The sequence below is a fragment of the Musca domestica genome, unplaced genomic scaffold (genome assembly GCF_030504385.1).
Source record: "Musca domestica strain aabys unplaced genomic scaffold, Musca_domestica.polishedcontigs.V.1.1 8, whole genome shotgun sequence".
Taxonomy (NCBI): Eukaryota; Metazoa; Arthropoda; class Insecta; order Diptera; family Muscidae; genus Musca; species Musca domestica.
The window spans coordinates 13,787,311-13,931,489 of NW_026712409.1; the positions used below are offsets into that span (position 1 = coordinate 13,787,311).

Consider the following 144,179-nt stretch of genomic DNA (forward strand, 5'->3'; position numbering starts at 1 on the left):
ATATACCAAAAAAGGCCTACTTTTGTGCATACAACAGAAAATGAATTAACATTTTTAAGTGTGTTAAGTGTTCCAAGGATGATATTAGTAAAACCTTGGCACAATGGACCTACATCCAAATTTAGTACTGTTTAGTACTTTTCGTACATATATCTAAACATTTCCAAAATTACCTACATATCTCAATTCCAGATGCCAACAGAGAGCTCAATATCAAATTTAGGAATTCCAAACCTATCTCTTCACCCCATGCCTAATTTAGTACCATTTAGTACTTTTCGTACAATTATAATACGCATGTCGGAAACCACCTCCATATGTCCAAGCTACACATGAACAAGTCACTTATACCAAATTTCAAACTGCAAGCTCTATCTGTTCACCCAATACCAATTTGTACCAAATTTAGTACCATTTAGAACTTTAAGAACAACTATGATACACATTATATAAACCAGCGCCTTCTCCCAATCAAGACACTAACAGTGACATCTATATTAAATTTCAAGTTTTTAGCTCTACTTTAGTACTTTTCGTACAAAAATAGTACACATTTCCAAAACCATCTCCATATCTAAATTCCAGTTGCCAACAGAGACCTCAACGTCAAATTTAGGGATTCCAGACCTATCTCTTCACCAATACCAAATTGGTACCACATAGTACATTTCGTACAATTATAGTACTAATTTCGGAAACCACTTCTACATGTCCAGGCTACACATAAACAAGACCGTAATATCAAATTTCAGGCACTATCTGTTCACCCAATACCAAATTGTACCAAAAATAGTACGATTTAGTACGTTTTGTGCACTTGTTGCACACATTTCCAATACCACCTGTTTATCACAAGCCAACTACCAACAGGGACCCTATTACAAAATTTTAAAGTTACAGCTTCATCTGTTCACTGTAAACTAAACTGTTCCGAATTTAGTACCACTTGGTACCGTTCGCACACTTAGTACACATTTTCAAACTTATTTTCCAACCTTGATTCTCAAAAAAAATCAGATTTTTGCTTTATGTATTCACATAATACCAAATGTTACCATTTTAGAAGTTTAGAATAGATTTAGAACTTTTCGTAACATTTAAGTTCGATTTTCACAGACTCTTTGGCTCAGCAATCGTGTACTCCATCAGTAACTCTCATTGCAAATATCAGAATTCTAACTTGTTTCCATGGTAGAACTAAAAGGTATAGTCACATGTTTAAAATTGTTATTTACAAATCCATTGTATATAGCCAAATCAGCGATGGGAACTTGATTTAAGCAGTTAAATTTGACAATTAAATTACAGGAAATGCAGAGCTGGGAGTAATTATATGAAATGAATTTACCTTCTTGTCCAATACATAGTTTTCCATTTTTAGTAATTTTCGTACCATTTTAGTAAAATTTCCAAAAATCCAGCCTTATCAAACGCCTACGCTAAAAGGTTGACCTTCGTGCAAAATTTCAAGATTCTAGATCCGTCAGTCAGTTGTTTCACTATAAAATTATGAATCGTACTATTATAATTATTATTATTATTTTTTAATACTTTCCTATAGCTCTTAATAAATCAGCCTTTACTACTATTCACGTGGTACAATCCCGCCAACACACGTTCCAACATATGTTAAATTAGTACGAAACTCACCATATAAATATTGCTTCTTTTTGAATATTTCATAAGCAATTTTACAGTTCCCAGCCCTGGTAAACACTTTAGAGAGTCTAAAAGAGAACCATCTCCTTATTACAAAATTAAAAGAGAGCGGGAGAGAGAGAGACCGAAATTAGCCGGCAGGAAAATAAAAATAAACAAAAATTGAACTACGGATGGCGATTTGTTGGCTCTGTTGTTGATGGCGGATGACGACATAGGCCGGCCACATTGTGCGGAAGACATTTCATTTTCTCGAATCATGCCTGGGAAATACGTACGTTGTTTGTGTAAAATTACTGCTGTCGGTGTGTGTTTTCCTCACCCATCATTTTCCTCTGGGCCATAGCACCGCACAAGTTTGCCTGTGGCATACATAGCAGCTAATAGACAGACCGAGCGACTCTCTGGGAAAAACAAAAATTCGCATTTTTTGAACGCAGCCAGTCCAACGGGCAGTCTAACTAGTCAGTCACATTCTGTAACTCAACACAACAGCAGCAGCAGCAGTAGTATTTTTCCTCCCGAACCAAAAACAAAACGAAGCATCTATTTTAAGTCCAAGACAACAATGTTCGAGAAAATTATTTTCGATTAATTTCACAATATTTTTAATAGAACGCATGTTTTACACGATTTGCAAGGATTTGGTAATTTTTTTAAAAAATTGAATTACCTGTGGACCTGGCCATGGATGTTCCCGAATTACCAAAGGAATCCATTGAGAGATTGAGAAAACTATTGAAATCATGGCGTTTGGAGTTTCTTTTGGAACAATTTATTGGTAAGTAGCTGTGTGTTGTGTGTATTTTGTTTTCATTTTCTTGAGGGGGAGGGGGGATAATTGTGTGAGGTCACGGTTTTGAGTTTGTGTTCTTGTCGTTGTTGGCTAGAGGGATTCTGTGCAGGGGGATGATATTCTGTTGATATCAGGAATGTATCCAAAACAATTGAGAAATGGAAAATTGTTTAGCACAAAACAAGTGTCCTCGATAATGTAATTAACATATGTAATGTGTAAAGTTAACAGTAATGTTATAAGGTAACGGTTACTTGCTAACATTTTTATGATGGTTAACAGAACCACAATTAAATGGAGGGGGATTTAGACTAAGCAATTACTGGGTGAGATAAAAAACAGTAAAGAAAGTTTTTAAGTCGGGCGGGGCCGAGAATTCAACCATACAATTAAATTATGGGAGAATTCAATCATACACGCCATGATTATGATTATAATTTAAAGTTCAAAGGACTAAATATGCCGAAGCATTTGTATATTTTAAATTCGGACTTGTAGTGCCCATTTAGTGCACAATTAATTTGAAATCGGATAAAGATATATATGGCAGATATATCCAAATCGGAACCGATTTCGATAAAATTTGGCAAAGATATTTCTAAGCTGTATTTGATATATTTCCCTGAATATCGTTGTTACGGAGTGCATATTACGGTTGTGGGTAACAAATATAACAAATCGGATGCACATTATATATGGGAGCTATAGCTATATCTGAACCGATCTTCACCAAATTTGACATACTAGCTTCTAGACTCAATTCGGTCGCATGTGCCAAATTCCATCCCATTTGGTCAAATATTAGACGTTTGGTGCACAATAAAAGGTAAATCGGACGAAGTATGTATGGGAGCTATATCCAAATCTGAACCGATCTCGATAAAATTTAGCAAAGATATTTCTGAGCTGCATTTGATATATTTCCCCAAATATTATTGTTACAGAGTACATATTACGGCTGCGGAGGACTAAAATAACAAATCGGATAAACAATATATATAGGAGCTATAGCTATATCTGAACCGATTTCGATAAAATTTGGCATACTTATTTTCAGGCCTAATCTGATCGTACGTGCAAAATTCCATACTATTCGGGCTATTATTGCACGTTTGGTGCACAATAAAAGGCAAATCGGACGAAGATATATATGGGAGCTATATCTAAATTTTTACCCATAATCTCCAATTTCAATAGGGTTCGTCCTTGGGCCAAACCAATGATTTGTGCAAAATTTCATCTTAATCGGATAATAAATGCGACCTGCATTTTGTTCACAAGAATACATAGACAGACGGACGGATAGACTGACATGCATAAATCAACTCAGAAAGTGATTCTATGGAGATCCTCAAAAGTAACTATGGGTCTATCTCGCTTCCTTCTCCTTGTTACAAACAAATGCACAAAGACATAATACCCTTACCACTATGTGGTGTAGGGTATAAAAACTGCAACAAAGTCAAACGCCATAATTTTTGGGTGGCGCCTGCTGAGTGCAATGGTGCTGAGTCCTGTTGAAATGTCCGAGGTCTGCGGCCAAAACGTTTGCGTGCCCAAGGCTTTAATACACCCTCCAGAATATTTTCGCAATAATATTCGGCATTTATTCTGATGCCACGGTCCGCTCGATTAATGCGAGCTGAGAGCGACCATCGGCTGTTATGGCGGCCCACACCATCATCATGGCCGGCGCTTGAGTTTGGTGGCTAACCGAAGGTGCACATTTTCAGCTGACCTCTTTGGCAAGTAAACACGATCATGTTTACAAACGGTTGGACAACGAATGTTTTCTCATCGGAAAAAACCAAATTCGGCAGTTCCGCTGCCACTTTCGGCCAAGCGAAGAAACTCTTTAGCTCTTTTGAGTGTATTTTCTTTCAGTTGCGGTGTAAGTTCTTGTATTTTTTGGAATTTCAATGGCTTTACCCCGAGCTCATTTTTTAATATTTGCCGAATGGAATATTGCGATATATTCAGCTCACGAGCTGGGTTTCGGCCACTGCGACGCGGGTTTCGATCGCTTCTTTACTTTTTGAACCATTTCTGCTGATTTTGCTGTTTTCTTCCGTCCACTTCCTAGACTTCGGGCTACGCTATCAGTACTGGACACAAAAGATTTATTCACATTTAAATGCTGGAGTGCTCTAACGAAAGCAACTTGTGGTTTTCCAGGCAAATCACGATTCAATTTCATCACGCATAACTTTTGTTCTGAAAAATGCTCACGAAAATGCTTTTGTACGCTTGTAAACAATATAATGATCTGTCACTGAAATAATTTTAACAGCTGTCGGACGAGTGGCTTAGAAATGACAGCCGTTTGAAATGGGTTGCAGTTTTTTAATCTCACCCTATACTGTAACCGAATATTAAACCATTTTTCTCCCCTCCTTTACAGATGAAAAAATCGATGAAGAAGTCTTGCAAATGATCGATGCCACCCACATAGACCTGCTGCTACACAAATATCCAATGGGAGTGCAAATACGTTTCTCACACAATTTGGAAAAATGGCGCCGAAATATTGGCAAACCTTTGAGGGCAACCTATTTCAGGGAGTTCTCCACAACCCATTTGAATACCAAAGAAATCTATGGCGAATCTACGTGTCCACAAACCACCACATTGCCCATGGAAGATAAAGGCTATCAGTCGTCTGAAATTGCCGCCAGCCCAGAGGATAATATTAGTATAATATCCAATGAAATGTCTTCGTGGAAAACGAGCAGTGAAGATCTTTCAATTATTACTGGAAAATCCAAAGACATCCAAGGAAAAACAAAAAAATCCAGCAAAATTGATTTGGAGGAAATCCTAACCAACTCCCCACCAAATGGCCCGGATCTGATTGAACTCTATCGCAAGCAAAAACATTTCAATCATCTTGATCGCAAACGTTTAATAAGCACCATTGTCAATTATTATTTGGAATGTAAGCTACCCATGGATCTGGCCACCAGTTATGATTTGGAAAATGCCATCCTTAAAATGTTTCCAAATGAAAATTTACGATTATATCGTTCAACGAAATATGGGAAAATTATTTGCCGCTACAATCGGGAAATGAAAAAGGAAAGGGAATGCGAAGAGATGCGTGAGAGGGGTGTAAAAGACAATAATGCTTTGGATATGTCCCAGTATTTGCCAAATGAATCATTTCTAATGGATGAAAATGATTCGGAAGATCCTGAAGCGAATGTCTTGATTAATCATGAGTGAGTGGAAATTTTAAAAAGAAATTGAAAAATTAATAAAATTAATATTATTCTTTACAGTATTCTAATACAAACCGTCCACCAAGGCCAAAAGAAGTTCACCAAAATTCGTACACCGTTCTTCTACAATAGCTTTCTCACAACTGGTAAGTAGGGAGTTTTATTAGGATTAAAGCAAGCCTGACAAAAAAATATTTCAAAGGCTTTTGTGGATAGAAGAGCTTTCGCATAAGTCCAGTTCTACCAGAGGTCTTCCATAGGTAGCCATTAGACGAACTGCAATAGATCTCCCACTCATTGCAAAACTTCAAAAAGTCTCTCATAGATCCAAGACCTTAATGAGGGTCTTCTATAGATATTAGATTTTTATGGAGTCATATGTTGATAACATATCCTCTACAGATAAAGGACCCCAACAAATCTTTCGTAGATAGACTGCCCCTGACGTGCCTTCAATAACTTGAGGAGTTTTTACAGAACTTTTATGGAAAACAGAGCTTTACTAGGATATCGGAGTTTTAGAAAGTTCCTTTTTGAGCGGAAGACCCCTTGAAAACTTCCTTGAAGACGGAAAATCTCGTATAAAAATAACATATTTTTTAAGCTCTCCTATGGATGGAAGTTATTTTCCATTGTAGAAGAACCTTCGAAGCTCCTCTATAGATAGGATTCCTTTTAAAGCTCTTCCATACATAGAACACCTTTTAAAGCTCTTCTATACATCGATGACCTCTTAGAGCTCATCTATAGATAGGCTCTATAAAGCTCTTCTATAGATAGAAGACCTTTTAAAGCTCTTGTATAGATAAAGGACCTTTTTAAGCTCTTCTATAGATAGAAGACCTTTTAAAGCTCTTCTATAGATATAAAACCTTTTAAAGCTCTTCTATAGATAGAAGACCTTTTTAAGCTCTTCTATAGATAGAATACCTTCGAAGCTCTCCTATTGATAGAAGACATTCAAAGCTCTCCTATAAATAGAAGATCTTTTAAAGCTCTTCTATAGATAGAAGACCTTTTAAAGTTCTTCAATAGAAAGAAGACCTTTTAAAGCTCTTCTATAGATAGAAGACCTTTTAAAGCTCTTCTATAGATAGAAGACCTTTTAAAGCTCTTCTATAGATAGAAGATCTTTTAAAGCTCTTCTATAGATAGAAGACCTTTTAAAGCTCTTCTATAGATAGAAGACCTCTGAAAGCTCTTCTATAGACAGAAGACCTTTGAAAGCTCTTCTATAGACAGAAGACCTTTTAAAGCTCTTCTATAGATAGAAGACCTTTTAAAGCTCTTCTATAGATAGAATACCTATTAAAGCTCTTCTATAGATAGAAAACCTTTTAAAGCTCTCCTATAGATAGAAGACCTTTTACATCTCTTCTATAGATAGAAGACCTTTAAAAGCTCTTCTGTAGATAGAAGACTTTATAAGATGTTCTATACATAGAAGACCTTTTTAAGCTCTTCTATAGATAGAAGACCTTTTAAAGCTCTTTTCTAGATAGAAGACCTTTCAAAGCTCTTCTATAGATAGAAGACCTTTCAAAGCTCTTCTATAGATAGAAGACGTTTTAAAGCTGTTCTATAGATAGAGGAGCTTTAAAAGCTCTTCTATGGATAGCAGATATTTTAAAGCTCTTCTATAGATAGGGACCTTTTAAAGCTCTTCTAAAGATAGGAGGCCTTTTAAAGCTCTTCTATAGATAGAAGGCCTTTTACAGCTCTTCTATTGATAGAAGACCTTTAAAATCTCTTCTATAGATAGAAGACCTTTTAGAGCTCTTCCATACATAGAAGACCTTTTAAAGTTCTTATATACATAGAAGACTTTTGAAAGCTCTCTTATACGTCTTCTATGTACACTATTCTGTACATTACAGCTATTCTGTACATAGAGGATCTTTTAAGCTATTCTATAAATGGAAGACCAATTTTAGGTCTTCTCCAAATAAAAGACGTTTTAAAGCTCATTTGTAGATCAAAGATTTTTAAAAGCTTTTCTATAGATCAAATCCGTTCAAAGCTTTTCTATGGATTGAAGATAATTCGAAGCTCTTCTGTGGATACAAGCTCTTCCGTAGACCTTTCATTGACACATAAAGTCCCATGTACCCAAAACCTTTTAATTCTCTTCTCGGAATAGAGGACTTGGGAAAGCTCTTCTAAGTATACCCTTAAAAGACAATAGACATCTCAATTAAATGTAGGCCTTTAGAAAAGCTTTACAGCTTCCCCTCATAAAGAGTTTTTGAGTTTGGGAATTTGGGTAAAAGAGCTTTTATATCTTTCAAATATTAGAAGAGCTTTTCCAGCCTTTATCGGTATAGAAGAGCTTTTAAGATAAATAAGGTTTTCTATTGATAGCAGAGCTTTTACGTTATTTCTGAGGATGGAAGAGCATTTACATGTATTTTATGAGTAGAAGAGCTTTTAAGGGAATTTTATGAATTCTGTGGATAGAAGCCCTTCTAATGGTTTCCCCAGAAAACTTTTACATCTCCTCGAGAGATATAACTTTTTCCCCTATATTTTTAATTGTCTATATTTTTTGTCTTCTTCCAGCCTGTGAAAATTTCAACATTACCAATGTTAACGATTATTGCCTGCATATAAATGGCTGCGAGATTGAAGAAGATCGTTTTAAAAATTTCATTTTAAAATTTTACAAATCTCCAACATTTAGCATAGAATTGAAATCAAAATTGAATGCTGAAGATAAACTAGATTTATCGCAACATTTGCCGGATGTGGAATATATAAAAAATATACCAGCCCTTGTGCCATTGGTGAAAATGTATAAGGCCGGCAAAAGATTGGAAAATGCCGATCGTACCACCATAGCCAAGAGTGTGATCGATGAGTGTTTGAAAATTAATCCAGGGCGAGTGTAAGTGGAGATTTGAAAAATCAAAAAAATATTTTTTAATCAATACATAATTTTTATTTTTTAGGTTAAAGAAGTCAGATTTTTTGATTTTGACAAAAGCCATATGCGAGCTATTTCCCACTGAAGTTCCGTCCACCTATTATATACCCTGTCAGAATTCCAATCCAGCTAGAGGCAAACTATTCTATACCTATGCCAATAAACGTTCTCTTTTGTACTCCACGGGACTCTTGGCACCAAAACCTCGGGAGAAACGTAAAATATCGTCGCTCTCCGATTTGGAGGATAGTGACAAATCTCATGACGACGATGATGCCAGGGAACGCCCATCCAGACGCAAACGTTTGAAGGAATCTAAAGAATTTTCCATTCACACTCCACTCGACATGGAAACACTAATGGATAAATGGCAAGAGTGCCATGAAAGGAGGCGTGAAGAACTTATGAACGGCATCCTGACACCCAAGAAATATATGAAAAAATATACCATACTGCAGGGGGAACGAGGATTGCGCCTCATCGAATTGGATGTTCGTGAGCTGTATCCCAATATGGAGAGTATTGAGACATGGTTGATTTTGTACGAAAAAGTCGTGGCCAAAGTAAGGTCTGTGAAGAAGATAGAACATGTGCAGAAAATTCTGTGGGATATTGATGCTTCAGAGGATATAAGTAAGTGGAGGGTGGATATTTGGAGGATTTAAAATATATGTATTTTTTCTTCCTTTATTTTCCAGGATATCGGGCAAGTTTGGCTTTAGACCTTCTAGTCTACATATTTCCCAGCTGTGGTCGTGTCTCAAAACCGGAAGTGCAGAATCGCTTTCTTAAACAATATCAGGTACGTATGGGGTTACAACGAGACTATCTAGGTAAGGTCTAGGGAAGTTTCTCTTTAAATTGAATGCCTAGGAAGGAGTTTTAATCCATATAAATCCTGTGCAATTTTCCCTATACTCCGACCCGAAGAAATATCTCGCATAGAAGACTTGGAGATACCATATATATAGGACCTAAATATTCAATGTTCTGCCGCCGGAGCTAGGACCCCTTATGACCTACAAATACCAATTTTTAGACAAATCCGTGAAAGAATAATCAAAATACCGAATATCGGGAGGTACCGTTTTATGGCGGCTATACCAGAACGTGGCCCGATACATACAATATTTCGCCACCAGGGTTCATACCCATTGTGACCTACAAATACCAATTATTAGACAAATCCGTTGAAAAATGTGGCAAAAATCAACAAAATACCGAATATCGGTAGGTACCGTTATATGGCGGCTATACCAAAACTTTGCCCGATACTTACAATGTTTCGCCACCGGGGCTAGAACCCATCATGGTCAACAAATTCTAATTTTTAGACAAATCCGTGAAAAAATGTGGCGAAAATCATCAAAATTCCGAATATCGGGAGATACCGTTATATGGGGCCTATACCAAAACGTGGCCTGATACATACAATATTTCGCCACCAGAGTTAGTACCCATTGTGACCTACAAATACCAATTTTTAGACAAATCCGCGAAATAATGTGGTGAACATCATCAAAATACCGAATATGGGGAGGTACCGTTATATGGCGGCTATACCAAAACGTTGCCCGATACATACAATGTTCCGTCACCGGAGCTAGAACCCATTACGAACTACAAATACCAATTTTTAAACAAATCCGCGAAATAATGTGGTGAACATCATCAAAATACCGAATATCGGGAGGTACTGTTATATGGCAGCTATACGTGGCCCGATATATCTCATTTTCAATACCAAACATCCTGACACAATACAAATTGTTCTGCGAAATTTTGAAGCTCTACATGGCTTTTGGCGAAAACATTATAGAGGACGCCAAATTAAAGATTTTTTGGATAGGAATTGCAGAAGAAACCATTAAAATACCTAAATTCAGAAGGGAATTATATCCTAGGTAAAAAATCAATGCTAGTGCGAAATTTCACTGATATCGCGATTTTAAGGAGGGTATAAAAAATCTATGTCCAGAAGACCTTGAAAAATTCTCTATCTCTAAAAAAACCCCGTAAAGGTCTGTTTTCCCTAGAAGACCTGAGCAATCTATCCTAACTCTATAAAACAAATATAAAGTCTATATATTTTTTTCTCCCAACTTAGAAAAATTCTTGTTTATCTGTTCGCCTAATTAATCGCAAATGTATACCCCTCTCTCTCTCTCTCTCTCTTACAGAGCATGGAATCGCTGCTAAGTGACGGCTGCCCCCAGGAGCTGCAACTACGTTACGTCCATCAAAATCACAAAATTGTCTATGCCGATTTCATGGCCTGTGGTGGTTACATTTTCAAATTTCATGACCTGCTCGATGCCTTGACCCATTGTTTCCACTACATTAAGGCCCTGAATTTGGAATATCCGAAAATCTCACTGTATCTTTGGCAATTTGTACAACTGGCCATATTTCAAATCGACATTGAATCAGGTCAATTAACACAAATCGAAAGTACTCTGAACGATTTGCTACAAGTGCCAACAACTATGGAAATCTAGACCCTGAATAGATAAATAGGAAAATATAGTTTTAGACTAAAATGTTATATAGAATTGTATTTTTATATATGTTGATGTTTTCATGTATTTATATACCTATTCCAATGTGTGTTTTTATAGACTGAATGTTATTTTGTGAAATAGCAAAAAACAACAAATAGACACAAAATCCTCCAATTTATAAAACAAGTGCCGATAAATGTTAAACGTATGGAACACAATTATTTATAGAGTAAATATATATTTAAATGTATACTGTTATAAGAATATATAGAAATGTTATTGAAAACCAAATCGTCTTTTAATTTCGATTTTTTTTTTGCTCGGGAATTTGAATCTCTGAAAATCTCGTAGAAGATCTGCTTTTCATAGAATGCCTGAGATAGTTCATCGATCATAATCAGACCTCCAAAATATTCGATCGGATTTTTACAAAGAGTGAAACTTACTCGAATTCGAGATGGAAGGAGCAAACTTATCTTTTCAATGTCACTCGAATAGGAGAGAGCATATTTTTCTCTTTATTGAGTCAAAGTAAAATTCGTTCAAAATCGAGCAGATTTTACTTTGGCCGACTTTTCTTGTAGATTTTGTCTTCCCCCTCTTCTACACACACATGTCAGAAAACAAAATATTTTTTCCCAATCACTTACCCTGTTAGAGAAAACTCCTGTTTTATTTTGAGAGATTCTGCTTCCACTCTATTTTCCCAAATATGAGTGACTCGGTAGTACTGCCACACAAAACAAAAGAGCAAAAACACCCACTCTCCGAGCAAACCTGCTCGCGAGCAAGTTTCGCTCTCAAGTGAGAATGAGCAGATCTTTGATGAGATCATAATATTGTGATCTCACGAAATACCTTATTAATCTGTTTGGGAATATGCTGGCCTGGAAGCTCCATTTCAAATATATTCGAGCGGTATTCTCCTCGCTTATGCTAGAAATGTGTCAACCGAATTCAGTTTCAAATTGGCGGGCCATAGACTTCTTCTTTGTTTTTAAACCCTCCACCAGCGGGCCATAGACTTCTTCTTTGTTTTTAAACCCTCCACCATAGTATGGAGGGTATATAAAGTTTGTCATGCCGTTTGTAACACATCGAAATATAATGTATATTAATTATACATTAAAGCCCACAAAGTATATATATTCTTGATCAGCATAAAATTCTATGCTGGAAATCACTCTAGCTTCCGAACGAAATCATACAATTTTACTCAAAGGTATGTTATGTCTGCAGGACTTTTGGTATTAAAAATGGGTAGGGTATAGCCCCCATATTATGGTACCTCTCGATATTCGGTACTTTGATGATTTTAGCGACAATATTCACCGGAATTGTTTCAAATTTCGTTATGTTATTTCGTAATGGGTACTACAGCCTGTGACAGAAAATTGTCTGTGCATGTCCACGTTTTCGTGTAGCCCCCATATAACGGCACTTCCCTATATTCGGTATTTTAATAATTTTAGCGACATTATTCACCGGAATTGGTTCATATTTCGCGTTTGATTTTCTAATAGGTACTACAGTGTATGATAGAAAATTGTCTATACAGATCCAGGTCCTCGTATAGCCCCTAAATATCGGTACCTCCCTATATTCGGTATTTTGATGATTTAAGCGACCTTATTCACGGGTATTGATTCAAATTTTGTATTTGAAGTTCCTAATGATAACTACAGTCTGTGACAGAAAATTGTGTAAGCAGGTCTTCGTATAGTACCTAAATATCGGTACCTCCCTATATTTGGTATTTTTATGATTTTAACTACATTATTCACCGGAATTGTTAAAATTTCGTATTTGCACTTCGTAATGGGTAATGTGTACATCCTGTGACAGAAAATTGCAGGTTCACGTCGTATAGACCCCAAAAAACGATAACTCTCTATATACCGTATTTTTAAGGTTTTAACAGAATTTATAACGCATTCAATTTTTTATTTATTTATTTATTTATTATAATTTTTTTTTTTTTGAAAATTTCCAAATCCTTTCCAAATGGTGGAGGGCATTCAAAGCTCGGCCCGTCCGAATTTACTGCCTTTTTACTTGTGTTTTTTTTTTCAACAATTTTCCCGTTGAAATATTCTGCACATTATCCACAAGTAAATTGCATATTATCCGCTGTTTCGTTTTTACAGCTTGAGACATTTATGTTGGGCGCCATGTTTTATTTATCTATTTTTAGCGAGGTCTTCTACACAATTTCTCTACTAACTATATGCATTCAAGATCGGTAAAAAGGCACGTTACCAGGGGAAAAGTCTGGGGGAACTCCTCTACCCATAGAAAAACAAAAAAAAAGAATTTTTATCCAATGAAGGTCTCCGAAAAATCGTTTACAGAAAAGCTGGAAAACTAGGTTCATCTTAACATTTGTACCAATCTTAGATCGATTTTTTAAATCGGAAATATCGGTTAGCCCATTCAAGTATATTCCCTGCACTGCCTGCAAAATTCTCGTATAAAGCGAGGAGATTGTATAATTAATAGATATAAAACTTATATCAGATTCCAAAATGTACACCCAAAAGAGAGTCGAATTTCTGAATAACAAAAGTCTCTCCGCAATTTAAATATTTTTGATCATTATTAAAATGTCTCTCTCTATCTCTTAACTAGTGAAAAGGGCATTGGGTTCGCTCGGGCCGAACATTTTTATGTCCTCAGCCTTGTGAAAATCTGACTTAAAGGAAATTTCGTAGAATTTTGAAAAATATTGCATATATCTTGAGAAGAGTAAATTTGCTAACGAAGATCCCGAAATGACAATTTACAGCTGATTTAATTGGGAATCGGAGCCATCACCATCAATATGTGCGGCTGTGCCAAAAAGTAGACCAACATTAACTATATTTGCGAAGAGTTAAATGGAGAAACCCCTAATGCCAAAATATGGGCCGACTATTTGGTGTACCTGCTCCAATTACGTAAAATCATATATATCCACATTTGGGCACAGACTAGCTATGTCGTGTCTATGGTAGTGGTCCCAACCCATCACCCCTACTCCAGACATGGGCGCCATACTGTTTCATGTCTGGAGAAGGGGTGTTGGGTTGGGACCACTTCCAAGAAGGCGACATAACTAGTCGGTGCCCATGTGAAAATTGCCTCCTATAACATGACATGTAACAATATAGCCGAAATCAGTGTCATATTTTCTCCAAACCTCGCACATTCCTATAACTAAGGGCCTAATGCCTGTTTAAAGGACTTTTACAAGTATTCTGGCCTTTACAAATATTCGATAGCCTTTACAGATCTTCTAAAGACAGAGGAGCCCTTATGGACCTTTTGATAAAGTGGACCTTAAATAGTTCATTTTTAGACAGTAGTCCCTTTGCAAGCCACTTTAAACAAAATAGGGTCATTAACAAATATTTTATACTCAGAATACTTCTGTCTCTTTTTTTATAAACGGAAGACCATTTGCTGAACATCTGTAGCCAGAACAATCTTTAAAGGTCTTCTCTAGGCAAAAGGTCTATTTGTAACTTTCTATGGCAGAAGACTCTTTACAGGACCCTTGTAAGCAGATGATCATTTGCAAGGCCTCTATAGACAGCAGACGAATCACAAGTCTTTTATACACAGAATATTCTTTATTGGTATTCTATGGATTGGAAAACCATTTTAAGGCCCCCACAGGTCTTCTATTTAGATAGGGCTTTTAAACCAATTTCATATCGAGATAGGCCACACACACATCTTCCATACGGAGACCACTCTTTTACTGATATTTTATTATCAAAGGCATAGAAGAACTTTCCTAGGTCTTAAATGGGGAAAATTTTAATTGGAAAATTCCAAAATAAAAATTCAATGTTTTTTTACCTATGACGACACTTACATATTTTCCATTTAGAAAATCCATGCCTTCCATTGGAAAATCCACTTGTTTGCATCAGCTGTAAACATATGGAAGCGCCCATACATGCAATGTTTGGACAGGTAAAAAGAGAGTTCACTGCATCTCTCAACATGTGCTGCACACATTGCTAAGAGAAACAAACAAAATAATGACTCTCTTTACAAAAGTGAGTAGCAAAACAAAACCAACAATTCCGCGCCAATTCTTCTTTGGCAAAATGTTTTTGTTTTTAATGTCGTTCTCTTTGTGGAAACATTCGTGTGTCCAGCTGTTTTTTGTGAGGAAGCGTCGATTGACTGGCTGGTGGTGGTGTTTTCTTATTCTCTTGGAAGCTATTCGAGAAGGCTGACGACGCTCGGTGACGGTCTAACATTTTCCAAATAATTTTTGGCATAAAAATAGATTTGTGTTTTGTTTTATTGATTTATTTAATTTACTTGTGTTGTTTTGCAAGCGGCTGAAAGGTATGCATTTATTTTATGAATATTCTAGGAAAATTGTTCATAATTTTGAAATTTGATAGGTAAAGTGTTTTGCAGTATTGATGTGTTAATATTTCTCAAACAAATAATGGATAATAACGCCAATCGTCGAATGCCTCCGGGAGAAGATATCAACAAGCTATTGAAAGAATGGAAACTCGAGTGTATTTCATCACATTTACAAGGTAAGTGAAATATTTTTTGAATATTAGAATCATAGGCATTAAGACTAAATTCATAAACATTAGGTATTCATTTCCTTATTTACGTTGTAAGGGTTGTCATATTGCTAAAGTTTTCATGGGGAAATTAGATTTTGAAATGGAAGAAATTATAGGAGATTATCAACATATTTAATAAAACGAAGACAAAATAATGTGGAAAAGAGAGGAGGAAGAAGTAGGAAATAAGGATTTGCCTACTAGTTAAACTTCAAATCCGTCTGGGAAAATTAAATTTAAATATTCCTATACCCTCAGCCATATGGCTACAGATGGTATATATCGTGTAATAGGCTTGTCATCGAAATAATGGTCTAAGACCCTAGGTCTATTTGGACAAAATCCGTTTCACGACATTTGGAGTCGATCTAGGTGTTTCCCTATGTCCGTCTGTCTGGCTGGCTGTTGTATACGATAACTCTCGAAGGGAGTATCCGATTTGGTTCAAACTTGGTACATCGTAATATGATTACCAAACTTAAATCGAGTTCGAAGGTGGGCAATATCGGTCCACTCCTTATAACTCTTTTAAAATGTGATGTAAGAGTCCGATTGGCTTCAAATTATAACATCGCAGTATTTTTATTAACTCAAGGTCTGGTTAGAAGATGGAATATATTGGTCCACCCCTTCTTGTACCTCCCAAACAAAATGTCAACATTTTCAAAGAAAATAATTTACTGCACAGAAAGTGAAAGGATAATCCGATTTTGCCTCAACTTTGCAAAACCTAATATTTTCATCAGTGCTAGGTCAGGTGCAAAAAACGGACAATACCGGTCCACTCCATTAAGTAAGTGTGATGTAAGTGTCCAATTTTCTTCAAATGACACACATCACAATATCGTTATTAACCCAAGATCTGGTGTGAAAATGGAGTATGTTGGTCCACTTCTTCTGGTACCTCCACCTCAAAGGATTAACAATTTGAATATATATTAAGCTCATAAAACACGATATCAACATCCAATTCCATTTAGGCTTGGCACATGCCAATATTTCCATAAACACAAGTTTTGTGATAATGATAGTAGAGATCTGGTACCTCCCCCACAGAGGGTCAAAGTTTTGAATAACCAAAACGATCCTAAAATTCGAAATAAGCATTCAGTTCTCTTCAAATTACACACATCACAATATATTTATTAACCCAAGGTTTGCTCTGAAAATGGGAAATATCGGTCAACTGGTTTAGTACCTCCCCCAACAAAAGGGTCGAAATTTTAAATATCCATGAAGCTCATAAGCTCGCTAAATTAATATCCGACTCCATTCAGACTTGGTACATCTCAATATTTCCATAAACACAAGATGTGTTATAAAGATGGTACAGATCGGACTATTTCTTCTGGTACCTCCCCCAGATAGGTTTCCAAATTTTTGAATAAGAAAGAAAGAAAGCGAAAATGAAATGCAAACATTTTTGCTAAAACACGATCTGATGTGAAGAGGATATAGATCTGCGAGCCCCTTCTGGTAACTCACCCACAAAGGATCACAATTTCCAATACTTTTATTTGTCATAACTTGCGAAACAAGTCAGCGATTCTTTACAAGTTGCTACATCTATTTATTTCTCTCAACTAGAAACCTGAGATGAATATGGAATTTAAAATTGGATATAAATGTTCGAATTTCTTGTAATTTTGCCCATACCAATATTTGTATCTGTATTAGATGAAATATGAAAATTGAATAATTCGGCTCGCTATACCACACGCATATTTCCACATTTTCCAAAAATTTGCAAATATCTCATGTAAAGTATAGGAAGTAGTCGATATAGTCCAAATCTGGAACGTTGTAATATTTATATTAGTCTTAGATCACAAACGAATTGGTCAATATAGGCCTACTGCTTCGGAACCTCCCTCATAAAGGGTCAACAGTTTAAATAGTCATAAGTCAAGGCTATACATCTGTCGACAAAACCGACTGATACTCTTTTACTTGTTTTATTTTGGAGTTATTCTTTCCAATTTCTACCCAAATCCGCAATTTGACATTTCGTGTTTTCGGTGGATAGTTTAACTCCTCGAAAATAATGTTATTCCTCTTTTTGTTAAGTGGCCCCAAATTTTCGGTATTTTAAAGATTTCTGTGCCAATTTCAAACAAATTAACTGCACTTTGACATTACGCGTTAACCGTGATTAATTTAACACCTCTCAGTCAAATTGTCAGTCCATGTTTTGATTTAGCCCCATATAACGATTTCATTCGATTTTTGTAATATTGAATATACTGTCTCAAATTTCCAAATTTCGGATTCGGAATACCAATCTAAATCCTCTAAAAAACATGCAAAATAGGTGAATTTTTTGGGTTAACACCCATATTAATTTAATTTTCGATTTTTCAAAGGGTTTGGTCCCGATTTCCAACTTACGTTACGATTTTACGTTTTGTTTTCTTTGGGGGTAGATTAGTTTCTCTCAAAGAATAATCAATGTAGGTCCACTTTTTTACATAGCTCCCTAACAGTACCATCCAAACAACCATATTTATTTGATTTTCGATTTTTCAAAGGGTTTGGACCCGATTTCCAATGCTGCTGTTTTAGATTTTGTTTTCTTTGGGTTAAATTAGCTTCTCTCAAAGAATAATCAATGTAGGCCCACTTTTTGATATAGCCCCCTAACAGTATCATCCAATTGTTGGATTTTTTTTTTTTGGTTTCGTTCCAATTTTCAACCAAATCAAATGTATTTTTTTCGTAGTTTTTAGACCAGGCCTCAAGATGACTTTTTAAAAATTTCCAATCCCCAGAAGAAGTTTCCTCTCCTTAAAAGTCAGATTTTCCATAAAATACCCATTTTTTGTCCCTAACATATTTCTCTCTATAAAATACTTCTTTTTACGCATCTGTCTGAAAAAATGTCATTATTTCTAAAAGTCTCTCTCATGTCCATGTCCTTATATATTTTTAGCATATTTTATTTATAGAAGACCTTTTTCTATCAATAAAAGGACTCTGAAATATGTATGCCTATATTGACAACCATTTTTATCGAAAATTTTTTCTATTTATCAAAAGTCCTCTTCTTGTGATAGAAAACCATTTTATACTCAGGATAATTACATCCTTGAAAAAGTCCCTTGTCTCAAATGATTCTTCAATCGAACCTCTTCCATTTATTGAGCCCACATTCTACTTAAATACTATTTCCAAAATTTTCTATAAATCTTAATTTTAATTCTATAGAAGCGCTTATTTTTACTCCAAAGAATTCCCTCCTCTCAAAACATGTACTTTTTGTACATATTCTATGTTACCTCCTTATATCTACTTTTGAATATTTAATTTTTTATTAACATAATATTTTTTTCTTTCTTTTTTAGCCGAGAAAATCGATTTGGAAATTCTGGAAATGATAAAACTACATCACATACGCCCGCTACTCAGCAACTTCCCACTGGGCATACAAATTCGTTTTGAATATAATTTGGAACAGTGGCGTACAAAAATTGGCAAACCGCTGTATGGAACACATCGATGCTGCTGTCAAGGCAACGAGTTTGGTTGTCAAAAATCCTATGGCCATAATTATTTCAAGGCCCATAATGAATGTTCCATTGGCATTTCGAACGAATATCAAAATCAACAGCAGCAACATCCACGTAAAGTCATTATTGTACGACAAGATCTAGGAATGCCCCATGCAGTGGGTAATGAAGTGATGGTAACGCCGCCCGAAACACCAATGACCCATCGATCATTGGCCTCTACACACGGATCTTCGGGACAAAGTACATTTTCACACACCTCTAGCAGTGGTGGTGGTGATGGTGGCGATGATATCGCTAATAATTCTCCAGAGCACATACCATTTACCCTCAAACCTCTGTATCACATATCTGAGACGAACCTGCGAGATATCATATTAGATTGTAGACCCGAGGGTCCCATGCTAATGAAGAGTTATGCCGCAAAGAATGGTTTCAATCCACGCGAACGACGAAGTCTAATGAATATTATTGTCAACTACTTCATGCGTAATAATCAAAAATTCGATCTGCAAATTAGCTATCTTCTGGAGAATGCAATTTTGAAATTGTTTCCCAACGAAAACTTGGAAATGTATCGCAAAGGGAAACGGGGTAGTTTGTATTGCAAATATATGAACTACAAACATTCCCTGTTGTCGACCAGGAAACGAAAAAAACCCACGGATGATGGAACTGAGACGGGAAGTGATTTGGATTCTGTTTCACAACACGATCATAGCATGACAGATTGTGATATAGAAGAGAATGAAAGTGTGAATGTTATCAATGAGGCCATGGACGATTTGATTACCAATGGATCGGATGCGGGGAACCATGGTGTGGAACATGATGCCAGCGCTAAAGATAATTTCACTCTCGTTGAGCCAAAACTTGAAGTTGACACTGAGTATGTATAGAATGAAACGTTTCGTAGAGAAATAAGTAAAAGACTAATATCGTAAGACCCATCTGACAATGTCATAGAATTCACATAACATTCAACATGTCTGTACATAAATATTATTAAGTTAATAAACCTGGCTGCTCTTTTGACGATCGCTCATATTGTGTAGTTAAATAAAATAATTTACTTTTTGTAATTAATTTCCAAGACATTGGGGTTTGTAATGCGAAGTAATGTTCAATGACTAGATTAATACCAGAGACGAATAGAATTTTAGATATGCATGTCCTGAGCTCATATATTAACCAACTTTTTTAAGATTTTTCTAACCTAATCTAATTGATTAAATATTTTTTTATATTTTATACCCTACACCACATAGTGGTAAGGGTATTAGGTCTTTGTGCATTTGTTTGTAACATGGAGAAGGAAGCAATAGACCCATAGTTACTTTTGAGGATCTCCATAGAATCACATTCTGAGTTGATTTATGCATGTCAGTCCGTCCGTCTGTCCATGTATTCTTGTGAACAAAATGCAGGTCGCATTTATTATCCGATTGAGATGAAATTTTGCACAAATCATTTGTTTGGCCCAAGGACGAACCATATTGAAATTGGAGATAGATATAGCTCCCATATATATCTTCGTCCGATTTGCCTTTTTTGTGCACCAAACGTGTAATATCAGCCCGAATAGTATGGAATTTTGCACATACAACCAAATTGGGCCTGAAAATAAGTATGACAAAATTGATCGAAATCGGTTCAGATATAGCTATATATTGTTCATCCGATTTGTTATTTTTATCCTCCGCAGCCGTAATATGCACTCTGTAACAACAATATTTGGGGAAATTAACTTTGCACCAAATGGACAATACAAAATGATCCCTACCACATTTCTATTTACAAAAGTTCTATAAATGGTCTTCGATCTGAAATGCCTTCTTTCCTCAGGAGCATTTTGAATTTTCTTTTTCAGGAATTCGAAGTTTTTTAAACTTATTTTTCTTAAAAGATCTCCGAAGCGTTTTCTCCGTCCCCCTTTAGAGAAAATTTGTTGAACTTTTTGTTTCCAAAAAAAACTATGAAATTCCTTATCCTAAAATATCTTCCAGACATGACTTCTGAAAGTATTCTAGTGGCCATTCTATATACCGAAAATTGTCAAAAGTCTTCAAGACTCATGTGCCTTCAAGTGACCTTCCCATTACAGATGACATCTAAAGTGGCTTGTATGGCTATCTTTTTTTTAGTAAATGTCTCATAAGGAGTCCTCAAATTAATAAAGATACTCCTGGGGCTTTTTACCCCACAAAAAGACTTTCTAAAAAATCTTCTATTCATAGAAGGCCTTCCAAAGATACTCTGTCAACAACAGTACCCTACCGAAGAATCTTCCATCCCTTGAAAGCTTTTGAAGCATATTTTGATTTTCTATCTTTTCTATGTCCTATCCAAAAGACTTTCCACCCAGAATTGATTTCTTGGGTTCTATTTAAGACCAATGACGATTTTTTTATATCCTTCGCAAAAAAATTGTCCCTTTGTTCAATTCACGACAGATTTTTCCACGGACATTGATATTATTTGTAGGTTGTTTGGTATTTAAAATAAAGTATATCGGTCCTTATGACGGGACCTTCTGATTTTCGATATTTTTGAATTTTTTTTCCCAATTTTTATCCGAATATATAATTCGGTTAGTATTTATTCGTTTCAAAACAAATATTCAATGCAAATCCACTTTTGGTATGGGCCCAATGTGACGGTACCACCAGATTTTCCACATTTTGAAGGCTTCGTTACTAATTTCCAATCAAATCTGTTGTAATTTTACATGTCGGGTTCGCTGGGGTAAGATTTAATCCATTTTAAGTCCACTTTTTGGTATAGCTCCCGTACAATGTTACCTTCTGAATCGCAGTATTTTTGGAATATTTCTTTCTTTTCAATTTCCGACTAAATCAGCGGAGATTTTATTTTTTGCGTTCCTTCCAGAAAATTTATCTTCTCTCAAAAAATATTCAATGTAGGTTCACTTTTCGGCTTAGGCCGTCATACAACGGTACTCCTGATTTACGACACTTTAAAGGCTTCGACACCAATTTCCGACCAGATCTCCTGTAAATTAACATGTAGGACTCTCTGTGGTTAGATTTAATCCCTGCAAAAAAAAAAACATTCAATGTAGGCCCACTAACGGTACCTTGTGATTTTCGATAGCTTAAACATTTCGGTCTCAATTTCCAACCACATCCGCTGTAATCTTGTATTTCGGTTTCTTTATGGGTAAATTAACTACTCTCCAAAATATGCCTTACAGGTATAGCCCCCATATAATGGGAGTTCGAAATGTTAGGAATCTGTAAAAGATTTGGGTATAAGTCAAGTTTTAACATGGTGTAGGGAGGATACACAATTTTCGGCCTACCCAAATTTGTTGTGGTTTTTACATATCCTGTACTCTGAATGACTTTTACTTTATATATATATATATATATATATATATATATATATTCGACCTTTTGGGGGTCTTCAATTTCTAACATTCATCTGAAATATTTTCTATTCACAAAAGAACCGGAAAGGTTCTTGCCCCATAGATGAACTCTGAATGACCAAAAGAGGTAAAACGGCCTAGTTTTCCATTGAAGTTAAGAGATTTTCTTTTGACAATCCTTTTGGACATATGAGACCTCTTCTGTACTCAGAAACATTCTAAGGCGCTTTCCCTTCATACCGGACTTGTAAAAGTATTTTATACCAACAGAAAATTTTGTAGAAGTCTTTAAGAGGGTCTTTTTTCGCTTAATACCTCTGAAAGGCATACAATTCACCGAAGTGATTTTTCTACTAAGAAAACGAATTTAAGGGAGCCTTAACTCCTAGAGGAGATTTTTATCTAAAGTTGACTTGGAAAATTTTTTCTAAAAAAACATCCTTGGGCGAACTTTCGCCAAGTTTTGCTCTGTATTTTCTCCTCAAAGATCTACGGAGGGAATTCTATCAACAAAAGACCTCTTCTATTGTACTCAGGGAACTCTTTCAGTTCTTTTTATTTAAGTTATTTTTATCTTTTAGAAAGTCTCTGAAGATATTTTATTTATGAAAGGTTTTTGAGGAATCTTTTATCTATCTAAGTCCTCTTTCACAAGTCCTCTCTTAGAGCTAATAATTTACATAATTAGTTTCAGGTTTTAAATGGGTTTCATGTTATGATCCATTCTCATTCGTTTCATCAAATCTCTTTTTTTTCAATTTTATTAATTTTTTAAATAATTTTTTTTTTAGAATTCCAATCCGAACGGCCTATAGACTGCACAGAGAGGTTATTATCCTCAAGACTCCCTTTTCGTATAAGGATTTCTTGGAAAAAGGTAAATATATAAATCTATTCATGTATATATATATACATATATTTCAACTATCTAATGAGAATATTCTCTTCCAGCTTGTAATGCCTACAATATTCCCAATGTGGAGGAACACTATCTGGTGGTTAACGATTGTGAAATCAGTGAACATGAATTCAAAAATGTCATAATGCAATATTATAAGCTGGCAACATTTGTGGTGGAAATAAAACAGAGATGTAAGTAGAAGCAGAAAGAAAAGCACGAATCTTGGGTGAAGCCGACCACCTAATACCCTTTACATGCATATTAAGCAGACTAAACTTGACGGAGGTATTTTTATCGTACCAAATGCCATTGCTATAGAATGTATGTTATTCTAATCGGAACTTGATCGTACGATCCAAACTTATTTGAACAAACATAGCATAGTTGGTATATTGTTCCTCTACAAAGAAGCCAATCGATGACTTAAGCTCTTTATGTACCTACACTATTGGGTCCTTTTGATCGACAATCAGTAATCATCACAAAATTTTTGTTTTTGAGCTTAAATATACCCCTCAAAGGCTTATCCCCAAATGATTTTGCAAGCTTAATTTGAATTTTTCAAGCTTATCAATTTTTTGGAACACCAGACCGAGAACATTAAACTGCAAAGAAGACATTTAAAATTTTCTTTTTTCCAAAATACCTTCCATTTTCGAATATTTTCCTTGTAATAATTTCTTTTATAGGGCAAGGATAGGCGAAGATATTATGAATAATATATTCCTTCTAAACACTTCACTTACTCCTTTAATGTATCCCTCAAGGATACACATTTATATCCGTCTTTTCGCTTAGAACAATGTTCTTTTCAATATCTTTGAAGTTTCTAAAACTGACTAACCAACTAAATTTTTTTGAAAATTTCAATTTAGTTTTCAAATATTTTTTTCTTTCAGCTAACTTTCTCAGACGCTCCGATTCCAATAGTGGCGATAGTGTAAGTATGACTGAACTGAGGGAACACACCACAATTAGACAGGATCCAAATCATTTGCCCAGTGCTGAAGAAATACGTAACCTAACATCACTTCTACCCATAATTGCCCATGTAGATCTGGGTAAACCATTGGAAAATAAACATCGCAATGCAATAGCCAAGGCTGTGGTAGAGGAAACCTTAAGAGTACAACCGGATCGATGGTAAGTTTTTACAAAATGCAAACCCTTCCTCCACTCATGTGAATTCTGATTTCCTACCTCTACAGCATTAAACGCCAGGAGTTCATGATATTGGCCCACACTGTGTGCCAGGCGTTTCCCACGGAAGAGGAAACCACATATTTCATACCGGCCAAACCAAAGGCCCATCCAAAGGGTAAACTTTGGAGTGCATTTGTTAGTAAACGTACATTCCTCGTACAAAGTGGTGTGGCCAAAAAACGTTATAAAAGACGTAAAAACAATACGGAGGAGGATAATGAGGAGACCCAATCCACACACAGTCAACAGACTGAGGCAGAAGAACCCAGACATGTTGACTTTTCCGAAAATACCTCAATGGATTGGGATTATCTAATGGTAAAATGGATGGAAAGTCATGATAAACGTTGGCAGGAACTTGTTAAGGAAAAGCTAACACCGTCCGAGTATATGGAACGTTATTCAATATTGCGAAATGAAAGAGGCATAACGCTAATTGAAATTGATGTTAAAAATCGTTATCCCCAGGCCTTGACCATTGAAAATTGGTTAAATATTTATGCTAAAGTTTTTGAAAAAGCCAAAGGTATACGCCGAAAATTGGGTAATTCCAATAGTATTATAAGGGCCATAGAAGAGGCCCAGGATGAGAGTAAGTATTGGTTTGTAAAATTTAATGTTAATTGTGGTAACATTCATGCTTGTACTTTTTTCTGAGTGTACCCAACTTCCGCCAATGTTTTGTTCGATGAAGTATGAAAATGGAATACTTCTGTCCACTATATCTGTGACCTCACGCATATTTCCATATTTTCCAACAAATTGCACATATCTCATATAAAGTATAGCAAGTAGTCAATATAGTCCAAATTTATGTCAGTCTTAGGTCAGATACGAATTGGTCAACTTGGACCAACTGTTTCGGAACCTCCCCCATAAAGAGTCAACAGTTTGAATAATCATAACTCAAGGCTGGGGGTATACATCTGTCGTCAAAACCGACTGATACTATTTTAGTTGTTTTTATATCCTACATCACAAGGTGGTCAGGGTATTATGTCTTTGTGCATTTGTTTGTAACAGGCAAAAGGAAACGAGATAGACCCATAGTTTCTTTTGATGATCTGCAGAGAATCACATTCTGAGTCGATTTATGCATGTCCGTCCGTCCGGCCGTCTGTCCATGTATTTTTGTAAACAAAGTACAGTTCGCATTTATTGCCCTATCCATATGAAATTTTGCACAAATCATTTGTTTCGCCCAGGGACGAACCCTATTGAAATTGGAGATAATCGGCAAAATTTAGGTATAGCTCCCATATATATCTTCGTCCGATTTGCTTTTTATTGTGCACCAGACGTGTAATATCAGTCCGAATAGTATGGAATTTTGCACGTACGATCAGATTGGACCTGAAGTATGCCAAATTTGATCGAAATCGGTTCAGATATAGCTATAGCTCCCATATATATTGTTCATCCGATTTGTTATTTTTGTCCTCCGCAGCCGTAATAGAGTGCAGAGTGCACTCTGTAACAACAATATTTGGGGAAATATATCAAATACAGCTCAGAAATACATTTGCTAAATTTTATCGAGATGGGTTCAGATTTGGAAATATCTCCCATATATAACTTCGTCCGATTTATATTTTATTGTGCACCAAACGTCTAATATTTGCCCTAATGGGATGAAATTTGGCACTTACGACCGAATTGAGTCTAGAAGCTAGTATGTCAAATTTGGTGAAGATCGGTTCAGATATAGCTATAACTCCCATATATACTGTTCGTCCGATTTGTTATATTTGTTACCCACAGCCGTAATATGCACTCCGTAACAACGATATTCAGGGAAATATATCAAATACAGCTCAGAAATATCTTTGCCAAATTTTATCAAGATCGGTTCAGATTTGGATAAAGCTTCCATATATATTTTTATCCGATTTCAAATTAATTGTGCACCAAATGGGCAATATAAGTCCGAATTTAAAAGACACAAATGCTTCGGCATATTTAGTCCTTTGAACTTTAAATTATAATTATAATCATAGCGTGTATGATGGAATTCTCCCATAACAACTTTTAATTGTTATGTGGAGCTCTACTAAATTAGCAAAGTGGTGTAGGGTATCATAAAGTCGGCCCCGCCCGACTTTAAGACTTTCTTTACTGTTTTTTTTTTTTTTTAATTCTGACGGGAAATGGACATAACCTCAGGCCTACAATTCACTCAGTTTACGAACCAGCTTTACCTCGCTATTATATCATAATTTCAATAATTTTTAATTATAATTTTCTGAACTCTATCTTATTTTCAGAACATAAAGCTGGCCTATCGTTACTTCTTATACCCTACATAATACCCAGCAGTGGACGTAAAAGTGAACTTATTACTTCCAAAGCCACCAAAACTGAGTGCCAAGAACGATTTATGAAAGGTTATGGGGTAAGCTACAAAAAAAAAAAACTATAATTTAAAGTATTTCCTAAGTCTCCTTTCTTCACAGAGCCTGGATGAACTGCGTTCAGATCCCAAACCTGCCGATTTACAAATACGCTTTGTCCACAGTCATCACAGTGTGGTGTATGCTGAATTTAGTATAAGTGGTTTTTTATTCCAGTGTTCCGACCTAATGGAAGCCCTGAGTTTCCTCTTCCACTATATGTTGGCGATGAATATACGTTATCCCCAGACTTGTCTGCAGGTATGGCAATTCATACAATTGGCCATATTTCACATTGAAGTGGAAAAGGATAAAATGCCATATGTTGAGAGTACCATTGTTGATTTACATTTAAACTAGAGACTGTTAAGAGAAAGAGAGAGGGAGCCAAAGCCAAAAGAGTTCAAAAATAAGATAATGTACAGTTGAGACTTGATGAGATAATACAGGGTGAGATAAAAAAACTGCAAAAAAGTCAAGCGCCATAATTTTTACATTTTTTTTAAATTTTTTAGAATGAAAGCAAAATTTCGGAAATAGCATCAAATTTTAGAATAACTTTAGATTTGTTCGAATTGGTCACCTTTGGTACGAATTATGGCTTTCAAACGGCCAATGAAACCGTCACACGCTGTCCGAATGTTGCTCTGCGGTATTTTGGCCCATTCCCGGCGAAGCCCTTGCTTGAGGTGATCGACATTTTGGAATTTTTGTAGTGCCAACCTTGCTTTCCAAAATACTCCAGACACAATAGTCCAACGGATTAGTATCCGGAGATTTTGGTGGCCATTGTGCGATGGAAATGAAGCCAGGAACCTTATTTTGTAACCATTCTTGGGTGGCACCTGCTGAGTGCGATGGTGCTGAGTCCAAGTCTTTAATACACCCTCCAGAATATTTTCGCGATAATATTCAGCATTTTTTTTTTGAATCGATCGTGGCGATGAGCGACCATCGGCAGTTATGGCGGCCCACACCACACACCATTACCATGGCCGGATTGAGGCTTGAGTTCTGGTGGCCAACCGAAGGTGCACATTTTCAGCTGACCTCTTTGGCAAGTAAACACGATTGTTTACAAACTGCTGGACAACGAATATTTTCTCATCGGAGAAAGCCAAATTCGGCAGTTCACCACTTTCGGCCAAGCGAAGCAACTCTTTAGCTCTTTTGAGTCTATTTTCTTTCTGTTGCGGTGCAAGTTCTTGTACTTTTTGGAATTTCAATGGCTTTACCCCAAACTCATTTTTCAATATTGCGATATTTTCAGCTCACGAGCCATCTTTCGGCCACAGCGACGCGGGTTTCCATCAAGTCGCTTTTTTTACTTATCGAACCATTTCCAATTCCTTGACGTCGGGCTACTGTAACGAGCGATGATGGTACGAGACACAAAAAATTTATTCACATTTAAATGCTGGAGTGCTCTAGCGATAGTCACTTGTCGCTTTCCAGCCAAATATAAAGAAATCACACTATCACACTTGAATTCCATCATGAATAATTTTTTTTTTCTGGAGAATTCTCATCAAAATAGTTTTGAACGCTTGTAAACAATATAATGAGCTGTCATTGGTATAATTTTTACTGCTGTCGGACGAGTGGCTTAAAAGTGACAGCAGTCTGAAGTTGGTTGCAGTTTTTTCATCTCAGCCTGTATATGCAAATTTATTGTGGCTTTATTCTTTGAAGATATCACTGCGAGTTTTAACATGGTGGAGGGTATACAAATATCGCTTTGACCAATTTTACTGTCGTTTTTACTTGCCCTGTACTCAGAAGACCTTTAAGGTCCGCTGAATCACCTTAACTTCAAACATGACTATAAAAAGATATTATATCCATAGGTAAAGGATTTCTGTTTTTAACATGGTGGAGGGTATACAAATGTCGCCCTGACAAATTTTATTGTCGTTTTCACTTACCCAGTACTCAGAAGACCTTCAAAGTCCACTGAATCACCTTAACTTCAAACATGACTTTAAAAGGATATTATATTCATAGGAGACTATTAAAGGATTTCTGTTAATTGAATGACCTGTAGAGGTATAACGACCTTATTTTATATTGAAGTCCTATTAAGCGGTTTGTTGTTCATTAATAGGTAGTTAATTGATCATTGGGATAAAAGTGAAATCAAAAAAATCAAAAAAGTCTTTTTATAAAAATAAAATTGATCCCTAACCAAGTTTCAGTTAATGCAATCAAAGTTTTTGTATTATATTTAATTATTTCAAAAAACATTAATCGTGTTTTAACCAGTTGAGTCCAAAGATTACTGTTGTTAAAATTATCAACCCCCAAGACACAGATCTTTTTTTCATAATCTTTAAATTTGTCTTATGCTATCAAGTAGCAGATCAATTCGTTTAAATATTTCCATCAATGATTCTTTCTAACTTATACCACTACATGCGAAAAATATGCTCGCTCAGAAACTAGTCAGACATACTTAAGTATACTAATCTCTTTATTCACCGGTATTGATCGAATTAAAAACCCCATATAAAATAAAAATAAAAAATGAATTAGAGTAGTATTTTGGAAAGCCGAAACTCTTTGCTTACACTAGCTTTCCTTTATTTTTTATCTATAATTGAAGAAGAGAAAAATATATACCAAATATTTACAAATATTTTTAAACTCCCGTAAATGTGCCTATATTATTATACCAAGAATTATGTTTAGAATCTAATTATGTTTACGATTGGTCTGTTCCAGAAACTGCAAGAATCTACAAGTTTCGAAATTTGTTCGATATCATAAAGGAAAAAAATCTGTTTTTGTCTTGCAAATTCTGAAATAGAAGATACATATAAATTTTGATTATAGTAATTATTTGTAAAGCCTCAGATGAATCCCTTAATGACCTAAATCCAAACAATCTAAAACATAAGAAAGAATTAAAAAAAATATTTTTTGAAATTTGAAAATATTTAAGAATGTTATATTTATGTAGTGTTGTAGAATGTTGAAACTCTCTAATTATAAACTTTTTCCCTTACATCTTAAATTATAACTTTATAAGAAATACTCAAAGAAATGCCAAATATTTACAAATGTTAATAAACTCCCATGAATGTGCCCTTATTACTGTACCAAATATTTTGTTTAGAAGCTAATTATTATTACGATTGCCTTATAAACTATGTTTATAAATATGTTTTTTTCATATACATATATGTATGTACCCTTGAGATATAAGTTTTTTTATAAATTAAATATGTTTGCCTTAAGAAGCTCTTTGATGCTCGAAAATCAATTGGACCCAAAGTGGAATTGATTATTTAATAGATAAAAAGATTGTAAACAAATAAAATGTAATATAAAATGTAACATTTTTTTCTTTGACCATTCGCATGGATGGAGACACACCATAACATGAACAAAAATATTGATATTCCGTTTGTAATGTCAATGAATACTCTTATTGGATCCGTTATGTGCCCATCTAGAAACCATTGCAAAGTTGGAAGTGTAGAAGTTAAACCTCTGAAATTTGATGCAGATAATCATGCAACACTTCTAAATAAATATTTTATTTTTCATAAACGATTATAGTTGATAGCTATTGTCTACAAGATCAAACATTGTAAGTCATGAAAAGTTTCAAAAATTATAGGTGTCACGATCCCGGGAAAAAGAAATATTCTCTTAAATGCTAAATTCTCTTAAAAAATACCAAAATTTCAGGAGAGGTGAAATCTTGGGAAAACTATTATTCGAAAAATTCAAAATTTTAACTACGCAATTCCTGAAAAACTAAAAAAAAAACGGTGTCGTCTATAACAAAATATTATTAAATAACCCTCTATTATTATTGTTATAGTTCTTGAATAGATATTGTTAAAAAAGGTGACCGATTGTAAGGGTTCAGAAAAAATATTTTGGGAAATAATAGCATACTTGGGAAAAATATTCTTCGAAAAATTAAAAATTTTAGCTACGCCATTCCTGAAAAACTAAAAAAATCGGTTTCGTCTATAACAAAATATTATTAAAAAAATCCGCTATTATTATTGTGATAGTCCTTGAATAGATATTGTTAAAAAAAATGTGACCGATTGTGAGGGCTCTTAAAAACATATTTTTAACAAAATCCAAGATTACTGTTGCTGTTGAAAAAATTCGTTGAAAATCCACAATTTTTATAGTACTTGAATAATATGTTTTAACAAATTCACGATTACGATAGTCATTGAAAAATATTTTTTATAAGGTCCCTGAATGTGAGGTTCTTCAAAAATATTCTTTAAAAAATCCGCAATTGTGATGGTCCTTGATAAGAAACCTTTAGACCATCCCCGGTTGCGATGTTCCTTTAAAAATATTCTTAAAAAACTGCGTTTGTAATAGTTTTCAAAAAGTATTCTTCGAAAAATCTGCGGTTATTTTTGAAAAATATTCCTTAAAAAATTAAAAAATATTCGGTCGGTTTTGCCGACAGATGTATACTCTCAGCAAATATCCAATGAATAAAGTATTTTTTAACTTGCGATATGATCTAAATGTTAATTAAATGTTCTAAATTCTATACGGGGCGGTTTTGAAGTAGAGACCAACATTACATATATCTTATCTGATCTATGTCTGATATAATTGTAAGAACATTTCATACTTATAGAATTAGTGGTATGTGTAAAGACAAACAAACATTTGTTTCCAATTTTATGCGAACAATTGTTAATCAAAATTTTGACCTTTCGTGGGGAAGGTACCAGCTGGTGTGAACCGAAATCTACCATCTTCACACCAGATCTTGTGTTAGTGGAAATATGTCTGGAGTTTAGAGAGAATCAGATGATTATTTCGCATTTTGTGAAAGTTAAAATGATCCAAAAGTTTGACCAGTTGTGGGTGAGATACCAGATAGAGTGGTCCGATTTATTCCAACTTTTTACCGGATCTTGCATTGAAAAATATGTTGGGATGTGTGAAATGTGAAGAGAATAATTACTCAAACCCGTTGTAAGAGAGGTTCAAGTAGTCCGATATATTACATCTTTAAACCTGATCTTGTATTGATAGGAACAATGGGCTATGCCGAGTTTCAAAGTAATCGGATGTTCATTTTGCGTTTTATTCGATTCATGGTTATTCAAAATATTGACCCATTGTGGGGGAGGTGTCAGAAGGAGTTGTCCGCTCTATCCGTTTTTCTTACCAGATCTTGTGTTGGTAGAAATGTTGAGATTTGCGAAATTTAAAAGCAATCGGACTCTTATTTAACACTCTATGAGAGTTATAGTTATTCAAAATGTTAACCCTTTCTGGGGGAACTACTTAATGGAATAGGCCGATATTTTCCATTTCTTAAACTGACATAGAACTAATAAAACTATAAGGATTTGTTAAGTTTGAGGTTTATTTTGTTCTTTAAAAATTTTGTGTGTGTGTGTGGGGGGGTGTTGTTCCGGAAGGAGTGAACCGATATTGGCCATTTCCGAATCCGATCTAAGTTTGATAATAATATTAAGATTTATCAAGTTTGGTCGAAATCGGAGAGTTATCGTGCGCACTAACCAGCCCGACAGACCTCTAAATCGACCCCAAATGTCCTGAAACGGATTTAGTCCAAAGAGACTTAGCGTCTAGACCTTTTTTTCAATGAAACTAATTTTGGTCTTATCAAATGATATATACCCTCTCTAGCCACATGGCTGAGGGTTTAAAAAACATTCTTTACAAAATCTAAGATTGTGTTAATTTTTAAAGATATATTTTTTAAATATTCCGGGATTGTGGTGCTCCTTTAAAATATTTTTTTAAATATCCGCAAAAAAATCTGTAAAAAATCTACGATTGTTATAGTCTTTACACAATCTTGTTAAAAATCCACAATTGTGATTGTCTTTTAAATATATGCTATGACAAATTCACTATAGTAAGATATCCTTAAAAATATTATTTCAAAATGTCAGGATTGAAGCGGATATACATAAAACTCCAAGAATTTTTGTGGTCTTAGAATGGGTCTGACTCTAACTACTTTTTTTAATATTGTATTTTTTTTTTTTTGAAATTTAATAATTAAATATTAGTCAATATTTCACATTTTTGTACGAACCTTAGTACAATGTAATCCGTTAATTTTCGGTTTTTTTTTTAATGTTTAGCCGCGACATCTGACATCTAGATTCACTGTTTGAATAGCCCCATAGGTTTGTAATGTTACCTCCTGAATTTAAGTTTTTTTGAACATTTCTCCAAAATTTTCCAAATGAATCAGCTGTACTTTGATCCAGTATAGCGGCTATATAGATTCACTTTTAGGTCTACCCTCACATTCAATGTTGCCTCTTGATTTAATTTTTTCTTAACTTTTCAACTAAAATATCCATAAGTAATTTGAAATTTGACAGCTATTGTTTGACATTTAGATCCACCATTTGAATGTATCCATTGATGTGGTACCACCCGACTAAACGATTTCTAACGAGTTTTGCAAGTTGCAATTCTTAATGGGTAGAAGGACCCTCCTCGAAACATATTTGTCTATGGAAAATTGCTATTTTCCCCGCTTAGATTCCAAAAACAAAATCCACTGTTTAATATTTTCAATTCAGTATTTTTTAATACCTAACGGAGTTGTACATAAAGTGGCTCAAAACATAGATCAGAACCCGGCTTCTCGGTAAATTCAAACATTTCATGATGGCCTTTCAGAACCACATCACAGGTTTTTGGGGACTGAAATGAAGATGAAAAAAATAACAACTTTAATTTAAAAAAAATAAACTTTTTCAATTCTCAAAACTTACATTCGATCTCGGTTGACCCTCACCCTCGGGTGAGGAATTCCTTGATCTTCTGGAGAAATTTTGCCAAAAATTCAGTCTCAATGGTGTGCTTCGCCCAGCACCTAAGAGTGCTGCATTCAAGTGTATATTCTGATCCGGCAGGCGACAGCTTTCCAATGAAATTTCCTCCACCTGGGGTATATTCTGTAGAAGTTCCCCCACATCCACTGTGGTGAAATCGCAACTTTTAAAACGCAATATTCTCAACTCATCCAACAGATGCAGAGACTTTACAACATTAATGGGCAGGACATTATCATCATTTATGATGCACAGCTCATGGACATTCATGCGCATCTCCAGACAATTTGCCAGGACATTTTTGACATTCGCCTCCACCTTGAGGATATCCTTGGCTTTCCACACCGAGAGTATGACATCGAATAGCTGTCGTGGATTATATTGATTCGTGATGTAAAGATGTTTCAACTGGGGCAGGGGTTTGGAGAGGAAATAATAAAATTCATAGGTATTCAGGCGTAAATATTTCAAACTCTCCAAATGGGCTTGCTTCAAATCCAACTGTTCGTATTGTTTACTCAGAGGGAACATGTTCAAGTCCAAATGTTCCAAATGCAAATTACGCATAATATTGTGGAAATGTTCCAATTCCAATTTGTAACAATAGCAGAGATTCAATTCCTTCAAATTCGACCATGAATCCAGGTACTTTCCACTCAAATTGCCGTGGGGACTGAACACCTGCAGATTGGGAAACATGCGATTCAAATCGAGAATATCTTCATCTTTCATAAAACAGGGATGTATTGTGAGGCGTACTGAACGCACACGGGGATAGATGAACTTCTTTAATATTCCATATTTGTGTTCATCCAGAAAACGCAACTCGAATGATTCGGCAATCGGACTAATGGCACTGAAGAAGATTTCCAATTCTTTGTCATTGAGTTCTCTTTCCAGGAAATAGATTTTATTGTTTTTGTACTTGCTGGCCCACAGAGAGAGAATTGTTTCTTCGAAATATCTATTCACCTGCAGCATGGCTATTTGGTCTTTGAGACTTAGCTGGGCGGCAATTTCCCGCAAGCAATCGGGATTAAGGACCTCCATGGTGAGTTGAATGCTGAAAGGAGAAAATGGAATTTTAATTGAATTGGAAATACAGAAATAATGAGGCAATTTAGATAAAAATCTCTGATTTGTTTCGAATGTTATGAGAGAGCACTTTCACCATTTGTGGGGGAGGTATCGGTAGGAGTGGTCCGATATCCATCAAATTCACACCAAATCTTGTGTAAGTGGAAATATTGGAATGTGTGAAATTTGAAGAGAGTCGGGTGTTTATTTAGCATTTTATGAGCATTTTGATTATTAAAAATTTCTGACCCATTTGTGGGGGAGGTACCAGAGGGGGTAGGCCGATATATTCCAAAGTCCCAGCAGATCTTGCGTTGATGAAAAAATTGGGATGTGTGAAATTTTAAGAGAATCGGACGTATATTTTACATTTCATGACCGAATTGGTTATTAAAAAAAATTTTGACCACTTTGTGGGGGAGGTACCGGAAGAGATGGATCGATATACTCCATCTTCACACCATATCTTGAGCTAGTAGAAATATTAGAATGTGTGAAATTTGAAGAGAATCGGAAGTTTATTTTGCATTTTATGAGAATTATATTTATTCAAAAATTTGACCCCCTTGTGGGGGAGGTACCAGAAGGAGGGGTCCGATATGTTCCATCTTCATACCAGATCTTGTGTTGACAGAAATATTGGAATGTGTGAGATTTGAAGAGAATCTGATGCATATTTCGCATTTTATGAGCGTTTTAATTCTTCCAAATTTAGCCCCTTTGTGGGGGAGGTACCAGAAGGAGGGGTCCGAGGTATTCCATCTTCACGCCAGATATTTTACTGGTAATAATATTATGATTTGTGAAATTTTAAGAAAATCGAATGCTTATTTCTTATTTTATGAGTGTTTTGATTATTCCAAATTTTGACCCCTTTGTGTGGGAGGTACCAGAACGGCTCGACCGATTTACATAATCTTGTTTTCATAAATAATCTTGTTTTCATAAAAATATTGAGATGTGTAGAATTTGAGAAGAATCGGATGCTTATTTTATATTTTATGAGTGTTTTGATTATTCAAAATTTTGACCCCTTTGTGGGGAAGGTACCAGAAGGGGTGAACCGATATATCCAATCTTTACAAAAGATTTTGTATTAGTAAAAATATTGAGATGTGTGGAATTTGAAGAGAATTCTAAACTTATTTCTCATTTTATGAGCGTTTTGGTTTTTCAAAATTTTGACCCCTTGATGGGGGAGGTACAAGAAGAAGGGGTCCGATATCCATCATCTTCACACCAGATCTGGTGCTAGCAAAAATATTGGAATGTGTGAAATTTTAAAAGAATTCGAAGCGTATTTTTCATTTTATGAGTGTTTTGATTATTCAAAATTTTGACCCCTTTGTGGGGGAGGTACCAGCAGAGGTGGACCAACATTCATCATCTTCACACCCGATCTTATGTTAATAAAAATATTGCGATGTATTAAATTTGAAGAGAATGGGACGCCTATTTTCAATTTTATGAGCATTATTGTTTTTCAAAATTTTCACCCTTTGGTGGGGGGGGGGGGGGGGGGGATACCAGCAGGACCAGCCTCTTTAAATAAAAAATCCCGATATTTTTTTTTTTAAATCCAAGCTAGACCTTTAAAAATCAATGATAGTGTTTTGAAAAAATACTCCCTTAAAAATCCACATTTTTTAAATAAGTGAAAAAATGTCAAACCAGCCTATTAAACCAACCTTCTGAATGACCTCCACATTTACATGACCAAAAAATTGATTTTTAAATATTAACGGTTTGCAAATATTGCAAGGTTTCAAAAGTTCGTCACGGCCGATCTTACAAATATCGTAAATCAAATTCATTTTGAAAAACTCACATGTACACTGCGGAGCATTTATGTATGTGTTGGTATATAAATCGCTTTTCTGTCTTCAATTTCCAGGTTTTTCATTCCAATTCACAACAACTACTGATTATTGAATAATTTGGAGAGTCATACGACCTCATGTCATTCGAATTAACACCAAAAAAAACGAAGCGACAACAAATAACTATAATTTCTGTGTGAATCGATTTGAAGTTGATTTTAAAGTCAAACTCTGACAACGACTAATGAAGCGTTGCCTTTTGTTATTCTCTGATTTTATTTGCACTTCATGCTAAGCTTTCGAGTTTTTGTTTGTTGTTTTTTTTTTTTTTTTTGAGCTAAGCTGATGCAGTTTGTCATCAGAGAATCGAGAATCAGTCAAGAATAGAATAGAAAAAAAAAAAATAAATAAAAAAAAGAAAAACAACTAAAGCTTTTTTTCGGTTAATTAATTCTAAACTTGGTTTTGTAATTCCAGTTTTGTGATTGTTGTTTGGCGGTGGCATGTTTACAGAATGTCAGCATTTCAATGTCAATGAACAATGAAACAAAAACACACATTTTATTGTTTTAGTTGTTGTTGTATGTTGTGAGAACCCTTTTTTGTAATCATTGTGAGACGTATAATGTAGTTTTGAGACGTTCTAAAAAATACCTAACTGATCCGACGGAGTGAATAAGTCTGAGCAGGCTTATCTGAGTTATGATACTATTTAAATACTTTGTGGCTAGAACACACATAATGTTAGAGTCATATGAAAAATGATTTTTTTTACAATTATTGCAATAGCCTTTTTGTAGCATACTTTTAGGCCCTCGCCAGAATTTTTTATCTAAAGATCTCTATAGTGTAAATTAATATAAATATATTAAAAGTAAAGAATAAATAAAATATAAAGAAGTTAAAAAGTGTCAGTCGGTTCTGTCTACAGATGTATATTCTTAGCCAATGTTCGATTATTTAAATATATTTTGACTTATGTTATGATTGATTCTCTATGGAGTAGATCCGAAGGAATAGACCATTTCGTATCGGACCTAAAAAAATATGATATAAATATTGTTATGTGCCGGATTTGGACTCTATCGACTACTTCCTTAACTTTATATAAGATATGTGATAATTTTTAGAACATGTTAAAATGTCCGTGATATATTCGAGCGAAGTATTCAATTTTCATACTTTATCTAATAAAAAAAATAAAACCAGTGAAGAAAGTCCTAAAGTCGGGCGGGGCCGACTTTATGATACCCTACTCCATTTTGCTAATTTAGTAGAGCTCCACATAACAACTAAAAGTTTTTATGGGAGAATTCAATCATACACACTATGATTATAATTGTATTGCCCATTTGGTGCAAAATTAATTTGAAATCAGATAAAGATATATATGGGAGCTATACCCAAATCTGTACCGATCTTGATAAAATTTGGCTAAGATATTTCTGAGCTGTATTTCATATATTTCCCTGAATAAAGTTGTTACGGTGAGCATATTACGGCTGTGGGTAACAAATACAACAAATCGGATGAAATGGGAGCTATAGCTATATCTCAAGCGATCTTCACCAAATTCGGCATACTAACTTCTAGAACCGAATGGGTCGCATGTGCCAAATTCCATCCCATTTGGGCAAATATAAGACGTTTGGTGTACAATAAAATTTAAATCGTACGAAGTTATATATGGGAGCTATATCCAAATCTGAACCGATCTCGATAAAATTTAGCAAAGGTATTTCTGAGCTGTATTTGATATATTTCCCCAAATATTGTTGTTACAGAGTGCATATTACGCCTGCGGAGGACAAAAATAACAAATCGGATGAACAATATATATGGGAGCTATATCTATATCTGAACCAATTTCGATCAAATTTGGCATACTTATTTGCAGGCCTAATTTGGTTGTATGTGCAAAATTCCATACTATTCGGGCTGATATTACACGTTTGGTGCACAATAAAAGGCAAATCGGACGAAGATATACATGGGAGCTATATCTAAATTTTTACCGAAAAACAAATGATTTGTGCCAAATTTCATCTCAATCGGATAATAAATGCGACCTGCATTTTGTTCACAAGAATACATGGACAGACGGACGGACTGACATGCATAAATCAACTCAGAAAGTGATTCTATGGAGATCCTCAGAAGTAACTATGGGTCTATCTGCTTCCTTCTCCATGTCAAAAAATAAATGCACAAATACATAATACCCTTACCACTAAGTGGTGTAGGGTATAAAAATATTGGTATGGGCAAAATTACAAGAAAACCGAACATTAATATATAATATTCCTCACCTCAGGTTTCTGGTTGAGAGAAATAATTAGATATAGGAAGTGGTAAAGAATGGCTGACTTGTTTCGCATGTTATGACAGATGAAAATATTGGAAATTGTGACCCTTTGTGGGTGAGGTACCAGATTCGGGGTTTTTAATTTTTTTTAATGAAAGCAAAGAATGTCGGAAATAGCATCAAATTTTAGAATAAATTTAGATTTGTTTGAATTGGTCACCTTTAGCACGAATTATGGCCTTCAAATGGCCAATGAAACCGTCACACCCTGCTCGAATGTTGCTCTGCGGTATTTTGGCCCATTCCTGAAGTAAAGCGCTTGCTTGAGGTGATCAACACTTTGGTATTTTTTAATGTCAACCTAGCTTTCCAAAATACTCCAGACTCAATAGTCCAACGGATTGGTATCCGGGGATTTCGGCGGCCATTGTGCGCTGAAGCGAGGAACCTCATTTTGTAACCATTCTTGGGTTACGCGTGGTGCTGAGTCCTGTTGGAATGTCCAAGGTCTGCGGCCAAAATGTTTGCGTGCCCAAGGCTTTAATACACCCTCCAGAATATTTTCGCCATAATATTCGGCATTTATTCTGATGCCACGGTCGATTAATACGAACGGAGAGCGATCATTGGCTGTTACGGCGGTCCACACCACACCATCTCCATGGCCGGTTCGAGGCTTCAGTTCTGGTGGCCAACCGAAGGTGCACATTTTCAGCTGACCTCTTTGACAAGTAAACACGATCATTTTGTTTGTTTACAAACTGCTGGACAACGAATGTTTTCTCATCGGAGAAAACCAAATTCGGCAGTTCACCGCTTTCGGTCAAGCGATGCAACTCCTTAGCTCTTTTGAGTCTATTTTATTTCTGTTGCGGTGTAAGTTCTTGCACTTTTTGGAATTTCAATGACTTTACCCAGAGCTCATTTTTCAATATTTGCCAAATGGAATATTTCGATATGTTCAGCTCATGAGGCATTTTTCGGCCACTGCGACGCGGGATTCGATCAAGTCGCTTCTTTACTTTTCACACCATTTCTGCTGATGTTGCTCTTTTCTTCCGTCTATTTCCTTGACCTCGGGCTACGCTACCAATATCACGGTAACGAGCGATGGTACGAGACACAAAAGATTTATTCACATTTAAATGCTGGAGTGCTCTAACGATAGCCACTTGTGGTTTTCCAGCCAAATATAAAGCCAAATATAAAGAAGATAAAGAACTCACATTATCACGCTTGAATTCCATCACGAATAATATTTTTTCTGAAAAATTCTCACCAAAATGCTTTTGTACGCTTGTAAACAATATAATGAGCTGTCACTGGAATAATTTTAACAGCTGCTAGACGAGTGGCTTAGAAATGACAGCAGTCTTAAATTGGTTGCAGTTTTTTCATCTCACCCTGCACCCTCTCTAGCCATATGGCTGATGGTACAAAAGTTATAAGTGCATTTCTAGTATGATAAAGTGTATATTTTATTTTTTTGCGTTACTTAAAAAAGTTTAAGGATTGTTGGATGCCCCTCAAAGTATGCTATACAAATGTTAAGTAAAATATGTAATCGGGCCTTTAGTGAATATAATGTGTAAAATTGTATAATTTGTTGATACCCCCATATATTACGATCATGCGGAGTTTTTCCATTCAATACATTGCAATAAGTCTCTCATGTCAATAGTCTTCAAAAAAAAAAAAGATCGCAGTCACCTATAATCAACCCCATTGGTCAACAATGTGACAATCTCCCCGTACAGTGATTTTGGACATGTCTAACATTCCCCTCCCCCCACCATTCATAATTTCCCATTAAATACATTTAATTCCCATGCCATTACAATCAAACAAATCATTTTATCGGCGGCGAAAATATCTTGCAATTTCCTTGAAATACCCTAGATCCCCCTACTACGACTCCATAAATAACCCCGAACAGATGTTCAAACAACATTTGATAAGAATGTGAACAGTCCGTTCACAAAACTTAATTCGCGGCTGATAAAAAAAAGGAGGCGACCTCCAATGGCAACAACAAATGCAGCACAAAAATCGTGATAACAAAAAAACAAATGAGAAAAACAAATAATGAAAATTAATTCTCTATTAGATACGAGGCTATTGCGATTGCAAACAAAAGCTCTCAACTATTTGTTGTTGCAATCTGAAGTATTCTTAAGGTCAATTGTTTACACATCATGTTAGAGTCATGTGGAAAGTGATTTTTTTCCTTACTTAGATTTGGTAATAATTATAGCATACTTTTAGACGCTTCCCCTGAATTTTTAATCATAAAGGAAACACCAAGGTACAACTCTTTCTAGGTAAACTTATTTCAAACAATAATATTGCATTTTCTTATGTTGTCAAATTTTACTTCACTGAAACCAAGTTCCCATCTATGATTAATGTACTTTCACTTTATTTTATTTATTTATTTTTTTTTTTTTTTTGAATATTCATTTTTGCAATTAGATGTTGTCAAATATATTATTTTGAAAAAATTGCAAAAATTAAAAATTACGCAAATTTACCTTCTTAATTCTACTATGGGAAACGTTGCGAAGGCATACAGTAAATATGATAGTTATTTTTGTGGTGCGCAAAAAATTATCTTAATGTTTTTTTATTGACAAAAGAAAAAAAAGAGAGGCTTAAGGAGACTTTCCAATGAAAAAAAAAAACATTTGAAAAACTTTTCATGTACAGAAGTCCTCCTAGAGGACTTAAGGATAGTTTACACATTGTCAAAGTCATATGCAAAGTGATTCTTCAAATATAATATTCTTAAAGTATACTTATAGGCGCTCCCACAATTTTTAAAACAAAAAAGGGGACATTTGGAAGTATTTCATAAATAAATAATATCATTTATAGCATAATTATATTCTACTTGCAAGTGATCACAACTTCGTCAGCGAGAAGTCCACCTTAGAATTTTAGATTCGTGTTCGGCCTTTTTATACCCTCCACCATAGTAGGGAGGGTATATTAAGTTTGTCATTCCGTTTTAAACATCTCGAAATATACATTTTAGACCCCCAAAGTATAATTATTATTGATCAGCATACAATTAGGTTGATAAAATTTTACTCAAATGTTTACTATGTCTGCAGGACTTTTGGTACTGAAAATGGGCTATGCAGGTCCACGTTTTGGTATAGCCCCCATATAATGGTACCTCCCCATTTTTAGTATTTTGGTGATTTTAGCGACATTATTCACCGGAATTTTTTTCAAATTGGATATTTGAAGTTCGTAATGGATACTACAGCCTATGACAGAATACTGTATGTGCAGGTCCACGTCTTCGTATAGCCCCCATATAACAATACCCCCCGATATTCGGTATTTTGATGATTTTAGCGACATTATTCACCGGAATTGTTTCAAATTTGATATTTGAAGTTCGAAGTGGATACTACAGCCTAAGACAGAAAATTGTGTGTGCAGGTCTACGTCTTCGTATAGCTCCCATATAACGGTACCTCCCGATATCCGGTATTTTGATGATTTTAGCGACATTATTCCCCGGAATTGTTCCAAATATGGCATTCGAAGTTCGTAATTGTTTCTACAGCCTACGACAGAAAATTGTCTGTGCAGGTCCACGTATTCGTATAGCCCCGATACTCAGTATTTTGATGATTTTAGCCACATTATTCACCGAAATTGTTTAAAATTTGGTATTTGAAATTCGTAATGGATACTACAACCTATGACAAAAAATTGTATATGCAGGTCTAGGTCTTTGTATAGGCCCCATATAACGGTACCTCCCGATATTCGGTATTTTGATGATTTTAGCGACATTATTCACTGGATTTGTTTCAAATTTGGTATTTAAAGTTCGTAATGGATACTAGAGCCAAAGACAGAAAATTGTCTGTAAAGGTCCACGTCTTCGTATAGCCCTCATATAACGGTACCCCCCGATATTCGGTATTTTGATGATTTTAGCCACATTATTCACCGAAATTGTTTCAAATTTGGTATTTGAAGTTCGAAGTGTATACTACAGCCTAAGACAGAAAATTGTGTGTGCAGGTCCACGTCTTCGTATAGCCCCCATATAACGGTACCTCCCGATATTCGGCTTTTGGATGATTTTAGCTACATTATTCCCCGGAATTGTTTCAAATTTGGTATTTGAAGTTCGTAATGGATACTACAGCCTGTGACAGAAAATTGTCTAAACAGGTCCTCGTTTTGGTATAGCGGCCTTATAATGGTAAGTCCCTATATTCGTCATTTTGATGATTTTAGCGACATTTCATTGTCTCAAATATGGTATTTGAAGTTCGTAATGGATACTACAGCCTAAGACAGAAAATTGTCTGTGCAGGTCCACGCCTTCGTATGGCCCCCATATATCGGTACCTCCCGATATTCGGTATTTAAATGTTTTCAGCGACATTATTCACGGGAATTGTTTAAAATTACGTGTTTAAAGTTCGTAATGGAAACTACAGTCTGTGACAGAAGATTGTCTATGCAGGTCCAGGTCTTCGTATAGGTCCCATATATCAGTACCTCCCTATATTCGGTAGTTTGACGAGTTTAGGTACATTAACCTAATTTTTTTCAAGTTTCGCATTTGAATATTGTAATGGCTTATGACGAAACTTGCCTATGAAGGTCCACGTCGTCTTTTAAACCCTAATATAACGGCTACATTCGGTATTTTTAAGATTTAAACAGAATTTTTAACGGATTTTTTTTTTTTTGAAAATTTTCAAATTCGTTCCAAATGGGTATTCAAAGGGAATTCAAATTTCGACCCAGCCGAACTTATTACTTTTTTTACTTTTTTTTTTGGAAATGTGTACTACAATTGTACGAAAAGTACTGCATATGGGTGAATGGATAGAGCTGTAACAGTGACATTTTATATTGCGATAATTGTTGGTGAGTAGGATTTTGATATGGGGTTGGTTCGCAAATGAGTATTGATATTATACGAAAAGTACTAAATGCTACATCCCGAAATGTCATTTTTATGAGTTTTTTTTAACATTCCTTTAGCTCTTATATAATCACCCTGGTATATTATAGTGTAGTAGAACGTTTTTTTATAATTAAAATTTTTTTTCTGAGAGTGCCTTAAATTATACTACGAAAATACTAAATAGAATTGTGAGAGTGGCTATTTACATATGACTTTAACGTGATGTGTAAACTAGTATTTTGTGTGGGTAGGAGACCTACTAAAGATTTTGTAACTATAGAAGACCTCATTAAAAGAACTCCTGAAGATAGTGGATCGCCTAACGGTATTCTGTCAGAAAAAAAAATTTTCATGGGGTGTTTCATAGATGGAAAACCTGTACAAGGCCTGTACAATTCCGGAACCTTTTTAAATAACCCAATCTTTTGACCACTTGTTGGATAGGTATTTTTTTATTTATTTATTTTATATTTTAATTGATGCCCATATCGGTTTTGTAGGTCCGCGTCTAATATTCGGGTCAAATATTCGGGTATCCACCAAGAAAAAAAGACTTTCACGAAATTAGGGTAAAATACCTACCTCTGAAAAAAACGAGAACCAAAGTTTTCCTGCGGATAGCAGACCTCCAAGAGAAATACTAAGGATGGAAGTCCTTCTGAAAGTATTCTTTGTAGAGAATATCATTTCAATGTCTTCTCGGGACACAAGGTTCTCTATAGTTAAATTAACTAAGGGTCTCTTGCAGAGAGAACACCTTTTCAAAGTTTTCTGTGTATAGAAGGAAAGAATGATTTTCTATTGATATCCTATTTCCTTCCAATTGCATTGCATTGTACAATTTACAGTATTTTTAAAGTCAATTTATTCTTTTTTTCTTCAAAAAAAAAATAAACAGAACATTACTCAACAATTTCCATGGAATTGGGACACAAAAATGTGTGTGTGTGTTTGTGTATATAACCCAAGGATATTTGTACATGAAAATATTTTATTGATCATCAGTAGCAGCAGTAGCAGGATATTTTTGCATTGCATAGTTCGTTTTTTTTTTAACATTTCAAACTTTTTTAGTTGCTTTGCCCTCCTTTTGACCCCTTTGGAAAATCATGAAGTGAGTGTGTTTTATTACTATTTTTTTTTGTTCTTTATTCTCATCATGGCATGTATGTATATGTGAATTCTTTAGCACACTTTTTATTATAGCGATGATGATGTTGCTCACACACACAGAGAGAGACATCTATAGAAAAGTATACAATAAAAGAAAAGCAGTGAAAAACTTTTTTTTTATTTTTCTGCTTTCTTTACTTCTTTCCTTTTTTAGGTCAAAAACCACCCCATTTTCGCAAATTTTGTGTTTACACATATACATACATAAATGAAATGTTGACTGTGTGTGTGTGTGCTTGTTTGGTGTATGACGAAATTTTCGCATAACTTTAGTTTTTTTCCGATTTGTATGTAATACCGACACAGTAACACACTCTACACTCCTTATTTTTTCTATCTCTGTGTGTGTGTGTTTGTTTTCCCTTCCATATATTGATGGCCTACTATTTTAAATTGCATGGGTATTGGTTGGGGCGGATGTGCACCCTCTCTCTCACACACACACACACTCTCTCGCATACAAATCTTGTGTACAGCTATTTCCGTTTTAAGTTCTCTGCAAATGATGCTACTCTGTTGCTGCTGCTGCCGCTGACGTTATTTTGGGGTATGGATAAGCCTGCTGCTGGCTGCATCTGATGATGATGCATGCAGGACACGAACTGTAAAGCTAGTGGCCTGGTTTTGTGTCCTTCCATTTCAAATTTATCAAATTGTGAGGAAAGAAAAACTACAACAACAACAACAACCAGCATAATTTTTCTTTTTCTTGTAATTGTGATTAAAACGAACTGCAAGGAATCCGCTCGTTGTTGGTTTTCTTCATTTTCTGGGAGGGTGTGTTGGCAGACACCACAATCCCATGAATCTTTGGTATTTCTCGAGACCAAAAAAAAAAACAGAAATGCAATAAATTAAACAAAGGACAGCCCAACAAAACCACCCTCAGAGAGGGGCAACCATAAGAAAATCAGGAAAAACAAAAGGAAATAAACCCGAAAAAGAACTATTATTGGTATAACTTACAACTGGCGAAGAATTGGGAGAATGGAATAACACAGATACCCTCGAATTAAGAAAATTTTGAGAAAAAAAACGAATTCAACCCCCTCCCCGTTTTGACACAAGCATGCGCATTAATTATGGAGCAAATGAAAAATCATTCGTTAGTGGATGCCACCAACAGCTTTAAACAGTAAGCCAGCTTTTCCTGCCTTTTCCCTCCCTTCCTCTGCCAGATTGCTTGCTTTCCCTTCCCATTCGCTGTTGTTATGATGATGATGATGGCATTAATGTCATTCTTTCCTTCTTCCCAATGTTCGTTCGTTAGCTGCCTCTCCATCCTGGCATGACATTATCAAAATGCTCAGTTCTCTCTGGAGTATCGAAAACATGTCATAGGTATGACACAAGAATTTATGTGTATACAGTGAGGGTATGTACCCAGCTTTTTTTGAAAAAAAAGGTGGGACATGAGGGGTTGAAAAGTAAAATCGGTTTTTTTTCGATAGATTTAGAGTTTTCATGGAATTCCAAAACATTATTCAATGGGAAAAGGAAAAAAAGATTTATGCCAATAGAATCCCAGATCCATAGGTTTATAGTGGTTAAAACTCGATGAAATTGAGGACCTGAAAAACTTGTACTTCTTGAGAAATTTGAGAAAAAATAAGGTCTGAAGGTCAATCTGTATAAAGTTGAAGAAAAGAAGTCCCTTTGGCTTTTGTGGATAAAAGAAGGCAGGACCTTTAAAAAATATTTTTTTAGATCAAATGTCTCCCAAAGGTTCATTGTCAGTAGAATATCTTCTTCAATTGTTATTCTATATAAGATAGAAGATCTCCAACATCTTCCATATAGATAGAAGACTTCCCAACAGAAGCCTTTCCAATTTAATTGAGATAACTTCCGAATTTAAGTTAATCTATAGAACCTATTTATATAATCGGTAAAAACGAAGTTAAGTTCGGTTGCATCGATTTTTGTATACCCTTGCCTTTTGGGCAAAATGGATATCTTCAAAAAACCTAGAATTTGGAAGTAGCGTTTTGAAAAATATAATTATATTTTAGACCGTATTATAGGAGATTTGGTTGGGAATTAGGACCTGAAAATCAGGCGGTACCATTTAATGGGGCTATACCCAACAGTGGACCTACATTGCATATCAGAACTAAACTACCTACTTAGAATCTGAAACCTATTCTGAACCTGAAACATGAACCAGCTGACCTGGTTGGAAATTGGGACCAAAACTTTGAAAAGATCGAAAAAATCTAACATTCCGTTATGTGAGTTCTTAAGCAAAAATTTGACAAACATTAAAGAATTTTTTTGCGAGAAGTTAACCTACCCGCTAACAACAGGCCTATACTGGCTTAAGTGTATGTCCAACAGGACGTGTGGTGATCGTATTCGCCACTCTTTTCAACCTACCTACTCTGACCTTTGCAAAACGCTACTATCTTTTCTGGATCTAGAGACAACCTGTTCTTTAATCTTCCCTTTCCAGGTCTTCTATTCTTAGTAAAACAACAGAACGGCCTTCCACAGGTATTATCTAGATAGGGTCCTAGGTTCCAAGGTCTTCTGTAGGCACATGACTCTCACAGACCTTTTTATGAATAGAGGACTTTCAGAGGGACACTATGGACAGAGGAACTTCGTGAGGACTCTAGTGGTAAGAAGAATATTATCAGTCCTTCTATGAGCGGTTTTTCCATTGGCAGTAATTTTCTAAAGGTTTACTATGGAAAGAACCCTTATATTTGTCCTCTAGAGACAGAAGATTTTCCAAAGTTCTTTTGAAAATAGTGATCTTTTACAGATCTTCCATTAACTGATAACTTCATTGTCTTCTATAAAAATGCTTTCTCGGGGTCCCTATGACCAATTAATTCCCAGGATTTTTAAAGACGACCTTCCCATCGGACGAAATGTTCTCGGTCAGATAACTTACACATTCCTCAGGTCTTTTAAAAAAATCTGACCTTTAATGAATCATGGAAGAGGTCTTCTTAGGTCTCTACAGGTTTTTTTTTCCAATCTCTTATGGGAATGAGGAATCTGATAAAGGTCCGCAAGAAATATCTAAAGGACTTTTATAAGAACTTCTGCAGGGTATCTACTCTACTTTAGTAAAAACTATCGGAGTTTTTTGATCTTTTTTCCTGAAGTACCAATTTTCAGGTATTTTTACCCGGATATTTGATCCAAAAATCCGGGACCAAAAATCCAACAAGTGGTCATATTTATGAAACGATTCGGTAGTTATGTCTAAATTATCAGTCCACTCACTCAACGGCATGATTAGTAACATTTTGTCAGTATATCCAAAACAATCGATATCTTTCAATCCTAGACACCAACAGTGATCGAAAATAAGTACAATTTAGTACTTTACGAACAGTTATAGTAAGTATTTGCAATACCACCGACAGATTCCAACAGTGAGCAAAATTCAGGATTTCAGCTCTGAAACTTCCCCATTACCAAATTTAGTAAAATTATGATACAAATTCAAAAACCACCTCCATACCTTAGATGCAGACTCCAATAGTGACATCTACATCAAATTTCAGGATATCAGATATATTCCTTCACCCATTTACCAAATTTGGTACTATAGTACACACTTCCAAACCCACATCCATATCTTAATTCCAGATACCACAAGAAAGCTCAATATACAATATGAGGTTTCCATGGCTAACTCTTGGTCCAATGCCAAATTTAGTACTATTCAGTACTTTTCTCAAAATTATGGTACCTATTTGCAAAAATTTCAAAATTCCAGCTTCATCGACCTAAACCAAACTCTTCCGAATTTAGTACAATTTAGTAAAGTTCGCAGACTTAGTACATATTTCCAACCTTGATTCTTATATCAATTTATTTACATAATACCAAAATGGTACCATATTTGGAGTTTAGTACCATTTTAGAACTTTTCGTACCCTTCGAAGTGCGAATTCTCTAAAACCCCTTTGGTGCTTCTCCTGCACTCCATCAATGACCCTCATTCCAAATTTCAGAATTCTAGCTCATTCCGTTTGTCCAAGAGGCTACTCTTAGTACGAAATTCCAAATCACACGGTTACGCACCAAGACTATCGTGCATAATACTAGCTTTAGACGTTTCGTCATAGAAGTTATCTTCAGACCACAAACAAGGGAATTGATGAGGATTGGTGGCTCTTAGGTATTCCCTGCCTTAACCCCTGGTAAACATTACTATTATTCTCCACTAAAAAATAAGAGTTGTTTTTATATAAACAACAATATAAGGACTAACCCTGACTATTTTGCAACAACAATATGTAGAATATTGAATTATTGTTACATTATTTTTACTGGAAGACCGTTCCCATACCCGTAGAACTTAACACTCGCAGGTAAAATGAAGAGGCAAATTTGGCCGACTGAAAAGCAATAGCATAATTGCCAACATCTGATTGGCTGATATAATCTTCTGAAAGCGAACAACTTGTTTTAGATTTTTGACAGGTTTTTTCGTTCTCGAATTTTTTTCTCCCCACAGCAGTTCTCCTATGGACAAAAGACCTTGCACAGCTCTTCTATAGACTTTAATCAATCTGAAACTCTAAAATATTTTCTTCAGTTCATCTGTACCCAAAATTGTTATACCCTACACCACACGGTGGTCAGGATGATATTATGTCTTTGTGCATTTGTTTGTAACAGGCAAAAGGAAACGAGATAGAACCATAGTTCCTTTTGATGATCTGCATAGAATCACATTTTGAGTCGATTTATGCATGTCCGTCCGTCCGTCCGTCCGTCCGTCTGTCCATGTATTTTTGTAAACAAAAAATTGTAAATTTTGCACAAATCATTTGTTTGGCCCAAGAACGAACCCTATTGAAATTGGAGATAATCGGTCAAAATTTAGATATAGCTCCCATATTGCCTTTTATTGTGCACCAAACGTGTAAAATCAGCCCGAATAGTATGGAATTTTGCACATACAACCAAATTGGACCTGAAAATAAGTATGCCAAATTTGATCGAAATCGGTTCAGATATATCTATAGCTCCCATATATATTGTTCATCCGATTTGTTATTTTTGTCCGCCGCAGCCGTAATATGCACTCTATAACAACAATATTTGGGGAAATATATCAAATGCACCTCAGAAATACATTTGCTAAATTTTATCGAGATCGGTTTGGATTTGGATATAGCTCCCATATATAACTTAGTCCGATTTACCTTTAATTGTGCACCAAACATCTAATATTTGTCTAAATGGGATGGAACTTGGCACTTACGACCGAATTAAGTCTACAAGCTAGTATGCCAAATTTGGTGAAGATCGGTTCAGATATAGCTATAGCTCCCATATATATAATGTTCATCCGATGCATATATATATTGTTCATCATATGCACTCTGTAACAACAATATTTGGGGAAATATCTCAAATGCAGCTCAGAAATACCTTTGCAAAATGTTATCGAGATCGATTCAGATTTGGATATAGCTCCCACATATAACTTCGTCCGATTTACTTTTTATTGAGCACCAAACGTTTAATGTTCACCCAAATGGGATAAAATTTGGCTCATACGACCGAATTAAGTCTAGAAGCTAGTATGTCAAATTTGGTGAAGATCGGTTCCGATTTGAATATAGCTCCCATATATATTGTTCATCCGATTTATTACCCACAGCCGTAATATGCACTCTGTAACAACGATATTCCGGGAAATATATCAAATACAGCTCAGAAATATCTTTGCCAAATTTTATCGAGATCGGTTCCGATTTGGATATAGCTCCCATATATATCTTTATATGATTTCAAATTAATTTTGCACCAAATGGGCAATACAAGTCCGAATTTAAAAGATACAAATGCTTCGGCACATTTAGTCCTTTGAACTTTAAATTATAATTATAATCATAGCGAATTCTCCCATGAAAACTTTTAATTGTTATGTGGACCTCTACTAAATTAGCAAAGTGGTGTAGGATATCATAAAGTCGGCCCCGCCCGACAATAGGACTTTCTTTACTGGTTTTTTTCTAGAATACCTTCCTCCTCTGGTCTCAGCAAGAGATATATTTTAAAATGCATAATTTTTAATATTCAGCATCCAAAAACGATGGATGAATTAAATAAAATTACGGGTTTTTGGAATGCCAACACATTATATTAATATGAATTATGCTAATACCGGAGAACTCTATCGCGCACACAAATTGATTTAGAGCCATAGAATTAACGTAAATTATGCAAAAAAAAAATAAAATAAATAAATATAAGTTGTATTTTTAAACCGGTGATATTCATGACATGTTAAAATTGTTATTTTTTTGGTACAGAGAAATTCGAAACTCTAGGAATAAACGAAATAATAAATCAATGTCAATGGTCTGGTTTGGATATTTCGGGCATATTAGATGGAAGGGGTATTTAGAAAGAGGAAGGGTAAAGTTGTTGGCTAAGCCAGAGATCATCTAAACATTAATCACGAAGTCCAGTTTGCGAGATTAGTTCATTAATGTTGATTTTTCTAAGTGGTATTTAACCAAAAAATATATAGGGTTACATGACACAATTACATGACGGAAAAAATTATCCGGAAACAAGTTAACAAGTATCAGTCGGTTTTGCCGAAAGATATATACCCTCAGCCAGTGTTCGATTATTTAAATATATTTTAACTTCTGTTATGATTATTCAAATTGTTGACCCTCTATGGAGTAGGTTCCGAAGGAATGGGCCAATATTGTCCATTTCGTATAGGACCTAAATAAATATGATATAAATATTGCGATCTGCCAGGTGTGGACCATATGGTTTTCTTTCTTCTCTTATATGTGATAAATTTTAGAAAATATTTTATAGAATTTATTTTTTTTATTTTAGAAGTATTTTATATTTTAGTTAATGCAGATAAAAATATTGGTATGGCCAAAATTACAAGAAAATCGAACATTTATATCCGATTTTATGCAAAATCATAAATTCCATATTCATCTCAAGTATCTGATTGACAGAAATATTTAGATATAGCAAGATGTAAAGAATCGCCGACTTGTTTCGCAAGTTATGACAGATACAAGAATTGTGACCCTTTGTTGGTGAGGTATCAGAAGGGGTTGGCAGAGAAAAAAAAAACTGCAACAAAGTCAAACGTCATAATTTTTACATTTTTTTTTTTTAATTTTTAATAAAGGAAAGCAAAAAATGTCGGAAACAGCATCAAATTTTAGAATAAGTTCAGGTTTGTTTGAATTGGTCACCTTTGGCACGAATTATGGCCTTCAAACGGCCAATGAAACCGTCACACGCTGCCCGAATGTTGCTCTGCGGTATTTTGGTCCATTCCCTACGAAGCACTTGCTTGATGATCGGCGATCGACACTTTGTTATTTTTTGGTGCCAGTCTTGCTTTCCAAAATACTCCAGACACAATAGTCCAACAGATTGGTATCCGGACATTTTGGTGACCATTGTGCGAGGCTGGAAATGAAGCGAGGAACCTCATTTTGTAACCATTCTTGGGTGGCGCGTGTTGAGTGCGATGGTGCTGAGTCCTATTCGAATGTCCAAGGTCTGCGGCCAAAATGTTTGCGGGCCCAAGGCTTTAATATACCCTCCAGAATATTTTCGCAATAATATTCGGCATTTATTCTCATGCCACGGTCGATTAACACTAGCAGAGAGCGACCGTCGGCTGTTATGGCGGCCCACACCATCACCATGGCCGGCGCTTGAGGCTTGAGTTCTGGTGGCCAATCGAAGGTGCATATTTTCAGCTGACCTCTTTGGCAAGTAAACACGATCATTTGGTTTGTTTAAAAACTGCTGGACAACGAATGTTTTCTCATCGGAAACCGAGAAAACCAAATTCGGCTGTTCACCACTTTCGGCCAAGCGAAGCAACTCTTTAGCTCTTTTGAGTCTATTTTCTTTCTGTTGCGGTGTAAGTTCTTGCACTTTTAGGAATTTCAAGGGCTATACCTCGAGCTCATTTTTCAATATTTGCCGAATGACAATTTGCGATATGTTCAGCTCACGAGTAATTTTTCGATCACTGCGACGCGGCTTTCGATCAAGTCGCTTCTCGACTTTTCGAACTATTTCTGCTATTGTTGACATTTTCTTCCGTCCACTTCCTCGACGTCGGGCTACACAAAAGATTTATTCACATTTAAATGCTGGAGTGCTCTAACTATAGCCACCTGTGGTTTTCCAGCCAAATATAAAAAAATCGCACTAGCACGTTTAAATTCCATCACGAGTAACTGGAAAATTGAGTCGATTTATGCATGTGCGTCCGCCCGTCTATCCGTTCGCCCGTCCGTCTATCTGTCCGTCCGTCTGTCCATGTATTTTTGTAAACAGAGTACAGTTCGCATTTATTGCCCTATCCAGATTTGTTATTTTTGTCCTCCACAGCCGTAATATGCACTCTGTAACAACGATATTTGGGGAAATATATCAAATACAGCTCAGAAATATCTTTGCCAAATTTTATCGAGATCGGTTCCGATTTGGATATAGCTCACATATATATTTTTATCCGATTCCAAATTAATTGTGCACCAAATAGAACTTTAAATTATGACTATAATCATAGCGTGTATGATTGAATTCTCCCATAAAAACTTTTAATTGTTTTGCGGAGCTCTACTAAATTAGCAAAGTGCTGTTGGGTATCATAAAGTCGGCTCTGCCCGACTTTAAGACTTTCTTTACTGGTTTTTCATATATTTATTTTTTATTTATTTAGTTTTTGTTTTGTTCCACATTGTTTTTATTTCGGGAATATATTTATGTCAAGGACATGAACGCAATAAATACTTGATATTCCTCAAAATTACGTTCGCGTGGGTCTTTCTTAGAAAATTTTGAAACATTATCACTGTGAGAAAAATCATATGAAAGGCTTTATATCCGCTTAGAACTTGACAATGCCATTTGTCCCACTCTCAAATGAAAAAATAAAACAATGATATTCTCTTCTCCTTAACCTGAATTGCAATTCACCGTAATTATTTTCAGATTACCTAGAAAATCAAACAGCAAATTACATGGAATTATTCACAAAAGCCGAATGCCGCATCGCAACAATTTGCAATTTCCTATTAGAAAAATAGCTCGGTTTCATCGAAGCTAAATAAACATATTAAATGGGTACATTGGAACGTATCGTAATTATACTCTACATTTTGGAGTTGTAACATAGAAAAAATTTGAAAAATTGAAAAACAGTCAAAATTGAAAAAGTTGCACTCAAAGGATCCGACGGATTTTGTGCACAAAACTAAACGAGAGCTCAGCAAAAAAAATCTCAGAAAAGTTTAGATCTGAATATTTTTCACAGACGATCGCGAGATCTCCATGTGGAAGATCAATGAAGATCTGGAAATCTTCTCTAAGCAGATATCTCATGGAAGATCTGAAGTTCTCCTTACAGAAAGTCTGGACACCTTCTCACAGAAGATCTGGACAGCTTTTCACAAAATATATGGAAATCTTCGGCAAAATTATCTGAATACCTTCTCACAAAAAGATCTGTAGATATTCTCAAAAAAAAAATCTAGCGATCTTCTCAAAAAGATCTGGAGATCTTCTCAAAAAATTCTGAATATTTTCTCATAGAAAATATTCAGAACTTTTTGGAGATCTAGAGATCCTCTCATAGAAGTTCTGGAGATCTTCTCATAAAAGTTCTGGATATCTTGTCATAGAAGATCTGGATATCTTGTCATAGAAGATCTGGAGATCTTGTCATAGAAGATCTGGAGATCTTGTCATAGAAGATCTGGAGATCTTCTCATAGAAGATCAGGGAATCTTCTTATAAATAATCTGGAGATCTTCTTATAGAAGATCTGGAGATCTTCTTAAAGAAGATCTGGAGATCTTCTCAGAGAAGTTCTGGAGATCTTCTCATAGAAGTTCTGGAGATCTTCTCATAGAAGTTCCGGAGATCTTGTCATAGAAGATCTGGAGATCTTGTCATAGAAGATCTGGAGATCTTCTCATAGAAGTTCTGGAGATCTTCTCATAGAAGATCTGGAGATCTTCTCATAGAAGATCTGGAGATCTTCTCATAGAAGATCTGGAGATCTTTTCATAGAAGATCTGGAGATCTTCTTATAGGAGATCTGGAGATCTTCTCATAGAAGATCTGGAGATCTTCTCATGAAGATCTGGAGATCTTGTCATAGAAGATCTGGAGATCTTCTCATAGAAGATCTGGAGATCTTCTCATAGGAGATCTGGAGATCTTCTCATAGAAGATCTGGAGATCTTCTCATAGAAGATCTGGAGATCTTGTCATAAAAGTTCTGGAGATCTTCTCCTAGAAGATCTGGAGATCTTCTCATAGAAGATCTGGAGATCTTCTCATAGAAGATCTGGAGATCTTCTCATAGAAGATCTTCTCATAGAAGATCTGGAGATCTTCTCATAGAAGATCTGGAGATCTTCTCATAGAAGATCTGGAGATCTTCTCATAGGAGATCGGGAGATCTTCTCATAGGAGATCTGGAGATCTTCTCATAGAAGATCTGGAGATCTTCTCATAGGAGATCTGGAGATCTTCTCATAGGAGATCTGGAGATCTTCTCATAGGAGATCTGGAGATCTTCTCATAGGAGATCTGGAGATCTTCTCATAGAAGATCTGGAGATCTTCTCATAGAAGATCTGGAGATCTTCTCATAGGAGATCTGGAGATCTTCTCATAGAAGATCTGGAGATCTTCTCATAGAAGATCTGGAGATCTTCTCATAGAAGATCTGGAGATCTTCTCATAGAAGATCTGGAGATCTTTTCATAGAAGATCTGGAGATCTTCTAATAGAAGATCTGGAGATCTTCTCAGAGAAGTTCTGGAGATCTTCTCATAGAAGATCTGGAGATCTTCTTATAGGAGATCTGGAGATCTTCTCATAGAAGATCTGGAGATCTTCTCATGAAGATCTGGAGATCTTGTCATAGAAGATCTGGAGATCTTCTCATAGAAGATCTGGAGATCTTCTCATAGAAGATCTGGAGATCTTCTCATAGGAGATCTGGAGATCTTCTCATAGGAGATCTGGAGATCTTCTCATAGAAGATCTGGAGATCTTCTCATAGGAGATCTGGAGATCTTCTCATAGAAGATCTGGAGATCTTCTCATAGAAGATCCGGAGATCTTCTCATAGAAGATCTGGAGATCTTCTCATAGAAGATCTGTAGATCTTCTCATAGAAGATCTGTAGATCTTCTCAAAGAAGATCTGGAGATCTTCTCATATAAGATCTGGAGATCTTCTCATATAAGATCTATAAATCATCTGATAATAAATCTTTCGATTTTCATGCTTCTCATAGAAGGTCTGTCGATAATCTTAAGGAAAAGCTGTAGATCTTCGTAAATATTCTGAAGATCTTCTCCTTGTTATTCAAATATGGAATCTTTTAGAAAATCTGTAAATCTGTTTTTAAAAGAATTGCAGATATTTTTGTGGAAAACCTATATATCTCCTTAGAAAATCCGTTTATGGAAGAAGTGTACCTAGTCTCTTAGAAAATGTATATACATTTTCATATAAGATCTATGGGACCATCTGATTGTAAATCTAGTGATCTGTAGGCCTTTTTCAATCATTAGTGTTTTTTTTTAGAATATTTATGGAAAATTATATAAAGTTTATTTTAGAAGATATTTTTTTAATGTCTGCAAGAACCTAGAACCTTGTGCATTACAGAGAAATATTGGAAATAACAAATGTATATTCATGCACATACAAATATACGAATTACAAAGCCTTTTTACGTGATTCACTATCGATGTGATTCATTAATATTTCCCCTTGTAATGAGCTATTAATAAAGAATGCATTACCAATACAACCCATTGTTCTTTGTCCATATGTAAGCGGACGCACACACACACACAAATCTCAGTTCAAACAAAATCTATACTCATAGCTATTATTATTTTATCTGTTAGAAAATTCACATTTATTTTGCATTTGTTGTTGTTGTAGTTTTTACAACATGATAAAATTGAACAAAAACCAAAAAATGACGCCATTCACGCGAATATTTCTATCCGCGCATCAGTTAAAACGTTTAGAATGAAACGAATGGGACTGGGCGGCCGAGGAGACCTTAGCGATTTCATGCCTTCTCAAATGCTGTGATGATCATTGATGTCATCTGAATTTTATTTCTATTCCGAAATGACTTTCAGAAATATTTGATATTTCAATTGTGGCAATTATTAGAAATCTTTACGATCTCTTTTATTACAGGGTTGAATATAACCAGAAATATGAATTTAGACATATAGACATACAGACATTTTTGGCAAAAATTGATGCTTAGATTTCTGAGAGAAAAAGAAAGAAATGGAAAAACAATTCAAAGAATATTTCAGAAAATCATTTTTAACAAAACCTTCTACAACTTCAGCCATTCTTGAGATATAAGCATTCTAGCTAACATCCCCTTTCTTTGTATATATTCATTGTATATATTTCGGAATCTACGTAATGGTCAGAATTGACCTGTTCGTCTAATTTATGATTTCGCCGGGATTAAAAATATTCACGGATTAATGGAAAATTTGGCTTTCGTTTAACACAAATGTTATGGTCTATTTCACCCTCCAAATATTATCCGATGACCAACAAAATTTGAAGGCTTCTGCCCAGCCCTAAGTTCTAGCAGAATGCTAACTTACGCATTGAATGGTCTATAATTGCGTCCTGTAGAGCAACTGCAAAATCAGGAAAATTTTCAGTTTTTGGACCATTTCAACCCCTGAATATTATTCGGTCATCTCCAAAAACAATAGGGTTCTATTCTGGCTCTAGCCCCACCACCATTCTAAATTTCGTGAAGATATATTTCACCCTCCAAATATTATCTGATGACCATCAAAATTTGAAGGCTTCTGCCCAGCCCTAAGCTCTAGCAGAATGCTAACTTCCGCATTGATTGGTCTATAATTGCGTCCTGTAGTGCAACTGCAAAAGCAGGGATTTTTCAGTTTTAAGTCCATTTCAGCCCCTGAATATTATTCGGTCATCTCCAAAAACAATAGGGTTCTATTCTGGCTCTAGCCCCACCACCCTTCTAAATTTCGTGAAGATCGGGCCATAATTGCGACCTGTAGAGTGATTACAAATTAACATGGACAGACGGACGGACGGACATACATAGCTAGATCGACTCAGCTCGGCGAGATAGGAAGATCCATATATATTTTCCTATGTGGGACCAATATTTCGAGGTGTTACATAATTTTGGGCCCAATCAAACTTGAAATACCCCCAACACATAGTGTTGTAGGGTATAAAAAGACCTGTAGAAGGCGTTCTTTATAAAACTCGTTTAAAACATCCTGTCTCTAGAAGACTATTACAAAGTGAATTTATCAATATAAAGCCAGTAGACGTTCTTATATCTGCAGAATCCTTTAAAGGTTGTTTATCAACAGAGAACAGAGGCTTTCTATTTCTATACCCTCCAAAATTGTATTTTATGTCGAACTTACGACGTCCCTTTGTCTGTCTGTTTGGCCGTCTGTGGAAATTATTCTAGTTTCCGAACGAACGACGTAGTTTGATAAAATTCTACTCAGATATATAAAATGTCAGTAGGACTTTTATTATTGAAAATGGGTCATATACATTCACATTTTCGTATAGCCCCCATATAACGGTCCCCTCCCTATATTCGATATTTTGATGTTCATTGCTCAAGTGTTTCAAATTCTTTAATTGAAGTTCGTAATGGGCACTTTAGCCAATGACACAAAATTGTCAATGCAGGTTCACGTCTTCGTATAGCCCCCATATAACGATAATTCCCTATATTCGGTATTTTTGTTAATTTAGTTGCACTATTCACGGGAATTGTTTCAAATTTCGTATTTGAAGTTCCTAATGGGTACTAAAGTCTATGACAGAAAAGTGCACATGTAGGTCCAGGTGTTCATATAGACCCGGTTTTTATAACCTCAGCCATATGGCTAGACAGGGTATATAACATTTGATACGGCCAAAATGTGCTTCATCGAAATGACAGTTTTAGACCCTAGGTCTCTTTGGACCAAATCATTTTCAAGACATTTGATGTCAATTTGGCGATGTACGTCCGTCCGTCCGTCCGGCTGGCTAGCTGGTGCGCACGATAAGACTCGAAGGAAGTATCCGATTTGGTCCAAACTTAGCACATCGCAATATTATTATCAAACTTAGATCGAGTTCGGAGATGGGCAATATATGTCCACTCTTTCTGGCAACTCCCCCAAAAAAGGTCGAAATTAAAAAAAAAATATTTTACTGCATTGAAAGAGAAAGGATAATCCGATTTTGCTCCAACTTTGCAAATCCTAATATTTCCAAAAGTGCTACGTCAGGTGCGAAAACGGACAATATCCTTCCACTCCTTCTGGTACCTCCCCACAGAGGGTCAAAATTTTTAATAATTATAACTCTTATAAAATGTGATATAAAAGTCAGATTATTCTCATTTTCCACATGTCACAATATTTTTATTAAACCAAGATCTGGTGTGAAGGTGGCATATGTCGGTCAACTCCTTTTGGTATCTCCCCCACAAAAGGTCGAAATTTTCAAAAAAATGTATTTTTTGCACCGAAAGATAAAGGACAATCCGATTTTGCTCTAACTTTGCATATCCTAATATTTGCGTCAGTGCTAGGTCAGGTATGAAAATGGACAATATCGGTCCACTCCGTCAAGTACCTCCCCCACAAATGGTCTAAGTTTTGAATAATTTCAACTCTCATAAAATATGATGTAAGAGTCCGATTATCCTCAAATTTCACACAGTCCAATATTCAAATTAACCCAAGGTCTGGTGTTAAGATGGACAATATCGGTCCACTCCTTTTCGTACCTTCCCCACATATGGTCGAAATTTTCAAAAAATATATTTTTTGCACAGAAAGAGAAAGGATAATCCGATTTTGCTCCAACTTTGCATACCCTAATATTTGCGTTAGTGCTAGGTCGGGTGTGAAAATAGACCATATTCGTCCACTTCATCAAGTACCTCCCCCACAAATGGTCAACATTTTGAATAATTACAACTCTCACATAATGTGATGTAAGAGTCCGATGGTCTTAAAATTTCACACATCCCAATATTTATATTAACCCAAGGTCTGGTGTTAAGATGGGCAAAATCGGTTCACTCCTTCTGGTACCTCCCCCACAAATGTTCGAAATTTTCAAAAAAAAAATATTTTCTGCACACAAAGGGAAGCAATAATCTAATTTTGCTCTAATTTTGCAAATCCTAATATTTGCGTCAGTTCTAGATCTCATGCCAAAATGGATAATATTGGTCCAATCCATTAAGTGCCTCTCCCACAAAGGGTCAAAATTTGGAATAATTATAACACGACGATTTTAATTAAATTTCACACACCCTACTATTTTTATGAACCCAAGATCTGATAGTAAGACGGAATATATCGGTCCACTCCTTGTGGTACCTCCCCCACAAACGCTCAAAATGTTGAATATCCATGAAATTCATAAAAAGCGAAATTAACATCCGATCCCATTCAGACTTGGCCCATTTCAATATTTCCAGCAACAAAAAATATGTTATAAAGATGGTAGAGATCGGACCATTCCTTCTGGTACCTCCCCCACAAAGGGTCAAATTTTGAATAACCAAAACGATTATAACATCCGAAATAAGCATCCGGTTCTCTTCATATTTCACACATCCCATTATTTTTACTAAAACAAGATCCGTTATAAAGATGCGGAGATTGGACCATTCCTTCGGGTACTTCCCCCACAAAGGGTCAAAATTTTTTAATATCAATGAAGCTCATAAAACTCAAAATTAGCACCCGATTCCATTCAGACTTGGCACATCTCAATAATTCCATAAACACAAGATATGTTATAAAAATGGTACAGATCGGGCCATTTCTTCTGGTACCTCCCCCACAAAGGGTTGAAGATGTTTAAAGAACAAAACTCTCAAAGAAAGCGAAATAAGCATCCAACTCCCTTCAAATTTCACACAACCAAATATGTTTGCTAAAGCAAGATCTGTTGTGATATCTGCCAATCCCTTCTGGTACCTCACCCACAAAGGGTCACAATTTTCAATACTTTTGCCTGTCATAACTTACGAAACAAGTCAGCGATTATTTACAACTTGATATATCTAAATATTTCTCTCAACCAGAAACCTAAGATGAATATGGAATTGATCGGAAATTTTGATTTCGCATAAAATTGGATATAAATGTTCGATTTCCTTCAAATTTTGCACATACCAATATATTTATCTGTATTAGATGAGGTATGAAAATGGAAGATTTTGGTCGACTATATCTTGAACCTCACATTTTAACATTTTCTAAAATTCAAATATATCTTATAAGAAGTTAAGTAAGTAACCAATATATTCCAAGCCTGGCTCGTCGCAATATTTATATCATATTTATTTAGGTCCGATACGAAATAGACCATAGCCCATAATAGCCCATTTTTTCGGAACCTACTCCACACAGAGTCAACAATTTGAATAATCATAACAGAAGTCAAAATATTTTAAAATAATCGAATATTGGCTGAGGGTATACATCTGTCGGCAAAACCGACCGATACTTTTTTACTTGTTTTTTATTTCCTTGAGTGTACCTCCCTGTATTTTTTAACTAACAATTTCCCTCGAGCGTTTTGCAATGATTACCAAAAGTCCGTCCACATTTCCCCCCATTGTGAAATAAATTGCGCAATTACATTTCATATTCAGTGACAGACTGACGTTCCAACCGGCCGTCCGTCCGTCCGCCTTTCTCTGTGTGTTCTCATCATCATCGTCAGCGTATGAATCGAAGTGTCGACAAATCACAAAACCAACCAGCAACTATTTCGAAAAACGCAATTCATTATTTATTTAGTTTTTCTTTCTTTGTAAAACACACATTCAATACTGCAATGGACTGCAGACTTTATTCGCCAGTTATGAGAGATATAAGTATTTAAAATTGCGATCCTTTGTGGGGGAGGTAGCAGAAGGGTTAGGCCGATAACTGCCATCTTCACACCACATCTTGTCTTTTTTAGAAATATTGAGATGTGTGAAATTTGAAGAGAATCGGACGCTAATTTGAGATGTGTGAAATTTGAAGAGAATCGGACGCTAATTTCTTATATTAGGGCGTTTTATTTTCAAAAATGATTAATTTTTTATGGGGGAGGTACCGGAAGAAATGGTCCGATCTCTACCATCTTTGTAACAGGTCTTGCGTTGATGGAAATATTGGGATGTACCAAGTCTGAATTTTCGCGTTTTTTGAGCTTCATGGATACTCAAAATGTAGACCCTTTAATGGGGCGGTGGTTACCAGAAGGAGAGGACCGATATATTCCATCTTCACACCAGACCTTCGGTAAAAAAATATTGTTTTGTGTGTAATTTGAAGAGCACCGAATGCTTATTTCGGATTTTATGATCGTTTTGGTTATTCTAAACTCTGAACCTTTGTGAGGGAGGTACCAGAAGGAATGGTCCGATCGCTACTATCTTTATAACAGATCCTGTATTGATAGAAATATTGAGTTGTGCCAAGTCTGAATGGAATCGAATGTTAATTTCGCGTTTTGTGAGCTTCATGGATATTCAAAATTTTGACCACTTGTGGGGGAGGTACCAGAAGGAGTGGGCCAAAGTTGCCCATCTCTGAACTCCATCTAAGTTTCACAATAATATTACGATGTACCGAGTTTGGACCAAATCGGATACTCCCTCCTTTGAGTTATATTGTGCATAAGCCAGACGGACGGACGGACACCTCCAGATCGACTCCAAATGTCCTGAAACGGATTTTTTATAGAAGATCGGTAGACCTTCTCATAGAAGATCTCTAGATCTTCTCATAGAATATCTGTAGATCTTCTCATTGAAGATCTGTAGATCTTCTCATAGAAGATCGGAAGATCATCTCATAGAAGATCGGAAGATCCTCTCATAGAAGATCGGAAGATCTTCTCATAGAAGATCGGAAGATCTTCTCATACAAGATCTTCTCATAGAAGATCGGAAGATCATCTCATAGAAAAGCTGTAGATCTTCTCATAGAAGATCTGTAGATCTTCTCATAGAAGATCTGTAGATCTTCTCATAGAAGATCTGTAGATCTTCTCATAGAAGATCTGTAGATCTTCTCATAGAAGATCTGTAGATCTTCTCATAGAAGATTGGGAGATCTTCTCATAAATGATTGGGAGATCTTCTCATAAATGATCGGTAGATCTTCTCATAGAAGATCTGAAGATCTTCTCATAGAAGATCCGTACATCTTCTCATAAAAGATCAGTAGATTTTCTCATAGAAGATCTGTAAATCTTCTCATAGAAGATCTGTAAATCTTCTCATAGAAGATCGGTAGATCTTCTCATAGGAGATCGGTAGATCTTCCCATAGAATATCTGTAGATCTTTTCATAGAAGATCTGGAGATCTTCTCATAGAAGATCTGGAGATCTTCTAATAGAAGATCTGGAGATCTTCTAATAGAAGATCTGGAGATCTTCTCATAGAAGATCTGTAGATCTTCTTATAGAAGATCTGTAGATCTTCTTATAGAAGATCTGTAGATTTTTTCATAGAAGATCGGTAGATCTTCTTTTCATAGAAGATCTGTAGATCTTTCCATATATTTTTTCATAGAAGATCTGTAAATCTTCTCATAGAAGATCTGTAGATTTTCTCATAGAAGATCTATAGATATTCTCATAGAAGATCTGTAGATATTCTCATAGAAGATTTGTAGATCTTCTCATAGAAGATCTGTATATATTCTCTTAGAAGATCAGTAGATCTTCTCATAGAAGATCTCTAGATCTTCTCATAGAAGATCTCTAGATCTTCTCATAGAAGATCTCTAGATCTTCTCATAGAAGATCTCTAGATCTTCTTATAGACGATCTGGAGATCTTCTCATAGAAGATCTTCCCGAAAATTCCCAGATTTTTTCATTTGACGTTAGTACATAATGGGTTAATATTTCAAATCACCATTTTGCTAACCTCCGTCAAAGGTGGCAAATTCCAATGCAAGCAACAGCTCTCTATTGAAACGAGCTATTTTAACTATTAACAAGCTGAACGACGAGACCACGACGACGACGACGACGGCGATGAACATGACATTTGAAAAAATGGAAATAAATAGAAATATGTATATTTGTCGATGACAATATGACAGATACTTTGACGACGGGCGGCAACACAGAGGCAGGCAGGCAGGCAGGCAGGCAGGCAGACTGTTAGACAAACAGTGAGACAATTACATTCAGCAAATTAAAAAAAAAATAACGGAAAACAAAAACTAAACAAAGAAACTCACTATCAACTGGCTGGCTGGCTGGCTGTCTGTCTGATAGTTAAGTGTTGCTGCTGTTGTTGTAGTTGGTATTTTTTTTTTCTAGAATGCAAACATGTCTAGTTAATGAATATAATTATATATTGGAACCGGTTTCCCCCTCCACCTCCCCACCCCTGACATCGGTGTGCTCCCCCAAAAAAAAAACCGTCTCCCCCACCATTCCCGCAAATGAAACCCCTGCAATATTGGCAGATATAAACAGAAAATAGACTTTCAGAGAAGGGGTTGAGGAGCTATATCCAAACAACAACACAAAACTACAAACCACACTACTAAATGATGACTGACGCCTTCACTTTGATCTACGGGTAAGGTACTGGCAGTTCGTCATAAGGCACCAACAAAAAAAAAAAGATACTAAAGCAATCGCATGGATAGACAGACAAACAGACTGAAAGGCGCACAAATGAACAAACCAAACGAATGGATTGAATGGGGATAGAGAGAACTTGTGTGCTTGGATAGATAGATATACACATAGATGGAGGGATAGATAGATTGGTCGGTAAACGGACGGACGGACAGACGGACAGACAATTATTGGACATGAACATGAATGTTTTCAGTAATGTATACAAAGAACAACAACTACACTAACACCATCGCTATGGCCATCATCAACATCGCCAACACTTTGTGCTTTGAAGCTACAAAACAACAGCCAGTGTGAAACAAAAAACAAAGAAAACAACAATGAGGATTGACAGTCGAAAATTGGGCCTGTGTGGGAACAAATGGATACCCTATACGTATGAATTTACGATTTGATTAAAAAAACCAGTAAAAAAAGTCTTAAAGTCGGGCGGGCCGACTTTATGATATCCTACACCACTTTGCTAATTTAGTAGAGCTCCGCATAACAATTAAAAGTTGTTATGGGAGAATTCAATCATACACGCCATGATTATAAGTGTAATTTAAAGTGCAAAGGACTAAATATGCCGAAGCATTTGTATCTTTGAAATTCGGACTTGTAGTGCTCATTTGGTGCACAATTAATTGGAAATCATATAAAGATATATATGGGAGCTATATTCAAATCGGAACCGATCTCATAAAATTTGGCAAAGATATTTCTGAGCTGTATTTGATATATTTCCCTGAATATCGTTGTTACGGAGTGCATATTACGGCTGTGGGTAATATAATATAATATGGGAGCTATAGCTATATCTGAACCGATCTTCACCAAATTTGACATACTAGCTTCTAGACTCAATTCGGTAGTATGTGCCAAATTTGGGTGGACATTAAACGTTTAGTGCTCAATAAAAGGTAAATCGGACGAAGTTATATATGGGAGCTATATCCAAATCTGAACCGATCTCGATAAAATTCAGCAAATGTATTTCTGAGCTGTATTTGATGTATTTCCCCAAATATTGTGTGCATATTACGCATATTACGGCTGCGGAGGACAAATATAACAAATCGGATGAACAATATATATGGGAGCTATAGCTATATCTGAACCGATTTCGATCAAATTTGGAAAACTTATTTTCAGGCCTAATTTGGTTGTATGTGCAAAATTCCATTCTATTCGGGCCGATATTACACGTTTGGTGCACAATAAAAGGCAAATCGGACGAAGATATATATGGGAGCAATATCTAAATTTTTACCGATTATTTCCAATTTCAATAGGGTTCGTCCTTGGGACAAACAAATGATTTGCGCAAAATTTCATCTGGGAAGGACAATAAATGCGAACTGTACTTTCTTTACAAAAATACATGGACAGACGGACGGACGGACATGCATAAATCGACTCAGAATGATTCTATGCAGATCATCAAAAGGAACTATGGGTCTATCTCGTTTCCTTTTGCTTGTTACAAACAAATGCACAAAGACATAATACCCTGACCACCTTGTGGTGTAGGGTATAAAAAGACTTAGGTAATACGTGAAAAGTTCTTAAAAAACAACACTTTAATGGGTATCATGTGACCCTCGAAACAATTATCTTAAAAATATTACCCAGATAGCCATTGAAAAAACTGCGCTTGAATGGCCCTAAAATATCTTTTTTGATCAGATTTTTTTTCCAATTGTTCAGATTGTCTCTGTCCTGACAAAAAAAAAAAAACTTTGCTTGAATGGCTCGAATGATCGCTGAAGAAATTATCATTAAATATGGCTTATATAATCCTTGAAAATCCATCGCAATGGCTCAGATTTTCATTAAAAACATTATACCGGGTGAGATGAAAAAACTGCAACCAACTTCATTTATTATCCGATTGAGATGAAATTTTGCACAAATCATTTGTTTGGCCCAAGGACGAACCCTATTGAAATTGGAGATAATCGGTCAAAATTTAGATATAGCTCCCATATATATCTTCGTCCGATTTGCCGTTTATTGTGCACCAAACGTGTAATATCAGGCCGAATGGTGTGGAATTTTGCACATACAACCAAATTAGGCCTAAAAATAAGTATGCCAAATTTGATCGAAATCGGTTCAGATATATAGCTATATCTGTTCATTCGATATATTGTTCATTCGATTTGTAATTTTTGGCCTCCGCAGCCGTAATATGCACTCTGTAACAACAATATTTGGGGACATTTATCAAATACAGCTCAGAAATACCTTTGCTAAATTTTATCGAGATCGGTTCAGATTTGGATATATCTCTCATATATAACTTCGTCCGATTTACCTTCTATTGTGCACCAAACGTCTAATATTTGCCCAAATATGATGAAATTTGGCACTTACGACCGAATCGAGTCTAGAAGCTAGTATGTCAAATTTGGTGAAGATTGGTTCAGATATAGCTATAGCTCCCATATATACTGTTCATCCGATTTGTTATATTTGTAATATGCACTCCGTAATAACGATATTCAGGGAAATATATCAAATACAGCTCAGAAATATTTTTGCCAAATTTTATCGAGATCGGTTCCGATTTGGATATAGCTCCCATATATATCTTTATCCGATTTCAAATTAATTGTGCACCAAATGGGCACTACAAGTCCGAATTTAAAAGATACAAATGCTTCGGCATATTTAGTCCCTGGAGTTTTAAATTACAATTAAAATCATAGCGTGTATGATTGAATTCTCCCATAAAAACTTTTAACTGTTATGCGGAGCTTTACTAAATCAGCAAAGTGGTGTAGGGTATCATAAAGTCGGCATCGCCCGACTTTAAGACTTTCTTTACTGGTTTCATAAATATTTTTTCATTTTTTCGCCTTTGAAAACCTAAACTACCATCCTCTCGCCTGTAGCGGAGCTCATAAAAAAATGTTTAAAGCTCTCGTTTTATAAACAAATTCTAGACAATTAGTCAAACGCTTGCATTTCAAGGTTTTCCAGTTTTTGTTGTTGTTTTTTTTTCTCGTTTAGATTTTTTTGTTGTTTTACAATTTCAACTTTGAACATTTCAAATATTGAATGTTAGTTCGTTTGAATGTCTAAATGTGTGCATGCATTTGCATTGGTATGTGAGAATTAGCAGAACAAAGACAAAAGTTTCATATACCTACATACATACACACACCCGTAGTACACCTGGTGGCAGGGCAGCACCAGGTAAAGTGTGCGACGAACTATAGAAACGACATGGCTTTTGTAATGAGCCAAACGTGCGTCGTCCACAATGGCAGTAAAGCAACCAAAAAGTGGCCACAAAATAATGCTAGAATTTATAATGAGAACTTAAGAGGAGAATGGGTTAAAAACGGTTTGGACGGATGGATCTATGTCAGATGTGGGTTAAACGAGCAGAGGGTTTGGAGGGGATATGTGAATATGACCAACATATGTGAGTAAGTAGTGTGAGTGATTTCCATCTGACAGGAGAATTGGCATCTGCCATTAGAAACTGACATCACTGCCAAAGGCTAAGTTTCGTATTTGATATCACAATTAGTAATTCAGGGACTTAAAAAATGGGGACAGCCATATTGGAGCATCAATAGATAGAGGCTCTTCAAGGTTGAGCGAAGGGCCCTAAGAGGCTTGACATAAAAAAATCAAATTAAAAAGCATCAGCCGGTTTAGCCGACAGATGTATACCCTCAGCCAATGTTCGATTATTTAAATATATTTTAACTTGTGTAATGATTATTCAAATTGTTGACCCTCTGTGGAGTAGGTTCCGAAGGAATGGACCAATATTCTATTGAGAATTGTGAGTCTTTGTGGGTGTGGTACCAGAAGTGGTTCGCAGATATATATCATCTTCGCAGTAGATTTTGTGTTTGAAAAAATGTTTGTATGTGTGAAATTTGAAGAGAGTTGGATGCGTCTATGGTGCTCTTTGAGGGTCTCATTTTTTCAAAATTTTGACCCTTTGTGGGGAAGCTACCAGAAGAAATTATCTGATCTCTACCATCTTTTTAACAGATCTTGGGTTATCGAAAATGTTGAGATGTGTGAAATATGAAGAGAACCGGATGCTTATTTCGGATTTTATAATCGATTGGTTATTCAAAACTTTGACACTTTGTGGGGGAGGTACCAGAAGGAATGGTCCGATCTCTACAATCTTTATAACAGATCTTAGGTTGATGAAAATATTGAGATGTACCAAGTCTGAATGGAATCGGATGTTAATTTCCCGTCTTATGAACTTCATAGGTATTCAAAATTTTAACCCTTTGTGGGGGAGGTACCAGAAGGAGTGAACCGATATATTCCATCTTTACACTAGACCTTAGGTTAAAAAAATTGTCATATTTGTAATTTGAAGAGAACCGGATACTTATTTCGGATTTTATAAACGTTTTTGTTATTCAAAACTTTGACCCTTTGTGGAGGAGGTACCAGAAGGAATGGTCCGATCTCTACCGTCTTCATAACAGATCTCGTGTTACGAAAATGTTGAGATGTGTGAAATATGAAGAGAGTCGGATACTTATTTTGGATTTTATGATCGTTTTGATTATTAAAAACGTTGGTCCTTTGTGCGGGAGGTACCAGAAGGAATATTCCGATCTCTATCATCTTTATAATAGATCTTGTATTGATGAAAATATTGAAATGTGCCAAGACTGAGTGGAATTGGATGTTAATTTCGAGTTTTATGAACTTCATAGGTATTCAAAATTTTAACCCTTTGTGGGGAAGGTACCAGAAGGGGTGGACCGATATATTCCCTCTTCACACCAGACCTTGGGTTAATAAAAATATTATCATATTTGTAATTTGAAGAGAACCGGATACTTATTTCGGGTTTTATATCGTTTTGATTATTCAGAATTTTGACCCTTTGTGGGAGAGGTACAAGAAGGAATGGTCGATCTCTACCATCTTCATAACAGATCTTGTGTTATCGAAAATGTTGAGATGTGTGAAATATGAAGAGAACCGGATGCTTATTTCAGATTTTATGATCGTTTTGGTTATTCAAAACTTTGACCCTTTGTGTGGGCGGTACCAGAAGGCATGGTCCGATCTCTACCATCTTCATAACAGATCTTGTGTTGATGAAAATATTGAAATGTGTCAAGTCTGAATGGAATCGGATGTTAATTTCGTGTTTTATGAACATCATGGATATTCCAAATTTTGACCCTTTGTGGGGGAGATACCAGAAGGAGTGGGCCGATATATTCCATTTTCACACCAGACCTTGGGTTAATGAAAATACGATGATGTGTGTAATTTGAAGACAATCCGACTCTTACATCACATTTTACAAGAGTTGTAATTATTGAGAATTTTGACCCTTTGTGGGGGATGTTCTTGATGGAGTGGACCGATATTGTCAATTTTCGCACCTGACCTAGCGCTAATTGAAATATTAGGATTCGCAAAGTTGGAGCCAAATTTGATTATCCTTTCTCTATCTGTGCAGAAAATATATATTTTTTTTAAATTTCGACCTTTTTTGGGGGAGGTACCAGAAGGAGGAGACCGATATTGCCCAACTCCGAACTCGATATTTGACAATAATATTACGATGTACCCAGTTTGAATCAAATCGGATCCTAAGTTTATCGATTTATCTACAGACGAACATTGCTAGATCGACTCCTGAATGGGATTTGGTCCAAAGAGACCCGTTATTTCGATGAGGCACGCCGTATCTAATGAGGTATACATTCTGTAGACATATTGCTGAGGGTATAAAAATGGGGTGTGTGAAATATGAAGAGAACCGGATGCTTATTTCAGATTATATAATTATTTTGGTTTTTCAAAACTTCGACCCTTTGTGGGGGATGTACTTGAAGGAGTGGACCAATATTGTCCATTTTCACACCTGACCTAGCACTGATGCAAACATTAGGATTCGCAAAGTTGAAGCAAAATCGGATTATCCTTTCCCTTTCTGTGCAGAAAATATTTTTTTTTTTTTTGAAAATTTCGACTATTTGTGGGGGAGGTACCAGAAGTAGTACCCCGATGTTGCCCATCTCCGAATTCGATTTAAGTTTGATAATAATATTACGATGTACCAAGTTTGGACCAAATCGGATACTCCTTTCGGGAGTTATAGTGCGCACCAGCCAGACAGACGGACGGACATCGCTAGATCGACAGCAAATGTCCTGGAAAGGTTTTGGTTAAAAAAGACCTAGGTTCTAAAATCGTTATTTCGATAAGGCACGTTTTGGCCGTATCAAATGAGATATACCCTCTGTAGCCATATAAATATAGATTCTTGCAGGTTATGGAAGAGAACACTTGACAGATCTTTATTAGAAATAAGAAAAGTAATATTAGGGGGGTTTCCATAGTTAGAAGACAGTTGGAGGGGGATTTTCCCCTACTTCACCCCTTTTAATTTACAACTTTTAAATTTTTGTATATTCCCATCATTGCTTTACCAAATTTCTTTTTCACATTTGCGTTTCTCTTAGGTTTTTTTTTAGCAAAAAACATAATGATTAGAGGTTGAGATATGAATTATGGAACTGGGCCAAAAGTGGAGGTGCGTTAACGGCGTTTGTTTTCTTTCTTGTCGCAGTTTAGGTTACTGATGATTTCGGTTGTTTAGTTAGATTTCTCCTCTTCTTCAATTTTTTTCTTTACTCTGTGTTTGGTTTGGGATTTTTTTCGTGTTTCGTTTTTTTTTTGTTTTTCTTATGACCCAGTGGCGAAATTGGTGATGTGTTGGAAATTCTGCTCATGAATAATTTAGAATAAACCAAAAAATTGGCGCGTAAAAAGTTATTTGTGAATACGTTTTTTGGTGGGGTTATGTTGGGTTTAACACGCACATACATATGTACATACATATGTACATACATATGTACCTACATATGTACCTACATATGTATATGCATGTGTATTAGCTGTTTATTTGATATGGTATTCTGTTAGCGAATTTGGGTCATATTTCTATGTAGGGTCATTAATATTTAATTATTTTATTGTAACCCAGAATGCCGAAAAAACACACACACTCAATTCACATTCTATACACAAACACACATACAAGTTAAAATATACTTATATACATGTGAATGTGTTCGAAGTCTTTTTCTATAGCCAGCTTTTAAACACCTTTGATATGTGTAGAGCCCATGGAAGTCGTTTAGTCCTTTAGAAGATCGCCACTTTGAGGAAAGAACGTCTCACAACCGAAATGTCTGAATAGAACTCCTATATGAGGAACAGGAGATTTTCTCTCCTCTGAAGAGAGAGAGAGAGAGAAAGTCTTCTATCAAAAAAAACTCAAGGGACAAAAGGGCCATTAACGTGATTTTTAAGTGTTTTTAAAGTACTATATGGCTCCCAGCGTAGATTCTTTAAGAACTATCTCAGCCGTTAATGTGAATTTATATGCGGAACAGGAGATCTTTAAACAGTCCATAATATTTAGAACCACTTCTAGAAAAAGTCTTCCTTAAAAAAGGCAAAAAAATAATAACAAATGTCAAGGAGCAAAAGGGCTATTAACGCGATTTTTAAATTATTTTTTCAATTCCCATATGGGCTCACAGCGTAGATTTTTTTAAGAACTATCTCAGCCTTTAAAGTGAATTTTAAAAGAATTGCTCAAAGACTATCTGAGACATTGTTTGAAGATAATTTTTAGGGATTATTTGAGTCAAGAAAGTAGATTTTTTAGGCATTTCTCTGGGACCTCTAGAGTGGATTTTTAAAAGATAAGTTTTTCAGGATTCGCACGGGTAATTGAAGCGGAGTATTTATAGAAATTTTTTAAGGACAATCTAAGGAAGACACATTTTTCAGATAATTTTTAAGGAATTATTTAGGGATTACATCAGGTATGTTTAAAAAAATCAGAAATCATCTCAAGGAAAACAATAGTTATTTCAGCGGATTTTATCTAGACGTTTCTTCCATGGAAGACCCCTTCTCTAGGACTGAACTGAAATTTTAAAGAGTTTTGCCATGGATAGAGATTTTGTTTAGAATTCTTTGAAGGACAATATGAGATATTTTTAAAGACATATTTTCAGGTACCACAGGCGTCGTTGTAGGAAATGTTGTACGAAATTTTTCAAGGATTATCTAAGGTATTTTTTAAAGATATCTTTGCAGGGTACATGTATGGAGGGAAGTTTTTATAGAATTTCTCAAGCAAAATATTCGACGATGTAGAAGATGAAAGACCTTTGGTAAACATTCCATTTCATAACTGACGTTTAAAAAATATCCTATTCTGCATACGGACTTTTGTACGTGTAGAAGTTATTCCATCTATAGAAGCTATGTAAGAAGCCTTCTAGCTCTAGAAACCATTAACAATGTTTTTGATCTATAAAATATCTTTAACAAGTTATTTGTGTAAAGAATATATAAATAAAAGTTATTTTATCCATAGAAGGCCTGAAATTGGTCTTCTATCCACAGAAAAACTGTAAAACTTATGTTAAAAGTTAAAAGTTTCTATTCCTAGAAGACCTGTAAAAGATCTTCTTCTAAAAGAACGTAATGGATAAAACTGTTTTTTTACAAAAAAAAAATAAATAAAATAATTAAATGCAGCAGCTCAGGATAATTTTTCCAATAGAAATAAAAAAACTGAGAACTGATTTTTTTCTAAAATTTTAAATAAAAAATCTCAAAAGTTAAGGAATAATTTTTTTTTCGTTAGAAAAATATCCCCAAAGTCTGAGGACACATTTTCACCACATGAAAAAAAAATCTTCAGAAATCAATGAAAACTATTTTTCTGTAGAAAAAAAAAACTCAGAATTTGAGAACAATTTTTTTTTAACGAAAAAAAAAAATCACAGAAAAAACTCAGAGGTAGGGGTTATTTCCCCATCAGTAGAAGGTGGCTCTATTCAATGTTAGAAACCAACTTTGTTCAGATATTTGAAAGTTTTTTTTCTATAGGGAACAGTTATCCTCAACCTATGATGATTTTTTACAGAGTTTAACTTTTCCTTCATTGCTGAAAATTTTTTTCTATTGGAAAAAAATTTCCTTAGCTGGAGGTTATTTTTTCTTCAGAAAAACATTTTTGTCCTCTTCTGCGGCGAATATTCTACAGAAAAAAATTCCTCAACTTCTAAGGATTTTTGGTGTAGAAATAAAATGTCTGTCAACGAAAGATCAGGTATAAAGACAGAATGGAATGGACCACTTCTGGTACCTTACGCACAACGGGTCAAAATTTTGAACAATAATAATAGTCATTTAATGCGAAATAAGCATCCGATTCTCTTTAAACTTCACACATCTCCATATTTCACCCAACACAAGATCGAGTGTGATATCGGCCTACTATTTCTGCAACTGTTATATGGAGGCCATGCCACAACTGGAACATACATCTCCCCCGTTGGGGAGGGGGGATGTAACAGAAGGAGTGAACAGATATATCCCATATTCACACCAGACCTTGGGTTAATAAAAATATTGTGATGTGTGTAATTTGAAGAGAACCAGATGCTTATTTCGGATTTTATGATCGTTTTGGCATTCAAAATGTTCAAAATATCTTGTGTTGACGGAAGTATGGAGATGTTCCAAGTCTGAATGGAATCGGATGTTAATATCGTGTTTTAAGAGCTTCATGAATATACAAAATTTTGACCCTTTGTGGGGGAGGTCCCAGAAGGAGTGGACCGATATATTCCATCTTCACATCAGACCTTGGGTTAATAAAAACATTGAAATGTGTGTAATTTGAAGACAATTGGACTCTTACATCACATTTTATAGGAGTTATACTTATTCAAAATTTTGACCCTTTGTGAAGAAGGCACTTGATAGATTGGGCCGATATTATTCATTTTTGCACCTGACCTAGAACTGACGCCAATATTAGGATTTGCAAAGTTGGAGCAAAACCGGATTGTTGCTTCTCTTTATGTGCAGAAAATATTTTTTTCTTTAAAAAAAATTCGACATTTTGTGGGGGTGGTACCCGAAGGAGAGGACTGGCATATTTCATCTTAACACCAGACCTTGGGTGGATAAAAATATTGAGATGTGTGCAATTTGGAGACAATAGGACTCTTACGTCACATTTTATAAAAGTTGTAATTATTCAAAATTTTGACCCTTTGTGGGGGAGGTACTTGATGGAGTGAACGGATATTGTCCATTTTCGCAGCTAACCTAGAACTGATGCAAATATTAGGATTTGCGAAGCTGGAGCAAAATCGAATTATGATTTTTCACTCTCTGTGCAGTAAAATATTTTCATTGAAAATTTCGACGTTTTTTTGGGGGGAGGAGTGGACCGATATTGCCCATCTCCGAAGACGACCGAAATTTGACAATATTACAATGTACCAAGTTTGAATCAAATCGGATACTTCCTTCGAGAGTTATCGTGCTCACCAGCCAGGCAGTTCGACTCTAAATGTCCTGAAAGGGATGTGCTCCAAAGAGACCTAGGGTCTAAAACCGTTTTTTCTATGAAGCACATTTTGGCCGTATCAGATGATATATACCCTCTCTAGCCATATGACTGAGGATATAATAATCAATATAACTCAAGGTTTTGGTACAGCAGTTTTAAAAAGGTAGCCCCAGATTTTAGTTATTTTGAGGGTCTTGGCTTTTTTATACCCTCCACCTTGGAAAGGAGGGTATATTAACTTTGTCATTCCGTTTGTAACATCCTTAAATATTCGTCTTAGACCCCATAAAGTATATATATTCATAATCAGCATAAAATTCTAAGTCGATTTAACGATGTCCGTCTGTCTGTCTGTCCGTCTGTCTGTTGAAATCACGATACAGCCCACATTATTTGACGTAGAGCGCCAAAATTTAGCAGAGCTATTTGCATCGTTTCTAGGATGGTTGGTATTGAAAATGAGATATATCGGTCCACGTTCTGGTATAGTCCCCATATAACGGTACCTCCCAATATTCGGTATGTTGATGATTTATGCCACATTTTTTCACGGATTTGTCTGGAAATTGGTATTTGTAGGTCATAACGGGTCCCTGAGCGTGTGGCAAAACATTGCATGTATAGGTCCACGTTGTGGTATAGCCCCCATATAAAGGTACCTCCCGATATTCGGTATTTTAGTTTTTTTGCCACATTTTCTCACTGATTTGTCTAAAAATTGGTATTTGTGGGTCATAATGGGTCCTAGTTCGTGTGGCGGAACATTGTAGTTATAGGTCCACGTTTTGGTGTAGCCCCCATATAACGGTACCTCCCGATATTCGGCATTTTAATGGTTTTTGCCACATTGCTTCTAATGTTTCTTTTACCCTAAGGTGGAGGGTATTAAAAGTTTGGCCCGACCGAACTTAATGTTTTTTTACTTGTTTTTAATTCCAATTAAAATCAAATGCCCAGAACCCGGTTTCAGAAGTATGACTTACAATTCCCCTTTAATTTCATTTGACTCCCAAAAAACCCCCCTTTTAAGCAATTCTAAGTTTTTTTTTCGTTTCATTCCGACTTCCCATCCAGATTTGCGGTTACGTTGCTGTTTCATTTCAAGTTTGAAAATAACGCACAACAAACCCTCATTTCGTTTTCTTCGTTTTGTTGGAGCTCTGGAATCAAACCCACTCACACACACACACACACACCAAACTTGCCATTAGATTGTTTGTCGAAGTGAATAATTTGGAGGGACTGACTGACTGACTGACTGAATTGGGATTGTGTCAGCAGGCCAACAAATAAACATCGACACACAAACCCGTTTTACGTTACACGACACGAAAAAAAGCTGCGTTACGTTACGCTGTCGCCCATTCCCATTGTTTGTTTACCATTCTGAGCACGCCAGCAAACAACGAACGTGTTTTTTTGCTGCGGGTTTCGAGCGATTGTTATGTCGGTCGGGACGTTGGGAGATTTTTTAATGGAGGCAGCCTAAAGTTGGTAGCTTTGAAGCGCAACAAAAACCACTCTTGAGATAATGACTACACAACAGCAACAAAACGACAAATACTCACTCCCCAATTGCCCATCTCCTCCCATGGCAAAAAAAATACAGCGGGAAATTTCTCTGCAGTTATAAAGAACCAAGGAGAATCATAAACATGAGATGGGGCAGAGGAGGAGTAACGGAATGGACCTCTAGCCAGAATACATAATGGTTTTGAGGTATGGATGGAGTGGCTGACTGACTGGTTGGTTGTTTGGTGTCTGGAAGTTTGCCTGACTAGCTGGCTAGCTGTCGGACTGGCTTGTCCGCTTTTACCTAAAACTGTTCTCGCCTTGTTCTTTTCTGTTTCTCCTTCGTTGAACATATGATCATAATAAGGTATGGTTTTAAGACAACTGTAATGATGATGATGATCATAATCATCATCTTTGTCGACATTAATTACATTTGTATCTGGTCCTCACTTCTGCTTAGTTAACACACATTTCGACTTCATCATCACCAACCAGATGATGAACCAATGGAATATTACTAACCAGTTTCCAGATACGTCGTACCTATTGCGTTTCAAATGTTTCTGTGATGTTGTCAAAGCTGCTGGTCCCATTGGCGTTTTTCTTTTTCAAAATTCAGAATTTGTCCATACCAGCCTAGCATGCCAATAAGACAGGAGAAAATAGGTTTAGAAAATCCAAGTTGTGATACTTTACTTACGCATCTGTTGTGCCAATGGTGGGGGGATAATTTGCACAGTGGTTTCAAAGAGGGAGGGCCATATAAATTATTTCTTGGGTAGAAAACCATTGGCGTTCCATACAATCAAAAATTTTCTTCTTAGGTTTAGGTTCCTTCGGAGGGTGTTTAGAAAAAAATGATCTTTTTTTATAAATAAAAAATCTCTAAGGGGTCCAGAACACCTACATCCGAAAATTCTGAGCTGTAAATGAGGATTTTTAACAATAATTTCAAATTCTCTTCAAACTTCACACATCTCCATATTTCATACAACACAAGATCTAGTGTGATATCGGTCCACAATTTCTGTAAGTGTTATATGGAGGTCATGCCAAAACTGGAACATACATCTCCCCCGTTGTGGGGGATGTAACAGAAGGAGTGAGCCGATATATCCCATATTCATACCAGACCTTGGTTTAATAAAAATATTATGATGTGTGTCATTTGAAGAGAACCAGATGCTTATTTCAGATTTTATGATCGTCTTGGCTATTCAAAACTTTGACATTATATGGGGGAGGTACCAGAAGGAGTGGTAATTTCAAAGAATTTCTAGATCTTAAAACCAGGCTGTTTTATACCCTATGTCTTTGTGCATTTGTTTGTAACAGGCAGAAGAAAACGAGATAGACCCATAGTTTCTTTGAATGATCTGCATAGAATTACATTCTGAGTCGATTTATGCAGGTCCGTCCTCCCGTCTGTCTGTCCATGTATTTTTGTAAACAAAGTACAGGTCGCATTTATTAACCGATCCAGATGAAATTTTGCTAAAGTCATTTTTTGACCCAAGGACGAACCCGGTCAAAATTTAGATATAGCTCCCATATACAAAGTCAAACGCCATAATTTTTACATTTTTTTTTTAAATTTCATAAATGAAAATTTTATAAATGAAAGCAAAAAATGTCGGAAATAGCATTAAATTTTAGAAAAAGTTTAGATTTGTTCGAATTGGTCACCTTTGGCACGAATTATGGCCTTCAAACGACCAAGGAAACCGGCACACTCTACCTGAATGTTGCTCTGCCGTATTTTGGCCCATTCCCGACGAAGTGCTTGCTTAAGGTGATCGACACTTTGGTATTTTTTAGTGCCAACCTTGCTTTCCAAAATACTCCAGACACAATAGTCCAACGGATTGGTATCCGGAGATTTAGGTGGCCATTGTGCGCAGGAAATTAAGCGAGGAACCTCATTTTGTAGCCATTCTTAGGTGGCGCGTGCTGAGTGCAATGGTGCTGAGTCCACTTGGAATGTCCAAGGTATGCGGCCAAAATGTGTGCCTGCTCAAGGCTTTAATACACCCTCCGCGACAATATTCGGCATTTATTCTGATGCCACGGTCGATTAATACGAGCAGAGAGCGACCATCGGCTGTTATGGCGGCCCACACCATTGCCATGGCCACCTTGAGGCTTGAGTTCTGTTGGGCAACCGAAGGTGCACATTTTCAGCTGACCTCTTTGGCAAATAAATACGATCACTTACAAACTGCTGGACAACGAATGTTATCTCATCGCAGAACACCAAATTCGGCAGTTCACCACTTTCGGCCTAGCAAAGCAACACTTTAGCTTTCTTTTGAGTCACATTTTCTTTCTGTTGCGGAGTAAGTTCTTGCACTTTTTGGAATTTCAATGGCTTTACCCGAGCTCATTTTTCAATATTTGCCAAATGGAATATTGCGATATGTTCAGCTCAGAGCCATTTTTCGACTACTTCGACGCGATCAAGTCGCTTCTTTACTTTTCGAACCATTTCTGCAAATGTTGCTGTTTTCTTCCGTCCATTTCCTTGACATCGGGCTACGCTACCAGTATCACGGTAACGAGCGATGGTACGAGACACAAAAGATTTATTCACATATCTACATATCGGAGTCGAGTTACACAAAATAGAAACGTACGTTCCGAAATTCACTCCATTTGGGCACAATAAACCTAAAATCGGATTAGGGATTTATATGGGAGCTATATCCAAATCTTAGCCGATGTCGATAAAATTTGACAAAGGTATTTCCGAGCTCTATAAGATATCTGGTGCCAAATATCATTCTTGTCGAATGCATATTACGAATGTGAGAGGTTTAAACCCCAAATCGGATGAAACTTATGTATGGGAGCTATAGCTCTATCTGAACCGATTTTCATCAAATTTTATGTACTTGCTTCTAGACTGAACTCGGTCGGATGTACCGAAATTTAAGCCATTTGGACAGATATTGGCCATTTGGTGCACAATTAACCCGAAATCGGTTGAAGATATATGTTAGCTATATCTTAATCTGATTCGATTATTCCCAATTTCAATAGGGTTCGTCCTTGGTCCAAATAAATGTTGTTTGGAAAATTTCATCGCAAACGGGTAATAAATGCGAGCTGCATTTTGTTAACAAGAATACATGGATGGACGGACGTACTGACATGCATAAATCGACTCAGAAAGTGATTCTATGAATGTTCTCAAAAGTAAATACGAGTCTATCTCACTTCCTTCTCTATGTTACAAACAAATCCACAAATATATAGTACCCTAACCACTATGTGGTGTAGGGTATAAAAAATCCAAGGGACATTATTTACCGGAACTGCCTCAAATTTCGTGTTTGAAGCTCATAATGGCTATGTAGGTCGTCATATAGCCCACACATAACAACACCTGCCTTTATTCGGTATTTTGACGATTTTAACGAAAATTTTCACGGGAATTGCTTTAAATTTCGTATTTAAAGTTGGTATTGGGTACTACAGCCTATGACAAAAAAAAAATACATGTTTTCTTTGAGAGTATTTTTTCGGCGGATTTTTTTTTTTTGAAATTTTTCAATTTCCTTCAAAATGATGGAGGGTATTTAAAGTCGGAGAGGTACCAGAAGGAGAGGTCCGAAGTTGTCCATCTCCGACCTCGATGTAAGATCGGTTACTTCCTTCGAGAGTTATCGTGCGCAACATCTAGCCAGACAGCGGACGAACATACACCTCTGGATTAACTGCAAATGTCCTGAAACAGATTGGGTTCAAAGAGACCTAGAGTCTAAAACCGTTATTTCAATGAGGCACGTTTTGACCATATCAAATGATATATACCCTCTGTGATAGCAAAATAGAAATAAATGAAGGAATTTCAGTGGGTCTTCATGGACAGAGTTTCTGGGGATCTTCTAAATGTCGGAGATCTTTCCCTGTATAAAAGATTTTTATTTATTTGTGTCAATCGTTTTATAGCCAAGCAAAATATTGGTCATGTAGGCTATCCTCAAAGTTCCCACACTTTAAAAGTCCCCTTACTAGCCCTACATAAAATCACAACTGATTAGGATGGGTATTGAGACCAAGTTCTTCCAAATGCTAAAAATCCGGAGGTACAATAAAATGCTTGTTCTAGAAAATCGTGCACCGAATGGGAACTAACATGACCTTCCATTGATGGAAATCTTCGGATCTGAAGATAACGAGGCCCTTCTAAGCCCTTCCCATAACCTTCTTTATAAACGAACGCATTTCTCCATCTCCGTTGCAGACACTGTGCCATCTAACGAAAGTTCCCTTACATAGGGCTAATCCATCTGCCAAGAATTACAGCTGATTAGAATGGGTATTGAGGCCAAGACCTTCCAAATGTCAAAAATCCGAAGGTATTTTATGGTACCTGTGGTCTTCCATTGATAGAAAATCTACGGATCTGTAGATATCGAGGTCCTCTTAAGCCCTTCCCATAACCAACTATATACAAAAAAACCTTTTGTATATCGCCTTTCTCCATCCCCCTTGCAACCACTGTGCGCCCCCAACAACTATGGTTACATTGTCAATGCTTGGCGTTTGGAGTAAAATCTAGTGACTGCTCCCATACACGTTTGTGACTTTCGAAACACTTCGCAAAAGAGCTATCTGTTGAGGGGTTTACGTGCGTGCCTGGCAGCCTACCTGTCAAACAAACTAACTTCGTTTGCAACATTGCCAGGTATATACATACATAAATGCATACATACATACAGATGCGTATGTCTGCGCCTTTAAATTACAAAAGTTACTGCTGCTATCAACGACTCCAACGTTTGCGATCGTCGTCGTCGTCTTTTGGCACCATTTTTATCATCGTCGCTTTACATTCTATCTGCCTTTTCCAGCCAGAGAGAGAGAGATATTCTATGGCCGTCCGTCCGTTGTCGTCGTCGTCGTGGGTTCCAAATGCCAGAGCTGCACAGTTCGACAGGCAACAATGTGAGTGAGGCGGCAGATGAATGCGGCCCCAACCAAAGAACCCCAAACGCGTATGGTTGCTGTTGTTGTTGTTGCTTTTTTTTATTGCCTAGTATATTCAAGATTTTCAAGTTGTAGAATTATTTGGGTTAACCACACAATCACGTACATACATACATGTGCACATGTATGGGAGGAGTACATACGAACACACACCCATACACTGGCGAATGCCAGTTGATTGTGCGGACAATCTTTGAGATATTTTAGAATGTTTCTCTAAGTCGACTGACTCTCCTCCTCCTCCTCCTACAGTTCAGTTCAGTGGAGTCGTCGTCAACAACAGCAACAACAACAAACGCCAGGCATCATTTCGAACGTGCTTTTCAAATTTATGCCGAAGCGCTAATCAAAAATTCAAGATAATGAACCCCTCGATTGCTGCCGCTACTCCACTCCACTTCACTCCCCCCCTTCATAGCAATTCCCCAAATGTTTGAAACCGCCAACATCTAGAATAACTACCGCACACACACACACACACCTACATGCATACATACCTATGTACACATGTGTGAGATAATGACTGTTGTTCTTGTTGTTATTCTGTCTGCCTTCCAACCAGATTGTTTGGCCATAAAAATGTTGACAGGGCCAAGCCTTGAAGGAGAACATCATAAAATGTTTCAAATGAATCCGCTGCAAACATAAACGTGTGTCCGCCCGCCATGCTATCAAAAAACAAGAATCCGGTTATCAACAGTAAAAAGGTTTTATTTCGTCACATTAACGGCCGAAAATCTCCCTCCTACCCCCCTCGTCACATTTTAATTTGCTAATGCTAATGAAATGTTAATTCATTACCCATGAGGATACCAGACAACCATTTGAATTTAGATCCACAATAGACGGCATTTTATGGAGGATATATAACCTTCAAGCGTTCACCAAACACCAGGGAGAAAATATTTCGTACAATTTGGTACTTTAGTACTCTCATGGAATGAATTTTCAAAAATTTACTTATCCGATTAAGACCATATTTCGCACTATTTAGTACTTTTCGTATGCTTCCTATAGCCAAATCTGTTGCTCATATGCGCACAAATGCTGACGCTCATACCAAATTTTAAGGTTGTAGTTTAAGTCCTTCACCCAATATGAAAAATATGATACTTCGTACTATTTAGTACTTTTCGTACCCTTATAGTAGCCAAACGTTTTGCTCACACACGTACAAATGCTAACCCTCTTGCCAAATATTAAGGTTATAGTTTCAGTCGTTCACCCAATACGAATAAGATCATACTTGGTACTATTTAGTACTTTTCGTACCCATTAAGTAGCCAAATTTTTTGTCGATATACGTACAAATGCTAATCCGCTTGCCAAATTGTAAGGTTATAGTTTCAACCTGTGCCTATCAAGCCGTGAAGGAATTTTCGTAACATTTAGTACTTTTTGTACCCTAATAAAACATTTTTTTTGTCAGGGCATGTCGTCGGAAATAGATCTTATTTTCAAAGAAGCCAAGGACCTCCATATATAAAGATCCGTAGACTTTCTATCGATGGAATACCATGACAATCCCCAGTCGTTCCACGTTTAGCTATAGTCCACATTTGTTGTACCTCCGGATTTTTCGCATTTGCAAGGTCTTGGTATCACCACCCATTCCAATCAGCTGTAATTCGTTGTAGATAGACTAGCCCCATGTTAAGAGGACTTCCAAAGTGTGGGAATTTTGAGGATAGCTTTGTTGGCCATAAGTCTAGTTTTTATATGGAGTTTAAAAAAATTGACTCAACCAAAATGAATGTCTCGTATTCAGGGAAAGATCTTCGAAATTTAAAAGATCTCCAGAAACACAGTCCATTAAGACCCACTGAAGGTACTCTATATATTTATATCTTGTTATACCCTCAGTCATATGACTACAGAGGGTATATATCATTTGAGACGGTCAAAACGTGCCTCATCGAAATAACGGTTTTAGACCCTAGGTCTCTTTGGATCAAATCCGTTTTAGGACATTTGGAGTCAATCCAAAGATGTCCGACTAAATGGATGGTGCGTACACAACTCTCGAAGGGAGTATCTGATAGTAATATTATTATAAAACTTAGATCGTGTTCGGAGATAGGCAAAATCGTTGCACACTCTTTCAAGCACCTCCCCCACAAAAGCTCAAAATTGTGGAAGAGAATGGTTCGATTTCATGGAAACTTTGCAAATCCCAATGTTTTTGTCAGTACTAGGTTAGGTGCGAAAATTGGCAATATCGGACAACTCCTTCTGGTACCTCCCCAACGACGGGTCAAAATTTTGAATAATTATAAATCTTTTAACATGTGAAATAGGACTCCGGTTGTCTTCAAATTTCACACATCCCAATATTTCTACCTCTCTTTCTAGTACCTCCCCCACAAAGGGTGTACATTTTGAATAATTATAAGTCTTATAAATTGTGAATTAAAAACCAGATTGTCTTCAAATTCCACACATCTTAATATTTCTTTTGACATACGATATATTGTGAAGATGGTAGATATCGGCCCTTACTTTTCAAACTTAATTTATCTACATATTTCTCCCAACAAGAGATCTTTCGCATCAGATGGAATTTGTCGGTCCACTACTTCAACTAGTTTTTCCTAAGTTGAGTTGGGTCGAACTTTTAAGGAAGCAACTTTAAAGATTTCAAAAAAAAATCCGGAAAAAGTACTTCTTAAATGAAATCCGTTATATGGTGGCTATACGAAAACGTGGACCTGCATAAGTTTTTTTTTATCATAGTCTGTGGTACCAATTAGGACCTTCAAATACGAAATTTAAAACAATTCCCTTTACTAATGGGGCTAATATCATCAAAATACCGAAAAAAATGAGGTATCGTTATATGTGGGGTATGTGGGGAAGACGTATAACAGTATAGACAATTCTCTGTCATAGTTTGAAGTATCTTTTGCGAACTTCAAATACGAAATTTCAAACAATTCCGAAGAATAATTGCGCTAAAATCATCAAAATACCGAATATCGGGAGGTATCGTTATATGTGGTCTATACGATATTGTAGACCTATATGGACAATTCTCGTACAGACTGTAAAGTACTCAGAAGGAATTCCTTGTGTAGAATTTCAGAAAGTTCCATTGCAAAATTTGGCTACAATCATCAAAATACTGAATATCGGGAGGTATAGTTATATGGTGGCTATACGATATCGTAGACCTATATGGACAATTCTCTTTCAGGGGGTAGAGTACTCACAAAGAACATCTTGTGTAGAATTTAAGACAGCTCCATTGGAAAAATGTGGCTAAAATCATCATCATCATCAAAAAAAAAGCCGAATATCAGGAGGTATTGTTATATGTTGGCTATACGTAGACGTGAACCTGCATATGCATTTTGTTGTCATAGGCTGTAGTACCCATTACGAACTTCAAATATGAAATCTAAAGGAATTACGGTATATAACGCCTCTAATACCATAAAAATGCAGAATATTGTGAGGTACCATTATATAAGGTCATTGGTCATATTATATAGTAATAGGTAACCGTTTAGATCGCTCAATTTGAAATTTGAACCGATTCCGGTCTATAATGTCGCTAAAATCATCAAAATACCCAATATTAAGAGGTACTGTTATATGGGGGCTATACGAAAACCTACTGGCAGAATACACAAGTGTTCAAAATTTTAGCATTCCATCTCCATTCATTCGTGATTAAAAAAAGACAGACTGAAAGACAGAGGGACATCGCTAATCGGACTTAGAATTTTACGATCATCCAGAAGTTAATATACCCTCCATAGAATGGCGGAGAGTATACAAATCCACATTTGTTTGTTCCATTTTAGCACGATCGTCTTTATACCCTACACCACAAGGTGGTCAGGGTATTATGTCTTTGTGCATTTGTTTGTAACAGGCAAAAGGAAACGAGATAGACCCATAGTTCCTTTTGATGATCTGCATATAATCACTTTCTGAGTTGATTTATGCCTGTCAGTCCGTCTGTCCATGTATTCTTGTGAACAAAATGCAGGTCGCATTTATTATCCGATTGAGATGAAATTTTCCGAACAACATTTGTTTGGCCCAAGGACGAACCCTATTGAAATTGGAGATAATCGGTAAAAATTTAGATATAGCTGCCATATATATCTTCGTCCGATTTGCCTTTTATTGTGCACCAAACGTGTAATATCAGCTCGAATAGTATGAAATACATACAACTAAATTAGGCCTGAAAATAAGTATGCCAAATTTGATCGAAATCGGTTCAGATATAGCTATAGCTACCATATATATTGTTCATCCGATTTGTTATTTTTGTCCTCCGCAGCCGTAATATGCACTCTGTAACAACAATATTTGGTAAAATATATCAAATACAGCTCAGAAATACCTTTGCTAAATTTTATCGAGATCGGTTCAGATTTGGATACAGCTCCCATATATAACTTCAACCGATTTACTTTTTATTGTGCGTATAATATTTGCCCAAATGGATTGAAATTTGGCACATACAACCGAATTGAGTCTAGAAGGTAGTATGCCAAATTTGGTGAAGATCGGTTCAGATATAGCTATAGCTCCCATATATATTGTCCATCCGATTTATTGTATTTGTTATCCACAGCCATAATATGCACTCCGTAACAACGATGTTCAGGGAAATATATAAAATACAGCTCAGAAATAACTTTGCCAAATTTTATCGAGATCGGTTCAGATCTGGATATAGCTCCCATATATATCTTTATCTGATTTTAAATTAATGTTGCACCAAATGGGCAATAAAAGTTCGAATTTAAAAGATACAAATGCTTCAGCATATTTAGTCCTTTGAATTTTAAATTATAATTATAATCATAGGGTGTATGATTGAATTCTCCCATAAAAAAATTGAATTGTTATGTGGAGCTCAACTAAATTAGCAAAGTGGTGTAGGGTATCATAAAATCGGCCCCGCCAGACTTCAGGACTTTTTTTACTGGTTTTAACTTTGTCCGCTGCTGGTATTGAACTCGCAATCTTATGTTTTGTAGTCAAGACGACACACTACAAATTTTCGGACTGTAGTCGGACTCTATGGCGACGTTAATCATTACTTGGTAATGAGAAACATAAGTTAATTTCTTTAAATAACCATGACTTTCAACCTATTCAGAGGCAATTTGTTTACATTACCCTTTATTGGGTTATTCGGCCTATAAAGCTTCATTTTTTTTTGCTGGGAAGAGTCTATGGAAGCTAAGATTATGAAAGTCTTTTGAAGACATTCAGAAGATCTCCAAGGTATGGAATATGGAACCTTTTCATCAAGTCATCGATCCGAAAAAGATTTCTTTTTTAGCTGCTTTAATTCACGTTACATCAGCTGTACATTTACGTTTGCCTATTTCACATTGTGTAAATAGCTGTATCTGCAATAGGCACACATAAATACTCGCATAAATACACACATGGATATGGACACATAAATATGTATGAAAACAAAACTCAGTGCAACAACAAAAGCAACACCAGCAGCAACAACAACTATAAATTGTTGATGTGCGCCAATAACCCAATTTTTCGAAAAGTTGTTGCACATTGTCTCTTGTTGTAGTTGCTTTTTGTTTTTCTCCTTTATTTTGTCGTTACGTGTTTTGTTGTTGCTTTTTTGCCAACCATTGTCCATTCGGTGGTTTTGTGGGTCCCCCCCCAATGCTGTAGCTGGAGCCGGAGGGGAGCAGATGCATAGACAATAATAGTTGTCTATCCAGGAGTTGTGTTTGTGAGCGCCGAGAGAGTGAGAGCCATGTGTGACCCACCGACCACTTTGTGTTTTGATTGCCAGCTTCGTCGATCACATGGTCTGGGAAGACCGACAGCCAGCAAGTGATGCAGCGGGTTTGAATAAAACAAAACGTATGTTAAGGAAAGACCTGAAGAAATCTTGATTTATACAACTTGCAAATCCTGTTTTCATGGGAAGCACACCAATGGACTGGGTAATCCATGAGAACATTTTCCCATGATAATTAGAACGCGTTTCGTATAGTATATCATAAATGTGATTAGAATTTGTGGTGGTTGTGGAACGAAGAAAAGTCACACAAATGTAAGACATAAGTGATTTGGATCTTCTTCTACAGGTGTTTTCTGGAGAGAAGGTTTTTTTTTAGATGGAGGACTTTTAAAGGTCTTCTGCAGAGACTTTGCATTAAAAGATGTTCTATATGGGCTTATATAGGGCTTTTACATATATTTCGTTGATATATAACATTCTTAAGGTCTCTTGTGATATATTTTCTTTTAGAGGTGTCTAAAAGTCTTCTATAGATAGAAGTCCTTTTAAGGGTCTTCTATGAATAGAAAATTACTTTTGATGACTTTTATAGACCAAAAACTGTTCTTTAGGAACTGGTTCACTAATCGACTTTTACTTGTCTTAAGAAAATGTTCTTGTACCTCATGTCCAGAAAATCAAACATGAAATCCATTTCAGGATATTTAGAGGGGATCCAGCCATGTCCATCTATGTCTCTGGCCAACTGGCACACATTATGACTCTCAGAAAGTGTATTCGATGTTCTTCAAACTTTCTACATCTTAATACTTTAATCAAACAAAGATTGAATACGAGTAAAGGCCACATTGATCCACTCCTTCAGGGGCTCTCCCCACACTTAAAAAACCTTTAAAAAAGTTACATCTCACGTAGAAAACGAAGGGGGCATACGATTTGGCAGAAATTGGGCATATGGTAATATTAGTATTAGAATAGGATTAGGAATGAATATCGAGCCACTCATTCCGATACTATTCTTTCTCTCCTACAATGGGTCAAAATTTTCAACACTTTTAACCTTTCGGCAAATTTTAAAAATCTCAACATTTTTCCATGTCTAAGATTTTGTGTAAAGATGTGATCAGGGGTTTCAGGTGCGGACGCCATCAGCCATATGGCTACAGAGGGTATACAGGGTGAGATGAAAAAACTGCAACCAACTTCAGACTTCTGTAATTTCTAAGCCACTCGTCCGACAGCTGTTAAAATTATGCCAGTGACAGCTCGTAATATTGTTTACAAGCGTACAAAAGAATTTTGGTGAAGATTTTCCAGAAAAGAGGTTATTCGTGATGGAATTCAAGCGTGATTGTGTGATTTCTTTATATTTGGTTGGAAAACCACAAGTGGCTATCGTTAGAGCACTCCAGCATTTAAATGTGAATAAATCTTTTGTGTTGCGTACCATCGCCCGTTGCCGTGATAATGGTAGCGTAGCCCGACGTAAAGAAGCGACTTGATCGAAAATCGCGTCGCAGTGGCCGAAAAATGGCTCGTGTGCTGAACATATGGCAATATTGCATTCGGCAAATATTAAAAAATGGGCTCGGGGTAAAGCCTTTGAAATTCCAAAAAGTTTAAGAACTTACACGGCAAGTGAAAGAAAATAGAATCAAAAGAGCTAAAGAGTTGCTTTGCTTAGCCAAAAATGGTTAACTGTGATCTGCCGAATTTGATTTTCTCCTATGAGAAAAAATTCGTTGTCCAGCCGTTTGTAAACAAACAAAATGATCGTGCTTACTTGCCAAAGAGGTCAGCTGAAAATGTGCACCTTCGGTTGGTCACCAGAACTCAAGCCTCAAAGAAGCCATGATAATGGTGTGGGCCGCCATAACAGCCGAAGGTCGCTCTCTGCTCGTATTAATCAACCGTGGCATCAAAATAAATGCAGAATATTATCGCGAAAATATTTTGGAGGGTGTATTAAAGTCTCGGGCACGCAAACATTCTGGCCGCAGACCTTGGACATTCCAACGCGACTCAGCACCATTGCACTCGGTACGCGCCACCCAAGAATGGTTACAAAATGAGGTTCCTCGCATCATTTCCAGCGCACAATGGCCACCAATCCGTTGGACTATTGTGTCTGGAGTATTTTGGTGCAAGCCAAAATGGAATGGGCCAAAATACCGCAGAGCAACATTCGGGCAGCATTTGACAGTTTCATTGGCCGTTTGAAGGCCATAATTCGTACTAAAGGTGACCAATTCGAACAAATCAAAACTTATTCTAAAAAACTATTCAATCCGTCTGTCCATGTATTTTTTGAACAAAATGCAGGTCGCATTTACTGCACGATTGAAATGAAATTTTGCAAAATATGTGTTTCATCCGATTTGGTGTTTAAGTCCCTCACATGCGTAGTATGTACTCCACAAGAATGATATTTGGTACCAGATATCAGATACAGCCCAGAAATACCTCTGTAAAATTTTATCGAGATCGGTTCAGATCAGGCGATCTGAATATGGCGAATATCTGTCAAAAAGTCCAAATAGCGAATATCTGTCAAAAAGTCCTGAATTTTAGTAAATCCGACCGAATTCAGTCTTGAAGCAAGAACATCAAAAAAGAAAATCAGTTTAGATATAGCTATAGTTCCCATATATGTGTTTCATCCGATTCCTAATATGCATTCACATTCCTAATATGCATTCGACAACAATGATATTTGGTACCTGATATCTTATGGAGCTTGGAAATGCATTTGCCAAATTTTATCGACAACGGCTAAGATATGGATATACGTCCCTCAAATTTAGTGAAAATCGATTCAGAATTGGATATGCCTCCCAAATATTAGTTCCCTCTGAAACCAAACTATAACTGCTCTAAAGCCAAATGTTGATAGGTGATATGATTTACTTCAAATAAATTCTTTGGTTACTGGAGCTCTACTAAATTTGCCTAGTGATATAGGGTATCATATAGTCGGCCCCGCCCGACTTTTGACTTTTCCTTACTGGTTTTTTATTTTTTCGTTTGTCAACACTGATATTTGACCCAGCGATCCTTCTGTGACGTCGTTTTAATTACTGAATTAGTTAATTAATTTTATAGGAATAACTCATTACATATTTGCCTACTGATAATGTAGAAGGTATGTAGTTGTCGTTATATTTGGCAAGTAGTAGTGCCAGAAAACGCGACTTATAATTTTAAGCTTCTTCGATTCTTCTGGGTACATAGTTGCCTAGATATAAATGATTTAACATAGACATGAGACTTCAGATAGTTTTTCGTTATAGGTACCCAGAATAACTTTGACAGGTGTCTGACAAATGCAAGTCCTTTCAAAGTTCTCTTACAGATAGAACCTCTGCTAAAATAGAATCCTCCTTCAAACTTTCAACAATCAATCCACAATTGCTTTCGGTAGCTATATTTAGTTGTCATAACTATTATTTTCGTTCTGTTGGCTGTTGTTGTTGTTCCTATTAATCTAATATGTATATGGGTACATACAAACATACACATATACACATATACAAACAGACATACCTACATAGCTATATGTAGTTTTGTTGTAAACTATAAAGCTTTGTTTGTTAGTCGTTTTGCTGAATGGTTGGTTGGTATGGCAGATAGTTTTGTTGAAAATAATTTGTCGTTTATAGTTCGTTAGTTATTGTATCTATGAGCGTAGTAGTCGTTGTGTGTTCGGTATATGTATGTGTGTGTGTGTTTATTTGTATGGAATGCCCTAAGAGGAAATCACATGATTTCAAAAGTTTGCGGGTTGTTGTCGTTTTTTTATTCTCTGTTTTTATTTCTATTTGTCATTGCTGTGAGTTTTTTTTGAAGGGAAAATCGTTTCATTTTTGCCGTTTTTCTCGTGATTATTTTTTTCCCCAGTTTGTTTGTGTTCTTTGTTCATTTCAATCCAGCAGTTCATTTGGATGTTTTGTTAAAACATATTTCATTAATGAAGCTTTAAAATGCATGTTTTTTTTCTTCTATGGGATGTAGGTACTGTATTCATTACTGTTTTTTTTTTTTTCTTTTCTTGTTTTCTACCTTTTCAATAAACATTAAAAACTCAATTGTTTTGGAGCCACCGTTTTTTTTTTGGGGGGGGGGGGGGAGTTTTCTTTCATCACCGGCCACCACTAACTGTGTCGCTGTACCACTGACACAGTAGCGGCTATTTGTGGGAATTTTAGGTTGATATTGAAATGGGCAACGGAATTCGAAATTGATATGCGTTTTAAGGAAATGAAGGGGAAAAAGAGCTAGGTAACGTGAAAAAAGCTTCCCCACAACGTCAAGACTTATACCCTGAATGAGTAGAACTAGCTAATAACTTTTATTTAAAATAATAAGTGGTGTATTTTTTTGAGTTATAACTACTCAGCAAAAACTTCCATTACCAAATAATAAGCCTTCAAATATTATTTTTCTCTTCGTTTACCAACACCGAGTATCGGATGAAAACTATGATCTTGGATTAACAAATCTATGAAGCTTAATAGAAGACCTTCATTAGCTATTCTAGATATGCATAGTAGCACTTCGATCCCTGTTCTGTAGATAGCAAAACTTAAAGAGAAATCCAAAGACTGAGAATTTTCCATAGTCCACAACGACATCATTTTCCAAAGGTTTTTGCAGATACGTTATATATACGGCTTCCATAGATAGGACAACTTTCGCTCGTCTTATACGGAAACAAGACTTCAATTATGTTATTATCCTACATGGATTCCATAGGCATTCCATAAATAGAACACCTACTATGGGTCTTAAAGAAATAGAAAAACCTTCCCAGGTCCTCGACAGATATAAGACCCTTCATTAGACAGATAGAAGTCCTTCCACAGTAATTCTACGGAGGGACAGACATTTATAGGATTTGTATACATAGAAAACTTTCCATAGGTCTGATACAGATAGAAGAACTTCGTAATATTTGCTACTGCAGGGTGAGATGAAAAAAACTACAACCAACTTCAGACTGCTGTCATTTCTAAGCCACTGATCCGACAGCTGTTAAATTTATTCCAGAAACAGCTCATTATATTTTTTACAAGCGTACAAAAGCATTTTGCTGAGAATTTTCCAGAAAAAAGTTATTCGTGATGGAATTCAAGCGTGATAGTGTGATTTCTTTATATTTGGCTGAAAAGCCAAAAGTGGCTATCGGTAGAGCACTCCAACATTTAAATGTGAATAAACCTTTTGTGTCTCGTACCATCGCTCGTTACCGTGATACTGGTAGCGTAGTCCGACGTCAAAGAAGTGGACGGAAGAAAACAGCAACATCAGCAGAAATGGTTCGAAAAGTAAAGAAGCGACTTAATCGGAACCCGCGTCGCAGTGGCTGAAAAATGGCTTATGAAATGAACATATCGCAATATTCCATTCGGCAAATATTAAAAAATGAGCTCGGGGTAAAGCCATTGAAATTCCAAAAAGTGGAAGACCTTACACTGCAACAGACTCAAAAGAGCTAAAGAGTTCCTTCGCTTGGCCGAAAGTGGTGAGCTGCCGAATTTGGTTTTTTCCGATGAGAAGATATTCGTTGTCCAGCAGTTTGTAAACATACAAACAAATTGATCGTGTTTACTTGCCAAAGAGGTCAGCTGAAAATGTGCACCTTCGGTTGGCCACCAGAACTCAAGCGCCGGTCATGGTGATGGTGTGGGTCTCCATAACAGTCGACGGGTGCTCTCCACTCGTATTAAACGACCGTGGCATCAGAATAAATGCCGAATATTATGGTGAAAATATTCTGGAGGGTGTATCGGGGTGAAAATCGGTTTAGACATAGCTTTACTCCCATATATATGTTTCATCCGATTTGGTTTTAAAGTCCCTCACATGCGTAATATGTACTCCACAACAATGATATTTGGTACCAGATATCTTATAGAGTTCGGAAATACCTCTGCCAAATTTTATGAAGATTGGATATAGCTCCCATATATATCTTCAACCGATTTCTGGTTAATTGTGCCCCAAATGTTTGATATAAGTCCAAATGAACTGCATTTTAGCACATCTGACCGAATTCAGTCAAGAAGCAAGTACATCAATTTTGGTGAAAATCGGTTCAGACATAGCTATAGCTCCCATATATATGTTTCATCCGATTTGGGCGTTTAAGTCCCTCATATTCGTAATATGCATTCGTCAACAATGATATTTGGTACAAGATATCTTATAGAGCTCAGATTTTTATATACCTTCGATATACATCTTCATCCGATTTTACAATTATTGTCCACCACATATTTAATATCAGCCCAAATTGGGTAGATTTTTCATATTGATCCGAATTTTTCCCTTTGGTGAAACTCAGTCCGGTATATCTATTGCTCCAAAAAATATTTTTAATATAATTCTTTGGTGGAAAAGCCTCCGTCCCAGCTCGGCTATTGACCCTACCTTTAAAAAAAAGTGTTTTATTGTTCGAAAAATCAGAGGAGCGAAATGGGTTAGGATTTCTCAATTTCTCCCACATTAAGGAGACTATCTTCAGTTGCTCGATTCTTGATTTGAAACCTTTCCTTTTTTTCCAGACATAAAAACCTTCCACTAGTCTTCCCCAGACAACTTCAATACGTAAGAGACCTACATATCTACAGGTAAAAAAACATTTCAGAAAATATATGGCAGACCCTCCGTGGGACTTCTATGCTTGTAAGGCCTTTCACAGGTATTCTCCATATCGAAAAATAATATAATTTCTAAGGGTGGGACCTTCGAAATAAAGGACCTTCGAAATAAATGACATTCGACAGGTGTAATGAAAGCAGACGACTTTCCGTTTTCCAAAGACAGGTCTCGAGCTTCGACAGCCATTCCATAGATAGGAAACTTTTGAAAGGTTTTAAGAATTGAAGACCTCATCTTCCTTATTATTTTTACTCTAATCTGCGGGCCTTGAATGACGAATTCGCTTGGTGGTCTTCAGGAAAATTATTAGAAATTTGTTTATTATTTTCTTCCCGCTGCAGCTTTATTCGGTACAACAAAACATGGAACTAGGTTTGTTTTTACTATGGAACACAAAAGAAGATGAAGAAAACTACATCATCATCACCATCATAGATACAGACACACATTGCTCTGGCAAATGTTACCAAATGTATGTACCAATGTTTATGTGTGTGTATGTGTGCGAAGATTTGAAACATATTTACAAATGTAGCCAAGATGTAATACAAAAATGATGAAATGAGAACATACTTCCAAAAGGAAAACGATAGAAGAAATTTTGATAAAGAAACAACATAAAGAAAATCTACAAAATTTACAGAGTTGCAAATAAGCTTTGAAGAGAGCTCCTCTCTCTCTCTCTCTCCCTTGCGTTGTTACATATCCAACAATGTTGAAGGGGGAATAACGGACTGAGAACAGATGTTGTGGCATGTTCTATGTAACTTGTCAAGGGGAGAGCAGAGCTGAGAACAGAGGAGAAATTTCTGGCTGTAATGAGAAGTAGAAACATCCACAGTGTGTTATCTGTATTTCTATATAAAACACTGAAGGGGTAAAAAAGCTTTGCTGTCTCTCTCTTCCCAGTAAACAATTTTTGCCGAATTCGGTCAGATTTCTGTCAGAATCTCTGAAAAAATGTCCGATTCTGATTCCGAATTCCTTCCGATTTCGGTACGAAAGTTGTATGGACGTGGTCACCGAATTCGGAAAGATTTTCTGAAAAAATATTAGATTTTCTGGACGAATTCGGTCCGAATTCGGTGAAAATTCTTGAAAAAATAGGAGAAAAAATTAGATTTTCGGAAAAGATTCGGAGGACAACTCCGAATTTCTGAAAGAAATCGGGCAGAATTCGTCTGGAAATTCGGCGGAATATTCAGATTTTCTAAAAGAAATCGGTCAGAATTCGAAAGAAAATTCGGAATAAAATTCAGATTTTCTAAAAAAAAAACGCTCAGAATTCGGGAGAAAGTTCCGATTTTCTGAAAGAAATCGTTCAGAATTCGGAAGAAATATCGAAAAAATTGTCACACCACTTAAAAATGAAAAAAAAACACATATTTATTTAAAAAACAAACAATTTATTTCGAGTTTCGTAAAAATGTAGTTTAAATATTACATCTATAATACATTTACATTATAAATATTATGTATGTAGTTGTTTTTGCAATTTTTTTCCATCATATTTTTTTGGGAACGAAAGAGAAAGAGGCTGATTCACAACAACAACAAAACGCACATTTTTACAACGGAAAATCTAACAGTTCACAATAACAATAACAAATAGCATTTTTGCTTTGCGCTTTGTTGTTGTTGAGATCTTGAAATGAATGATCACAACAACAACTACTATGGGAGAGAATGTGTCAAACCACCACCATCCGTTTACATGTGGAAGAGAATATGCGAGAACAATAGACAATCTACTCTCTCCGTTTGTACATTTTTCGAGTTTTTTTTTTCGCTTAAAAACACAGGAAAATGTGCAGAAATTCTAAAAAAAAACGTTTAGAAAATCGGACCAATTTCTATCAGAAATTTCTGAAAAAAACGTCAGAAATTTCGGAAAAAAATCTAAAATCAGAGCAGTCGGAAAAAATTGTTTACTGGGTTCCCAGTCTCTCTGAATAGTTTTGTATCTGTGTGGTGGTTGTGTGTGTGTGTGCCTGTCTTCGTGGATTCCCAATAGAGCAGCCAACACAAAAAAGAACTTAAAATATGGGTTAGTTATATACAACATTGTTGTTGCTGGGGTATTTCGTTTTTTTTCTTTCCTTTTCGATTTGAAAATATGTGGCGTATACACTACACACACACACACACACTCACTCGAATAACTGCAAACACACAGATACAACACACAACCGCACCAACCCAACTGACACACTTACGGATTTCTGCTTGCTGGCAGGCTGGCTGGCTGTTTAGCTTGTTTGCCGTTTCTATATCGCGCGCTCTGTACTGTGTGTTATGTGTGCTGGCATTTTGGAAAGAAACTAAAGAAACACAGAAATGAAGGAAAACAGAACTTGAACGAATCACAAAAAAAAAAAAAAAAACGAGACGAGGCGAGAAAAAAACCTGGCAGCAAAGCAACAGCAAGCAGTTAGTTCAGTTTTACACGCGTTTTTCTATTCTACAAATCATTCGTTTAACATTCGTGGTCGCGTACGGTTCATTTTGGGAATTACAACGCTTGGCCAAAAAGTTTTGAAGAAGGCCAATTGAAAAAATTCACACCAAAAAAAAAAACTACAAACTTAAAGATACAAAATTTTCCAAATCAAAATACACTGAACAAAAAATGAGAGATTTTTTTCCGAAAAAAAATTTAAGTGAATGGCAAATTTTGAAAAAAAAAATAACACTGAAGACAAGAATTAAAATAATTCTGGATAAAAGAAAGTTCTAGAAAAATATTTGAAAAAAAAAAACAAATGTGAGGAGATTATGAGATTCTGACCAAGTTGTGTTGCCATGCAAATATTCGCTTCCGTACAATCAATAAAATAACAACAAAAACATACGTAACGCACGCACTTGACTAAGAAAACCAAAAAGAAAGTATCGAAAATATTCGAAACGCTATTTGGATGCGTCCTCAAATTAATTGCTTTCCAAAGGAACCTCAAAAATCATTGCATCTCAAATGTGGTAGTACACAGTACCTCTAAAAGTGAAGATGTTGTTGGTGGTGGTAAATACCTAACATTGAAAATATGTATCTGGAATTTTGTAAGGGTCACCCGAGTTCTGGGGGCTGGATTCTTGTTCTATGATCAAAATATGAAATGAAAAATATTCTTGGACTTATTTTTTTTTGGACAATTTTTAGTTTGAAATATTTTGCTTAAGTGTATTTTAGTCAGTACACAGGTCTATAAAAGCTCTAAAATTTTTTTCTATAAAAATTACCAAATTTTTCTATAAAAAATACAAACTTTTTCTCTAAAAATTACAATTTTTTTATATAAATTTACAATTTTTTTATAATTTTTTTTCTACAAAAATTACAATTTTTTTTATATAAATTTACATTTTTTTATAATTTTTTTTTTTTACAAAAATTACCACATATTTTCTACAAAAATTTCTTTAAAAAGTACCTTTTTTCAATTTTGAAAATCCTGTATACTTGTGTTATAATTCACATTTAGTTCAGTTCGTTATTGGCAAGCGTTTTCTTTTTTTTTTTCTTTTCCTTCATCCACTCACTTCACTACCTTTTCTAAATGACGATGCGTCATTTTTCCAACTAAATTATTCTTTGGGTTCTATCGTTCAGTTCTTGACACTTTGCCAAGTGGTGAAAAAATAACGACTCGGAGATAGATTGTGAGAGAGAGAGCGCGAGAACAAAAATCAACACATAAAAGTTCTTGTTGATACATTTAGGAGAACAGTGTTGCCACACAACTACGAATCTGTTCAAGAAAAGGATTGTTACAGGAATATTGATTTTTAAACGGTGGTACAGTTGAATTCTGGAGAGCTTTTTTTTTGAAATTTATAATATTTACAAAAAAATGGGAAGAAGTATGTTAAAGTCAGAATATCGGATTTATTATTTATTTCAAAATCACGGAATGAAAAAATATAAAATATTAATGCTTCGAAAGGTCAATTTTCAAAAAAAAATAAAATATCCCGACTTATAAGTAAATTTTTTTTTTTTTAACTTTCAGAAGTCACGCGACACTTTCGAAGCAATGAAATCCTAACTATAATTATACAAAATGTCACTGGCCATCTTGTTCATCATCAGTTATTTGGTGGCCTTAAATTTTTTTTGCACGGCCCAATGACAAACAGATTTAAGAACCATGCAGATATTGGGAATTTTGCTAAATTTTAGAGTTGAATGGTCAATATTTTTCGAAACATGTAAAAATGTCAAAATATCAAGAATATTTAAAACAAATAGTGATATATTTTCATTATTCTCATAAATTCTATGTCCTTTAATTCTTCCACGGAATTTTCATAGGGAAAAGCAAACTTAAAAATCAGGCTGCGGTTCCAACATATAAAAAAAAATCTAATGAAATTTGAAAAATACCGATGAAATCCTCAACGAAAACCACCTTTATACCAATAGAACATTTCATCGGAACAAAATAGTTTCAGAAAAAAGTTCCTATCATGGCACAATAAAACCAAGGCAAACTCATTCCAAATAAGCATTCCCAGCGCAGCATTTTCTGTAATTTACGATGTAAAATTTCACTGAATAAAAAACTGTTTCCCATCTCTGATTCATGTGCATTCAATGGATCTAAAAATATATATTTTGATGATGAAATGTTGTAAAATGAATAATTTTGAAAAAAAAAAGTAAAAATATGATTGCATGACTTTACCTTCTTAATTGTACCATGCGTGGTACGTGGTATGGAGAAAATAAGCATACTTTTATTCCAATGCCTTTTCAAATATAATATTTTAAGAGAGTTGTCTTAATGTTTTTTATTACAATAAAAAATCTTTTCGTTAGAAATAAAGCTCGTCTCAAAAGAGAAATGCATTAAAAATACCATCATCGGTCTAACAGTAATTACTTAAAAATTGTTCATTATTAGGGGTTGCCTGGTATTTGAACTCCTCGGACGCCAACTTAGGTTTCGAAATCACCAACACCACATCCAATATGTAGTTGTGTGTAGAAAAAATAGTTGACAGACCATGAAACACTTCATAAAATGAGTCGGCGGGAGCATGAACATTGTTATTGGCTTCCACATTCCATAGTCCGAACCATCATAAACATTTGATGTAGATATTTGATCAGCAAGCGAAACTTGAAACAAAAGATAAATGTTCTTTATTCAATTATTAGAAATATTAAAAAAATAGTATTTCAGGACTGTCTTCTCTTCAAGGGTTTTCCTAGTAGCTCCTCAATCTCGGTCCATGTATAATTTAATTTTAATGATTTTATAAAATAAAAGATATTTGAACGTCCTGACAAATAAAATCAAAATAGTTTTAAATAACAAAACAAAAAAAGAAGCAAGTTTTATCTTCGAGAATGATTATTTAAATTTCTACTCTCTATTTTTAAAATAATATTTAGATGAAATTAAATATTTATTTTGTCGCATGGGTTTGAAAATAACTTGGTTCGTTTACTCCAATTATAGAACTGCAGCATTTTGTGGCCAACCCTTGCATGAATTTCTTATTTCTTAACGTACTTGATTTTTTCAGTTATCCAATTGTCATTTAAAATAATATTTATTCGGTGATTACCATAGCTATCAAGCAAATGCAATTCTTTTGCACAAGATTAAATAATTTCCTTTTCACTCAAACAGAGAATACGTCCTGGCATTTTAAATCTTCGTTCAGGACTTTCACGAGGAATGCACTGCATTAACAAGACTTCAATTCTTTATAAAACATATTTTGAAACCACTAGAAATTTTCCAATGTAATTTTAAGATTTGAAAAACATTATTTTCCTACTTAGCAATCCGGGATTTAAAATATTAAAATCAATACTCACTTGCAAGTATTTTATTTAAATATAAGAGTAATATAAACAAAAGGGGCTTTCAGCGTTAGCAACAAAGTCCCTCAGTTAATTTACTAATTATTAGCCATTCAGCAATGAAGCATTTTCAGCACATTTATTATTATATGTCTTAAAAATGAGAAAATACTTCAATACTTCTAATTTTGATTCGTATTTCGAACGAGCCTTTTCAAAGTATCTAAATAAGAAGGGACAATTCTATGTGTTTCGAATTTTTGTTAGAGAATAAAAGATTAAACCTTTAAAAAATTGACAGAAATTGTGCTTTTGGTATTTATTTTTGTTGCTTTGTTTTTAATATTCTTCTGTTAATTTTATTTAGATTTTTGCTATATTTTACTTTTCTTTCTCTTCATTTAAAAGTTAGCAATTCCCTTAGCATGAACCATTTCTCACTTATATGGCAACTCTATTTGTGTGACACATATTTTTTCCACCATTCTTTTCCTCCCTCCAAACCTTCTCTTTCCGTTAGTTCTCTCATTTGAATTAGAATAAAGCAATTGTTGTTGCTTTCCCCCCAACAATAAATTGAAATCACATGTAAGCTTTTTGTGAACACAAGAGCGCGCGAGAGAGAGAGAGGGGGGACAGTAAGAGAATGAGATAGAACGAGTGAATGTGTGTGTGGTGGGGAATTTTGCTGAGTTAAGCACATTTTTTCCATCTATTCTATACTGCTGTTCTTGGGTTGTTATACACATTGTCACTACCACACCTCTCTTCCGTGCCCCTTTTTTTTCCACAAACGTCTTTTTATGGAACTTTTTTTCCCCGACTTGCCTTTGTTGCTTGCTTTGCACCACACATCAACGTCAGGGTTGTGTGTACTGCTGCTGCTGTTCTCGGTTCGTTGTTACGCAATCACATCATCAGCATATTTTTTCTGTGCTTTTTCGTTTTCCTGGTGTAGATATTTCCTGGTATAGAAAGAAAGAACAACACCAAATGTTGTCCCATTAAGTGCCTAAGATTGTGTTCTTGCGCGGGGAGGTTTTTAATAGAAATACTAAGAAAAAAATATCAATATTTTATTCAATTGTTAAGAGATTGTTTTTTTTTTCTATTTTTTTAATTGTGAAACGCAGAATGATTTGGTGAAATAGCATTTTCTGCTTTGTACTTTGTACTGTTTGTTAGAACGAAAAGCAATGTGGAATAGATTAGAAAAATTGATTTGTTGTTGTGTGCTGTGCTGTGTGTGTGAGAGAGCAAGTTTGTACAAATTAAAATAGTTAGAGGGAGCACAGTGGGTTGTAGTGAAAATAAGAGTTAGTTTTGTAAGAAAAATAGGGAACATATTTTAAAGTTGTAAAAAATCCTTCTACAGAAAAAAAAAAAAACTTGAATAAAAGAAATAAACACATAAAAGGGAATTTTTTATTTGCAAAAAATACAAATTTCGATACAAATATGCAGCTTTTCTTAAAAAAAAAAATAAGAAAAAAAGGAAAGGTGGGATATTTTGAGCGAAACTTGGAGTTAACAACAAGATACCAAAAATATTTTTGTTCAATGAATATTTAGTGGGCAAATATAGTTATTCTTAAATAAGAAGAGCTTAAAAAAAAATCAAATAAAAAATTATAAAATAAAAAAAATGCAAAAAATGAGAAAAAAATTAAACATTTTTAAATGAATGAAAAGCAAAAAAAAAATTTAAAATACCCAAAATTTTTAAAAAAGAAGAAATATAGAAATTTTTTTATGAAATCAGCAGAATTGGGAATTTGGGAATTTTGTTATTATTAATCCATTCCTTCCTTTTTTATACAATCTTATCCATAACTATCGGCATTTTTTGAAAATGTCAGATTTCGAAAATAAGGGTTTGAATTTTAAAGAAAAATCATTCTCTAGTCGTAGAAAATTATTTCTATTTTTGGAACGTTAGAAAAAATTTCTCGAGGTCTATAAAAAAATTTCGACGAAAATTTGGTTTGAGTTTAGAGAAATGGTTTTCAAATCTACCTTTCAACAAAAAAGGCAAAATTTCAATTTCTTACATTTCTGTCACCTTTTAAAGACAATTAATAATGACAATAAATGGGTTAAAAATTAACATTTTTCAGATGTCAGTGTTTTGGATTTTTTCCCGTTTTCAATATTCAAAAAAAAAAAAAGTGCGGAATCTCATTGTTTTTGCGAAAATTTCTAGTTTAGCGAGCTATCCCTAATATGATATACTATTTTAAACATTTTGAAATATTTCAACTGGTTCTCCAATTAACAAAAATTAAATATGAAAGTCTTCGAAATTGTGCAGAATAATTCCTTTAACTTAGGAATTTTGGGAATGTATGGGAAAATGTCGGACCTATTTTTGCAACCAACTGAATGCGAAAGAAAAAAAAAAATTATCTAAATATTTTAATTAATTTAAAAAAATTAAATATCAACAAAACTCAATGTTTTTTTTTTCGTTCGCTTCCTTTTTTTGCATGATAAAATTAAAATAAACTTGAATTAAATAAGGTAAAGTCATTTCAAAAACTACTATCCATTTCTGCATTTTCTGTAATTTACCTTGTCAAATTTATCTCAATAAAAAACAAATTCCCATCTCTGATTTGTGCGTATATAATGGATTTATAAATATAAAATTTGACAATGAGATTTTGCCAAAATTTTGCATTTTGAAAAAATTGTAAGCATTTGATTTCATGACTTTACATTCTTAGTTCTACCATGCTTTTTTAATGTCAAAAAATTTTCCAAATTCATAGAATTTAATTTTGATTTCTTGTGAAACCCAGCTAATTGAAAAAAAAAACAAAATTACAACTACTCTTATTTGAATCAATGAATGTTTTACTTTTAAAATTATTGTTTTTTTTTTTCAATATTCTCTTCTTTATTTACTTTTTGTTTAAAAAATTCTCTCCGTTAGTTTTGTTTAATTCTAACCCACTGTGCACAATTCTATCTAATCAGACGACGGCAAAATAAATCCAAATTTTTTCCCTCCAAAAATATTCATTCTAACCAGCGGTGCTCAAAACCGTGTTCTAGAACATGAAGAGAAAAAAGAGATAATTTAAGAGATAATTAAAATTCTGTTTTTCTTTATATTTTACGGTTCTATTTAATTGTTTTTAAACACGAATGTTTGCCAAAATAATTTATAAAGCAAATGGATAACAAATATTTGTATAAATAATGACTTAACACCGTTTTGTTCTTGATTTAAATAAGCAAAGAGAAATTTGACTGAAAAGAGATATTTCTTCTTGAGCACCGCTGATTCTAACCAAAAAAACACAACAGAGTGTACACATATGCTACATAGATACTTTTTTTCGACACATACACACCGATCTAATCACAAAATATATACAAACAGTTTTTACTTAACACTTTATGTGTGCTTTCGTGTTTTGTTGTTGATATGATGACTTCATAGTCAGCCAGCCAGCCAGCTAATTCAACAGCACTTTCAAATTGTCTTACGACACACATTTTACCTCAACTACAGGTCTCCATTCCTCTCTCTCTTTCCCCATCCATCTCTTTCTCACTTTTCTATACGTATATTTTTTTTCTTTAAATTTTTATAGAAATAACAAAACTACAAATAATCATTATTTCTACAGAATTGTGTTGTCTACAGCTTAACTAAACTTCAAATAATAAAAAAGAGCTTTTTGTCTAGTATTTTTTGTGTATTGGTGAAGCTTTTCTGGCTGGCAAGGCTTCGTTATTATCAAAACTTCCAATATGAAATCATCATAGGCCAAACAGCTTTTTATTTCAAATGCCATAATGTGGAAAAAGATGAGAATTACATTGTGGTAGAGTGAGAGAGGGAGAGAGAGAGGTAGAGAGAGTCATCTCCTCTATTACACATTTTTATATTTCTGTGTTAAATACATAATCCCAACTGTTCCCAATGTGTTTTTTTTTCTCCTTGTCACTATTCTCTCTCCCTCTCTGTTCAAAGTTTGTTTTTTTTTTACGTGTGCGTATGTGTGTGCTGTAAAGTCGCGCGCTTTTTTCTTGTTTCTAACATCTTGCTTGACTACATTTGTTTGATTGGGGGGACTTGTGTATTTGCTGTTAGTGTTTCTCTTTGCATTGGGAGAGTGAGCGAGGTTAGAGAACAAGTAAAACAACCACCACCATTGCCACACAACATTTGGACAGCAGCTTATTCTAATGCTGCCGCTGCTGCTGTTGCGCCGCTGTCAATGATGAAAATTGTGACTGTCCTCATTTTTATTTGACAGAGTAGTGGTGTAGTGTAGTTTTGTATGCCGCCGCTGTTGCTATGACGGTCGAACATGACAAGTTTGTTTTTGTTCAATTTTATTCCCATATACCAAACGGAAAACGACAGCAGAAAAAAACCATAACTTAGCCAGTCAACTTTGTTTTTTTTTTTTCATTTTTGGGTCGTTCAACGCAGTTAGTGTGGTGTGGGGTAAGCACACATCAACGAAGCAGCAGAACGCGTTGGCTTTGCTTTGCTTTTCGGGCTGGCCTGTTGTGTAAATGAATGTGTGAGTGTGTTCGGTTCGCGTATACTTTTTGTGTGTCGTTTTAATACGTTGAAAAACTTTGTTGCGTTTAGTTATGGCATACGTTAGCTAAAGATCACGTTGTTCGCGGGAAAAAAGTCGAATATTCGGACGGCGACAAAGTGTTTGTGTTCTGTTCGTCTGTGCGCGTAAATAAAATCTCAAAGAAAAATACCTTGAAATTAGAAATTCCGGAAGTGTGATTTTCAAAACAACAGTGAAATAATCAAAAAATATATTGGAATTTAACCCCCTTACCAGTTACTCCACCATTTAACCTCCATCGCCTGCAACATATGTGGGAGCGAGATAGGGACTCACTGTGCTTTTTAATAGCTTTTTTCCAACCAAAAAAATACTTAAACGGAAAAAAGTCACTACAAGTCAGTCTTTTTCTCTCTCCTATAAAAAATTGCGGGTGTTTCATCATTTGGTGGCATAAAAAAATATATACAAGTGACAACATGAAAAAACAAGTGATAAATTTAAGAAAAAAAATTTGATGACGTAATACCTATTTTCGCATGTGAATAAATATTACAAATTCCACCACTTAACCCTTTTCTAATTAAAAATGTGGTGCGTAAATGATAGATAACAACAAAAGCCATGCTCACAGTTTTGCCTGTTATATTTTTGGGGGTTTCTCTCATTGAGAAGCAACAAAAGGAGCAGCTGCGTTCTCATGAGAATGAAATGCCATAAATGTGATCATCAAAAGTGTATGTGTATGCGTGTTGGCTGTTGCTTTTATATTTCATATCAGGGTTGGAAACTTTGTATTGCTTCGTTTATTTGTGTCTAGGAAATGGAATAGAAGAAATATTGCGATTATAGAACTGATTTATTGAACATTTTTAAGTACTGACTGCAAAAAATTAATTTTTAAGTGATAATGATTGTGGAGAAAAAAACTAGTATTTTTAAAGGGGTCATAGAACGAGTGATATTTTTCCGTTTTCCCATCTATAACTAAGCTTGTTTTCCTTTTTATTAAAAATAGTCTTGTCCAATTTCACGAGTTTTATTGACATGGCATAGAACTTGACACAATATAAAGGAATGTCAGAGTCGTACTTTAATTTTGCCGTCATTGCCAAGCTGCTCATGCATCCCCACAGTGAGGAAATCCTGTGGATTTAAATTTTCATTAGCATCGAATATAATAATACGATTTAGCTACCCCAGTGGACTTATGTTGTCAATTCCATTGTATAAAAGTCAAATAAATTTTCCAAAATATACTAACCTAGCAAAAGGCTATAATGTAGACCAGCTATAAGACTGGATTTCCATAAACGATGTCATTAGAGACTGCTACTTTCAAAAACAATAAGACTGGCATTTTTCGGAATTTGGAGTTTTCTTTATGCAAAAGTTCTCTTCTTATTTACGGGTAATAGGATGTCTTGTACACCCAGTCTCTAGATATAAAAGGTTTTGAAAGGACTTCTGTAGAAGACGTGTATGAAGTCATTTCTAAGGTCCCTTAAAACAAAAGAAATACCAACCTGCAGTGAGTCTTTTCTCCATCGAAACCCTTTCAAGTTTGGATCTTAGAAATCCATAAAAGAAGAATGTTGTTTCATTGAAAGAAGACGTTCATCCAAACCTCTGGAAGGCTGTTAATTCATAGGAGGTTCATCGGAGTTCTCCTATCGGTAGAATTTAAAAAGTGATTTATCTGACAAGTGGACGGCCTCTTAATATTTCCCCCATATAGACCCTCTGAATATCTTCAATCTATAATACATATCCTTGAATATTCCTTTAGAAGGTCTTCAATCAATAAAACAACTTTTCGATTTACATATCCAATCTGTAGAGACCTATTTAAGGTCGTTTAAGTGGTTTATTCAGGGAAATGGTCCATCTAAATTTCTAAAAATATTAAAATATCTCAAATTCTCTTAACTGAAGGAGATCGCCGCAAATATTTCCCTTTATGGAAGAATTTTGAATCTTTAATTAGACCAATGAGTTTAAGGCTTCTGAAATCCTTATATGTTGAAGCTCAACTTTGGAAGGTCTATCAAAGGTTTTAGGTAGATTTCTCCTTAACTTTTTTCTGCAGGGATCCTGTATTAGGCATTCCGTTTATAGAAGTTTAATGCTAGGACATTTTGAAATGTAGTTATTTTTTGTTCTAGCCAGATTATAATGGTTAGAACTCATTTTTTCAATAGTAGACCCATGAGTAGACCCGCAATTTTAAATAGAGTCCATCCAACGGTAGTTCCCTATTCTAGTTATGTTGAACGTTTTAGCCAAATTTTTGAACTGAATTTCGAATTTTCGTCCATCTTATCTTAGGTCACTGCTTCCTAACCGACTCCATCGACGAGGCCACAAGTTACTCTTTTGGGGGATTCTAAAAGAAATTGTGCAAAAGCGATACATGCTTGCACTCCCGAACATTATCTCCAGATGGCAAGCTAAAGTTTTGCACAGATCAGTCTTTTGTCTGCAGGCAGGTCATATTCGAAGATAAGTTATATCGGTCCAAGATGCCCCCGGTGCCCCCGATTTTTGGTATTTTGATGATTTTAGCCACATTTTTCAATAGATTATCTGAACTTCTACACAAGGAGTTATTTAGGAGTACTTTACCTCCTGGAATATAATTTTCTATATAGGTCCAGGACATCGCATACCCACATACAAAGGTACCCTCCGTTATTCGGTATTTTTCGATGCAGGTCCACGTCTTTGTATTGCCTCCATATAACGATACCTGTCGATATTCGGTATTTAAATGATTTTAGCGACATTTTTAATCGGAATTGTTTCCAATTTCGTATTCGAAGTTCTTAACATGTACTACCGTCTATGACTGAAAATTGTGTATGCAGGTCCTGGTCTTCTTGTAGCTCCCATATAACGGTACCTTCCGATATTCGGCATTTTAATAATTGTAGCCAAAGGCCACAAGGAGTTCCTTCTGGGTATTTAACGCACTGGAATAGAATTGTCTATATAGGTCCATATAGGTATTTTGATGATTATAGAGACATTATTCACCGGATTTTTTTCAAATTTCGTATTTGAAGTACATAATGTGTACTTCAACGTATGAGGGAAAATTCTCTATGCAGGTCCACCTCTTTGTATTGCCCCCATATAACGATACCTCACGATATTTGGTATTTTGATGATTTTAGCAAAATCGGAATTGCTTCCAATTTCGTATTTTAAGTTCCTAATATGTACTACAGTCTATGACAGAAAATTGTATATGCAGGTCCAGGTCTTCGTATAGCCCCTAAATATCGGTATCTCTCTATATTCGGAATATTGATGACTTTAGCGACATTATTTAACGCAATTGTTTTAAATTTCGCATTGGATAGTACAGCCTGTGACAGAAAATTGCCTATGCCGATCCACGTCATCGTATAAGCCCCAAAATAACGGTAGCTTCCTTTATTCGGTATTTTTAAGATTTCAACAGAAAATCTTATAAGAATTGAACCTCGAATACAAAGTTAATGGGTTTCTTCCATCCAATTCACAGATAGAAATGGACAAGAAACCGTAGTAGCAACAAAACAGATCTTCTCTCCCCCCCATCCCTTTGAACGGGTGATGTTGTGTGTCTGGTTGTTGTGTACAGTTAGACAATACTATGATAGTCAAATTGTTGTTGTTGTTTTTGGTTTCGGGTGAAAGTTTGTTGTTATGTTTTTCGTTTTTGTCTTTGGTATTCCCCATTGTATGGGGATGGATGGATGGCTGGCTGGCTGACTGGTCAATTCATGTATGCTAAGTGCTCTGTTGTTGTTTTTGTTATTCGCTTTTGACTTTTTGTTGGTAGGTTTTTGGTGGGTAAGCATTGATGTTTGGGTTTTTATGTGGAATTTTCTCTTTTACTAATGAGAATGCTGGGTTCATTCATTTGTTTGTCTAGGTTTGTTGTCTTTGAACTTTTAAGCCACAATCATTACTTCATTCTCACCTGGGTGGTGGTGGTGAGTAGGTAGTTTGAGAAAGTACAGTTGAGAAAGAGATGTTGTTTATTACTCTCTTCCTTGTTCGGTTTAGTAAAGCTTCCCTTCCCATTTGCTGTTCCCTTTGATAGAAATCTCACTCTCTTGTTGATTTTTTGTTTGTGTAGACCGCCAGCCACACACTTGTGTGCCGCCATCGTGTTGTTGACTATTGCCATTATCACGATTGTATCTCTTGCTGTGTTGTTTGTCACTATTAACCCAGTTTTGTGGATTTTTTGGTTTTTGGTTTTTTCTTCGTTTCTTTTTTCTTTTGTAAATTAATTTCCATGTTTTGCCTAAAGACCAATCAACTGAACACGTAATGGTGGTTATGTTTCTTTTGGTTTCTTATTTTTATTGTCATGTTAATTTGCTATTTTATTAATGATAAAAAATAAAAACAACACTTATAAGTTTGAACTACTGTGGTGGTTTTGTTTTTGTACATCGCATTGGAATATTTTGTATTCGATCACATGAATCATCATGAATTGTCGTGTCACTGTCTGGGATGGAAAGTTTTAGTATTGGAGTACTTTATGAATTCAGGTAATTATGGGATATAGATACATGCTACTGTAGAAAATCTATTACAAACTATTTTAAAAAGTCTTGTTACCCTACTAAACTGTATTTTAAATTAAGTATTAATTATAAAGAATTAATAAATAAATTTGTAAACAAAGAAAATTAAGTTTTTTTGATCAATAATGTTTTACGGTAAGTAGGTATTAAGGAAAAAAAGGTGTTACACCAATCAGACTATATGCCAAAATTTGTTTACGTTTTGCTTACAGTTGCTTTGGTACGGCAATTCTTTGTTTGCCTGAAAGAGGTGGATTTTTTTATATCCTCCACCATAGTATGGAAGGTGTATTAAGTTTGTCATTCCGTTTGTAACACCTCGAATATGCATCCGTCTATCTGTCTGTCCGTCTGTGGAAATCACTCTAGCTTCCGACCGAATTGAAGAAGGTTGATAACATTTAACTCAAATGTATATTATGTCTGCAGGACTTTTGGTATTGAAAATGGGGCATGTCCACGTTTTGGTATAGCCTCCATTTAATGGTACCTTCCTATTTTCGGTATTGTGGTGATTTTAGTGAAATTATTAACCAGAATTGTTTAAAATTTGGTATTTGAAGTTCGTAATGAATACTACAGTCTAAGACGGAAAATTGTCCTTGCAGGTCCACGTCTTCGTATAGCCCCCATATAACGGTACCACCCTATATTCGGTATTTTGATGATTTTAGCAACAATTTTCACCGGAATTGTTTCAAATTACGTATTTAGAGATCGTAATTTGAACTACAGTCTGTGACAAAAAATTGTCTATGCAGGTCCAGGTCCCTATATTCGGTATTTTGACGATTTTAGGTACAATACCCACCGAAATTGTTTGAGACGCGTATTTGAAGTTCGTAATGGATGCTACAGCCCATGGCAGAAATTGTCTATGCTGGTTCAGGTCTTCGCACAGCTCCGATATAACGCTACCTCCCTGTATATGGTGCTTTATAACTTGTTTAAATTTAAAAAACCATACCATGAATAGAGAGAGCACAATTCCAGTGATCTTCTACGGGTGGAAGGGCTATAGAAGGCCTACTCCTCCTACTCCCAGTACCCGAAAAAAATTCAAAGCTAGTAGATTCTTTCAGGTTGTGGAACAAAGCTTACAAATGTATAAAAGTATAAATGGGATTTATTGGTCCCATCCTTCTGGTAATTCCAGTGACCTTCTATGGGAGGAAGGGCTCCTTTCAGTACCCGAAAAAAATCAAAGCTAGTAGACTCTTTCAGGTTCTGGAACAAAGCATTAGAGTATAAATGGGATATATTGGTACCATACTTCTGATAATTCCCCCACACCACCTCCCCCACCACAAACAGAAACAATTTTTGTAAGAAATATTCCGTAGAAATCGAAGGGAGCATCCAAATTTCACACCATGTTATGTATACAGGGTGAGATGAAAAAACTGCAACCAACTTCAGACTGCTGTCATTTTTAAGCCACTTGTACGACAGCTGTTAAAATTATTCCAGTGACAGCTCACTATATTGTTTACAAGCGTACAAAAGCCTTTTGGTGAGAGTTTTCCAGAAAAAAAATTTATTCGTGATGGAAATCAAGCGTGATAGAGTGATTTCTTTATATTTGGCTGGAAAACCACAAGTGGCTATTGTTAGAGCACTCCAGCATTTAAATGTGAATAAATCTTTTGTGTTGCGTACCATCGCCCGTTACCGTGATAATGGTAGTGTAGGAAGTGGACGAAAGATAACAGCAACATCAGCAGAAATGGTTCGAAAAGTAAAGAAGCGACTTGATCGAAACCCGCGTCGCAGTGACCGAAAAATGGCTCGCGAGCTGAACATATCGCAATACTCCATTCGGCAAATATTGAAAAATGAGCTCGGGGTAAATTCATTGAAATTCCAAAAAGTGCAAGAACTTACTCCGCAACAGAAAGAAAATAAACTCAAAACAGCTAAAGAGTTGCTTCGCTTGGCCGAAAGTGGTGAACTGCCGAATTTGGTTTTCTCCGATGAGAAAACATTCGTTGTCCAGCAGTTTGTAAACAAACAAAATGATCGTGTTTAATTGCCAAAGAGGTCAGCTGTAAATGTGCGCCTTCGATTGGCCACCAGAACTCAGAACTGAAGCGCCGGGCAGGTTATGGAGTGTGGTGATGGCCGCCATAAAAGCCGATGGTCGCTATCCGCTCGTATTAATCAACCGTGGCATCAGAATAAATGCCGAATATTATCGCGAAAATATTCTGGAGGGTGTTCTAAAGCCTTGGGCACGCAAATATTTTGGCTGCAGACCTTGGACATTCCAACAGGACTCAGCACCATCGCACTCAGCACGCGCCACCCAAGAATGGTTACAAAATGAGGTTCCTCGCTTTATTTCCAGCGCACAATGGCCACTAAAATCTCCGGATAAAAATCCGTTGGACTATTGTGTCTGGAGTATTTTGAAAAGCAAGGTTGGCACTAAAAAATATCAAAGTGTCGATTACCTCAAGCAAGTGCTTCGCCGGGAATGGACAAAAATGCCGCAGAGCAACATTCGGGCAGCGTGTGACGGTTTCATTGGCCGTTTGAAGGCCATAATTCGTGCCAAAGGTGACCAATTTAAACAAATCTAAACTTATTCTAAAATTTGATGCTCTTTCCGACATTTTTTTGCTTTCAGTTAATAAAATTAAAAATTATGTCGTTTGACTTTGTTGCAGTTTTTTTATCTCACTCTGTATGTGATATAAGTATATGTGTTTTAATAATGACTTTTGTATGTCTAAAAGACCCAGACATTTGTTATGAAATTCTTGATAACAATTTACAACATAATCTTATCTCTGAACAAATGTTCTATGTGAACAGACGTGCTATATGAAATCCAAAAAAGCTTTTAAAATTCCAAGAATAAACAACAACAGCAGAACATGCACAGTAATTGCAGAAAGGTAGCAATAGTGAGTTTAAGAAGTTAAGAAGTATCAGTCGGTTGTATACCCAGACAGATGTACACCCTCAGCCAATGTTCGATTATTTAAACATACTTTTACTTCTGTTATAATTATTCAAATTTTTGACTCTATTTGGTGTAAGTTCCGAAGGAATGGACCAATATTGTCCATTTCGTATCAGACTTAAATAAATATGATATAAATACTGCGACGTGTCGGGTCTGGTCTTTATTGGTTAAATCCTTCCCTTTATATGAGATATGTGATAATTTTTAGAAAATGTTAAAATGTGTGCGTGAGGTGCCAGATATAGTCGACCGACTTCATCTTATACAGACAAAAAATATTGGTATGGGCAAAATTACGAGAAAAGCGAACATTTATATCCATTTTTAGGCGAAATCATAAATTCCATATTCATCTCAGGTTTCTGGTTGAGAGAAATATTTAGAAATAGCAAGTTGTAAAGAATCGCCGACTTGTTTCGCAAGTTATGACCGTTAAAAGTATTGAAAATTGTGACCCTTTGTGGATGAAGTACTAGAAGGGGTTCGCAGATGTATATCACCTTCACAGCAGATCTTGTGTTAGCAAAAATGTTCGTTTGTGTGAAATTTGAAGAGAGTAGGATGCTTATTTCGTTTTCTTTGAACGTTTTGTTTTTCAAAATCCTGAACCCTATGTGGGGGAGGTACCAGAAGAAATGGTCCGATCTTTACCACCTTTAAAACAGTTCTTGTGTTGATAGAAATATTGAGATGTACCAAGCCTGAATGGAATTGGATGTTAATTTCGGGGTTTATGATCTTCATGGACACTTTGTGGGGGAGGTACCAGAAGGAATTAACCGATATATCCCATCTTCACAGCGAATCTTGTGTTGGTAGTAATAATGGGATGTGTGAAATATGAAAAGAACTGAATGCTTATTTCGGATTTTATAATCGTTTGGTTATTCAAAACATTGACCCTTTGAGGGGGAGGTACCAGAAGGAGAAGACCAATATATTCCATCTTCACAGCAGACATTGGGTTAATAAAAATATTGAGATGTGTGTAATTTGAAGACAATCAGGCACTTACATCACATTTTATAAGAGTTATAATTATTCAAAATTTCGACCCTTCATGGGGGAGGTACTTGGTGGAGTGGGCCGACATTGGTCATTTTCGCACCCGAACTAGCACTAATGCTAATATTAGGATTTGCCAAGGTGGAGCAAAATCGGATGATCCTTTTTCTTTCTGTGCAGTAAAATATTTTCTGTGAACATTTCGAACTTTTGTGGGAGAGGTACCAGAAGGAGTGGACTGATATATGCCATCTTCACAGCAGATCTTGTGTTTGTAGAAAGAGTGGGATGTGTGAAATATGAAGAGAACCGTATGCTTATTTCGGATTTTATAATCGTTTTGGTATTATGGATATTAAAAATTCTGACCCCTTGGGGGAGAGGTATCAAAGGGAGTAGTCCGATATATTCCATCTTGACATCGAAACTTTTGTTGATAGAAATATTGGTCTGAGGGAAATTTGAAAACAATCGGACTCTTACTTCAAATTTTATAAGAGTTACGATTATTCAAAATGTTGATCCTTTGTGGGGGAGGTACCAGAAAGAGTGGTCCGATATCTACCATCTCCATAATAGATCGGGTTTTAGTACAAATATTGGAATGTGTGAAGTTAAGAATGAATCGGATGCCAAATTTGCATTTTATGAGAGATATAATTATTAAAAAATTCTGACCTGTTGTGTGGGAGGTACCAAAAAGAGTGGTCCGATATATTCCATCTTGACATCAAAACTTGTTTTGATAAAAAATATTAGTCTGAGGGAATTTTGAAAACAATAGGACTCTTTTTTCACATTTTGTAAGAGTAACGATTATTCGAAAATTTGACCCTTTGTGGGAGAGGTACCAGATGGAGTGGTCCGATATCTACCATCTTCACACTAGATTATGCTTAAATAGAAGTTTTGGGATGTGTGAAATTCGAAAGGAATTATATGTTCATTTCGCGTTTTACCAGTTTCATGGTTATTCAAAATTTTGAGGTACCAGAAGGAGTGGTCCGATATATCCCAGATCTTTTGTTGACAAAAACATTGGTATTTGCGAAATTTGAAGACAATCGGGCTCTTATTTCACAATTTATAAGAGTTATGATTTTTCAAAGTTTTGGCCCTTTTGTGGGGGAGGTACTTGATGGAGTGAATCGAAATACCCAACCTAGCACTGATAAAAATATATTAGGATGTGCAAAATTTTAATAAGATCGGATTATTTTTTCTTGTTCTATGAGGCAAATTATTTTCTACGAAAATTTCAATTTTTGTGGGGGAGGTACCAGAATGAGGCGACCGATATTCCCCATGTCCGAACTCGATCTATGTTTGACAATAATATTACGATGTATCACGTTTGGATCAAATCGGAAACTCCCCTCGAGAGTTATCATGCGCACCAGCCAGCCAGGCAGGCAGAAAGACAAACTGACGGAAGGACACCCCTAGATCGACTTCAATAGTTCTGAAACGGATTTTGCCCAAAGGGACCTAGGGTCTAAAACTTTTATTTCGATGAGACACGTTTTGGCCGCATCAAATGATGAATATTCTCTGTAGCCACATGGTTGAGGGTATAAATATGGGTTTAAAAGACAAAAATCTTTAAAAATGTCCATAGTTTGAAGGTATACCCAACCTGAAACACTTACTAAAGGGTGTTTTTTTTTAAGCTAGATAGAACTTTAAATTGTAAAAAGTAACACAAAAAAATCATCATGACAAATAATTATGAATAGACTCACGCTTGAACAACGCTCGTCGTTCTTTCGTCGATTGGGCTCTAGAGCAGTTGGCAAATGACCCGTTGATTTATCGCAAAATTGTGTTCAGCGATGAGGCGCATTTTTGGCTCAACGGGTTTGTTAATAATCAAAAGTGCCGCATATGGAGTGAGACCAATCCACAAGAGACCCACCCTACAGACTCCATTACATCCAGAAAAATGCACCGTATGGTGCGGTTTTCATGCTAGTGGCATCATCGGACCTTATTTCTTCAAAAATGAGGCCAGAGCTCGCATTACGGTCAATGGAGATCGTTACCGCTCCATGATCAATGATTCTTTTGGATGACATTGATCCGGAGGAGATGTGGTTTCAACAGGATGGCGCTACGTGTCATACGCTACGGCGAACGCAACCATCGACTTATTGAAATCAAATTTGGCGATATGTTGATTGCGAGATTTCAATTGGCCTCCAAGGTCGTGCGATTTGACATCTCTCGATTATTTCCTGTGGGGCTACGTGAAGTCACTGGTTTATGCTGATAAACCAGCAACAATTGACGCCTTGGAGGCCAGTATTGTTCGTGTTATTCGTGACATACGACCAGCAGTGCTCGAAAATGTGGTCAAAAATTGGATGTCCAGAGTGTACTTCGTCAAGAACAGCCGCGGTGCCCATATGCCCGAGATCATTTTCAAATGATAATGTCACGTATTGATCTTTCGAATAAAAAAAATTTGATTACAATTTATTTTTTTGTGTTATTTTTTACAATTTCAAGTTCTATCGGGCTTAAAAAACACCCTGTATAATAAATTTACCTTCTATAATTAGAATACATCTTTTGTGGATGGAAATCCACCTATGAACAAAAGATCTTCAATCTACCCAAGACATATCCTCTGTTGTCCTTTACATCTAATATTTATGCATTAAGCGATGTAGAAATAATCGAAATTAAATTTAATCAAAATCTAACATCGCTCAACAAGAAACCCTGAAAATATTGACCCACCAATAGCAGTAATCACCCCTAGAACAGCAGCAGCACCACCAGTGCCAAATAATGGATGGCGTTACTACATTTACACATCGACTACACTCAAGGAAAAATGTTGGCAATTGAATAGAATGCTGTTGATTATTTTACTACACCAGTAATTGAGTGGTGTTTACTTACATGTTGTTTGTGTTGTTGTCATTGTTTTTTTTTTCTTCTATTTTTTGTTGGTATGGCGGCATTCAGTTTATATTTAATTTTACTAATTAAAGTACAACAAACAAACAATCACACACCCAAGTGTTTATGTATATACATAAAGCGACTCACACTCACACACAGGCCATTCAATTTATCCATTCGTTCAAATAGTCATACGAGGCAAAACTAGGCCACTGGGCTTTGGAGTGTGTATGGACACTTGTTATGTGCATGGGTTGTGGAGGGAGGGGCTCCATGTGTGTGTAATTCTGTTGGCTGAGGCAATCATCATTATCGGTGGTTCTAGCTCCCCTTCAACCCCCCCCCAGATGTAATGAAACCTATTTATGTCCATGTATACTTTGCATATGTATTTGCTTTACTGCATTGCGAGCATTTGAAGGTATAGAACATAAATATGTATTTATATATCAACATACATATGTAATATTAATGTAAACATATAACCCAAAATGTAATACGTGCAGAGATTGATTCGTGTGCGCCTCTGAAATGGTTATTGCTTGAAGATATACTTGGAATCCCTCCAAGAGAAAAAAATCGAAGTAAAAATGGATCAGCGTAAAATTCTAAGACATTTTAGCCCTTCCCGTCTGTCCGCCTGTCTGTTTGTTGTAATTAAGCTAGAGTTGAAACGAATAAAGATAGGAAGCTAAAATTTTACTCAGATCAGTCCTTGGCCTGCAGGCAGGTCTAGTTCGAGATGGACTATATCGGTCCACAATATAACGGTACCTCCCGATATTTGGTATTTTGATGATTGAATACACCTTTTCAAATGGAATTGTTTGAAATTCGGCAAAAGAAGTTCATTTCGGATACTTTACTCCATGAAAGAAAATGGTCTGTATGGGTCCACGATATCGTACGGTTCCTCCCTATATTCGGTATTTTCATGATTTTATTAAAGGTTTTTCAATGAAATTATCTGAACTTCTACACAAGAAGTTATTTATGAGTAATTTACCCCCTGGAATAGAATTGTCTATATAGGTCCACGATATCGTACAGCACCCATATAACAGAACCCCCCGAAATTCGATAGTTTGACGATTTTAGTGATAGTATTGACCGGAATTTACATTTTTTTTTTAATTCGTATTTGAAGTTCGCAATGGGTACTTCAACCTATGACGGAAAATTTTCCATCCAGTTCCATGTCATCTTATAGGCCCCACATAACGGTACCTTCCGATATTCGGTATTTTGATGATTGTAGCCAAATTATTCATTGGAATTGTCTGAAAATCCACACAAGGAGTTCCTTCTGGGTACTTGATCCCTGGAAGAAAATTCTCTATATAGGTCCACGATATTGCATACCCCCATACAACGGTATTTGATGATTTTAGTGACAGTATTCAACGGAATTTTTTCAAATTTCGTATTTAAAATTCGTACTGGGTACTTCAACCAATGTCGAAATTTTTTCTATGCAGGTTCTCGTCTTCGTATAGCCGCCATATAACGGTACTCCCTATTTTCGGTGTTTTCATGATCTAAGCTACATTTTTAACCGGAAATGTTTCAAATTTAGTATTTTAAGTTCGGAATAGCCTGTGACAAAAAGTTACCTATGAAGGAACACGTCTTCGTATAACCCCCTTATAATGGGGTTTTATTAGAGGGGTATTTTATACGTAATTTTTTACCCTACCCGTCCATTCGTCCGACTGATCATGTATTTTTGTAAAGGAAGTACAGGTCGCATTTGTTGCCCGATCCAGAAGAAATTTGTCACAAGGCATTTGTTTCACCCAAGGACGAACCCTATTGAAAATGGTTAAAATCGGTCAAAATTTAGATATAGTTCCCACATATATCTTCGTCGGATTTCTCTTTTATTGTGCACCAAACGTGTAATTTGCAAAATAAATATACCAAATTTGATCGAAATCGGCTCAGATATAGCTATAGCTCCCATAGATATTGTTCATCCGATTTTTTTATTTTTGTCCACCGCAGCCGTAATATGCACTCTGTAACAACGATATTTGGGGAAATATATCAAATACAGCTCAGACATACATTTGCTAAATTTTATCGGGATCGGTTCAGATTTGGATATACTTCCATATATATCTTCATCCGATTTGCCTTTAATTGTGCACGAAATGTGAAATATTTTCCCATATGGGATGGGAATTAGGCACTTACGACCAAATTGATCTTGGAAAAATGTATGTCAAATTAAGTGAAAATCGGTTCAGTCGGCTCGTTACGGTTTTCTTCAAGTTCCTTCAAAATAGTGGAGGGTTATAGCTGCTTTTTTACTTGTTCTCATTTCCTTGCGTTGAAGAATTTTCCCAGTGAATTTCGATCGTATCTTTGCCTGACTTTGTATTCACATGAGCTGGGTCCAAAATATCTTATTTTTACTTGCTTATGCCAAAATATTTGGAGCCTCTGTTCAGTTTCAAATGAAACGTCTAGAGCTATAAAATATGGACTTTTTATCTTCGATCACATTGTGAGATGGCAGCTCCAAATCTTTTGGAAGTTCTGCTCTATTGGCCTTATTTTTAATTTATTTTTAATTTTCCCGATTGAAAAATATATCACAAGAAAGTATGAAACACTTGGTCCCGATTCGATCAAATCCTCATACAACAGTCCCGCTCCTATTTAAGGTACCTATTTTGTAAATTTAAATCGCACATTTTTTTGTCAGTATGTTGTTGCATTTTTCCTGTTTTTGTTGTTTTTATACCCTACACCACAAGGTGGTCAGGGTATTATGTCTTTGTGCATTTGTTTGTAACAGGCAGAAGGAAACGAGATAGACCCATAGTTCCTTTTGATGATCTGCATAGAATCACATTCTGAGTCGATTTATGCATGTCCGTCCGTCCGTCTGTCCGTCCGTCCGTCCGTCTGTCCGTCCGTCCGTCCGTCCGTCCGTCTGTCCATGTATTTTTGTAAACAAAGTACAGGTCGCATTTATTGCCCGATCCAGATGAAATTTTGCAAAGGTCTTTTGTTTGGCCTAAGGACGAACCCTATTGAAATTGGAGATAATCGGTCAAAATTTGGATATAGCTCCCATATATATCTTCGTCCGATTTGACTTTTATTGTGCACCAAACGTGTAATATCAGCCCGAATTGTATGGAATTTTGCACATACACCCATATTAGGCCTGAAAATATGTATGCCAAATTTGATCGAAATCGGTTCAGATATAGCTATAGCTCCCATATATATTGTTCATCCGATTTGTTATTTTTGTCCACCGCCACCGTAATATGCACTATGCAACAACAATATTCGGGGAAATATATCAAATACAGCTCAGAAATACATTTGCTAAATTTTATCGAGATCGGTTCAGATTTGGATATAGCTCCCATATATAACATCGTCCGATTTACCTTTTATTGTGCACCAAACGTCTAATATTTGTCCAAATGGGATGGAATTTGGCACTTACGACCGAATTGAGTCTAGTAGCTAGTATGTCAAATTTTGTTCAGATCGGTTCAGATATAGTTATAGCTTCCATATATATTATTCATCCGATTTGTTATATTTGGTACCCACAACCGTAATATGCACTCTGTAACAACGATATTCAGGGAAATATATCAAATACAGCTCAGAAATATCGTTGCCAAAGTTTATCGAGATCGGTTCAGATTTGGATATAACTCCCATATATATCTTTATCCGATTTCAAGTTAATTGTGCACCAAATGGGCAATACAATTCCGAATTTAGTCCTTTGAACTTTAAATTATAATTATAATCATAGCGTGTATGATTGAATTCTCCCATAGAAACTTTTAATTGTTATGTGGAGCTCTACTTAATTAGCAAAGTGGTGTAGGGTATCATAAAGTCGGCGCCGCCCGACTTTAAGACTTTCTTTACTGGTTTTTTTTGAATTTGTTGTTATACTATATCATTATATTGTTTGTTGTTATTTAGCAAGCGCTTGCGTGATTGTGCACCCACTAAAAAAAGAAAAAAAAAAATAAACGAGCATTTCTAATGATAAGGAAAAAAGAAGCAGGAAAACAAACTGTGTTCTATACTTGTTAGTTCTCCTCCATTTTTTGAGTCTGCCTGCCACCCACCCACCACCACCATTGATGCCTTGGTTCAAACCTTATCGTTTTAATAAACATTTGTTGTTGCAGCCAGCAACTGTGAAAGGCACGTGTACATGGCGAACAGCAAAGGTCCCTCCACCACCACCATTCCCTAGCGCGAGTTACAGAAACAACATCAACAACAACAACATTAACACAAGCACCTACAAAGCCACCAAGGTTAAATCAAGCAAATAAATAATAAAAATTATTAAGAATTGCTAATAAGTCAATAACCGTATGAATTGCTACATATAAAATTAGTAAGAATTTCAAATAGTTCAACAGACCGAAAAAGAACTGTAAAATAAAGAATTGTTCAATAAAAGAATTGTTAAATAAGCATATATTTAAATTTCAAAGAATTGTAAACAGGCCACCAGCTATAGAATTACTAATAATTTTATAAATTGTCAAAATGCAGTTATTGCAATTTTCACTTTAAATAAGTTTATAATCGTAACTTTCATTTTTAATTATTGTTTTCAATAAAGGAGAGTAATTTTTGAGCAACCAACGAATAAACTTGTGTTTTTTTTAATACTCGGATTACTACAAGAATTAACTGGCGCAGTCGGGTAGTTCTGGTTCCTGCGCTACAAAAAAAAAAAAAAAAAAATAAATAAGTGTTGTGACGGTTTATCGCAAACGAAAAAAAAAAAAAAAAAAAAAAAAAAAGCGCACGGAATTACATAGAAGACGAAGGATAATCGTCTGAAAAGAACAGAACAGAACCAGCATCCGTGACGGATCATCACGAGGAAAAGCAGAACCAACAAGAGAGGACATCTGTACGGACATCTGCCAAGGAAAACTACTTTAAGGACAACCGATTCCAGTCAACGTTACCAACAATAATGTCAATAAGAACTATAATTTTAATATTGTAAGTGAAAATTTCTATTATTACCAAATTTATTGTGGAAAAGTGCTAGAAACAAGCAATACTATTAAATATTTTACTAAAAGATAAAATAGAAACATATTTTAAAGATTCAAGATTCAGTTTAAAGACTAATAAAAGTAAAAGTGAAAACTTATATTGTGAACAAATATAAAACAATTTAACCGTGTTTTTCAAAGAAAAGAAAAAATAGATAATATTTTAAATAATTTACCTATTAAATATTATTTAAGTGAATATATTTAAATATAAACATATATATTTCGATATTATAAAATAATTTTGCTTTCTAAAGAAAATAATTGATTGAATTAAAGAGAAAAAATAAGCATATGCGTAAATTTCGTCCTTATACTATCCCAAGAACCCTTATTCCTATCCCAGAATCTGAAACCGATATGAGTATCAGTCAAAATAATCAAAGTGGTGTAATGAATTCTACGAACAGTTCACCCTCGACAGAAAGAAATATACTGGATTCCTTAAGAATCCCAGATGCTGTCAAGGATCTTCCAAAATTTGATGGAAATCCGAGATTGCTATACGATTTCATAAGCAATGTGGAGGAAATACTTACAGTATTAACACCCATTGATGGCACCCCTCTTGGCAAGATGATTTTAAGGTCTATACGTAACAAAATTGAAGGAGAAGCAAATGAGATTTTGAATATGTATAGCACAGACTTGAGCTGGCAGAGCATTAAAAATAATCTCATATTACATTACTCTGATAAACGAAATGAAACTTCATTGATTCGAGACTTACACCTACTAAAACAAAATAATAAGACACTTGAGGAATTTTATAGTTCAGTTGTAGAGATCCAAGCTTCAATTAACAATAATCTGATGATACACGAGTTAGATGCCAACATAATAAAAGCTAAACGAGATTTATTTGATAAAATGTGCCTTAACACATTTTATCTGGACTTAGAGAACCATTAGGCTCTTCCATTAGGGCTATGAAGCCAGATACTTTACCGATAGCTTTTTCATACTGTATTACCGAACAAAACATGTTTTATATAAGACAAGAAAACAGGAACATTTTGAAAAGGCAAGAAACTCATAGACAGTACAATTCACAACATTCTTACCCTAACATTAAAAAACCATTCACTCCAAATCATTATAGACAACAAAACGCGATTTATAGTCCACCTATGCATTTCAATAGACCACAATTACCAATGAATCAACCATTTAATAGACCCCAATTAAATTTACCAACACCAATTAATAGACCTCAGTTAGCACAGAGTTTTTTACCAACACCTATGCAAACACAATACCCTACAGCCACAAACAATCAAAACCAATTTAGCAATTTTAGACAACAACGTTTAGACAGTAACACAAATCTTCCACCACCAGAACCCATGGACACTAGTTCAGGCTATACTCATCTAAGGAATAATAGTGGACAAACACGTAGATTTCCAAGAGAAGTACATCATATTGACCATAACTATAGGAACTTTAATACCTATTCAGATCCTGTAAACTATAACATTCCTAATTATTTACCTGAGTTGGACAATTACAACGAGATAGAGGATGTACAAAATTTTCAATTAGATGCCTCCAAAACCCAACAGGATACCTAGACATAAACAAACATGGCACTAACCTGCCTTACATAAACATTTCATCTCCATTTAGGCGTCCACTCCGTTTTCTTATAGACACAGGCGCATCAGCATCCTTTATAAACCCAGAATATACAGGAAAATTAAACATAGAAAACTGTGCACCAATAATCATAACCACTGTGTTAAACAAACACCAATTGAATACAAAAGTTAACATCCCTATGTTCATAGAATTCCGAGAATGTGGAATCCTGGAATTCTTTGTCTTTAAATTTCATAACTATTTCGATGGTCTCATTGGACTCGATATACTTACTAATTTAGGTGCAAAAATAGACCTCGAGAAAAAGCAATTAATTACAAACAATTGCTGCATCCCTTTGTCTTTTAAACCAAACTTAACTTCCGGTAAATTTCTTATATCACCAAAAACTAAAGCAATTATGAAAATTCCTGTAGATTTAGAAAGTGGCGATTTCCTAATCCCCGCAATATCAATTAACCCAGAAGTAACCATTTCACCTGGTATGTACAAGGCTGAAAACTGGTACAGCTTCGTTGAAATAAATAATAAGTCAAACTCGGACAAAATAATTTTAATCGAAAACCCAATTAAAGTAGATCCAATAAAAAATTCATATTATAGGGAAATTAATAATATAAGCTTCGAACATATTCCTGAATTTCAAAGCCCTCAGTTACTGGACAATCTTAGAATTGATCATTTGAATATGGAAGAACAAAAGGTTATCACAAAACTATGTAAAGAATTTGAAGATATTTTTCTTCAAGATAATCAGTCCCTTACCTTCACCAATAAAATCAAACACAACATTGTCACAAGAGACGACATTCCTATTTACACAAAATCATATAGATACCCCCATATCCACAAAGAAGAAGTAAAAAAACAAATTTCAGACATGTTAAATCAGGGTATCATACGGGAAAGCTACTCACCATGGAGTGCACCTGTTTGGATAGTCCCAAAAAAAGCAGATGCTAGTGGGAAAAAAAAGTGGCGTTTAGTTATTGATTACAGGAAACTAAACGATAAAACAATATCAGATAGATACCCAATACCAAACATAAATGAAATACTGGACAAACTTGGCAAGTGCATGTATTTTACCACATTGGACTTGGCTAGCGGATTCCATCAAATAGAAATGAATCCAAAAGATATTCCCAAGACAGCATTTACAGTAGAAAATGGGCACTACGAATTTGTGAGAATGCCCTTCGGCTTAAAAAATGCACCATCAACATTTCAACGGGTGATGGATTGCGTTCTTAAAGATTTGATAGGAACAGTGTGTCTTGTCTATTTAGACGACATCATTGTCTATTCAACCTCACTCCAAGAACATTCGGAAAATTTAAGAAAAGTTTTTGAAGCCCTTAGAGAAGCTAATCTTAAGATTCAATTAGATAAGTCTGAATTCTTACATAAGGAATGCGCATTTTTGGGCCATTTAGTGACCACAGAAGGAGTAAAACCAAATCCTGACAAAATAAAGGCGATCCAAAACTTTCCTATACCCACAAATCAAAAAGAAATAAAATCGTTTTTAGGTCTACTAGGTTATTACCGTAAATTTATTAAAGACTTTGCCAAAATAACAAAGCCATTTACAGCTTGTCTGAAGAAAAATAAAACTGTTATAGTCGACGATAACTATAAAAAAACGTTTGAAATTTGTAAACAACTCTTGGTAAATGACCCTATCTTACAATATCCAGATTTTTCTAAGCCTTTCAATCTTACGACAGACGCAAGTAATTTTGCGCTAGGAGCCATTCTTTCGCAAGGACCTATAGGGAACGACAAACCGATTTGTTACGCAAGTCGCACACTCACGACATCGGAAATCAATTACTCAACAATAGAAAAAGAGCTCTTAGCCATAGTTTGGGCTACAAAATATTTTCGACCATACCTATTTGGTCACCAGTTCAGAATCATAACAGATCATAAACCACTCACATGGATTATGAGCCTGAAAGAGCCAAACTCTAAATTAATAAGATGGCGACTGAAATTAGAAGAATTCGATTATGAAATTATATACAAAAAAGGCAAACTAAACACAAACGCCGATGCCCTTAGTCGCATAAAGACTGACACATCAGTCAATCTAAACATAAATGCATTTGATACAACGTCAAATCAAGCCACTTCTGGTAGTACTATTCACTCTGCAGAGGAAAACTGCGATGATGGTATTCCGATTTCGGAAAAACCAATAAATGATTTTAATTTACAAACATTATTTAAGACAGGAAACTCTAATTCTCACATAAAACAAGAAGTAGTTTTTAAAAACAAATATAGAAAAACATTTACATACCCCAATTATACAGAGGAAATTATAACACAAATTTTTAAAAATCATCTAGCGCCCAATAAAACCACGGCAATTTTTACAGATAATGAAACTTTTCGCATTATTCAAAATGTATATTCCAAACATTTTGCACAAAGCAAAATTTTTCGTTTAGTTAGGTGTACTGAAATAGTAAAGGACATAAAAGAAAACGATAATCAGGATAAAATCATTCAAGACTATCACGAAAACAATAATCACAGAGGCATACAAGAAACCTATGACCACCTAAAACGCGAATATTACTTTCCATACATGAAATCAAAGATAGCTCAAACAATAAATAATTGTACTTCATGCCAAAGACTAAAATATGATAGACATCCTCCGAAGAATAAGTTTGAAAAACCTCCCACACCTGTAAAACCATTAGATATAATACATATAGACATTTACACGATTAACAGCAAAAATATTTTAACCATTATAGACAAATTTTCCAAATTCGCCGCAGCATATACTCTAACAGCGAGAAACAGCCTTTGCGTTATTAAATCTTTAAAACATTTTCTTAGCCTGCATGGCATACCTAACAAAATAGTTTGTGACCAAGGAACCGAATTCACATCAAACATATTTAAAGACTTTTGTCAGCAATACCAAATTGACCTACACTTTACATCTTTTCAACAATCTTCTAGCAATTCCCCCGTAGAAAGACTCCATTCAACATTAACTGAAACTTACAGATTAATAGTCGAGAAAATTAAAGAAAAAAAGTTAGAAATGGATCATGACGACATCCTAACAGAAGTTCTTATAACCTATAATAACGCAATACATTCTTCTACTAAAATTACACCTTTCGAACTTTTCTATGGAAGAACCTATAAAATTAACCGTCAAATTACATTTAACAATGAACACGAATATCTTTCTAAAATTAATCAATTTCGAACACAACTCTACGAATCTATTAAGGAAAAATTGGAAACCGACACGGACAAACGCATAGAAAAACTTAATGCAGACAGACAAGATCCACTAAATTATGATGTAGATAACTATATATACAGGAAGGAATGTAGGAGAAACAAATTAACACCGAGATTTTCTAGGCACAAAGTGAAACAAAACAACAAAGCAACATTACTTACTACACAAAACACGAAACTTCACAAATCAAAAATAAGAAAAAAAACAATTTTCATAATCTTTTATTTCAGATTAATACCCATGATACACACACAAACACTGGAGATACACAATTTAAAAGACACCCAGGGATTATTACAAATAAAACTGGGAACTGCTAAAACAATAATTGACTATATCAACCTTATACATATAATAAAATTAGATTCTTATAAGGATAATGTCATGAAAATTGAGGAATCTGTCAAACAATTTACTCCCACATATTACAACAGAGATTCCTTAAAGGTAACAAAATTTAAACTTAAAGACCTTAAGGATAAATTGAATTCAATAACTCCTAAATACCGCAGGAAAAGAGGATTATTTAATGGTATAGGTTCAGCAGTTAAATTTATCACAGGTAATATGGACGATAATGATGCTCTCCGTATTAACCAGGCTATATTTAATCTAACAAATAAATTACAAACTGAAACCAGTAAACAGAATATACTTAGTACTGGAATCATTGAAAGAATAGAAAATATCACAGACCACATAAATAAAGAACAAGATATAATAGTAGAGTCAATAAAGAATTCTCAAAATAGCATAAATTCCAACTCAAGACTTATAAATGATATGCAGTATTTAAATCAGATTAATTTCCACATTGATTTACTGACAAATCATATTAAAGATGTTTCTGAAGCGATGACATTGTCTAGCCTCGGAATTATACCCAAGATGATATTAAATACGCAAGAGTTAGAAGAAATAGGGAACAATTTAGAGAATCAGTCAATTAAAATTGATACAACAGAACATTTATATGAACTCTTACAATTACAGGCATTTTACAATGATACCAATATCGTTTTTAACATTCAAATTCCCCACATCCCATTAACCAATTACACAATTTCCCATACAATCCCTATACCAATTAATAAAACAAAAGAAATAGTTATAAAACCTTACACAATTTATAATAATAATAAAATTCAATATTTCGAAAATTTATGTAAGAAAATCGAAAACATATATTATTGTAAAGAAAGTTCACTACAAGAAACTATGGAAAATTCTTCATGCTTTGGAAAAATCATAAGTAATTTAGAAGCTAATTGTAATCTCAATAATATAGGCCAAATTACAGAAATATCACAACCTGAACAAGGACTTGTGTTAATAAAAAATTTACCGACCACAGAAATGAAAACATCATGTAACTCCGAAAAACATAATATTGAAGGCAACTTATTAATAAATTTTAAAAACTGTAATGTTATTATTAACGGAATTATCTACGAAGATAACCCAAACATATATTGGGACGATTTTATTGTAAAACTACCCACAGGAATAAACATAAAACCTTTGTCTACAATAGAAACTTTAAATATACCTAAACTCAAAGAGTACCATCTAGAAAATAAGTTAGCCATCGAAGAGTTATCAAACAATACAGAACTTCACAGACACATAAATTATGGAACTTTAATGTTAATAATTGGAATTGTAATTTTCACCTATATAATGAAACAGAAGACAAAATTAGTGGTAAATGAACTTCCCGCCAATACTGTTGTCGCTTCTGACCATCAATTCTTTTGGCCATCGCTCCATACTAAGGGGGGAGGAGTTACAGAAACAACATCAACAACAACAACATTAACACAAGCACCTACAAAGCCACCAAGGTTAAATCAAGCAAATAAATAATAAAAATTATTAAGAATTGCTAATAAGTCAATAACCGTATGAATTGCTACATATAAAATTAGTAAGAATTTCAAATAGTTCAACAGACCGAAAAAGAACTGTAAAATAAAGAATTGTTCAATAAAAGAATTGTTAAATAAGCATATATTTAAATTTCAAAGAATTGTAAACAGGCCACCAGCTATAGAATTACTAATAATTTTATAAATTGTCAAAATGCAGTTATTGCAATTTTCACTTTAAATAAGTTTATAATCGTAACTTTCATTTTTAATTATTGTTTTCAATAAAGGAGAGTAATTTTTGAGCAACCAACGAATAAACTTGTGTTTTTTTTAATACTCGGATTACTACAAGAATTAACTCGCGCCACTTACTTTACTTTGCTCACAGTGTTCTAAGGTTGCCTTCTGGCCCCCTAGAAGACTTAGAAAAAATTCAAAATTAAAAAAAGGGAAAATCATAAAAAGCACTCACACACACGAAGAGGAAAAGAACCCAGTGAGTTGTTCGATGTTTGTTTTTCTTGCTGTGTTTTTTCTTCTTTTTTGATAAATAAAAGGTGTAACAACAACGCAATTGTAAGATACGAAATAAGTAGGTAGATAGGTATGTAATGAAAATGAAGCAACGCAGAAACGAAATGGAGGGTGGGGTGTTTTTTGGTTGGTGTGCAATAAAAAGCTGTTAACGGTTACATAATCCAAATATTCCATATCTTTATATTGTTTGGTGTTTGTCTTGTGTTTGCAAGACACTTGGATAGAACTTTCCATTGAGGTGGTGGAGATAGATGACACACAGACATACATGTGAACCGTTGATGTACTACTTGCCAGCTGAGTGCCTGGCTGCTATCACTTGAAACGGCAGATAAAAAAAATTGCCACATAATTAATGAGATATACCTAGCAGAAAAAACAATAACAAAAACAACAACAAAAGAAATCTTAAATTAATAATTCATTCAATTGAAAAGTACTTCAAAACAATGGAATCCACTCAATATCATTCAAACTGGGGCAAGTTTGGTGATCGATAACAGATATGGCAGAAGAATGGGATAAGGGGGTGTATTTCAATGATTCTCCCCCATATTCATTGTAAAATACCCGATTAAAAAATATGTTGGAGTCATATGTAAAGTTACTTCTTCATATTTTATATTTAACATTTTTATAGCATACTTTTAGGAGCTCCAAAAAAAAATGTTTAGACCCACCACCTTTAAAGAAGGGTATTAACTTAACTTTGTCACTTCGTTTGTAACATCCCTAAATATTCGTCCTAAACCCCATAAATTATATATTCATGATGAGCAGAAAATTCCAAGTCGATCCAACGATGTCCGTCTGTCTGTTTGTCCGTCCGTCTGACTGTTGAAATCACGGTACAGCCGACATTATTTAACGTAGAGCTTCAAAATTTGGCACATCAATTTGAATTGTGTCGAGGTATATATGAGATATATCGGTCCACGTTTTGGAATAGCCGGCATATAACGGTACCTCGCGACATTGGATATTTTGATGATTTTAGCGAAATTTTTTCACGGATTTGTATAAAAAATGGTATTTGTAGTTCATAATGGGTTCCAACTGTGGTGGCGGAACATTGTACATATAGGTCCACGTTTTCGTATAACCACCATATAACGATACCTCCCGATATTCGGTATTTTTATGGTTTCAGTCACATTTTTCCACGGATTTGTCTAAAAATTTGCATTTGTAGTTCGTAATGGGTTCTAGCTCTGGTCGCGGAATATTGTACATATAGGCCCACTTTTTCATGTAGCCCCCATATAACGGTACCTCCCGATTCGATATTTTGGTGATTTTAACCACATTTTTTTACGGATTTGGCCAAAAATTGCCATTTGAAGTTCGAAATGGGTTCTGGTTCCGGTGGCGGAGCAATGTATACATATGTCTACGTTTTCGTATAGCCCCCAAATAACAGTACCTCCCGATATTCGGTATTTTGATGATTTTTGCATCTTTTTTCCACGGATTTGTCAAAAATTGGTATTGGTAGTGCTTAATGGGTTCTAGCACCTTTGTCGGAACATGTATAGGTCCACGTTTTGGAACAGTCGGCATATAACGGTACCTCACGATATTCGGTATTTTTATGGTTTCAGCCACATTTTTCCACAGATTTGTCTAAAAATATGCATTTGTAGTTCGTAATGGGTTCTAGCTCTGGTTGCGGAATATTGTACATATAGGTTCACGTTTTCGTATAGCCCCAATGTAACAGTACCTCCCGATATTCGATATTGTGATGATTTTCGCTACATTTTTTTTACGGATTTGTCTATAAAATAGTATTTGTAGTTCGTAATGGGTACCAGCTTCGGTGGCGGAATATTGTACATATAGGTCCACTTTTTCATGTAGCCCCCATATAACGGTACCTCCCGATTTGATATTTTGGTGATTTTAACCACATTTTTTTACGGATTTGGCCAAAAATTGCAATTTGAAGTTCGAAATGGGTTCTGGTTCCGGTGGCGGAGCATTGTATACATATGTCTACGTTTTCGTATAGCCCCCAAATAACAGTACCTCCCGATATTCGGTATTTTGATGATTCTTGCATCATTTTTCCACGGATTTGTCAAAAATTGGTATTTGTAGTGATTAATGGGTTCTAGCACCTTTGTCGGAACATGTATAGGTTCACGTTTTGGAACAGACGGCATATAACGGTACCTCACGATATTCGGTATTTTTACGATTTTCGCCAATTTTTTCCACGGATTGGTCTATAAAATGGTATGTGTAGTTCATAATGGGTTCCAGCTCCGGTGGCGGAACTTGTACATAAAGGTGCAAGTTTTCGTATAGCCCTTATATAACGTAACTCCCGATGTTCGGTATTTTTATGATTTCAGCAACATTTTTCGACGGATTTGTCTAAAAATTTGCATTTGTAGTTCGTAATGGGTACCAGCTCTGGTGGCGGAATATTGTATATATAGGTCCACGTTTTCGTATAACCTCCATATAACGGTACCCTCTGATATTTGGTATTTTTATGGTTTCAGCCACATTTTTCCACGGATTTGTCTAAAAACTTGTATTTGTAGTTCATAATGGGTTCTAGCTCTGGTGGCGGAACATTGTACATATAGGTTCACGTTTTCGTATAGCCCCAATGTAACAGTACCTCCTGATATTCGGTATTGTGATGATTTTCGCTACATTTTTTTACGAATTTGGCCAAAAATTGCCATTTGAAGTTCGAAATGGGTTCTAGTTCCGGTGGCGGAGCATTGTATACATATGTCCACGTTTTCATACAGCCCTCCCGATATTCGGCATTTTGATGGCCTTAGCCACATTCTTCCACGAATTTGTCTAAAAATTGGTATTTGTAGTTCGTAATGGGTTCTAGTCCCACGTTTTCGTATAGCGTCCGTATAACGTACCTCCCGATTTTCGGTATTTTGATTTGTCTGAAAATATGTATTTTTATGTCCATCAGTCCAGGTATTCGCATTTATTATCCGATTGAGATGAAAATTTCCAAAAAACATTTGTTCGGTCCAAGGATGAACCCTATTGAAATTGGTGATAATCGAATCAGATTTTTTAATATCTTCAACCGATTTCGGGTTAACAACAGTCCAATTTTGGTTCATCCAACCGAATTCAGTCTAGAAACAAGTATCTCAATTTTGGAGAAAATTGGTCCATATATAGCTATAGCTGCCATATATATGTTTCATCCGATTTGGTGTTTAAATCCCTCACATTCGTAATATGCATTCGACAATAATGATATTTGATGCCGGATATCTTATAGAGCTCGAAAATACCTTTGCCAAATTTTATCGGTTCAGCTTTGGATATAGCTCCCATATATATCTTCAACCGATTTCGGGTTAATTGTGCACCAAATGGCCAATATCTGCCCAAAAGTCCTAAATTTTGGTACATCCGGCCGAATTCAGTCTAGAAGAAACTACATTAAATTTGGTGAAAATTGGTTCAGATATAGCTATAGCTGCCATATATACGTTTCATCCGATTTGGTGTTTAAATCCCTCACATTGGTATTCGGAGATTTTGGTGGCCACTGTGCGCTGGAAATTAAGCGAGGAACATAATTTTGTAACCATTCTTGGGTGGCGCGTGATGAGTGCGATTGTGCTGAGTCCTGTTGTAATGTCCAAGGTCTGAAGTCAAAATGTTTGCGTGCCCAAAGCTTTAATACACCCTCCAGAATATTTTCGCGATAATATACGGCATTTATTCTGATGCCACGGTCGATTAATACGAGCGAAGAGCGGCCATCGGCTGTTATGGCGACCCTACCATCACCATGGCCGGCTTGAGGCTTGAATTCTGGTGGCCAACCGAAGGTGCACATTTTCAGCTGACCTCTTTGGCAAGTAAACACGATCATTTTGTTTGTTTCGATGTCTGCTGGACAACGAATGTTTTCTCATCGGAGAAAACCAAATTTGGCAGTTCACCACTTTTGGGCAAGCGAAGCAACTCTTTAACTCTTTTGAGTCTATTTTCTTTCTGTTGCGGTGTAAGTTCTGGCACTTTTTGGAATTTCAATGGCTCATTTTTCAATATTTGCCGAATGGAATATTGCGATATCTTCTGCTCACGAGCCATTTTTCGGGCACTGCCACGCGGGTTTCGATCAAGTCGCTTCTTTACTTTTCGAATCATTTCTTCTGATGTTGCTGTTTTCTTCCGTCCACTTCCTTGACGTCAGGCTACGCTACCAGTATCACGGCTACGGTAACGAGCGATGGTACGAGACACAAAAGATTTATTTACATTTAAATGCTGGAGTGCTCTAACGATAGTCACTTGTGGTTTTCCAGCCAAATATAAAAAAATCACACTATCACGTTTGAATTCCATCACGAATAACTTTTTTTCTGGAAAATTCTCACCAAAATGCTTTTGTACGCTTCTAAACAATATAATGAGCTGTCACTGGAATAATTTTAACAGCTGTAGGACGAGTGGCTTAGTAATGACAGCAGTCTGAAGTTGGTTGCAGTTTTTTTTATCTCAAGCTGTATACGTTGTATCCGATTTGGTGTTTAAGTCCCTCACATTCGTAATGTGCATTCGATAACATGATATTTGGTACCGTATATCAGATACAGCCCAGAAATACTTCTGCCAAATTTTATCAAGATCGGTTTAGATTTGGGTATAGCTCCCATATACATCCTTAAACCGACTTCAGTTTTTTGTGCAAATAATGGTTAATATCAGCCCAAATGGACCGAATTTTGACTTTTCCGAAGGATTTCGGCCCAAAAAGCAAAGTGCTTCAAATTTTGAAGAAAATCGGTTCAGATATGTTTCATCCGATTTGGTGTTAAAGTCCCTCACATGCGTAATATGCACTCCACGACGATGATATTTTTACCGAGCATCAGATACAGCTCGAAAATACCACTGCCAAATTTTATCGAGTTCGGTTCCTACATCTTGTAGGGATAGATGACCTTATGCTGATCTAATAATGATGCAAGACTTTCTGGTGCCTTCATGTATAGAAGAACTTACAGAGGGACCCCCCTTTCCGGCATTCTGAAAATGGAAAACTTTCTCAAAATATTATATCTATTAAGAATGCTCTTTGAACAACCAAAGACTTTTTCAAGTTCTTGAGTACCTATCACATCCATGGCCCGATCACCGTATACCCTTAATCATTCAATTGTGATTTTTTTCTACATCTCTTCGAGCTGTGATCTTAACACAGGCCTTTGTTGTTGATATCCACTCAATTCTAATTATTTTTATACAATTGCCCGAAAATAGTACCATTCATTTCGCCTTCAGTGTGTGTGTGTGTGTGTGTGTGTGTGTGTGTGTGTGTGTGTGTGTGTGTGAATTTGCATGCACGTACATGAGTAGTGTGTGGGTATGTATGTTACCTCCTAACGATTTGGCCTTCAACCTGCAATGTTAGGCTCAATCCCCAAGCTGTCAAACTCACTGCTGCCCACCAACATTCATTACCTATCCCAGCGGTATAAAAAAAATGTACCCCTCTCTTGAAGGCACACACTCACACATACATGTAGAAATTATGTTGCCCGTTGGTGTGTAGTATGTTGTACAACAAATCTCAAGGTTGCACAAATGCAATGCCACATCACATGAAGAATGGAACTGACAAATCTCCACAACCACTACCACCACCACCACTACTCATTTTTGTCAGTGCATTTTGCATGGGCCGTGGTTGTTGTTGCTATTATTATTGTTTCAAAAATTATATTCTTCAGTTTCGCTCGTTGTTAAGTTTCTGCATTTGATTTGGAACGCTGCTGCAGCAGTCATCTTAGAAGCTTTTTTTATTTTCCACACGCTGCTCACTAATAATTAACTTGTGTGTAAAACGTTAACGTCCATCTACGACTCGTGCAAAACCCGCCAAATAGCTGCGACAGAACGGCAAGAGAAACAAAAAAAAAACAACAACAAAAAAACCTGGTAGCAGTGGTTAACCTTGAAGTTCTAAGTTGGTTGTATAAGAGAGCGAGAACGTAGCGTTTGTACATTGTACTAGCTAATGTGAACGTTGCTTATGTTGTTGTTGTATTTTCTGTTGCAAATCACTTCTTTACCTCCCCCGTAACCCCTAGATTGGCTTACCGACCATTGCTAATGCCAATAAAAAAAAACTAAGACCTGATATCAAGTCGATGTGATGAAGAAGTGGTCGCAACGAATATTTGGGGTAGTACACGAGACAATTGCGAGGATGGGAGAAAAATAGTACCGTTTTGACAGCAGTCATACTTCAGCCTTCATGTACACGTTTTCTATACCCTCCACCATACTATGGAGGGTATATTCATTTTATCATTCCGTTTGTAACTCCTCGAAATACTCATGTCAGACCCAACAAAGTATATATATTCTTGATCAGCGTACAATTCTAAGACGATTTAGCCATGTCCGTCCGTCTGTCTGTCTGTCTGTCTGCCTCTCTGTCTGTCTGTTGTAATCACGAACAAATTGATATAGAAGGCCAAGATTTTGCACACATGTTTATTTTGCCAGTAGGCAGGTTAAGTTCGTAAATGGGCCATGTAGGTCCACGTTTTCATATAGCCCCCGTATAACGGTACCTCCCGATATTCGGTATTTTGATGATTTTAGCGACATTATTCACCAGAATTGTTTCATATTTGGCATTTGAAGTTCGAAATGGATACTACAGCCAAAGACAGAAATTTGTATGTGCAGGTCCACGTCTTCGTATAGCCCCCATATAACGTTACCTCCCAATATTCGGTATTTTGATGACTTTAGCGTCATTATTCACCGTAGTAGGTTCAAATTACGTATTTAGAGTTCATAGTGTTCATAGGAACTACAGTCTGTGACAGAAAATTGCCTATGCAGGTCCAGGTGTTCGTATATGCCCCATATATCAGTTCCTACTTATATCCGGTATTTTGACGATTTTTGGTACAATAATCATCGAAATTGTTTGAGATGTCGTATTTGAAGTTCGTAATGGAAGCTATCTATACAGGTTCAGGTCTTCGTATAGCTCCAATATTACGGTACCTCCCTATGTACGGTATTTTGATGATTTTGGCTACTTTATTCACCGTTTATTTCAAGTTTCGAATTTGAATATGGTAATGGCTTGCGACAAACAATGCCTATGTAGGTGCTTGTCGTACAGGCCCTAATATAACGGCTATATTCGGTATTTTAGAAATGTTAACAGAATTTTTGGCGAAAGTTATCTTTTTCGAAAATTTTCAAATTCATTCTAAATGGTCGAGGGTATTCAAAGTTCGGCCCGGCCGAACTTACCGCTTGTTTACTTGTTTGGAGATAAAATACTCTCTGCAAGTCTTTTATAGGAAGACGATCATCTACCGGAATTTTGTACGAGAAAGACCCTCTGCAGATCTTCTATAGATATGAGAACGTTTTCTATTCTTCTACTGATAATGGTAGCAAAACGCTGTGATGATTTCCTGTAGGTAGGAGACCCTGAAAATATTTTCTTAGATAGAAGGCTTCAGTAGGGCTTCTATAGATAAATGGCTTCTACAACACTTCCAAGTGTTTTAGAGGAAGACGGACTTCAACCCAAATTTTTGTATGAAAAATACCCTATGCAGGTCTTCTATAGGTATAAGAACATTATCCACACTTCTACTGATAAAATATACTCTAATGGTAGAAGACGCTCTGAAGATTTTTTGTAGGTAGGAGATCCTGAAAAAGTTTTCTATAGATCGAAGGCTTCCACAAGGGCTTCTATAGATAAATGGCTCCTACAACACTTCTAAAAATAAAAGATCTTCTGTAATTCTTCCGTACAGAATTAAGTTATTGTTTGCCACTATTTTCAGCTTTATTTTCCTATTGTTATCGTTTTCTTCCCTATGCTTCTTTTTTATTAATCAGTCTTTTATAGTTCTCATTGAAACGTTACGTTTCTCACTCGTATTTATAATAACAGTCCCCTTTGTTGTTTACATCAATGAGTTTGTTTGTAATTGAGTGTTTAAGCTTTGACGAATAGACGTGGTTCTCTATCACTCGTTACCTTACGTCTCTCACACGTTACGTTATGTCTCTCACTCGTATTTATAATTTCTGTCTTCTTTGTTGTTTACATGCATGAGTTTGTTTGTATTTGGGTGTTTGTGCTTTGTGGTTCTCATTTTGTTAAAATATTGTAGAGCATCCTTGTTGTGGGATTCACGAAACGAGCATGTATAGAAGGGAAGTTATAAATACAAGTGAGAGGGCAGTCAGGCAGTTCAGTATTGAATCACGGCTTTTTAAACGTCGATTGGTAAAGAGGTAAAGTTAAGGCGTGTGGGAATTATTCAATAAAGTATTGTAAGACTCTCAACCTAATAGAACCTTCGTTTTATTTGGTATAAATCTAACCGGGAAATAAAACAACGTATATACTGGGTTAAATTATTACCACCGAATTATGTAACAATACGTAGAAGACCTCCGCCATGTATTTTACATAACCTCTGCAGATCCTTTAGAAGTAGGATAACCTTTGCAGGTTATTGATATAAATATGAGACCCTATTTGGGACTCTATAGTTAGAAGGCACTCTGCAGATTTTCTATAGGTGGAAGATCATTATCAGGCCTCCTACAGATAGAAGGTACTCTGACAGTCTTCTACAGAGAGAAGGTCATCTGTAGGTATCCTATGTGTAGACGATTGTCTTCAGGTAATGGTAGGACTTGTATATAAAGAGGAGACTACAGATAAAATATCCTATGCAGGTCTTATATGGGTAGAAAAATTTAATCATACCTTCTATAAATAAAACGAGCAAAAAGGGTGGCTAAGTTCGGCCGGGTCAAACTTTAAATACCCTCCACCATTTTGAAGGAACTTCAAAATTTTCAAAAAAAAAAAACAAAAAAAAATTTGTAGAAAAATGCCGTTCAAACGCAACAACTTAAATGGGGGCTGTACAAAGACGTTGTCCTTTAAAAGTAATTTTTTGTCATGTGCTGTAGTACCGATTCCGAATTTTAAATACGAAACTTGAAACAATTCCGGTGAATAATAAAATAATAAAATCATCAAAATATGGAATATCGGGAGGTATCGTTATATGGAGGCTATACCAATACGTGAACCTGCCTACGCGATTTTTTGTTATAGGCTGTAGTACCCATTACGAATTTTAAAAACAAAAATACAATTTCGGTAAAAAGTGTCGCTAAAATCATCAAAATACCAAAAACGTAGATCGACATTGGATAAAATAAAAACCAGTAAGGAAAGCTCAAAAGTCGGGCGGGGCCGACTATATGATACCCTACACCACTATGCATATTTAGTAGAGCTCTCGTAAAAAGGTTTATACAGGGCATTTCAGAGCTCTATGAGATATTTGGTACAAAATCAAAATCTATCTAATTCTATAGCTATCTCTGAACCGGGTTTCTCCAAATTTTACGTATTAGCTTCTAGACTGAATTCGGTCTTATGTACGAAAATTCAGGTGATTTGGGCTGATATTGACCATTTAGTGCACATTTAACCCTAAATCGGATGAAGATATATATGGGAGCTATATCCAAATCTGAACCGATTTCGATAAAATTTAAAACAGCTATTCCTGTGCTCCATCTAATACCTGGTACCAAATATCACGGTTGTGGAGTGAATATTACGATTGTATGGGACTAAAACACTAAATCGGATGAAACATATATATGGTTGCTATATCTATATCTGAACCGATTTTCACTAAATTTGATATACTTGCTTCTAGGCTGAATTTGGTCCGATGTACTAAAATTCAGTCCATTTGGACTTATATCGGCCATTTGGTGCACAATTAACCCGAAATCGGATGAAGATATATATGGGAGCTATATCCAAATCTGAACCGATTTCGATAAAATTACAAACAGCTATTTCTGGGCTGTATCTTATATCTGGTACCAAATATCATTCTTGTGGAGTGCATATTACGAATGTGAGAGGCTTAAACACCAAATCGGATAAAACATATATATGGGAGCTATAGCTTTTTCTGAACCGATTTTCTCCAAATTTGTTGTATTTACTTTAAGGCTAATCTCGGTCACATGTGCCAAAATTCGGGCCATTTGAGCTGATATTGCCCATTTGGTGGTCAATTAACCCGAAATCGAATGAAGATATATATGGGAGCTATATCCAAATCTGAACCGATTTCGATAAAATTTAAAACAGCTATTTCTGTGCTCCATCTAATACCTGGTACTAAATATCACGGTTGTGGAGTGCATAGTAGAAATGTTAGGGACTTAAAGATCAAATCGGATGAAAGATATATATGGGAGCTATAGCTATATCTGAACCGATTTTCTCCAAATTTGATATACTTGCTTCTAGGCCGAACTCGGTTGGGTGTGCCAAAATTCAGGTAATTTGGACTGATAGTGGACATTTGGTGCTCATTTAACCCGAAATCGGATGAAGATATATATGGGAGCTATATCTAAATTTGATCCGATTCTCACCAATTTCAATAGGGTTCGTCCTTGGGCCAAAAAAAGATTGTTTGGAAAATTTCATCTCAATCGGATAATAAATGCGACCTGCATTTTGTTCACAAGAATACATGGACAGACGGACGGACGGACGGACGGACGGACGGACGGACGGACGGACGGACGGACGGACGGACAGACGGACGGACATGCATAAATCGACTCAGAAAGTGATTCTATGAAGGTTCTCAAAAGTAACTATGGGTCTATCTCGTTTTCTTCTCTATGTTACAAACAAATGCACAAAGACATAATACCCTTACCACTATGTGGTGTAGGGTATAAAGATCGAATATCCGACTTTTTTATTAGAGACAAAAAAAAAATAATAAGTCAAAAAAATAGACTAGTGTTTCTGGCCACGTAGTGCCTACCCTGTGTGGACATTCCTATTAGGAGTCATGTCATATATGAATGGTAGAACTTCTGAAAGATTTCTATGGACGGAAATCAATCTGAGAGCTTCCAAGGAATAAAAAGTAACGAACATTTAATACCCTCCACCACTTTGAAGGATCTTGAATAATAAAAAAAAACACTCAAATGAAAATGGGGCTATACATAGACGTGGACCTATAGACAATTCTCTTCCAGGGGGCAAAGTACTCAAAAGGAACTCTTGGTGTGGATTTTTAGATAATTCCACTGAAAAATGTGGCCAAAATCATGAAAATACCGAATATCGGGGGTACCGTTATATGGGGGATATACGATAACGTGGACCTCTATAGACAATTCTCTTCCAGGGGGGCAAAATACTCTGAAGGTACTCCTGGTGTGGATTTTTAGACAATTCCATTGAAAAATATGGCTACCATCATCAAAATACCGAAAATCGAGGGGTACAGTTGTATGGGGGCCATATAATCTTGTGGACTTACATGTATACACAATTCTCTTTTAGGAGGTAAAGCATTCACAAGTAAATCCTTGTGTAGAATTTCAGACGATTCCATTAAAAATGTGGCTAAAATCATCAAAATACCGAATATCGGGAGGTAACGTCGAATGAGGGATATACGTGGGGGATAGATAATTCTTTTCCAGGGGATAAAGTACTCACACAGAACTCCTTGTGTGGATTTTCAGACAATTCCATTGAAAAGTGTGGCTAAAATAATGAAAATACCGAATATCGGGAGGTACCGTTATATGGGAGTTATACGATATCGTGGACCGATATAGCCCATCTTCGAACTTGACCTGCATGCAGACTCAAGCGTGATTAATACAGACGGGCAGACGGAGGGCATGTTTTAAATATAAGTCCCACCCTACAAACCCTTTGCCTAACCAAATACACCGGCCATAAAAAAGTAGGCCGCTTGCGCTACTAATGCATACAAAGTTCAATTCGCCTTTGTCAATTATGAAAGGCCAAAGTTGTGTTTTGTTGTTGTTAATGGTTGTTGTTTTCTTGTTCTTCATGTTTCTAGTTTGTTTTTGATAAATAGTCGCTTTTGTCGGCTTTGTTTTAGTTGCTGTTGCTGCTGATGTTGTTGTTGCCATTGCCTTTGAAAGCGATTAGAATCTTCTAATGTATTCATAAAATACAACAAAAAAGATTCATACAACGACCAACGAATAACGCCAACAATATTTCAAGACGCTCACAATCAAATAATAGTAGCGTTTTATTTTTTTTTTTTTTGGAAATTGAGTTTTGATAAAGTTTATTTATTTTGTTTTGACCACCTGAACGACATGTTATTCGTTTTATGGGTGACTACTTGATCAGTCTTCTATCTATGAGAACCACTTGAATGGTTATTTTTTTATGGAAAACAATTTGGAGTGTTTTTAATCTACAGCGTGAATTGTTTTCTTTTCTATCTAAAATAACAAATAATTCGTCAAATATACATTCAGGACCAAATGAACGATTTTTTCTGGGTAACACCTCATAAATGGTCTGTTCCTTATATAAACCCAATTGATAAGGTTTCTATTACAAAGAGCAGGGATCTTTTTTTGAACAATTTCCATTTGACAAAAAGATTCACTCGCTCCAATTCCGGTGAGTTTCACTCTTTGAACACATTCGGGCTAGTTTTTCGGAGACTTGGTATAAACATAAATCAGAGATGGGAAGCTGTTTTCTATGAAGTTAAAAATTCAGAGCTGGGTATTAAAATTGTATTAGTATACAGGGTGAGATAAAAAAAAAACTGCAACAAAGTCAAACGGCATAGTTGTTAGATTTTTTTAAATGTTATTGAATGAAAACAAACCAATAAAGAAAGTCCTAAAGTTGGGCGGGCCGATTTTATGATACCCTACAACACTTTGCTAATTTAGTTGAGCTCCACTTTATAATTAAAAGTTTTTATGGGAGAATTCAATCATACACGGTATGATTATAATTATAATTTAAAATTCAAAGGACTAAATATGCCGAAGCATTTGTATCTTTTAAATTCGGACTTGTATTGCCCATTTGGTGCGAAATTAATTTGAAATCGAATAAAAATATATATGGGAACTATATCCAAATCTGAACCGATCTCGATAAAATTTGGCAAAGATATTTCTGAGCTGTATTTGATATATTTCCCTGAATATCGTTGTTACGGAGTGCATATTACGGCTGTGGGTAACAAATACAATAAATCGGATGAACAATATATATGGGAACTATAACTATATCTGAACCGATCAAATTTGGCATACTACCTTCTAGACTAAATTCGGTCGTATGTGCCAAATTTCATCCAATTTGGGCAAATAGTAGACGTTTGGTGTACAATCGAAAGTAAATCGGACGAAGTTATATATGGGAGCTATATCCAAATCTGAATCGTTCTCGATAAAATTTAGCAAATATATTTCTAAGCTGTATTTGATATATTTCCCTGAATATCGTTGTTACGGAGTGCATATTACGGCTGTGGGTAACAAATATAACAAATCAGATGGACAATATATATGGGAGCTATAACTATATCTTAACCGATCTTCACCAAATTTGGCATACTACCTTCTAGACTAAATTCGGTCGTATGTGCCAAATTCCAACCAATTTGGACAAATATTAGACGTTTGGTGCACAATAAATGGTAAATCGGACGAAGTTATATATGGGAGCTATATCCAAATCTGAACCGATGTCGATAAAATTTGGCAAATATATTTCTGAGCTGCATTTGATATATTTCCCTGAATATCGTTGTTACGGAGTGCATATTACGGCTGTGGGTAACAAATATAACAAATCGGATGAACAGTACATATGGGAGCTATAGCTATATCTGAACCGATCTTCACCAAATTTGACATACAAGCTTGCAGACTCAATTGAGTCGTAAGTGCCAAATTCCATCCCATTTGGACAAATAGTAGACGTTTGGTGCACAATCGAAGGTAAATCGGACGAAGTTTTATATGGGAGCTATATCCAAATCTGAACCGATCTCGATAAAATTTAGCAAATGTATTTCTGAGCCGTATTTGATATATTTCCCCAAATATTATTGTTACAGAGTGCATAGAACGGCTGCGGAGGACAAAAATAACAAATCGGATTAACAATATATATGGGAGCTATAGCTATATATGAACCGATTTTGATCAAATTTGGCATACTTATTTTCAGGCCTAATTTGATTGTATGTGCAAAATTCCATACTATTCGGACTGATATTACACGTTTGGTGCACAATAAAAGGCAAATCGGACGAAGATATATATATGGGAGCTATATCTAAATTTTTACCGATTATCTCCAATTTCAATAGGGTTCGTCCATGGGCCAAACAAATGTTGTTTGGAAAATTTCATCTCAATCGGATAATAAATGCGACCTGCATTTTGTTCACAAGAATACATGGACAGACGGACGGACAGACAGACGGACTGATATGCATAAATCAACTCAGAAAGTGATTCTATGCAGATCATCAAAAGGAACTATGGGTCTATCTCGTTTCCTTTTGCCTGTTACAAACAAATGCACAAAGACATAATACCCTGACCACCTTGTGGTGTAGGGTATAAATATAGACAACGAAATGCTTTCATCGTTCATCTTCGAAAAAAATCGGATCAGCAGATGTCGTCTATATCGTTTCAGGGGTTTGAGTGGGAATTTTGAAATCACTCAATTCAAAAATGTTAAAAATAACAAAAACTGTAGGATATTTGTCAGGTGAAAATTATTGCATAATAAAAGTAAAGTAAAAAGTACGTGGTGACATTGAACAAGTTAAAAAGCCGAACAAGTTAAAAGTTCGGCCGGGCCGAACTTGGAATACCCTCCACCATTTGGAACGAATTTGGAAATTTTAAAAAAGTAAAAATCCTTAAAAAATCCTTTAAAATTTTAAAAATATCGAATATAGCCGTTTGGGGTCTATACGACGTGGACCTACATAGGCATTGTTTGTCATTAGCCATTACCATATACAAATTCGAAACTTGAAATAAACGATGAATAATGTAGCTAAAATCATCAAAATATCGTATATAGGAAGGTACCGTTATATCGGAGCTGTGCGAAGACCTGGACCAGCATGGACAATTTTCTGTCACAGGGTATAGCATTCATTACTAACGTCAAATACGATATCTCAAACAATTTCGGTTGGTATTGTACCTAAACTCAAATAAAAATACCGAATATAGGGAGGTACTGATATATGGGGCCTATACGAAGACCTGGGCCTGCATAGGCAACTTTCTGTCACAGACTGTAGTTCACATTACGAACTCTAAATACGTAATTTGAAACAATTCCGGTGAATAATGACGCTAAAATCTTCACAATACCGAATATCGGGAGATACCGTTATATGGGGGCTATACGAAGACGTGGACCTGCCCAGATAACTTTTTGTCATAGGCCGTAGCATCCATTTCGAACTTCAAATACCAAAGTTGAAACAATTCCGGTGAATAATGTCGCTAAAATCATCAAAATACCGAATATTGGGAGGTACCGTTATATGGGGGCTATATGAAAACGTGAGGGGGCTATATCTAGCCATACGGCTAGAGAGGGTAACCAGGGTGAGATAAATAAACTGCAACAAAATCAATTATTATGGCCTTCAAACGTCCAATGAAACCGTCACATGCTGCCCGATTGTTGCTCTGCAGTATTTTGGCCCATTCCCGGCGAAGCGCTTGCTTGAGGTGATCGACACTTTGGTATTTTTTAGTGCCAACCTTGCTTTCCCATTTGCTCCAGACACAATGGTCCAACGGATTGGTATCCGGAG

General features: G+C 35.6%; 3 protein-coding genes and 1 long non-coding RNA gene across 6 annotated transcripts; 3 read left to right on the forward strand and 1 right to left on the reverse strand.

Moving 5' to 3' along the window:
* The first annotated feature begins 1,859 nt into the window (after window positions 1-1,859).
* On the forward strand, window positions 1,860-11,190 carry LOC101901150 (uncharacterized). The gene is made up of 7 exons (XM_005186878.4): window positions 1,860-2,440; window positions 4,857-5,673; window positions 5,734-5,819; window positions 8,233-8,557; window positions 8,622-9,229; window positions 9,295-9,398; window positions 10,777-11,190. Exons 1-7 carry the CDS (start codon window positions 2,347-2,349, stop codon window positions 11,092-11,094), a joined length of 2,352 nt encoding a protein of 783 aa, XP_005186935.1. The 5' UTR covers window positions 1,860-2,346; the 3' UTR covers window positions 11,095-11,190.
* Window positions 11,191-15,253: 4,063 nt separating this feature from the next.
* Window positions 15,254-30,819, forward strand: LOC101887300 (uncharacterized). Its single transcript, XM_005186883.4, has 9 exons — window positions 15,254-15,441; window positions 15,501-15,644; window positions 19,022-20,075; window positions 23,369-23,454; window positions 23,529-23,669; window positions 24,378-24,621; window positions 24,687-25,273; window positions 26,946-27,073; window positions 27,135-30,819. Exons 2-9 carry the CDS (start codon window positions 15,548-15,550, stop codon window positions 27,429-27,431), a joined length of 2,634 nt encoding a protein of 877 aa, XP_005186940.1. The 5' UTR covers window positions 15,254-15,441; window positions 15,501-15,547; the 3' UTR covers window positions 27,432-30,819.
* A 2,799-nt stretch (window positions 30,820-33,618) lies between these two features.
* On the reverse strand, window positions 33,619-97,820 carry LOC101901318 (uncharacterized). Of its 3 annotated transcripts, none has more exons than XM_059131173.1 (3): window positions 97,684-97,820; window positions 33,833-34,955; window positions 33,619-33,761 (listed from the first exon to the last, which is right to left on the reverse strand). In XM_059131173.1, the coding sequence occupies exons 2-3, from the start codon at window positions 34,940-34,942 to the stop codon at window positions 33,651-33,653; spliced, it is 1,221 nt and encodes a 406-aa protein (XP_058987156.1). In that variant the 5' UTR covers window positions 34,943-34,955; window positions 97,684-97,820; the 3' UTR covers window positions 33,619-33,650. The 3 variants fall into 3 exon arrangements, with proteins under 3 accessions (XP_058987156.1, XP_058987158.1, XP_058987157.1); XM_059131175.1 differs by lacking the exon at window positions 97,684-97,820 and adding an exon at window positions 96,469-96,544; XM_059131174.1 differs by lacking the exon at window positions 97,684-97,820 and adding an exon at window positions 36,798-37,042.
* A 102-nt stretch (window positions 97,821-97,922) lies between these two features.
* Window positions 97,923-98,830, forward strand: LOC131806647 (uncharacterized). Its single transcript, XR_009344131.1, has 2 exons — window positions 97,923-98,196; window positions 98,263-98,830. It is a non-coding gene; the product is annotated as an uncharacterized LOC131806647 (long non-coding RNA).
* Window positions 98,831-144,179: the final 45,349 nt, after the last annotated feature.

Excerpts from the sequence above, each read along its gene's own strand:
- LOC101887300 (XM_005186883.4), top strand. The coding sequence starts at position 15,548 with ATGGATAATAACGCCAATCGTCGAATGCCTCCGGGAGAAGATATCAAC. Across the intron at positions 15,645-19,021 it reads TATTTCATCACATTTACAAG|CCGAGAAAATCGATTTGGAA; the intron begins GTAAGTGAAATA and ends TTTCTTTTTTAG. Across the intron at positions 20,076-23,368 it reads AAACTTGAAGTTGACACTGA|AATTCCAATCCGAACGGCCT; the intron begins GTATGTATAGAA and ends TTTTTTTTTTAG.
- LOC101901318 (XM_059131173.1), bottom strand. The coding sequence starts at position 34,942 with ATGGAGGTCCTTAATCCCGATTGCTTGCGGGAAATTGCCGCCCAGCTA. Across the intron at positions 33,762-33,832 it reads AGGGTCAACCGAGATCGAAT|TCCCCAAAAACCTGTGATGT; the intron begins GTAAGTTTTGAG and ends TCTTCATTTCAG.
- LOC101901150 (XM_005186878.4), top strand. The coding sequence starts at position 2,347 with ATGGATGTTCCCGAATTACCAAAGGAATCCATTGAGAGATTGAGAAAA. Across the intron at positions 5,674-5,733 it reads AATGTCTTGATTAATCATGA|TATTCTAATACAAACCGTCC; the intron begins GTGAGTGGAAAT and ends TATTCTTTACAG. Across the intron at positions 9,399-10,776 it reads GCTTTCTTAAACAATATCAG|AGCATGGAATCGCTGCTAAG; the intron begins GTACGTATGGGG and ends TCTCTCTTACAG.